This window comes from Euphorbia lathyris, chromosome 2 (assembly GCF_963576675.1).
Source record: "Euphorbia lathyris chromosome 2, ddEupLath1.1, whole genome shotgun sequence".
Lineage (NCBI taxonomy): Eukaryota > Viridiplantae > Streptophyta > Magnoliopsida > Malpighiales > Euphorbiaceae > Euphorbia > Euphorbia lathyris.
Window position 1 is genome coordinate 46,725,099 of NC_088911.1, and position 144,179 is coordinate 46,869,277.

Genomic DNA, 144,179 nt, shown 5'->3' on the forward strand with positions numbered 1-144,179 from the left:
AAATGTAAAACATTATTCTAAGAAACTTTAATTCTTGGGTCGAAGCGGGATCTCTTACGGTTTAGTCTAAATTAGACAGTCATTTTAAGATCCCTGAAGCTCAAGTAAAAAAAATTCCGGTGAACGGAATCCGAGTGGGCGTTTTCTGGCAAGAAAATAAGTGCCCAGAAAATTCTAAAAAAATTTCAAAAAATGTAAAACATTATTCTAAGAAACTTTAATTCTTGGGTCGAAGCAGGATCTCTTACGGTTAAGTCCCAATAAAACTTGTTCCTTAATTTTATCCATTTTACATGCTTTAACAATTTATTGCGTCAAAACTCTAAGGAATTTCGGTTTGAGCCATGAATTAAAGTTTCTTAAAATGATGTTTTACATGTTTTCGAATTTTTTGATAATTTTCTGGGCACGTTTTTTGTCCTACTTACATTGTTCCAAATCAGTGTACTATTTGTTCCAAATCAGTGTACCATTTGTTCCAACATAATATTCGTATTGTTCCAACAGAAAAATGTTTTATTTCTTTTCTTTAAAATACATTTTTCGGACATTTCTAACCTTGTTTTTCGAAATTTTTTATACTATTAGACTCGTCTAAATTAGACGGTCATTTTAAGATCCCTGAAGCTCAAGTAAAAAAAATTCCGGTGAACGGAATCCGGGTGATTGTTTTCTGGCGAGAAACAAAGTGCCCAGAAAATTCTCAAAAAATTTCAGAAAATGTAAAACATTATTCTAAGAAACTTTAGTTCTTGGGTCGAAGCGGGATTTCTTACGGTATAATCCCAACAAATTGTTGAAGCATGTAAAATGGATAAAATTAAAGAAAAAGTTTTATTGGGACTAAACAGTAAGAAATCCTGTTTCGACCCAAGAATTAAAGTTTCTTAGAATAATGTTTTACATTTTCTGGAATTTTTTGAGAATTTTCTGGGCACTTTTTTCTCGTCGAAAAACGCTCACCAGGATTCCGTTCACCGGAATTTTTTTACTTGAGCTTCAGGGATCTTAAAATGACCGTCTAATTTAGACGAGTCTAATAGTATAAAAATTTTCGAAAGACGATGTTAGAGATGTCGGGAAAATGTATTTTAAAGAAAAGAAATAAAACAATTTTCTCTATTCTCTCTTTCATTTTATTCACCAATTTGCCACCTTGCCCTTTTTAATTATCATCAAAACTACGTAGTTTTGAGTATGAAAATAAAAGAAAAACGCTACTGCTACTAGGGTTCGAACATTGGACTCTTCCTTTACGCTTCACACTGTTTACCATTAAGCTAATTACTTTTCTTATATATTATGTTGTGCGCTGCTTAATATACTACTGCCCTTTTAGCTTCTATTGTTTAATATTTGATGCATGCACTTATTAATATCGATTAAAGTTTTTTAAAAAAATATCGATTAAATGTGTATAATAATAAATTATTAATAGAAAAAAAAAGAAATGTGCATAATAATTAATTATTAATAGAAAAAAAATCCAAGAACATGTTTTAATTTCTTATTTATTTAATTCCTTTATATTTTTGTAATTTATATTATATAAGAAAATATATTTTTTAAAACATACGTTAGAACATATATTTTAACTTTTAAAACACGAACTATGAAGTTTAGAACGTACGACATATTTTTTAGAACATACGTTATGTTTTTTAGAACATGTGTTATGTTTTTTCGAACATGAGTTATAAATTATATTATAGAACAAATGAAAAAACGATCCAGATATCTACCGATTTTTTTAGAACATTATACTTAATTTTTTGAACATAAACTATATATTTTTTCAAACATACGTTAGAACATATATTTTAACTTTTAAAACACGAACTATGAAGTTTAGAACGTACGACATATTTTTTAGAACATACGTTATGTTTTTTAGAACATGTGTTATGTTTTTTCGAACATGAGTTATAAATTATATTATAGAACAAATGAAAAAACGATCCAGATATCTACTAATTTTTTTAGAACATTATACTTAATTTTTTGAACACAAAATATAAACTTTGGAACATACGTTATGTTTTTTTAGAACATATGTTATGTTATTTAGAATATGAGTTATAAATTATATTATAGAACAAATGCAAAAATGGTCCATATATTTACTATTTTTTTAAAACATTATACTTAATTTTTAGAACACAACTTATAAAGTTTAGAACATATGTAACAATATTTAGAACATCGTCCTTAACATTTTAAAACATAATAAAAATATAGAGGAATTAAATACATAAGAAATTAGAGCATGTTCTTGGATTTTTTTCTATTAATAATTCATTATTATGCATTTTTTTTCTATTAATAATTCATTATTATGCACATTTCTTTCTTTTTTATTAATAATTCATTATTAGGCATATTTCTTTTTTTTTTCTATTAATAATTCATTATTATGCAAATTTAATCGATATTAATAAGTGCATGCATTAAATATTAAACAATAGAAGCTAAACGGGCAGTAGTATATTAAGCAGCGCGCAACATAATACATAAGAAAACTAATTGGCTCAGTGGTAGACAGTGTAGAGTGTATATGAAGAAGAGTCCAATGTTCAAACCCCAGGAGTAGCATGATATTTGGATAATTTGGAGACTCTTAAGTATCGATTATGATCTTTCTATTTCACGTCTGATGCCGATTAGGAGTCGTCCAGGGTCGGGTGTGACAAAATCGTTTGTCCATTCATATAAGGACCTTCATTCTTCCACAAATTATAGTAACTTGCAATCTTCTTCCAATAATCCTTCATTGCTTGATCAGTGTCCCCAATTGGATCTTTGGTTATTACCAAACAACTATGGCATAAATGTATATCACGTACACTGTTCCATTTTATTTTTGATGTTTTTTTATTGTTTTCATTTTGTTCATGCACTTCAGGGACTTAGGTCTTGACAATGGATCCAGTATTTTGAGATCCTTCTGGCATGGTGGACGACCCTAAACTATACTTCTCGTATTTTTAAAAACCAGATATGGTTCTTGAGGAAACAAGGATATTAGCCTGACATCATTAAACAATTACCATGGTGTAATCATAGGAGGGAAATAACAGCTGGGATTGTTGTACATTGGAGGATTCATGGCATATACATGTGAGGATCATAACTAAAACTAAGTGTCAGATCAGACCTGTTTGAGAATTATATATATAGTAAAACCTCTATAAATTAATAATGTTGGGACCATGAAATTTCATTAATTTATAGAGGTTATTAATTTATCGAGTATAAAATTAGTGATCTGACTCAAGTTGGGACCAGAAGAAATTATTATTTTAAAGAGGTTATTAATTTATCGAGTATTAATTTATGAAGGTTTGACTGATCTGGGTTCAAGATTTGGGAGTTTGGATTTTTTGTGTTTTGAGAATTCGTAATGTAAGAGTAATATTGATTGTGTTCATCATGAGGATCCATTTGTAAAAAAAGGCTTAATACCTCATTTGCCCCCTTAACTTGTTCAAAAAGTTCGATTGACCCCCTGAACTTTTAAAGTGTCCCGATAGCCCATCAACTTGCATAAAATGTTCATTTAGCCTCCTAAACTTGCATAAAATATAATCAATTAATCACTCGGTCGTAAAAAAGTAAGTTAAATGCGGAAGTTGTATTGCACGAGTCTTAGAAAAAGTAAAACGATAAAAATCGGGGTATAATATTCTAATATTAAAGAAGATAAGTTGTATAGTTGAGCAAGCAATAACTTCTTTTTTAATCTATTTTTGAATTATGTAATACCATTCTAAGACTCGTACAATACAACTTTCGCATTTAACTTACTTTTTTTGCGACCAAGTGATCAATTGATTACATTTTATGCAAGTTCATGGGGCTAATTGAAAATCTTATGCAAGTTGAGGGGGCTATCGGAATACTTTGAAAGTTCAGGGAGTCAATAAAGCTTTTTAGACAAGTTCATGGAGCAAATGATGTATTAAGCAAAAAAAAACTAGTAAAAGTATGAGAAATATTGTGGTTTGTTCTGGGTTAAATTAGATGTATATATAAAATTTTAGAAAAAAGTTACCGTTGATAATTGCAATTATATTTGTTGAGAAGCAGCTTTTTTTTCATACATTTGCTAAACTTTTTTAACGGCATAAAGCTCATTTGACCCCCTAAATAGTATCTTCAAATTCAATTGGATACTCAAACTCTTAAAATCATCAACCAGCTCTCTAACCTATATCAAAATCGCCAATTAGCTCCCACCCCACAAAATTTGTTAAAACACTGTTAAATTTAATGGGCATACAAATACTTATTTTCCACCTACTAAATAAGATCAACACGAACAATTTTTGAAGCTAAAAAACTTATAGTGCGCATAAAATACACGCTTATTGAATTCTTAAAGTTTCACAATCAATGGTGGCTTGTCTCTTGTTTTGCCCCGTTGTCGACATGAATCGATTATCGCTTGATTTTGCTCTTATGGGTTTAATAGAGAAACTAGAATAGTGGGTTTTGAGTGTGGATTCTAGTTGTGTAGAAAAAAATAGTTGAAGAAGAAGATTAAGTTGGTTGCGAGTACCGATTTAGTGAGTGCTTTTTCCTTAAATTTGGGTTTGGATTCTCTAGCTGTTACTCTATTTCTATTCCTTTTATATACATGTTTTAGTTTCAAATTTGAAGGCCTAGACTTTATAGACGTTCGTTCACAAGTATTATATCAAACCATGAAAAAGAATCGTAATAAGCAACATAGAATAAATAATCTAGAAGTAGTAAAACAATTTCAATTTCATATAAAACTGCATACTTGCAAACTATTATAAAAACATGACATATGTTCTCTTTTATAATTCAAAAAACTTATTTTATTACAAAGAGAATATATTTTGCAGCTTTTCGTATCAAGTGAGTCTTTTATGTTTGGTAATATTAACACCGTTTAATAACGAATTTTATGGGTGGGGGGAGGGGGTGTTGAGCTAATTAGAGATTTGAGTACAAGTTAAGAAGCTAATTGATGATTTTAGGAAAATGAAGAGCATGTTAATTAAATGAAGGTTATTTTCCTAATCTTGTTTGGAAAAAAGTTTAAATGAAGATCGAGGTTAAATGAAGGTTAGAAAATCTTAAAATAACCCCAATTTCAGTCCCACCAAATTTGTGGGATATGAAGATTCACTAAATAATCTCCCCTCCTATTCCTTTAATGAACATTGTCAAATCTTTATCCAAACAGACCCTGATGAATTTAATAGAGAAACTAGGATAATGAGTTTTATGTCTTTTTTAATTGAAACAAATGGAATATTCTATTATATATTATACTTAAACATTTCAAGAATTTAATATTTTCTTTAGAAAAAATAACTAAATATTTTAATTCAAAATATATATTCCTCTCTCCACTTTCAATTAATGGCATTATCATTGATTGAAATTGAAGAGAGGAATAAACTGTTAATTGAAAGTGGAGAGAGCTAGTGATACCGTTAATTGGACATGATGAGAGTTGGTAGTACGTTAATTAAAAATGGAGAGAAAAAGACGTATTTTAAATTAAAAAAAAATCACTTTTTAAAGTAGGCCTCACATGATGTCACGCATCTATCATTCCCAGACACTATCACGCGTTGGTCTCTCCTCCACCTCTTCAAATTTCCAAGTGAATTACTATTCCTAGCCACTAATTTATACCTCTAGCCTCGGGAAAAGACCGAACTACCCTTTACACCAAAATTGAAAAAACCCAAAACCTCTCAAGAACCCTATACAATAATCGATCAAATTCGGACTAATTTTTGAACCGAATCATTGATGGTGACAAAAGCCGTAAAGGGAAAGCGAAAATGGTAAGATTTACAGTTTTATTTCGTTGAATTTCGCTTTGATTTGAATCTGTTTAGCAGATTTTGAAAATCACCGGAATCGCAGTCGGGCGTATGAACACCACGCCCGACCTGTGGTTCCGACATAAGAGCATCATGCCCGACTAGTGGTGCGGGCGTGATAGCCACATGCCCGCACCACTGGTCGGGCGTGATGCTCGAACGCCCGCACCACTGGTCGGACGTGATGTTCATACGCCCGACCAGTGGTGCGGGCGTGATTTGCATACGCCCAAGGTTTTTTTTTATATTTTACATTATTTACATTTAAATTAATTTAGTGTAATTTATAATTTATATGTTACCATTTTTGATTAACTAGATGTAATTTTTTGTAGACGGAGCGGCCTACTAGGGGTGGGAAATCCATCCCGTCATCTGCTCGTCGTCTAGATATGGACGACGAGGATGATACAACACACCATACGAGATTGCGTGGTATTGATATATCCGGTCGTAGGCAAAGAGGGGCTGCGACGGACCAGTTGAGGAGGGGCCGATTGTGGATCAGCCCGATATTCATGGATCGGAGGGGACGACGGATTTTGGTGACAGAGAGCCTGATAACGATTCTATGGAGGACTACTTGGATGTGGTAGCCCAGGTACTGCGACAGTCTGCAGCTGCACGTGATCGCAAGGTCAAGGATAGCGATGAGCAGCCGACCCAGCGCGTAGGAGGCCGCTTTGCGACTACAAGTATTTTTTAGTATAATTTTATGATCTTAGTATAACTTTAGTATAATTTTAGTATTTTAGTATAATTTTATAACTTTAGTATAGTTTAGTATAATTTTATAATTTTAGTATAGTTTAGTATAAATTTAGTATAATTTTAGTATAACTTTAGTATAATTTTAGCATAATTTTATAACTTTAGTATAATTTAGTATAATTTTAGTATAGTTTTAGAATTTTAGTATTTTAGTATAATTTTATAATTTTAGTATAATTTAGTATTTTAGTATAATTTTATAATTTTAGTATAACTTTAGTATAACTTTAGCATAATTTTATAACTTTAGTATAATTTTAGTATAATTTTAGAATTTTAGTATAATTTTAGTATTTTAGTATAATTTTAGTATAATTTTAGTATTTTAGTATAATTTTATAATTTTAGTATAATTTTAGTATTTTAGTATAATTTTATAATTCTAGTATAATTTTAGTATAATTTTACAACTTTAGTATAATTTTATAACTTTTAGGGACCAACAAACGTCCCAAAGCTAGTGAGGACGAGAGCTGGCTAGTTAGTGGACCGGTGGATGGTGGCCCCGTTGATGGTTCCGTGATTCCTAGTTTTCTAGGACATGTTGCCTCACGGATGCTGGGAGGAGAGCTTCGGTCGTTTCTGACATGCTACAACAGATCAACAGCATACCGAGATTTGTGTTAGTGGTTTTCTGGTGCATCACCCGAGGTAAGAATAATATAGTTTGTCAACATTTATTGTAATTTGTATTTTTAACTATAAACATAAAAAACATTCAGTAATTGTATAAATTGTATATGTGTCATTTTACAGCTGAAGGAGATGATCGAGAAGACTGGTTTGTCTCACCTTCCACATACCATGTTTAGGAACCTCGACACTCCGCTATTGACTGCGTTCGTGGAGCGGTGGTAGCCCGATACGAACTCCTTCCACATGCCATTCGGGGAGATGACTATCCAACTACATGATGTATGGCAGATTCTTCGGATCCCGATCGACGGTCCGATGGTGTCCGAGTCTCCCACTACTGACCGGCTTCATGCCATGTGCATGATGATGTTTGGGGTGGATCGGGAGCAGCTTCTGTTGCCGGACCGAAATTTATGGAGTGGTGGAGGTGTATTTGTTGAGGCTGTACACAGGCTTGTCATCCAGTGTAGGGATGACGCTACTCGGGCCACAACGTGGATATGGCTTATGCTTGGATCCACTTTGTTTGTTGACAAGAGTGGAGATAGGATTAGGCCGGCCCATCTTGTTGAGGTTTACAACGGTGTCAGAGGGGTAGCTGGATTTTCATGGGAGTCTGCTACACTTGCCACGTTGTACCGGCAGCTGAGGATAGCGAGTAGATGAGACTATTCTAGTATATGCGGATGTTTGACCCTACTGCAGGCGTGGATATACGAGTATTTTTCAGTGTTCCGACCGTATAGACTAGCTCACGTGATCCCAGCTGACCATGCCCGTGCACTGAGATGGGAGGTCGGGGTACCAGGCAAGACGACCGCCCGACTAGATACCATACGCGGGCAGCTGGACCGTATGATGGCAGTAGAGGTATTTTATAAAATTTAGAATTAATTTAAGTATTATTTATAGTATATTATTATTTATTATTGAGTATTATTTTTTTCCAGGTGATGTGGTTGCCTTATGGTCTTGTCCCCGATCATGATCGGCTTCGAGTGTCCTACGCCGGTTGGATATGGTGTAGAGTCATCGTCGAGCCGTATATGTCCGATCGAGCGCTGCGACAGGTCAGATATACTCAGCCTATCCCAACTGAGCGTATTAGACCTGATAAAGCAGTACGACCATGGAGATCTTTATCGTACAAGCTCACACATTCCTCTGTCACAGTTGAGGATACCTGGCGGAGATTTCCATCGGCTCGGGCATTGATCGGAGGAGATGCCGACCAGTTGGATACGATCCCACTACCTGTGATCCTGCTTATATGGACTGGTATATGCGATATTCGCATCCTCATCTCCTTCATGCACCACAGGCTGAACCGGTCCAGCATGCTCGCGCCAACAGTGAATTTGTAAGTTTATTATTATTTAGTATTAGTTTATATGTGTTTATTTATTTTTTTTGCAGTGGGTTAGCTGGTTGTGGCGTGTCACCCAACTAGCGGCTACCCACTGATGTGCGTGGCACCTAAGTAGAGCTTATGAAATATATATTATGATAAGTGCGTTATGACTATGGATGTGATCTTCCTAAATGCTCTATCTCTACTAGACGCTACTACTTAGGGGCAAGTGTACCCCGTCGTATCAAGTAATAATCCGGTTAAGACCGGGTATCGAATCCACGGGATTTATAACTACAAGTATTAAACGACTCGGTTTTATACGTTATTTAAGCGGTGAATACTTTGGGTTGATTTGGGAAATAACTACAAACTACTACTAATTATAGGTGAGACAGATTTATATAACGAAAACTCTACGAAGTGATATGGATGGTGATAAGTTATAAGTATGGTAAACAATGACTCCCAATATATACGGTTAATGATTTACTCTTGCAATGACGACTACGTGTAGTGTGACCGACCCGTGAAGTACTTAGACTACATGGTTCCTAGTCAAGGTGTGTCTAATGCTTGGGATTAGAAATTAGGGCCCGTAAGTTCCGTGGCTTGTCAATTCCTACGGTTTCCGGTGCGTCACTTCCGGTAAGGCAACACCTCTATGAATCCCTAAAGATAGCCCGAATGGCGTCGAAAATCGCGTTCCCCTACACAATAATCAATTACGAATATCAAAACAAGTAACAAACATCAACACATATATAGAAAAAGAAATCGTAAATCATATGTTATAAATATGGAAAGCGTAAATATAGAATACAACCAAGCCTAGTACATAGGAACAGTACAAGCTAATTAGCAAGTGAAAAGGGAAGAATCCTCCCTCGGAACTAGCTAACCGGACTCAAGGCCGTCTCTTAGGACTTGGAGGTGGAACTCTCGAGCTTGGTGAACGAAGATGAAACAGAACTTTGACGGAATGCCGGAGTAAACGAACAAGCTCTCAAGGTGATAGAGTTTTGCTATGTAAAATCTGAATGTCTAAATGAGTGCTAATCACTCTTATTTATACACATCAAGCTAGGGGTGAAATTGTAATTTCATAAGATACAAGCATGAAGATACATTATTTCTGCAGAATTCCCATGACACGTCCCGCGTATGGTTGAGGACGCCCCGCGTATTGACCCATTTCGTCAATAATTTCTTGCATGTGGGCCAAATTCAGATCTTGTTGTCTCAACCACGCCCCGCGTAGACTGGGGTACGCCCCGTGTGGTTGAGCTCCTGAGATTTAATAGCTCGGATTATGTCTTTTACGCCACGCGTAGCCTGGAGCACGCCCCGCGTATGTTAGTCCCTATATCTTTTGATTGAAGAATTTCCCAATACGCTCCGCGTATAAGGTGGGACGCCCCGCGTAGGACCTGTTGACTTGGGAGACCATGCAGTCTGACCTTCATGATTGAGTGTATTATTGCATATACGCCCCGCATGGTGGTTCATACGCCTCGCGTATCAGTGGGTAAGTCCCACGTGGTGCATGTGGATTGCTCAATCAGTTCTGACTAGATAACACGCCCGCGTGGAGGTTGATACGCCCCGCGTATGTCGGTGAGATTTTGCTCCTTACTTGTACCTGAAATACAATTCTCGAGAGCCGAGTTAGCTTGACGTTTTATTTTCTAAATTTAATAAAAAATAAAGACAATTAACCGAAAGTACGGATTTTATTTTTATTTTGTTATTTTATTAAAAACTCCTTATTTTTGTAATTAAACTTATTTATTTGGTCCTAAATTAAGCCGTAAACCACGCTAAAAGATAGGGGCGAAACGTCCCTATCACCCACCGATCTGACGAGGATGCTCCACACATTAAGAGGGAGATGGATGAGTTTATAGAGGCGTGGCGTCAGACGAACTAAATTATTTTTGTAGAACTTCATACATTTTAACACTTTTGATATTATATGTACTCTTTTATGTTTATTAATTTTTATTTTAATGTTTATGTTTATTAATTTTTGTTTTAATGTTTATGTTTTTAAATTTTATTTGTTAAAGGGTAATCCGAGTTAAAATGCCGTAATTTTATTTCTAAACGGATAATTCGAGTTAACCACAATTATCAACAATTTTTTTTTGTGATTTATTCATGCGGGCGTGAGGTAATCACGCCTCACCAGGCGTGATTACCTCACGCCCCGTCGGAAGAGATTTTTTTCCCCATTTTCCCACCTCAAAGCCTCAAAAGGTACTTTCATCATTTTACGGGGCTAGAGGTGGAAAATTGGAGCTACGTTTAACAACACCCAATTTCCAAACAACTCGTCCAATTCAGCTAACGCTTCCAACTTACCAACTCTTCAACCTTCTTCCATAGTGATCCGTAACTCCCACTTAATTACAAAAACGATCCCTTTTATATCCACTAGAGTTTTACCATCCCTAACCCTTTATAAATCCTTCCAACCAAACGTACTATTAGTTATTGTGCAGAATTTACCTCAGTCTTCGGGATACGAAAAAAAAAAGAAGTTAAAAATCGCATGGGCCCTTTATTTTCGAGGAAATGGAGAGTGTGCGGGGGAAGCCAAATACTGCATTCGCAGCAATAGGCGCCAAATCTTTTTCCCCAAATTCCATCTTCCCGCTCTTTGTTTTTTTGTACAAATGCCATTTTTCATTACAAAATTTTGTCTATCTATAAAAAAATGCCCTAATTCTGTTTTTCCCTCGACTAAAGCTCATTTCCATTCATTCATTCCGTTTCTGAACCATCGTCCCGCTCCATGCGATAGCAGTTCGATCTCTCTCTCTCTCTCTCCTTTCCTTTTAAGTTTCCATTTTGCATGTTACAAAGAATTGCTTAAAGGGAATAGCACACTTGTGTTTCTGCAAATGAGCGTTCTATGTGCTTAAAACAACTTCGCTCTCTGCGGGTTCCTCTTGTTTAGTGGGAATAACAAGCTCGATCGAAGATGTGAGTGGGTTTTTTTTTTCTCTCTCTCCCTCTTTTTGAAACGATTGTTTTGTAAAGATCTATTATTGTTTGGAGTCGATGAATGTCAGTTACTTTGAAAGACTATTCTGATATTGCATGTGGATGGATGGAAATTGGGCTGATTGTGCAGCCGATCTAATTCATTAAATGATACTTACCATCATAGATTATGACAATGTTTAGTTTGCTAATTATTTTCCGGTAGTTTTATTAAACTTCAGACCAGAGAAATGGCTATTTATTGTGGGTTTTGGAGGTATCTAAGGATAACCATTATAGATTTGGGACAGATTCTGAACTAAATCGTGGGATTTTTTTTTGCGGATACCCTACTGCTTGTTATGCATTGTAGCTTTAAGACGATCTGTGTTTTTATTTGAAGTTCTATTTCTCAATGATTTGTTAATTAAATGAGTGGTGACTCCATGCTTTATTTTGATCTCTTTCTATTTTTCTTCTTAGATTATATCAGTGGGTTGGTCTTCCAGAGACCGAAACGGAAATCTTACTGCATTAAAAAGTGACACTCACTTTAAAATGGGTTCTGCAAAGCTTTTGGAGCCATCAGTTCCGGGTCCTGTTGATAAAGCCTCTGGTTCTTCACCAGGTTGTGAGAGCAGATTTCTTATCCATTATGGTTTTACTTATACTATATTTGTTATTTTCTGCAATATATTTTTGGTTGTATTATTTTTAACTCATTTACATGATAATAAATGTTATTTCCTAATAATTTATCACACTGGTAGTTGACATTAATAGTAGTTGAAGCTAAAAATATCCTTAATCTAGTTACTGGTACTTGACTACCTTGAAGCCCTAAGAGCAGGTCTAATGCATGTTATTTCTTTGTTGCTTTTGCTAAAAAAGTAGTAACCAACCATTAGAATGGTTCTGCCCTATTTTAGTTTGTTACCAACTGTGCTACCAAACAGTAATTGTTACTGATCATTATAAAAAAACTCATGAAAAAAGGGGGATTAGGCATGCTGAGGCACTGGATGCGCGCCATATGCAGTGCTTTGGCACCCTGCGTTACTCTCTGCTACTCCTTTAACTTTTGTTTTCCTTGTCCTTTTCATAATCCATTTGGAAGAAAATTTATACCACCTGTATTTAATAAAATAGGTTTGTTTTTTCTTTTTAAAACTTAATTCCTATAATGGCAACATTTTGCAGCCAAAAATTTCACCCAATTTTATTTTAGAACTTCATTGTTGCAAATGGAGCAGGGATTTACCCAGTGGGATGGTGAATCCCTGTTTAATTTACCCATGGGATGGAGATGGGCAGGGGTGGAGCCATGGAGGGTCCACGACCCTCTGGCCTGCCGGAAAACCCTTGGAAAGGGTTGGCCGGCTGGCTCCATCCCTGTGTCTGCCATGGCAGATGAAGCTTAAGGATGAAGAAGATGGAGGGCGGAGCCTCCCTATCTTCTGTTATTTTTGTTTTAATTGGCCCTAGTGCGAAACTGTGTCGTTTGGCTAAATGATTGCTAAATGAAAAACCATGTCGTTTTTCATCAGTTCTCCTTCGTTTATATAAAAGGCAGTGATGATTAAATTCTGTACACTTCCTTTAAAAAAAACTTCCATACACTTAATCCCATACTATAAAAAGGAAAAACTTAATTTGGGTTTAACTTTAAATGCAGCTTGAAATTGGACTCTCAATTTGGCTTGTAGAGACTTAATTTATACCTGGAAACGTCCATCATGTAAACTTATTATCCTACTATGTTTTCATTTGCTTGAAAAACTTATATCATAATTTTTTTATTAATTTTGTAAATTTGCGATCCAAAATTTCATTAATGTCCACATTAAAAATGAGTCATCATCCAATGTTATTTAGAATTTGAGAAATGAGTAATGGAGATCCCCGTGTTGATCCTAATCCCCATGGGGACGAAGTGGGGACTAGATTTTCCCCATTTCATAAATGGGGATGGGGATTCCCCATCTAGACGAGCATGCGGATGGGGGAAGCAGTCCCCATTTTGCTCTCCCCCATTTGCAAATTTGAGCCTGATTATTAGGTATGGACTGTCTGTTATATTGCACTACTGCAGTTACCAAATAGGATGAGTAGTGTGCAATTCTCCTTTCAGTTGGTTCACACACCATACTTGCTCATTGTTCCTCTTGATGTATAAATTCTCTTTTAGCTATCACTTTATTCACCAGAGATTATACTGTCTGGGGTTGGCTATGCTTGCTTTGAACTTGATCTTAAATATCTTGAGTTCTACATGATTTATTTAATATATCTAAATTAGTATCATTTTTTGTGATTGTTGTGTTTGTGGGTGAGAATATCTTGATCTTCTACTTAATTTCTCAAGAATTGCTAGATATGGGAATACTTCTTATATTCTGAAGTTCTACCCATAGGATGCAATAGTTGTGCTCTCTATGTTTTGCCAATAACATTATTAGGTTATGAAACTTGATAATGGTATTAGCAAATGGAAACTTTACAGGAATATTTGAAACTTAAAACTCCTTATGGAAATATTCTATATATTATACTTGTTTGCAATTAGCCCATAATGTAAAAAAGCATCCCTCAATTGTTTCTCCACAATTTTTTGCTAGTGGCAATGGAGTTAAAAGGGACTCACTGTGCTCTTTTGTTTGCTATGTGTTGTTTTTTCTTATCAATTCTCAATATTGGTCCAATCTCAGCATGATTATCCAAACCTGTATCCAGAATCTTTTTGCTCCATTGACTTTTTTGATTCTGTAACAGGAGTGCAGCATGATGTAGCTAAACCCAAATCCTCGCTTTCTAGAGCAAACAAGGCAGCATCAAAGAGCAAAAAAGTTAAGAAGCGAAGTTCCTCTCATGAGGGAGAAGAGCCCTTGGGAGCCCTGAAAAGACCAAAGAGAGCTGCTGCATGCACAAATTTCAAGGAGAAATCTGTGCGGTTATCAGAGGACTCTTATGTTATTGAATCAAAGAAGGATCAATTTGTGGAAGAAGAGATTTTAGCTATTCATTTGACACATGGGCAAGAAGATGGACGCCCAAATAGGAGATTGACAGATTTTGTTTTGCATAATGCTGATGGTGCCCCACATCCTCTTGAGATGCTTGAAGTTGAAGACATGTTCATATCTGGTATTATATTGCCTCTTGAGCAGACTTCTGACAATGAGAAGGAAAAGCGTGTTAGATGCGAAGGCTTTGGAAGGATAGAAGGGTGGAGCATCTCTGGTTATGAGGATGGATCTCCTGTCATATGGCTCACAACTGATATTGCTGATTATGATTGCCTTAAAGCTGCAACTAGTTACAAGAAGTTCTATGATCACTTCTTTGAAAAGGCTAATGCTTGTATAGAGGTCTACAAAAAACTGTCTAAATCTTCTGGAGGGAATCCTGATCTCACTCTTGATGAGTTGCTTGCTGGGGTTGTCCGATCAATGAGTGGGAGCAAGTGTTTTTCTGGTGCAGCATCCATCAAGGAGTTCATAATTTCTCAAGGTGAATTTATTTATAACCAACTTATAGGATTAGATGAGACATCAAAGCGGAATGACCAGAAATTTGAGGAGTTGCCTGCACTTGTTGCCTTGAAAGACAAGAGCCGCATGCATGGAAATTTTGTGCTGGCAAATGCTACAGGCTCCTGTGGGAACTTGACAATCAATGAAACATTTGGAGGAGATTCATGTACAACTCAGTCTAATGTATCCTCTGGTGTAGCTGAGGAAGACGAAGATGCCAAATTAGCTAGACTGTTGCAACAAGAGGAATATTGGAAATCTACAAAGAAACAAAAGAAAAGCCAGGGTTCAACTTCATCAAACAGAATCTACATAAAGATTAATGAAGATGAGATCGCAAATGACTACCCTTTGCCTGCATTCTACAAACATTCTGATGAAGAAACTGATGAATACATAGCAATTGATAGTGAAGAGCATATGATGGTTGACCCTGATGATCTTCCTAAAAGAATGCTCCACAATTGGTCATTATATAATTCAGATTCAAGGTTGATTTCCTTGGAGCTCCTTCCCATGAAACCATGTGAAGATATAGATGTCACCATCTTTGGGTCAGGACAAATGACTGATGATGATGGAAGTGGATTCTGTCTTGATAATGATCCTGATCAGTCTTCCTCAGGGGGCTCAGGGGTACACGATGATCTGGGTTTGCCAATATTTCTGAGTGCAATAAAAGAGTGGATGATTGAATTTGGCTCTTCAATGGTGTTCATATCTATTCGCACTGACATGGCCTGGTACGTTGCATAGTTTGTGATAATTATAATTGATCTGCAGAATGCAGTCCATCTTTGTCTTGTCAAATGCAATGATATTTACTCTTTTTTTCTATATATCTTTCAGGTATAGACTTGGCAATCCATCTAAGCAATATTCTTCATGGTATAAGCCAGTTCTTAAGACAGCCAAACTTGCAAGAAGCATCATTACAATATTGAAAAAGCAAACTCGGGTGTCAAAGCTTTCTTTTGCAGATGTAATCAAAGAAGTATCTAAATTGAAAAAGGATGATCATGGTTACATTTCTGCTGATGCAGCAGCTGTTGAAAGATACGTGGTTGTTCATGGGCAGATCATACTACAGCTTTTTGCTGAATTTCCAGATGCAAAAATAAAAAAATGTGCATTTGTGATTGGTCTTGTTAAGAAGATGGAGGAGAGACACCACACCAAATGGACTGTCAACAAAAAACAAATTATGCAAAAGATGCAACCCAATCTAAATCCACGGGCAGCAATGGGCTCTCTGTCTGTGATGTCTAAGAGGAAAGCTATGCAGGCAACAACAACAAGGCTCATTAACAGAATTTGGGGGGAATATTACTCTAATTACTCCCCGGAAGATTTGAATGGGGAAACTAATTGTGAAACAAAAGAGGAAGATGAAATTGAAGATCAAGAGGACAACGACGATGGCACTGAAGAGGAGAAGCTGTTTGTTTCGGAGAAGACACAAAAGCCTTGCACATTGGTATCGAGAACTAAATCTTATTCAAAGGATGAAGTACACTGGGATAGTAGTTCTGTAGGCAAAACAGATTCTGGTGAAGCCACTTATAAATGTGCCTTTGTTCGTGGAGAGATGATAAGTGTTGGGGGTGCTGTCCTGTTGGAAGTTGATGAGCCTGATGAGTTTCCTGCAATCTACTTTGTGGAGTACATGTTTGAAACATCAGATGGTAACAAAATGTTTCATGGGAGAATGATGCAGCATGGGTCAAAGACAGTTCTTGGAAATGCAGCCAATGAAAGAGAGACTTTCTTGACAAATGAGTGCATGAATTATGATTTGCAGGATGTGAAGCAGGTAGTTGTGATGGAAGTTCGGAAAATTCCATGGGGACATCATCATAGAAAAGATAATGCCAGCTCTGATAAAATTGACAGAGCAAGAGCTGAAGAGAGGAAAAAGAAAGGACTACCCTTGGAATACTACTGTAAAAGTTTGTATTGGCCAGAGAAGGGTGCATTTTTCAGTCTTCCTTATGATACAATGGGCCTTGGTTCTGGTTACTGTCATTCGTGCAAGATAACAGAAGCTGAAAAGGAAAAGGAAAAGGGCGTTTTCAAAGTGAATTCTTCCAGGAATGGATTTGTACACATGGGAATTCTATATTCTGTTCATGATTTTGTCTATGTAAGCCCTCAACAGTTCACCACAGATAGGGAGGCTGAAACTTTCAAGGGTGGAAGGAATGTAGGGTTGAAGGCTTATGTTGTGTGCCAGGTATTGGAAATCATTGTTCCAAAGGAATCAAAACAAGCTACAGCAAGATCCACCCAGGTCAGGGTCCAGAGATATTTCAGACCAGATGACGTCTCATCAGAGAAGGCTTATTGTTCTGACATTCGTGAGGTAAAACTTTTTATAAGATTGTTCAGTTATATATAGTTATATTCTTAAGCCTAAGCTTTCCGGTATCATACTTTGAATGTTGCTATTTGCTATCATCCCACTATTTCATGTCCTAAGTGCAACTTAAAATTTCAGATATATTACAGTGAAGAAACACATACTTTATCTGTTGAGGATATCCAAGGGAAATGTGAAGTCAGAAAGAAAATTGATATTCCTACAGGCAATGCTTCTGCAATCTCTGATCATATTTTCTTCTGTGAGCATCTTTATGATCCTTCTAAAGGTTCCCTCAAGCAGGTAATTTGTTTTTTGCTCTTTATCTTAAAGTAATCTGCTGACAATAATGATGGACTCATGCAGAAAGCATCAATTTTATTACAGTACAGTCAGTTTGCGTCTAAGTTTTACTGTTATCAATTGCATAAAATCTGCTGACTTGCTATAAATAATTTTCCAATTTGACCTTATGGATCAGTTGCCATCCCATATGAAGTTGAGATACTCAACTTCATTTCGAGAGAGTCATGCTGCATCTAGGAAGAGGAAGGGTAAATGCAAAGAGGGAGAGGCTGATTTCGAAAATGAAGCAGAACCATATCAAGCTAGACACTTAGCCACATTGGATATTTTTGCTGGTTGTGGTGGATTGTCAGAAGGACTGCGGCAAGCTGGTGACCCTTCTTTTCTCCCTAAAACTGTTAAACTGAATAAAGTACTGTTCTCTCTTATTCAATAACCTGATGCATGTGCTACTTTCAACATCACAGGTGTTTCATCAACTAAATGGGCTATTGAATATGAAGAGCCAGCTGGAGAAGCATTTAAACTCAACCATCCGGAGTCATTGGTATTCATAAACAATTGCAATGTGATCCTCAGGTGAATGACGTTATTTTGAAACTGTTCCAACTCTTTTTGTTCTAAAATTTGATTGACAGTTTTTGAGTTGTATTACAGGGCTGTGATGGAAAAATGCGGTGAGACAGATGACTGTATCTCCACTTCTGAGGCTATAGAATTGGCCTCGTCCCTTGATGAGAAGGTCATTGCTGATTTGCCATTGCCAGGGCAGGTGGATTTCATCAATGGGGGGCCTCCCTGTCAAGTATGTGCATATTATTTATTTTTTCTTGGAGATGGTGGTGTTGCTATCTTTATTTTTAGCTTTTATCTTTGAGTTTGGTTGGTAGTAATTACATCCAATCAAAATGACTTTTAGCACAAATTCAAAAAGTAATAAGTGCCAAATAATTTGTTAGGCTTTATTTTATTATGATTTTGAACCAATTTCTTCTAACTCAGCCTTGAGCATCTATGGTTTATAAGAGGAAAGTGATCTTTCTTTTCAGGGCTTCTCTGGAATGAATAGGTTTACTCAAAGCACTTGGAGTAAAGTTCAATGTGAGATGATCTTAGCATTCTTATCTTTTGCTGATTACTTTCGACCAAAGTACTTCCTACTAGAGAACGTGAGGAACTTTGTGTCTTTCAATAAAGGACAGACCTTCCGTTTAACTGTGGCTTCACTCCTTGAGATGGGTTATCAGGTGAGGTGGATGTTACTGCCAGCAAATGAATATGTATTTTCATCTTTTGATTCCAAATCATTTATGCAATAAGTTTTTTCTCAGGTAAGGTTTGGCATATTGGAAGCTGGAGCTTTTGGAGTTTCTCAATCACGAAAACGGGCATTCATATGGGCAGCCTCCCCTGAGGAGATACTTCCAGAGTGGCCAGAGCCAATGCATGTATTTTCTGCTCCAGAGTTAAAAGTTGCATTGTCAGAGAATTCGCATTATTCTGCTGTTCGGAGTACTGCTAATGGAGCCCCTTACCGTGCAATTACTGTAAGAGATACCATAGGTGATCTCCCAGCTGTAGGCAATGGTGCTTCCATGACAACTTTGGAGGTATACAAGAGAATACTTTATGTTCAAGAAATTCTTTAATTTCATACTACATACATATGTTATATTTTGTTTTCTGTTATGCAGTACAAAAATGATCCTGTATCATGGTATCAAAAGAAAATTCGTGGGGAGGCAATTACCTTGACGGATCATATATCAAAAGAAATGAATGAATTGAATCTGATTAGGTGTCAAAAGATTCCAAAGCGGCCAGGTTGTGATTGGCGTGATCTTCCAGAAGAGAAGGTAGTGCACACATAGTTGAGCCTCATTTAGATGCTACTAAGTCTGGAAATTTCGATTATTGTACTCATGGTGTATTCTATAATTTTGCTATAGGTTAAATTATCTTCTGGGCAACTGGTTGATTTGATTCCATGGTGCCTACCGAACACAGCTAAGCGACACAATCAGTGGAAAGGGCTCTTCGGAAGGTTGGATTGGGAGGGCAACTTCCCAACTTCCATAACAGATCCTCAACCTATGGGGAAGGTGGGGATGTGTTTTCATCCTGATCAGGATAGAATTCTTACAGTTCGAGAATGTGCCCGATCTCAGGTAATTATTCCCAAAATTTTCAGCTTTTTTTGCGAAGTTTCGCTATACATAAACTTATTTCACACTTTTCTTGTGGTTGTTTGCAGGGATTTCCTGATACCTACAAGTTTTCGGGTAACATCCAGCACAAGCACCGGCAAATCGGAAATGCTGTTCCTCCCCCATTAGCATACGCACTGGGGGTCAAACTGAAAGAAGCATGGACTAGCAAAGCTAAGAAGTAGATTTGTCCAGTTGGCTTGATGTATATATTAGCATTAATCAAGCAAAGGATGCGTTAGAAATAATAACTTGGTCGATTGCTTGTAAAACAAAATGAGATGAGATGAGATGCGCTGTATTTGGAAAATATTCCTTCACGAACTATAAAATTACTACCTTTCGGAATGTCACCATGTTAATCACTTTTGATTTCTATTGGAATCAAAATAAAAAGCCCTCTGATTTAACCTAGGAAGTGTTTGCTTAGATAAACTTCGACTATGGAATGAGAATGATCTCTCTTTAAATATAACTTGGGGATGAGAATCTCATTTTATGGACAATTATTCATTCCCTCTCCTTTTCACTTTAATCAAACTTCACTCCCATTCCTAATAATTTATAAAATAAAAAATAAAAAAATTACAATATCCATGTTTTTACCAACATAAACCCACTACTATTTTACCAAACCACCTGTACTTTTGAATGGTTATCTTATACTTTATATAATTAATTTAGATATATTATATGCAAATACTTTTTCCTACTAGTTTATAATACAATTGTAAAAGAAAAAGTTGTCGTTAACAAATCACTAATTTAATTTTTTGGATGATTTAATTTTTTTATATATTTTTTAGTTTAATTAAAGTTAGGGTAATTAATTTATTAGTCCCTATATTTTGACAAAACACACTGTTTAGTCCCTATATTTTCAAAAACACACGGTAAAGTCCCTAACGTTTTTCTCAGTGAACTGTTTAGTCTCTAACGTTTTTCTCGGTGAATTGTTTAGTCCCTACCATTAGACTCTCATGAAGATTCTGTTAGTCAATTTGGATTTGCGTTCTTCTTTTCCTTTAAACTCTAATACATCTGAAATCAACTTTGAATGTTCTTCTTCTTGATTTTCTTCTTAATCGTTCAAATTCGTAAGCATTGAGTCTGTTCTTTTTCTTGTTTTCCATACAAATAGCTTCTTATTCTAAATTGGATTTCCTCTTCTGAAGTTTGAAGGTAAATAGTAAAGGGTAATTTCGTCATTTCCGAAGTCATAAACGGTAAAAAATCTAACAACCAGATGGAAGGACTAAACAGTTCACTGAGAAAAAGGTTAGAGACCTTACCATGTGTTTTTGAAAATACAGGGACTAAACAGTGTGTTTTATCAAAATATAGGGACTAATAAATTAATTACCCTTAAAGTTATAATAATTATTATTTATTAAAATATTTTTAATAAATTTTACAATCATTACGATTCCGATCATTAAAGAACCAAACAACTTCAAATGAATCATATCCTGATTTAAATAAATATTCATTCCGATTCTGATTCCGCTACACTCCGTTTCCAATTCTGAAATTTAAACCAAACACATCCCTAAAGTGTAATTTTAAATGGCGCACGCTTCCTACCCTCTAAGCACTTTATCGGCGTCATATGTTCTTGTTATAACAAATTGTTTGCATTCTTTTTGTGTTAAAGAAGACACGTTCATACTCTCATTGGTCATATTAGCTTGTCAAGTTTTAACTTAATTTGCTTTGTAGCTATGATTTGATGGAGTATCTGTCTTATCGAAACAATATGATTTGGAATAATAAGGACGCACTAGCTGGTTTGATTTTCAATCAAGTTACTGCTCTGTTTTTGAGTTGGAACCAAACTCAATTACGTTCGACACTTGTCAGGTGTCTACCTTCTCTAGGTATGTTGAAGTGTAATATTAATTTTGTAATTTTTCTTATTGTTAGTTTTAGTTTTGTTATAATTGTGGAGTGTGAGATCATGTTCCTTTCATTTTCTATGTAGCATTTTGCTTGACGATTCTTAATAAAATCTCTATTTTTCTTAAAAAAAAAAGTGCTCCAAAACTTAAATTCGGATATGACCTAGATTGTGGGTTTATGGATGTTCAGAATGATTTTTGCACAATATCAGGCCAGAAAATTAATTTTCAAAATTCGAGAATGGTAGTGTCTAAAAATATCTTGAACAGTTTAGCCCACAGCTTAAGTATGTTGTGCTTAGGGCCGTCTTAAACATTTTTGGGGCCCTGTGCTAAATGAAAAAAAAAAATTAGATTTTATTTATTAAAAAAAATTAATACTTTCATATAATAATAATGTTTCTATAAAATGAAACACCAAATTACTTTTTTTTTTTGGTAGGAACAGGAAAGGAAAAAACAAACAAAAAACAACTAACCTGGGATTAGCCTAGGGAACTAACCCCAATCCTATCCTCTAAAAGAAGAGAAGAGAGAAAGATAAAGGAATCAGAAAGGGTAGTAACACCTAACATCCCCTCATGGCCTGCCGCAGCCAAGCGATCCGTAACTCGGTTCTGCTCTCTAAAAATGTGACTGAACTCTAAGATCTCAAAGGAAGAGCAAAACCTTTTAATAGCTTTGATAAGGTTGCGGCTATTAAGACCCATAGCATGATTCTCAGAAATCATTTAGCCCCATAACATGGTTCTCAGAAATCATTTTGATGGCCTCCATGTTACCAGACTCCACAGAAAGCCTCTTAACGCCCAGCCTTTTAGCAAGTTTGATACCAGAGAGAATACCCCAGAGCTCCGCTGAGAAGGAAGAACCCAACCCCAAATTCTGGGTGAACCCAGAAAGCCAGGCGCCCCCCGCATCTCTAAGAACACTTCCGGCAGCAATCTTACCATTGATGAGGCAGGAGCCATCTGTATTCAACTTCACAACCCCCTCTCTCGGCCTGTTCCATCCCACGAGATGGACATCACTAATCTGGGAAGACCTGGCAATGGACTCTCCTTTGAAACTCTCAATAATAGAGGAGAGTTTATTCGAGAAGAACTCAGCTAAGTTTGGCATAAACACAGTTTTATTACCAAAAATCTCCTCGTTTCTCCACTTCCAAACTTGGTGACAGATAATAGCAAAGAGAATGTCACCATGCTCCATGTAAGACAATAACTTTCCACTAATACCATCAGAGAGCCAGTCATTCACATAATGGGCCATGAAGGAAGAGAGAATATGGTGTAGGAGAATTTTCTTCCAATCCTCTTTACTTTTAGAGCAATCCCTAAGAGCATGGCACAAAGTTTCAACATGGCCTCTGCATCTACTGCAAGCTCCTGAGTCCGCCAAATGCCGTCTGTGCCTATCCGAATTAGTAAGCAACCTGTCCTTAACTCCCAGCCATAGGAAACTCCTAATACGGTAAGGGACTTTGAGGGCCCAGATGGACTTCCAAACATCCGAGGGAGGATCAGACCTGTTGAGGGTAAAAGCTTCAAAGGCAGATTTGCAAGAATAAACTCCATTATTAGTCAGCGCCCAGCAATGCCTATCCATGTCTTCCTCTTGATTACTAACCTTCACTCCCCGAATTCTAAGGAGAGTCTCTAGGCTAAAGAAGGTATCAAACTTTGACCAGATCCAGTCCCCCTCAGAGTCCACCACATCGGCAATCCTCCAGTTACGGATATCACTAGGTGGGGGGGAAGTACACACATCTACTAATGGTTTATCCCCAATCCAGGTGTCAAACCAGAAACTAATGGTCTTACCATTACCCACCTCCAGACCAACCCCCAAGAAGAACTCTGCAAACACGGAGCTAAGGCCTTTCCAGAGGAAGGAACAATTGACAACTCTCTCCTTAGGGCCCCCGAAGATTTTGTCTTTCCGATACTTACCACAAAGAAGGCGAACCCAAAGTGAGGAGGGGCCTTGCCACATACGCCAAAAGAGTTTCATTAATAAAACTTTATTATTGTCCTTAGCTTTCCTAATGCCCAGACCACCAGAATCTTTCGGCTGACAAACCTCACTCCAAGGCACTAGATGGATCTTTCTTCCCTCCGCAGCTTCCCCCCACAGGAACCTACGGTTAATCTTATCAAGATCATTAAGCACAGGATCCGGAAGCTGACAAGCCTGCATGATGTGATTGGGAGCTGCACAATTAACTGATTGAATTAACGTGAGGCGGCCAGCGAGAGAAAGAGTCTTGGCTTTCCACGTGGCACACTTCGTATTGGCTTTATCCAAAGTTTCTTTAAAGGAAACTTTAGACACTCTCTCACTGTGGAGGGGAATACCCAGATACTTCCCAAGAGAATCAGTAAGAGGAATACCTGACAGATCACTTAATCTTTTACAAACTCTCGGATTCATATTCTTAGAGCACATCATCCTAGATTTCTGGATATTAAGTTTCTGACCAGAGGCCGAACAAAAAAAATCAAGAATATCCATAATGACACTCAACTGCTCCTCATTACCTTCCAGAAAGATAAGGACATCGTCTGCAAAGAATAAGTGAGTCACCTGGTGACAGAAGCTATTGATAGCCACCGGGTGGAAACTCCCATTATCAATTGCATCTTGAATCAGGTGATATAACCTCTCCATATCAATAACGAAAAGGAAGGGACTCATAGGATCACCCTGACAGATTCCCCGGCCCGGGGAGAACTCCTCCGACATATCCCCATTAACCATAACTTGAAACAGAGGAGAAGATATACATACCTTAATTAACCTTCTCCAGCTGTCCGGGATCCTAGCTCTCTCTAGACTCTACATCAGGAAATTCCAGTTGATGCGATCATAGGACTTCTCCAAATCCAGCTTCAGAGCCACAATGCCTTTCTTCCCCTTCCTAATCTTCATCGTGTAGACCATCTCTTGGGCAATCACCACATTATCCATCATTTGTCTACCAGGCACAAAACTACCCTGATTCTGACAAATGATCGCCGGAAGAATGCCCCGGATTCTATTAGCCACAATCTTTGTAACCGTCTTATAAAGAACATTACAAAGACTGATAGGTCTCATATGCAAAAAGGAAGAAGGCTTATCAATTTTAGGAATTAGAACCAGGAGGGTTCTATTTACCAGCTCAATATCCTTAGAACCATTAAACACACCTATGATAAAATTATAGATACTCTCCTTCACAACATCCCAATGCTTATGGTAAAAGCCAGCATGCAGACCATCAATCCCATGAGCTTTAGACGCCCCAATGCTGAAGATGGCATGGTCTATCTCTTTTCGGGTTATAGGTTGAAAGGCATCCTGACTGCTTTCCTCACTGATCAGAGGAAAGGTAGCAACAGAGTGAGCCCTCTCCAGCTGGACGGGTTCCTCTTTGAACAGATCCTTATAGAACTCCAGGGCCAACAAATTACTTTTAACTTGACTTTTAACATACTAAATATAATAAAAATAATTAATTAGATATTGTATAATAATAATAATAAAAACTGGACCCCTTAAGATTCTTAAAGCGTTAATTTTCTGGATACGTTAATATTCATTTAATTTTTCACATAATAATTAAAATAATAATTTATTTAGATTTATATAATAAAAAAACCGGACCCTCTTAAATTTGGGGCCCTGTGCGGGAGAACTTGTTGTACACCCTTCTCTACTCCTCTGATTGTGCTCAATCCCTTTAACCAACTATCTAGGGAAATATCTTGGGGTCCCCCTCTTGAACGATGAGTGAGCAAATCTACGTTTATAAAGACTGTTGATAAGGTGAACACGAGAATGAGGGCTTGGAAATCTAATTCTTTTTCTCTAGCAGGTAGAATCACTCTGATACAATATGTGACTTCAACCATTCCGAATCACGCGATGCAAACGAATCTGCTTCCAAAAGCAGATCTAAAGAAAATTGACAGGAAGTTCATCCGGGGGAGTACAACAGATTCTGAAAAAGTCCATCTGCTGAAGTGGGATAGTGTGTGTACACTGAAATATATAGAGGTGTAGGAATAAGAAAAGCTACTGATACGAATAAGGTACTTTTGATGAAATTGCTTTTGGCAAATATGGAAAGAACCCACAACTTATTGGGTTCAAGTTCTAGTATCGAAATATAAACACAATTTGATCTTCGAAGGTATAAATAAAATTAATATTAACAGGTCACACATCTGACCATGTATGCATTCGGTGTTTGATAAATTTTTGTAGGGACTGGTTTGGAGCATTGGTGATGGGAAGTCGACGTCATTGTGGGATGATCAATGGTTGGGTTCGGATAGGCTTCCAGATGTGGCTATCATCCTTATATCGGCAACAGAAAATAAGTAGAAGGTTAACGAGGTGCTTGGGATAAATGGCAGTTGGTACTGGGAGAGAATTGAAAAATATTTTGACTCATCAACCCCGAATGTGGTGCATTCTTACTGCTAGGGATACTGTTTTCAAGGATATGTCGCGTTGGGCCAACCTAATGGATTTTTTTTGTGCAAAGCAATATATGATCTTTTATTAGAAGATAACGGGGTTGAGGACGAGGATAAGAGTTATGAGCGTATCTGGAGCTTGAAAGTTCCGCACATGAACCGAGTATTTTTGTGGCTCTATTTGCGTGACAGAATTCTCAATAATGCAGAACGGAGGAGGTGTCACTTAGTGCAATGTGGTTCCTGTCAACGTTGTAACCTAGAGGAAGAGTCACTAGTGCACCTGTTGATGGACTATTAGCCCAGTACCGAAGTTTGGTGAGGTCTCATGCCGTCCGCTGCCTGGCCGGTGTTGTTTAACTTAACTGTTGCGGATCCGTTCAACGATTGTATTGGGGTCAAGAGGCGAAGTTTGGGGGTGGTGAACTGGCCAGCCATGTTTGCGATCACGGTGGATAAGCTCTCGAACTGGAGAAATATGGAGATTTTCTGCAGTGGCAGCAGAGTTCGTACGGACAAAGTGGGCACTGTTATTCAGCTAATAAAAGCTAATCAGACTTGTTGGGAGAGATTTGAGAGCCTATCAAGGGATAAAGGTAAGAGGCTTGTCAAGTTACATTGGTTGAAACCTATAAGTGATATGATCAAGCTAAACGTGGATGGGTCCAGTCGTTGATAGAGGACATTGCATCGGGTGGATTGATTCGTGATAGTTTAGGCAGCTGGCTAGGAGGATTTGCTCAAGATATTGGCTGGGGGAAATAATCTAGAGGCAGAGTTATAGGATATACACACGTGGTTGTCCCTATCGTTAGAATTTAATTGTAAGAAGTTGACGGTTGAATCTGAATGTCTTGAAGATTAAATACATCAACTCAAGGAGTCCTTTGCACCACTGAAAAGAGCTATCAATTGGAGTACTCAACTACTAATGACCAGGTTTGATGAGATTAATGTTTGTCATATTCATCACGAGAGAAATAAATGTGCAGATTACTTAGCACATTTACGCAGGGACCAATCTACAATGGGGGCAACGGGGGCACTTGTCCTAACTAAGATCTGGGAAGTAATAAAATACAAGGTACTATGATTTCAATTTCTGGAAATTTGCCCCATTTCAACCACAAATCGCCATTGATGGGCAGAAGAGTTGTTGTTTACACGAGGAAGAAGAAGAGGTAGGAGAAGAGTTCAACGTCTATTTTTTGTTTTTCAATTAGACAAAACGATATCATTCCACTTAAGTCGAACATCATCGTTTTGCCTAATTGAAGGGAGAATTACAAAACTAACACTTTTTAAGGGGGTAGTTTACATTTCTAGCTCATTTTAAAAAACTAACCAAAACTAACACATTTCAACAAGTAACTTCCAAGTTTGCCCTCATTATTCCTAAACAGAACTTCATCTCTCTAACATATCAAACGCTGCGATAGGAAGAGGAGGTAGAACGAGAAGCGAAAGCGGCACACTCAAAGAGGTGGAGAAGCGAAAGGCGGCGATAGGAAGAGGAGGAGAAGCGAACGACGAGGAGAAAGAAGGAGAAGCGAATGACGGCGATATGAAGAGGAAGAGAAGAAGGCGACCCTTTTTCAGGCAATCTCGTCCCAATATATATTGTTTCTCTTCCTTTTTCATGTTTTTCCTCGTTGTGCGAATCCAAAAAACAGTGACATTGTTATCTGAAAATGCATTTTTGTTGAAATATCAGTTTCAGATTTTTCCTCGACAGTGTCGATATCTGTAGATATTTGTCGATATCTGTAGATATTTGTCGATATTGTAGATATTGTAGATATTTATAGATATCTGTAGATATCGACAAATATTGTAGATATCTGTAGATATGTGCTGTCGATATCTGTAGATATTTGTCGATATCGACAAATATTGTAGATATCTACAAATATCTACAAATATATATAGTGTCGATATCTGTCAGATATCGATAGAAATCGACAGATATCGACACTGTCGGGGAAAAATGTCTGAAACTGATATTCCAACCAAAATGTATTTTCAGACAACAATGTCACTATTTTTGGGGGTTCGCAGGATCAGTAAAAACATGAAAAATGAAGAGAAACAATATACATTGGGTTGTAGAGAAACAACCTGCTAGATCTTAACGATGAGTGAACTAAGCTTTAAATCTTTTCAATGAAACTAAAAACCAATGAAAAACTTATATGATTGTAGAAATTTTGTATGAACTGTGGGTTGGATTGATTGTTGTAGTATTCGTAGTCGTTCTGTAGATTGTTCTGTTCTTTAGAGAGAGAGAGCGCGAGAAAGAGAGAGAGTGGGAAAGACAAAGACACACAGTTATGTTAAGGAAGAAGACGACGGTAAACTTAGAAGTTACTTGTTGAAATTTGTTAGTTTTGGTTAGTTTTTTAAAAGGAGCTAGAAATGTAAACTACCCCCTTGAAAAGTGTTAGTTTTGTAATTCTCCCCCTAATTGAAAGACAAATAAATAGATGTTTCAGTCCTCAATTCAATCTCTCTCTACTTCTAATTTTGTTGATCTCCTCAAAATCCCAAAATACCCAAAATCTTGTTGCTTCAAATCCCTAATTCTCTCTTCCACTCTCTCCTCAAACGCGTTGCTTCAAATCCCTGCTACTTCCTGCTGCTCTTCTCTTTCCTATCGGTGTCCGTCCGTTATCCCCTCTCCCTCTGTTCCGTCTCTGCCTCCTTGAATTGATCTCTCGTGAAATCGTAAACCTTCTTCTGTAAATTGTGATGTATTTCCCCATTCTTTTAATAATTTTCTTTGGTGCAATTTTTTGGATTTCTTTTCTCTCTGATTTTCAGGAGAGGGAAAGGAGAAAACAATATTTGCTAGGAGATGTCTGTCTCACATGCTTTTTATTGTTTTTCTGAAGAGAACTGATTGGTTTTAATTATATTGGTTTTTCTGGTTAATGTTCATTTGTATTTTTTTTTGTGTTTTCTATTTTTTATGTTTATTTCTGCGAAGAAATAAAGGAAGAAACTCCTTTCAAAATATGGATGATGTGTTTGTGGATCAAGGAAGATCATGAAGAAATACTCATAAAATTACAAACTTGCGTCATTATCAAACTGATATATTTTATACTTATCATTGATATGCAACTTTTAGAGCTCAATGAGCGCTTCACGGAGAACAACTCATAATTACTTTTATATGTCGCGTGCTTAAATCCTATTGATGCTTTTGCAACATTTGATAAGCAAAAGCTGACTAGACTTGCCCACTTGTATCAATTTGATTTTTCTATAGTGCATATTGCTATACTTGAAGATCAATTAGACATTTATATTTTTGATATGAGATCTGATAGAGGGTTTTCTAAGCTTAAAGGAATTACAAATATTGTTAAGAGTTTAGTTGAAACAATGAATAGTGTTTTATATCCTTTTGTTCATTTGCTTGTGAAGTTAGCTTTAATTCAACTGCTTCAGTGGAAATGGTATTTTCAGCTATGAACTTGGTGAAAACTCCACTACGAAATCATTTGGAAGATGATTTTTTAAATGCTTGTTTAGTTACATATATTGAGAGAGAAGTATTTGATAGTATTGATGATGAAAAAATTATCCAAGGTTTTCAACATATAAAGAAACGTAGAGGACAATTATGAAAGATGTTACTTTATATATTTTGATATATTATAATTGAAATTATTTATGTTGTTATTGATTTTTTTACATCGCATATTATTGAGGAATTTTTTGCAAGTGCACGGTTTCATTGTAGTAATAAAAGATATTGATCTCACGAGGAACAAAGTTATTACTCAGTATTACTTGTATCTGTTTCTTTTGTTTACAGTAAATCTGAATTTTGTTGGTTTAAGTTATCTAATTCTAAAAATCTAAACTAATCTATATCTAAACTAATCTAAAGTAAACTAGAAACAACTTTTGTGAATAAATAAAATGGATGGAAATGAAATGGAATGACTGTACTTAAAATATGTTTTTATAAATATTTATTCTGATATTACAGGCTAAGTTAATTATAGTTTCCAACTTACTTTCTCGACATAAATCAGAGTCCTTTATAAGTTCATACGAAGCATTAAGTCCTAGTTCTCACTTAGAGAATTAATTTTATTGTCATATGCAATGACAAGTATATAAGTTAACATACAACAACCATTCAATAAACCCGATCTCTCCAGTGAATACCGAATGATAAATTCCTTATAATCTTAGTTAGGATCAATTTCTCAATCTGTTTCCTAACTTAATGATATCAATATATGAAAAGATTGAAAACATTCGTATAAGGAAACTCTGTAATGGAATTTACTGTAGTAAATGAAGAACACTTGAGTATTGATTTGATTGAAAAATTATAATTCATAAACATTAACATAACATTAAACATAAATGTAGAGATTCAAGAAAGAAAGAATGGAGTTAAAGGGAAAGATGATTTCTCTATCCTTTACATGTAGTCTTCTTCTTCTTCCTTGATATCTCTTTTCCAAAATTCATTTGTAACTGATGAGTTGCTCTCTAATTCTGTAACGATTATCAAATGTTTTCTCTGTGTCATTCTGTATTTTGGCTTCTTTAAATAAGGAATATGTTTGTTGCAACATCTGTGAAAAATATAAAAATTGCGCGCTCGTGCAATTTGGAATTTCATATTTCTTCATAATCTTGGTTATTTTGCACTTTTAGTTGTAAGTTCATCCTAAATCTTCCTAATTACCTGTAAAGTAAAATAAAACACGTAATGAAGATATGATACTTGAATTTATTAATGAATATTTGGTTTATTTAAAAAAACGCGATACTTAAGATATGAACTTTTTAGGTTCATATCATATATATAGTTTGCCCTCACTATCTAAAAATCTTGGATCCGTCCATGTGTGTGACTCATTGAAAAGATAAAAGTATTCAACCACTAGATACGATTTTGTAAGGAGAGTGTTTTAATGTGGATAATGTTTTTAATAGTGTAATTTGGTGATGTGGCAAATGTTGGATACACAAACCATTGAAGATGAAAGTTAATGTTGTAGAGAAAATTCCCAAAATGATGATTTGAAAAAATCGAAAATGTAGTTCGATGATAAATGTGATACCAAACAAATTTATTTCTTGAAAGTTTGTGTTTTGAGATCATTAACAATCAAACTGATAGTATTAATCTAAAAGTCTTTAGTTTTGCTAACGACAAGAATCCCATTCATTTTTTTGAAACAAAAAAAACCCCACAGACATCTATTTACAAATCGGATAATCACATAAATTATATTTGAAATTTGCCTTAATTTCTTTGAGAGATCCTTTAAAATTTCAAATCCAGGATATATGTCACGCCTATCATTCTAAATAAGATCACAATCATCCCGTAATTTTATTCACACATCCCTTGTCATTGCGTTATAAGAATATAAACAATATCACAAATTTATTTTCTAATCTTTTTATATACACAATATCTTATTTATTCATAGCAAAATTAAATGATATTAATGCATTAATCATATATATCATATCTTGAATTAATTTCAAAAGTTTACACATATTTTGTTTTTGACCATTTTCTAGAAATCTACTAATTTGTACAAGCATATTTCTTCTAAAAATTATCTATTTTTATGGATTGAATATAAATTAGAAGTATGCCGTTTAGGGCCTAGGACAAAAAAGAGGTGCAATTTTTTTTTCTCCATATATCATATTTGTTTTTCATCATAAATATTTATTCCAAACTTAAACTTTATCAACTAATATAATATTTTAGGTAAACCATATTTCCATCAACTTTACATTTGATTTTGAGAATCCATTTATTTAAACTATAAAAAATTGTTATTGATGCACGTTAATATTTCTATTGTCTCTTTGAACAATTATGCCAATATGATATAATAAAGGGCGTTGTTATATTCAGCCCCAAATTCCCACACCCAACTCCGTAAAAGGATGAAAATGATCTTTCATAGTTTTGGGTGAGAAAAAGCTATTTTTTTTGCCTTTCCGTCACGTGGGCGTATGGCTATCACGCCCGCGTGTCGGGAAGAGAAAAAACTTAATTATTATCTTTTTTAAATTGAATTTTGCCCACACGGGCGTGAGGGCGTAAGGCTATCACGTCCCACCACAGGAAACGACGTATGAGTATCACGTCGTCTCCTGTGGTGGGGAGTGAGGCTATCACGTCTCTTCTTATGGTGCGGCGTGATATTCATACGCTGCATCAGAGGTGGAGGCGTGATAGCCTCACGCCTCACCTCATGAATCCGCATCCTACAAAAATCCAAATTGGAATAAACAAAACATCAAAAAATCAACAAAATCCGGACTTTAGTCCGGATTTTGATCCAAAAGAGTTTAGAGAGTTTGAGACGATCAGAGAATTTCCAAATTTGATAAAAGAGTATTTTGGTTGAGGCTTGATATAGTAATGCGCTGTAACAAAACAGGTAAAAGTATTCTCAAAAAAATAGAAAAAATAAAAAAATAAGAGAGTTGTATCCTGGTCCATGTGAAATTATGAAAAAGTGATTGCGATTCCTTTCAAATTTCTGTACTTTAAACCAAAAACGCTTCTCTGCCACTCTATCGCCTTTACCTGATGGCGGCAAGAGACGGTTAACGCGCCACAGTCTTAATCCTCAATTCATGTTCATCGTCACGCTTGGCGTACTCTTCCTTCTCCCTCTTGTCGTAGTAGCCTCTGTATCTGGTTATTCCGGCGGTTCCTCATAGTGTAGCCAAGTGGCTGACAAAAGCCTCAATAAAATGGGAGTGATAAAAGATGGAGAAGTGTCGGGAATTATACCTAGCAATGAAGTGTTCACGGTGTACTATCCTGGCTATCCTTCTTCAATGTCTCGCGCCATACAAACTCTTGGAGGCACTGAAGCAATCCTTAAGGTTTTCCTCTTGTGAATCTCTTTGCCGATTGGTATGCAGTTTACTTACTTTTATAACTCGTTGGAAATTAACAGGTTCGTAGCTCGCAATCCAATAAGTTGGAGCTCCATTTCCGCCCGGAGGATCCCTATTCACATCCTGCATTTGGGGAACTTCGTGCCTGTAACAATTTGCTACTGAAAATAACTAAAAGGAAACCAAGTTCTTCTCTTGGTTCATCCAGTTCGGCCAATGAACCGGAAACTGAATTACAAGTTAAACCTGAGCTTTCTGCTGACATTGTTGGTCGGATTCCAGACTTCTATCAATTTGAGGGTTAGAATTGGCCCCTCTTTTCCCCCATTTTTTTTTCTCTCTGTGGTTGATGTGTCTATCTTGGTGACCAATGGAATAAGTAACTAACTTTGAACCTTTGCTTGTCTTTTCTGGTTTTTTTCGCTGGCTTTGAAATTTGTTAAAGGAATGGTGGACTACCAGCATGTTGTTGCTGTTCATGCTGATACCGCCCTAAAGAAAAAGAGGTCTTGGACAGAAATGAAGCAGCCGCACTTTGGTATATTATATTTTTTATGCTTTTATTCTATTATTTACAAATGAAATTCACCAAGTAAAAACAGAATGGGTTGCGCTAGTGGTAATTGTTTCACTGCTTGTTTGTTTTGTTTTATAGAAAAGGGCGGGCTAATGGATTTGGATCAGGAGGATGTGGTGAGTCTTGTGCCTCCACTCTTTTCGCTGAAGGATATTCCGGTGAATTTAGCGTAAGATGTTCTATTAAGCATTTTATTAGTTTATTATTCATAGCACGGTTCCAATTTTTTTTTTTTAAAAGTGTATTCTTAGTGGATAGTTTCAATTTGACATTTTCTTGTTTTCGTATAATGAATATGTGCTAAAACTGCTGTTAAATAAGTACGAAATTCCTAACTCTGTTAAGATTGTCAAAGAAAATTTGACTGCAAATAACTTAGAAAGACATCTGAACAAACCTCATACACTGCCAAGTAAAGGTAGAAGAAAAAATTGTCCAGGAGCTTTCGGATGCTGGAGTGTTTAATTACTATGAGTTTGACTTTTTCATTCTTTGTACTCATTGTTCATGTGGTTGTGCTTCTAAGGTTGAAACTACCAGCTATTTCAAGTTCAAGAAGGAAACAAGAAGAAGCTGTACACTGCCATTTTGAGGTATTGATAAATAAAACAAAATTATTACTAAATTTAGCATATTTTGGAAGCTACTGCTAAGCTGACTTTGCATAAGAATTGAAATTATAGCTATTGGGGATTTTTTTTTTTATTAAATTCATCATGTAATTGAAAATTCCTTAAGTGAAGTTATATTATTATGATTTTAGAGACTGGTAGGTATCACTAAACTGAGAAGTTATCATGATACTATAGCATGTTTCCATCTCATTCTAATAGACCCTTCCAAACTAACAACTTTCTTGTTTTGTCTTTTGCAGATGAATCTAGAGCCATCCCTTGCTCTTCCTTTTAACATTAAAGATATCCTGATTGTTTCATATATGCTTTTAGATTTTCTAGTTTCTCTGTTTGAAATGTTTTTAGTTTCATAATTAAGCTCATCCTCTTCATCATAAATGATCCGCTTGCTTGCCCTGAAATGACATGGCGCAATAGGGGAATTCCAATTCATTGGGCCTTTCGATACAATCAAATAGAAAACCCCAAGGGTGCCATATTCTAGGAACCCTTATTTGGTTTTAGAGATCTTGTATAGTGTTCCATTATTATTACTGCCTGTTGCTTCATTCTTTTTGTGTCCTTGGTGTAAAGTTGGTTATACCATTATTCGGCAGGCTGCATATTATTTGCTTAAATGCGACATGAATATTCTTGTGATCCATAAGAATCAGTTTCATGATTGCTTAAAGACAGAGAGTTTATCATAGACATTGAACTGGTGGCATATGTTTTTAATGCAAACTCTAACCAGGCTTATTGAAAAAGAGAAGTTGTGGATTTTTTTTTTCTTTTTGGAATGGAGTGAATCCAATAAATATATAGTTTAAAAAGGAATGAGTGGATGCAAAAGTGCATATCAAGATCCCTTGGTAATCATGGGCATTCAGATTCTATATGTGTCAACCAAAACTTAACATGTACATATTCTATGAGAGTTCTGGCTTTTATTAATAGAACAATTGTGAGCATAAAGAACTTTGGATAAAAGACCATTTAAAATACTGCAGAAAGTGAAAGATGCTTGAAACAGCCTATAAGGTTTTGTTCCTTTTCAATCCTTAGCGCCCATACAGATACCAAAAGAAATAAATTGGAAAGCAGTCATAGCAGTGGACTCAGACCTGTATGTATGGCAGATGGCTGTAGCTGAGCTTTTTGAAGAGCGGCCCATATGGCCTAAAGATGCACTGACTGAACGATTACTTGTTAAAAATCTGAAATTTACCATCCAGACACTTAGAAGGTGTTCTTTCTGTCAATTACTATTTTCCATTTAATTTTTGTTGGGTTTGCACAATCCCCTGTATTTTAATAAGCTTAATCTATAATGGCATTATACTTGTGTAATCCCTTTTTTCTGTCCAACCTTGCAGACTTCTAGTTGCAGTTGCTTACTATTTTATAGCTGGACCATTTCTCAGATTCTGGATCAGAAAAGGTTACGATCCACGCAAAGATTCTGATTCTCGCATGTGAGAGCTTTACTTCAATATTTCTTAAATATCTAAATATCTCACATTTTGTATTTGTTTTTACTTAACTCATCTCAACTACCCAGCAGACATACCAAATACTCCATTTATTTCTATTAGAAATTGATGTCAAATATCTAGAGAGGAAGATTAACAGAAATTTCTGGTGTCCTTTTTTGTTATCATTAGTTGTCCATTAAGATGACAGGTGGGAGATGTGGTTGTAGCTTAAGTAGTTGATTGCCATAGTTTAAGGTGCTGGTTGTTATTGATCATAAGAAACATATATGTCTCAGCTCCACTTCAATGGTGGATTTAGATTCCTAAGATAAAAATTGACGGAACAGGACTAAAAAAATCGAGATAACAATTTAACAGGTTTCTATTCATCAAAGTAAATTAGAGAAACAGAGGATAAGAACAAAAAATGAAATACTCTCAGGGAACTCTTCCTTTCCCAAGCAAAGTGTCCAAACTTCCAAAATTTCCAAATCCTGCCTTCTTCACCTCCTCCTAGCTATATAAAAACACCTGCTGCATAAGTTAATCATTATAATCCTCTAGGAATAACTAACTCCATTTGTTATTTGTCACAACATGTCGCTCCCTTTCTCCTAGCATACACTTTTCATAAATTTGGGCCTTAAGTTGATGCAACAGCCGTCCTTTTCCATCTAATTCCAGATTAGGATCGTGAGTTTTATCACTGCCCCCTCATCAAAATGAATCTGGTTGTTGAGACTAGCATGAGGAAACTTGCTGCTTCTTTTAGCTGCTGGTCTACCATTAAATTATCCATTGAGAAACCTCATTACCATGCTTTTGATTTGTTCTATTCTAGTAGCTAACCTCACTCAAAATGAAATATGAAAGCTCCATCTGTAACCCTGTTGGCGGTGTGGTAACAAATTTATTACAACTCCCTTTTTCAAGAAAGAAGCATGGAAAACCGAAGGAACTTTAAAATACTCCGTTGAGTCCATATGCCATGGGTCCTTACCTTTGACTTGAAATGAGCCATAGTAATAAGCAGCTAGCATACGATTAATCCTTCAAGTTACTGGTTGTTGTTCTCTGAGGCCTCTATCTAAGGAAACCCCAATCTCCAACTTCATAAGACACATTCCTGCTTTGCCAGAGGGAAGATTTTATAGACTCAAACTTCTGGAGTCTTCCAATATTTGCCCTGTTTTTCATGTTTCTCTTGTATTAAAAGCTATTGGTGCAATCAGTTTGTTGAACCTGCTTTGCCAGAGGGAAGATTTTATCCTATCTAAGGCGGTTTTAGCTACTCGGATAGTTCAGGAACATGGTGAGAAGATTTTGGTTAATCAAGTAGCAAAACAAAGGACTCAGTGAAGCTATATGGGAGGAGGATGAATTTTCTATTGGCAGTCAATTTCCTCATGTCAGTCTTAAGGACAAGGCAGACTTTAGTGGTAGGGGCAGTGATAGAGAATTAGATTGGAGCCACTTTGGACCAACTGTCTCATGTCCTGGAACTGTGGATTTTTGCTAGTAGAAACGGTGGGTATATGGTGACAATTCGGAGCTGGGCTTAGTTGGACTTCATGTCAGTCTTGAGGATGAGCCCGACTCTGATGACAGGGCCAGTGATAGATAATTAGAATGGAAGGAGCAACTTGTGGATCAACTATCTCATGGCCCAAAAGTGTGGAAGGATTTTGCAGGGAGAACATGTGGGATATGCGGTGACAATTCTGAGTTGGGTTTAGGTATCCCTAGAGGTTTATGATACGTTATAAATAGGAGAGTTGTTATTAGTAGTTGAGGAGAGCATGTTATAGGTATTAACGGTACTCCTTAGGCAAAGGCAGGTCCTCAAGTCTTTCTCTCTTTATTTTCTTTTTCTGTTATTCCTGGAGATCTGATAATAAGCCTTTTCCTTGGACTTACTGAAGTTATTCAATAAAATTGATATGTTATTTCCATTAGTATGAACTTGTTTCTATCACAAGCAAACTACTGAAACTTCCAAAATTGCCAAGTCCTACCTTCCTCACCTCCTCCCCAGCTTTTCAAAACCACCTCCAGCATGATTAACGTGTCACAGTCCTCTAGGAATAAGTATCTGCATCTGTTGTCACCATGTGCCACTTCCTTCCTAGCATTCACTTTTCATACTTTTGGGCCATGAAACGTTGTCCAAAAGCTTATCCTTCCATTCTAACATTCCAAAGCTCGTCCTTCCTATCTATCAGGCTTAGGATCAGGATCTCTATCAAAGATTTTTGCTCTTTGGCTTCTTGAAATTCTAATGCATTCCATTCATCATTATTCATTTCTGATAAATTATTCACAGTTAATAGAACGTAATAAGTACAGTTATTGAAAGTAGTAAAATAATTGGCATAACAATTTCTTTTTTTCTTAGTCATATAACCCATTATACAGTTAAGCACTTGTTCTTTTTTCATCTAACTTCTTGAAACTGGGACAGATTTTGTAAATTTATTTGATGAAATCCAAAAGAAAGAAAATGTGAAAAAGATTATGCTGGTTGCTGAGAGTTTTGAATTTGAAGATATCTAATTTCGGTACCCCAGTTATGTTGGTTCCTGAAAAGCTTCTTTCCTCTTATATTTGTCACACAGACTAAGTAGACAATTTCTCTACCATTTTGAAATTTTATGTTTACTAGAACTTTGAGAATTCTTTGACTCTGGTATTGAAGACTATGGTGATTAGGGATCAGCAACGTGATTCTTTAGATGGAATTGGAATCAGCATGGTGATTAATCAGCTGTTTATGTCACAAGACAGATGCTTTTTCATTTTCATTATTTAAACAAAGTAAAACCAGGGGATTCAAAATTATGGTGGAAGAAATATTGTGCTAACATGCGACTGCGATTAATAGTAACTCTGGATAAGAAGCATCTTTGCAAGGATATGATATATTTTCCTAGCTTCGTCTCATTGTTTCTGTTTGCATTATCTAAAGATTGTGATTTACAAATCTGAGCAGTTAACTAATTTTTGGTCTATCTCAGCCTCAACCTGGCCTTGTAGCTTTCATGTTTATTGTTGTTGGCGTGCCATTGGCTTTACATGGTGTTTGCTAGTATTTTCTCTTAGAAAATTTCTTTCCTCCGTTGTTGGCATTTTAATATTTGTATGAACAATGGATTATAGAAAAGTAATTTTCACAAAAGTGAATGCTGAATGGGACCTGAATGTACATTGCTGCAAGCAACTAGTTAATTTCATGATTACAGATTGTGTACTGATATTTGTTTATTCATTAATTTTAGTTGAATTTCGGATCTAGATTGATGTAAGTTGTGCTTATTTATGCTCTTTCCTTTGGCAGATATCAGAGACTTGACTTTCGAGTACCACCTCAATTAAGAAGTTTTTCTGATGATAGTGCTGCTGATAGGTTTGTAGTTGCAAATTTAAAATTTCCATCTTTGAGAGCATAGTTATTAAAGGCGCGCCTATGGCGCATGGCGCACCAGGCGCAGGCCTTAGCGCCATGGCAGCCCCATGGCGAGGCGCAATCGCCATGGCGCGCGCCTGGTGCGCCATTTTGCGCCAAAGGCAGTTGCCAAAGGCGCACCAAGGCGCGCCTTGGCAATTAGAGGCAGTTATGGGCAGTTTTTTGGTAGTTACTTTATATATCTAGAATGGAACACATGTTATATTAACAAAAAGTATTAAAAAGGAGGGAGATTATAGGTTTTAAACTAAGTAGAAGACGAAGAGACTCTTTGAAGAGGAAGAGACAGAGTCATTTGAAGAATAAGAGACAGAGTCATTAAAAGAGGAAGAAGTTTAGTAGAAAGAAAACACATCAAACGGATTCAAACAACAGAAACAGAGAAGCCAAAGGGAATTCAACTTCAACAGTTTGATGATCAATAGTTTGATGATCAATAGTTTGATGATGCCTTAGATGAGGAGTGTGATAGTGATGATGAGGAGTGATGGATTTGGAGAGTTTTGATTAGGAGTAGAACTTAGGAATTAGTATTCAACTTTAAAGTTTTCTAATATGGGGTTTATTTTGCATTTTAAAATTTATTTATGCTTAAGATATTTTCATGATTTAGTTTTATGTTAGTTTTATACTTTTATAATTTTTATTTTTTTAAGTGCGCCTTGTCTCGCTATGGCGCGCGCCATCGCCATGCGCCATGGCTCCAGGACCCTTTGCGCCTTAGTGCGCCATGCGCCTTTAATAACTATGTTTGAGAGCACGTTGTCCGAGTCTTACATGTGTTATTGCCAGGCAATTAAATCTATAGGCCAGCAACCTCTAACCTGGCTCCGAAACCCAATAGCAAATTGCTCTGAAATCAAAATCACTTGAAATGCTAGGATGATACCTCTTTACTAATTCATTTCTAATTAAAATTTCTAAAAATTGAAAAAGTTAATTTTTTTTTTGAAATAATGAAAAAGTTACTTATGTATCCAAAATAGTGAAGAAAAAAACAAAAGAAAGATGTCCTCAGTAATCAGAGAAACAACTTAGACAAGACAACTCAAATGTCCTGAATATAAGTTTCAAAATTGAACCAACTGTCACTTCTTAGATGTGATGCTTAAAGAACTAGGAAGAGGTGCGGCAAATGACATTTAAAAAAATATGTGAGACACGGGTATGGTGGGGACACCCTATATACACACACATATATATAATAACATTCACAAGTCATTATAAATCATAAATAACATTCACAAGTCATTATAAACCATAAATAACATCCATAATAAGTCATTATTTCATAAAAAAGAAACCTTTAATACTTCAAACTATTTAAACTACCAAAAAAGGGCGGTTGCTATATTCTTTTCTTTAGATTTGATTTTTTTATTAGGTTTCTTTATAATATATTAACCCCTCTTTTTTGTAAAATTATAAAAAAAAACCCTATATTCTACTTAATTAACTCAGTCCCAAAGTGTCCCCATTTTGAAAAAGGGAAAAAAAAGAGGGGACACTTATTTTGGAGTGTCTGGTGTGTGTCCCCGAATTGTCCGAAACTCATTCGTCAACCTCCTAGAAGTGTCAGTTCTTCCTAGTAAAGAATTGTTTAACACTTCCTTAGCGTGAAAGTTAGGCTCTTCAATATAGCATTTCACACCAACATATTTGGAATTCTAGCAAGTAACGAATTCAGAAGAATTTAGTCTTCACTGCTCCAAATTCTTCCATGGAAGTTCCCAGCATGAATCTCAATCTAAATATCAGTCTGTCGTCTAACATGCTAGCAGTCCTGTATCAAGGAAAAAATTACCTGACTCTGTCTAATGCAAGAATATTTACCCATTATGATTTCATATTCTTGTGGGTGCAAGGTTATTTAGTCAACAATGTCATATGAGGCCATTGTCACTCCCATATTTTGGTCTTGGGGGAAAATCAAGATAATCTTCCACACTCGGAGATAAAAATAGAAAATTCACAGGAAGCAGATGGTGGTTGCATTAACTTTGTAAATCAACCAGCACACTTCTGTGTATAACTTTTTGAATTTTTTTCTGCCAGGTTTTCAACTTAGCTCAAATACTGATATCTTCATGCATCTAAATTCTGCAGCTTGAGGCATAAATGGGAGGATTTATGCAAATTTCAAGTTTTTCCTTACAAATTCCAGACATTATTGCAGCTGTGTGAACTTGATGATGATTACATACAACAAGAGATCAAAAAGCCTCCAAAACGGACAACTTGTACTGTGAGTTTTTTGTTGCCTTTACAGATCTGTTTAACTGTTTATGTGTGTTAGAACTCAAACATAGACAATAAGCGAGAAATACTGTTATGTTGATAGTTCTTACTAGTAGCAACTTACAATACGGAATGAACAAAGAATAAAATAGATAGAGCTAACCCTCTAATCCCACGGGAGAAATCTCCCTCGCTACTAAGTAGAGCCACTGCCTCCAACAATAACAGAACAATCCCCTCCTCTCTATTCTATAACCTTCCTTAAATACTAAAGACCCAAACCCTAAATAATAATGACTCATACCCTAAATACCCCTGTCCTCTACAACTCACCTTTCCAGAACATTCTTACTAATAGACTAGGCTATTCTCTATCAGTGTGCTTGGTGAGCATGTTGATAGGCAAGCCCCTCCACGCATACATGCACATCTTGACTCTGTATGTAGAATAACAAAGTTGTCCTCTTCTTGTGTAGGATAGCTAAATAAATCTTCCAGTATTAATCCCGTTATGAAATGCATATAATACTTTATAGTTGTGAATATTTTTTCTTAATTTATCATGTCATCCTCATGCTAGGTATGCCTTCTATTAATTGGAAAATCCATTGAACTTATTGGGTGTTGGAGTTTTGGATCAAAAGGAAAAAAAAATAGCAGGCAATAAAATTGTAGAATCTGCTTTGTATTTGCAACAAAAAAACTAAAACAGAGATTTTCTAGGAACTCACTAACTTATTTCAGATTTTATTTGTCACTAACCCACTAACCAAAACAGAATATATTTGCTAAACAAACTAAAATTGAACTTAGTCAAGCTTGTAATTCAAGAGATGAAAGAATCAAATTACATACTTCAACATTACCCTTTGGTTTCTATTTATATACATCTAATTACACACACCAATGCTACTGATAAGGAGACAGGGTAGGGGAACCCATGCTCCTTATGGAAGCCCATGCTGGGCACTCTATAATAGAACACACTGGAAATCTGTAACAACAGTCTATCCTGTAAAAAGCTAAACATTTTACTTTGAATCAAATCTTAACATTGGGAAAAAAACATTGAGTCGTTCATCTTTTATTCTTTAGTATGCATCGGCTTTTCTAAAATTATTTAGTATGCATCAGCTTTTCTAAGATTATTGCTTAGGTATCACGGAAAATGTTTACTGATTTGGCGTTTCACATGAATGCACACATCTGAAAACTTGTATATCCTTTTTGCATCAGTCTCATGTTTCCCACGTTCCCTTTTGCTCTTCTCTCTCAGTCTACTAATAGGATTTTGTTATTCATGTTTATAGCTTGAAAACTACAGCTTGTATTAATGTCACTTATTCAACAGTATGGAACAGGATGGTTCTTACAGCAAGTGCATGATAGCTTTAGGTTTCGTGTAATGATGAGATTTTTATCAGTATACCCGAAACTTGGTGCAGCAAAATTACTGAAAGCTGCTTCTGAAGATTTTGAAAAGTCAAAGAGGGCATGCATGTATAAAGGTTGTTTAAAACCTGCTGAGGAGGAACACCAGAAAATCGATAAAGGTTATCAGTAGGACTTTCTGATTTTCCAGCTAACTCATTATATTTAATTTACATTTCTACCTCTTATCTGTGTATTTACCTTTTTGTTGTGCCATTTTATGTTGTGTGGATGTCTTAAAAGTACACTTTTATTTATAGCATATATTAATTTCCATGTATATTCTTCCTCGTTTTGGAGGAGACAGAAGAGTATAGCTTTATAAGTTGGGAAATCTGGTTAATGTAAGACGGCTATTAAGTTGAACGGGGCCTTCAGTTAGATTCTTTTTTGCTTGTTGCTTTCTCGTTAAGTTGGGAAATCTGGTTAATGGAAGACGGCTATTAAGTTGAATGGGGCCTTCAGTTAGATTCTTTTTTGCTTGTTGCTTTCTCGTTTAAAGTAGAATTGTGAAACCAAAATCAATAATAATAAAATTGATGCAGAAGTTATAGTGGATGAAGCAAATGAGAATGGAAATGATATTGATGAAGGTGAGGCAGATGACATTGAGGCTGATGATCCTGAAGATGAATTGGATGCATATGAAGCACTGGATCTGGTACTTCTGATGTTTGTGATATTGTTTTCATTTTTTATTTTTTCACCGTAGCTTATGTTTGAGAGAATTCGACTCAATTGTAGGCTGGTGAGGATGATGAAACTTCTCTGCAATCTCATTCATGTATCCTTCTATACCAATCCTTGGTTTGTTTCAAGATTGCAATGTGCAAAAAAGACTATACATGTCTGAAGGCAGTTTGATCTGATATATATATATATATATATATATATAAATATATATATTTTTTTCCAATTTCTTTTTTTACACAGCATACAACACACTGCAGCAGAAGTATGATGAAGAAACTGATGCAATAATATTAGTGTTAGTACTTGAATCCAGATAACTATGATACTAATTCATTTGGCCATACAACCACTGCTATATGGGTATTCTCTATCTATTTAGCCATGTGAATAAATCTTAATATAAGTTGGCCGTGGAAAGTCTAAAGAACATAAGCAGTTCGATGAAGATATTTCAAGTTGATGCATAATCCTAGTAGTATTTATCAAAACAAAATATAGCTACACCATCCTTGCTTTGTAGTGGATGATAGTTTTTATCTGATTTGCATTTCATTGTTCTGTTCCCTTCAAATCTGTCCTTGTCTCGTCGCTTCTTTGTATTTCCTATATAGCCTGATGTAGACATGGAGAACAACTCAAGAAGCTATTTGCAAGACCTCTTTGATAGCTTTCCATCACCAGATGCTGGTGACGGTAAAAAACAAGATGTCGACAGTAGTGATGGAGAATATCACATTTATGAGCAAGATGACGATGAAGATTACCCTGATGACGATGATGATTGATGCACTCAATTTTTGAAGCTGCATGAATACTTGTGCAGGTTAGATATCTTCGTTCTCCTCTTTCGTTTTTTATGTTTTGTAACTTTCAAATCTTCAATGGCATTGCCTTTTAATAAAATCTGCAGACTTCAATTTATTTCCCATGTGTCAAATCTGTAAATTTTGGGTTGAAGTTTTAGCAGCTGCCAGCATATGCAGGTGCAGAGATTTATCCCCAGACAGCCAACCATTACTGACTTCCGTCATTTTAAGGCTTTACCAAACGAATTTTATTTGGAAATTGGAGCGAGCTGAACAATCACGGCATGGCATCATCTAATGTGTAAGCAGAACATGCACATTTTCCCTCAAGTGTGTGTTGTGCAATCTTGTGATGGCAATTTTTCAGACTGTAGATTAAGGGTAATGATGCTTAAGTTATCGAAGCAAGGGTTTTATAGTTCAAATTTGTGAGTTTATCAGGTATAATTTGTATAGCTTTTCTGTAGCTGTCCCCAAATTCATCCACTTAAAAGAATATCAGTTGTGCAGAATTGAAGTCTAATTTTAATGTTTAGTTGCAGTAACTTAATTTATGGTAGTTCATGTACAGAGCTAGGCTTGATAATGAAGTAATGTAATGCATTCAATGATCAAACAAGGACCAATTTGTTTCCATGTCTTTGTAAAGTCGTCAAATGTTTATCTAGTTTATGTTGATTACTGGAAAACAACTACTTTGTGTAATTTGCCAAATGATCAGTCAAAATGTGCTAATCGGATTGCACAACTCTGAATAAAGAATGGTTTCGAGGATTTAAAGTTTCCCATCACAATTTTTTTATTCAGTTGAAAGTTAAAAAACAGTTGTATGCAAATTCTACTGCATTCCATCCAACTTGATACTTACTAATATTGAGTCAGTTTCGTATTGAATTGGATAAAATATGATTCTACAAGTAAATATCACCACGAAAGTTATTTTATATCGACTTGTTGGGTTGAAATGATGTTTTTACCTCTATCCACATTTTTTAGAGTAATAATTATAAGGTTCTTATGTTTTTATGTAATATACAAGTTAGTCCTCATGTTTTTAGAAATGATTATATAATCGTATCTGTTTTTATTTTTGTCAACTCTTTAGTCCGTCAAATTAGACTAAATAAAATTCAAAATACCAAAATTACCATTTACTATATGTTTTAATAATAAAATATATATTTTTTCTATTTTATATTTTTTTTGTTCATAATAATAATAGTATCTCCAATATAAGTTAATTTTTTTTATAATTATAAATTTTAATTTAGTAGTGTAGAACTTATTCATTAAAAAATGAATGATAAATATTGTAAAAATGATTAAAATTGGAGTAGAACAATATAAAATTATAAAAGTGATATTTTTTTTAAGAGAATAAGAAATATAAATTTTTTATATAATTAATATACACAAGTATAAGATTTTCTGTGTGTATAATACTATATAAATTTCATTAAAACTATTTTGATTAAATTTAAAAATTAGAAAATAAGTTATTTTATTTGTATAATTAGGGGTAATTTTATACTTTCATGTATAAAAATAAATAAAGGGACTAAAAAGTTGATTAAGGTAAAAGTTAAGAACCTTATAATAACATGATCAACCTACTAATATATTAGAACTACCTCTTATTAATGCGAACACAAAAGAAATGGAGCCTTAAAGACCTGGTAAATAGATTTGATTTTCAAGAAAGCTAATGATATGGGTAGATAAAAGTTTTTGCAACTTGCAAAGTTTAAAATTCAATCTTCAATAACAAGACAAATTTGATTGTTCAATGAATTTTAAATTGTTTGAAAGAACATGAGAAATTCTAGTAAAAACTCTCAAAAATAAATCTTAATTCATTAATGGCGACATATATATCGTTCTTTGGATCTATTCTAAGGATATATGATCGATGAGACATACATGATGCGTGGATTTCATAGATTTGAAAAAAGCATGTCCGAAAGACATACCTGTTACCCAATATAGATTAGATGATGGACTCCATATCTAGACATGAGGTATACTCCTAGATGGACGCTAAAATGGGCTACCACCACATAAAGATAATGAAATGTATAAGAGAAAGAATCCATTGCACATCAAGCGACCTATTGTTACAAGGTCAATGCCATTTGGACTAAAAAATGCGAGGGCAACATATCATAGATTGGCAAACAAAAATTTCATAGACCAAATTGGCAGGAATATGGAGGTGTATGTGGATGGCACGATCATCAAAAGCAAGTGTGTTGCCAATCATCCGAGGGATTTATAGGGGGCGTTTGGAGCAATGAAGAGATATGACCTTATGATGAACCTAAAGAAATGAACATTCAGGGTGAGCTCAGGAAAATTCATTGGATATATGATTAGCCAAAAGGGAATAGAAGACAATATCGAGAAGATAAGGGCACTGTTGGGCATGAAACCCCCTTAAAAGTCTGAACGAAGTCCAAAAGATGAACAGACACACCACGACTCTCGACAAATTCATCTCATGTTTAGGAAGATGTCTGACCTTTTACAAACCCATAAAAAAGGCTAAGCAGTTTAAATGGATTGAGGAAATGCCAAGCAAAATTTAAGGATATAAAAAATTTCTCTCCACTTCCCCATTGATGAGCAATCCAGTGAAAGGCGAAGAGTATATCTCTATCTGTCAATAACTGATGAGTCTGTATGCACGGTGGTGGTAAGATAGGAATAAGGACAACATGTCCTTGTTTACTAAACCAACAAGATCCTAAAAGACGTAGAGCTAAGGTATTCAAGGGTTGAAACGTTGGCGCTAACAATAGTGTCAACATCCATCCAATTGCGACCATACTTCCAACTGCACACAATAGTAGTCCACACAAGCACACTTTTGCACAAAATCCTGCAAAAACTAGAGGCCTCAGGGCGATTAGCGAAGTGGGTTGTCTGATTAGGTGAATTTGACATCAGGTATGAAAGTCGCCCATCTTTGAAAAGTCAAGTGTTTGGAGATTTCGTTAACAAATTCACGGGCAGAGAACTTGAAATGCACAAGGAAGTCGATAGATGGGAAATGTACACAGATGGTGCCTCCTCTCGAGAAGGAGCTGGTGTGGAGTTATGATTAAGAGTCCAACCAAGATCTGGATCGCATACATGGTGAATTTTATTTTCCCACCACCAACAATGCAACAAAATATGAGGTTATGGTGCGAGGGCTACAACTCCTAGAGGAAGTTGGGCCAGAAATTGTGCACATCTTCCGCGACTCCAGGTTGATAGTGAACTAGATGAACAAGAGCTACACACCAAAAATATGGAAATGTTGTAGTACGTGAATAAAGTAAGGAAAGGGTTATCGAATTTGGAGCACAAGGGAACCATTTGTCAAATATCGCACATTGCTAGGGAGGAGAATGTAGAAGTAGACATATTAGCCAAAGCTGCCGCAAGTGTAGAAGGATGGGTGGAAGTTCTTGGCTTGTCCATTATAGGTACAAGAAACTCCAACTATGAAAGGAAGGAGGTCATGATGGCTGAACCTCAGGAGACAAACTTGAGAATGGACATTTATAACTATCTGAACATTTCCATAAGACCTTGGAGAGGCTAAAAGGATCCATAAGAAAGCATCAAGATACTTTATCATAAGAAAGTATATATAGCAAAAAATCCTTTAGTCGCTATTGACAAAAGTATATCTCAAAGAAGAAGGGAAGAGAGGTGATAATAAAGCTATATGAATACACATACGACGCGCATGGAGGGACATGGATGTCAGTCCCAAAGTCCTAGCTGACCGTATATCATTGGTCGAGCATTGAGCAAGATGGGAAAGAAGCAGTAAAGTCTTGCCACAACTACCAAATATATGCAAACTTGACACATGTGCCTCTCTCAAAACTCGACCTATTCATGGGTTAGGTTGGGTCTAATCAAACTTGACTCATAATTACCTTGTCCAAACCCAGCCCAATCCGTATTATATTCATATCGGGCTTGGATTGGGTCGGGTTAGGTTAAGGGAATCAATTTCCAAGCCGACCCGTCCGTCTAACTAATATATTTATATTTAAACAAATTAAATTAAAATAAACTATAATTATAAATAAAACAAACTAAAATTTAATTGAGTAATTAACAAAATTTAATCAACATTAATCTTAAATGAACAAAATATTATGCTTTAATATAATAAGAAAAAGAAAGCAATACCAAGAAAATACAAAAAACATCAAACTCATTCTACTGACGAAATTAATCGAGAAGAATATGTAACCAGTTGAATAAATAGGTATCAATTTTATAAAATATGTATTTTGTATGTCAAAATATATCTAATGTTTAGTAAAGAAAACAAAAAATAATCTATGTACAATGTGCACTCATATGGTGTCTATGATATATAAAATATTAAACTCTTATTCTTTTTCAATATAATAATAAAAATAAAAATCAATCGAGCTAAGAGAAAAAATATAAAAAATATATATCTATAACATAAAGACGGGCCGGGTTGGACCGAGCTTGAGCTTTTGAGACAAATCCCATGCCCAATCCATTTTATATGCGGGCTTGAACAGGCCTGGACCAGACCGGGCCAAACATAAAACATTCATGTCCAAGCCCAATCCATAAAGAGCGGGTTCAGGCGGGCTGGACGGGATGAACAATATCATCATAAGATTCGACTTCCCACACACTATTATGATGGATAATGACAAGCAGTTTGATTGTGTAAAGTTGAGTTCTGCAAAGGGATGCATATAACTAATCAGTTCACCTCAGTAGCATGTGAGATTCACTTAGCTAACATATAAATAGATGTGGCCCAGCCTGGGATAGATCCATAAAGAGTGCAATCAGAATTTGTGCACAAATGAGAAAAATTCCATATAAAAAGATATGGTGAAAAAGTAAGCACATTTTGTGGTGGAAATGTCATACAATTAGAAACCAAAGCATGGATGAGACAATGGTCTTATAGGAGGTTGGGACATTTTAACATCCGGGTTGGGGGTCCTCCATCCATTAGATAAAGCACATCTAGGTCGGATGTGGGAAAGTATATATAAGTTTAAAATATGAAACATGTATGCCTTCTGCTGAAGTACTAGGAAAAAATTAACATTTGAAAGAAAATGTTTATACAAAAATCTCTACAGAGAGATTGTTACAAGCAAAAGAAAATTAAGAAGTAGAAGGGAAAGCATCCTTAATTATCTTCTTCTCATCGGCGAGGAAGGCTTTCAACTTCTCTTCAGTTCAGTGGGAAGATCAAAATCCATATGGTCGAGGTCCAGATATGGATTTCTGAATATGAATCCCATAAAGATAGGCAAAGTTGTCGCACCTAAACTCTATATCATCTTTGGAGGCGCGAACGTCGGCGACATCCTACTGTAACATCTCAACACAGGCCTTGATCGCCTCCATTTCCTTGCGTAAGAGGAGGGATAATGGTCTTCATGTAGTTCATCTCATTCCTTAACCTCTTGTTCTCCTCCTTTATCTTGCATGAGCATGAGCTATCAAAAGCAATTTTCACTCTTAGAAGAGGTGAATTCGGTGGCTATAGAGTGAGCTACAATCTAATAAAAAAAATGAAAAACATGAGTCCAAGCCGCGTAGTCTTCCTTACGTTCTCCATATGGATTCTTCCAAGATCGGGCTATATTAAATGTAACTTAGATGCCAACAGTCTTAAGGTGTCCACGGTGCTATTCTCCACCGAGAAGATGGAAGCTTTATTGTTGTTAAGAATTCGATCTGGTTGGGAGTGTGGGAGTCCAAAATCGTTAAAACTCTTGTGCTAAGGAATAACATTTATTTATTTTAAAAAAAACATTTATTAGATTTTGGAGCTTAATTTGCAGAATATTATTCTATGGCTGATGGTAAAGTGGTGGTTGACAGCTTTCACTTAATGAATTAAGATATTTCTCAAGTTGGAAGGTTGGTCCAAGACTGTCGAAATCTAATTCGATATCACTTAGATATCCAAGTGTCATTTTGTCATAAATTAGCGAACATTGTTGCTCGTAGTATTGCTAAAGTGCCATTTCCAATGTTAATCTCTATATTTCTGATATCACGTCGATTTCTGTACACCGGATAATATCCTGTGGGGTGCTGTTATGCTCGGTCGGGGGCACTTCGATATCTAAATTAGTAATTTTTTGAATGAGAATAATCTGTAATCACAAAAGATAGCTAAAATTATATGAAGTGTAATGCTGCTTTAATGCAACTTAACTCTAATCACTTTACTCTCGGACCGTTATTGTCTTTAAGGAATCAACAATGCTTATTAATGATGGTGGTTCCGCTGGTTAACAATTCAGTGTCATGTCTGGTGGATCGAGTAAGGGCGTACCTCCCTATATGACGGACCCAGGATAACCAAGGGTGTATCACTATATGTGTATCATTCATCCGCTCTTCTACCGGGCGGGCGCCGGATATCCTGAGCTGGCGAATCTCTAGTGGCTTTTTTCCTCCTTTTAATCCTTATCCCAGGGAATATTCTCAGCGGAGTCCTAAGGATAACATTACGGATGTTATCAATTTCTTTTTCCATTACTGCTTGCTTGCTTGATGTATTTTCTAAAGATCTTAATCGTAATATATCTTTTTTTCTAAAAGAAAATAATAATAAAAAAGATTTTATATATATATATATATATATATATATATATAAACTTTTATGAGATTTGAACTCATAACCTCTTACATTAAAATATATATTTTAAATCAATAAAATCATTTTAAAATATTAAAATAATACTGCAAATGCACCGATATAACCAAAATTATGGGGAATTATCAGACGCCAAAACCACCACTACTCAATGATGGTTTTGGTTATAATAAGGGTCACAACATAAGAAACGGAAATGAAAAAGCAAAAAGAATTTGTGTCTTTCAAATCAACAAAGAGAAGGTTATGGATGCTTGTATACAGCACATCACTCGTGATGACCCGGAAAAAGAGTTACTATGAAATTCTCCATTCAATCCATTGCCATATTATCTTCCTGGAGAAATATTATAATTTGACATCTCAACTCTCTTGAAGAAGCTTATTAGAACCTTCAAAAATCCAATGATAACGATCTGAAAAAAGTTCAGGATTATAAACCAACCTAATAACAATTTGAGAATCCAACTCTATAATCACCCTTCTTCGGTATTCTAACCGCCACTACGAATCCAACCCATATTAGAGGCCCCATAGCTGAGTCAAAATCGTAGTGCAAACCCTCCCAGCTAGTGACCAGACCCATCACGAATTAAACCACCAGTCAAAGAGTAACCTGGATTGCATAATAGACAAATATATCTCTTCATTTCTTCTTCTTTCCCTTATTCTCGACTCACCCATTTCTCTCTCCTCAAATTTCTGACTTGGTCCCTAACTTTCCTAATAACTTCATTTTTAATTTATTTTTGAATTATGTAATAACATTATAAGATATGTATTAAACCTTTTTTTTTCTCTCTAAACTCTTATCTCGTTTAAATTACAAGCATCCAAAGCAAATGGGTTTACATTCATCACCAAACTTGAATTAATGATCATTTGAGATGCAAATTGAAAATATATTGAACCAACTACGAAACGAAAATTTGTTGACCACCCATCATATCTTTAGGTCTGATGTTTAATTCAATTTCTTGATTTATCAATGGAGTTGATACTTGCTCAATTGTTTAAATTTATTATTGTGCTAAAGCATGCAAACTTTATTCATGTTCTTCAATCAGTAAAAAAAATGCTAACTTTAAAAGGGAAATGTATCATTTGTATTTTTCCCAAACCATAAAAAAAAACTTTATAAAAAACCGATTGATGTCATTATGCAACATTACAATGGAATACTAGAGGAAAGCTACAGAGACTCTCGTATCGTATGTATACATTTCACTACAATATATCCCATCTCTTTTTGACACGGAACATCAACGCCGACGATCTGATGTCGTCTTGTGGAACTTGAAGCATAAATTGGACTTTCATCTTCATCGGGGCAGTCCTCGCCTTTCCACCTTCGTCTCCAACCTTAAACAATTACAATATACATCATCATCAAATGCAGAACCATAGCTTATATGCACCCTAGTAGAACTAATATATGATTAAAATTAAATATATGGCGAGGATTAATTACTAAATATTAAAGACCAAGGACAATTTTGTCAATTCATATTTTCCCCTTCCCATATGTACTTTCATATATAGCATAGATAGAATACATATGTCATCTACTATGGTTAGTTGCAACAAACTTAACAGATTGTTAAGTGTTGAGGGCATGCCAATATCTTCAAATTGCAGTATTAATAATGGAACAAATTCAGTGACCACATAAATGATAAGGCGATTAAGAAAAAGGCAAAATGGCGATGTAATGATGTAATCAATAAAAATATAAAAATTAGCAGTAAGGTGCTAAGAGGAGGGAACAGTAACACTTACCCAAAGTGATGCCCAACCAAGACGAACATCTGAATCATAACCAGCTTTAAACTTGTAATCCTTGCCGTATGTTTGCTTGTAAACAGCACTCCAGTTGTTGGAATCAATATCATACCAGTAGCTGAATCATAGTTGGACCAAAAATTGTGAAACCACGGACAAAATAGAAATTCCAAGGAGAAGATTGATAATATTAGGAATCTCCGGACAATTGTTATAGAGTTAGTTAAGACTATTCACTTTAAAAAATAAAAAAATATAAGCAATATTCTTTTGCATTACAAACGACTTGTTCTTGCTAGGTGACAGTCGACCATCTTCAGATTTTTGGGAAGGACACCATGCACATTTCTTAACATATCAAGATGAGTATATGTTGAACATTGTGATGATCATTCAGGGATTATCACTTTTGCTAGATAGACCATCAGATTTACAGATATTTCTTACTTATCGTAATATGCATCCATCTCCAACACATCAAAGTGTGAACCAACATGGACAACTAGATGATGTCTCCCCAGAGGCAAGGAATGATGATCCCCATCCAAAGTACATCTCAAAACCAAAACTTTCTATGGTCTTATGGGGAAAATTATTTTTTAAGAGCAACTCATCCATCACAGAACTGTGAACAGGATTCAAGCTAAAATTTCTAAAATTCATTTCTAGACCATACTCTATCAATAACAAACCACTGAATCATAAGCCTGGGAAAAAAAAGATTTTAGCATAATGGGGGGAGAGAGATTTCTGACCTCAACTTATTATTAGGAGTGAACCGACGCTTGAATGCAAATGATACAGCATTTGAAGGCAGGGAAATGCTAGGGATAAATGAAAGTGCTTCATCCTGCAGACAGTTCAAAAGTCTCAACAGCTTGCTGCAAACAGCAGTTACCAAGAAGCAAAGTGCCTCAGCAAAGGTTGTAATATTTACATAACTAATAGCCTCGTTCATTTTTTCAAATTCTATTATTTATAGAGTAATAAATGGAAATACCAAGTTCGAGGACAGACAATGATCAGGAGAAATAAAATATTTTATGATGGAAGCCAAACCTCCTCCGAAGTTTAGGACTCATATTAAAATCCCCACAATTTGTATATAATTAAGAAGATTATTATGATGTTTCATGCAGAGAAATTACCTTAAAAGCATATCTTAGTTTCAAAGCTTCATCTGTGAACTGAGCAGTGCAGAGCCCATTCAGTATTTGGCCTTTGACAACTCCACTAACAGCTAATGTCCTTCTCACTTCTTCATCTTGTCTCTCCTCAAGAGATACTTCACCAACGGGGAACTTCAACGTTGCTCTTGGCTGCAAAATTAAGAGATTCAATAGGTTGAACACAATCACGAGGTTTAGTTTTGAGACCAAAGAAATTGAACTGTTGCATGATCATTTCATCACTATCCCGTCAATGTCTCAAGTAAAATAACATTCTGAAGAACCAAAGCAAAGTAAACATAAAATTGTACAAATATTTTTATAGATGTATGCCACATCAAGGTCAAAAAAAAAAAAAAAAGGGCCTCCCAAAGCCTAACAGCAACAAATTTTAAATAAGTAGTTTCTTAAGGATGATACTTACCAAACCAAATGATGGAACAGGAGAAGACACCTCAAGTGCAAAGCCAGGATCAGAAATCTTTGCAACAACTGCCACCTCTCCTTGTTGTGCCTAGAGAAAGTACAGCAGTTACCAAAGATAAGAATGAAATATTAAAGCTTTAATTGAATATTCAGATGACATGCAGCAATTACAACTGTATATCAAACTAAAAGAATCTCTTTATATCCCTAAATGTAAAAATGCCTACTAGAGAAAGGAGATTATTAGATTACAGTGCACAAAAGCCAAGTTTAAGCAACATGAAGTAACCCTTACAGAATGCAGTCTGCAGTAAAATATCAAACCCTCGTGACAGAAAAATCAGACAATGAAATTTCTAGAAACAAATTTCATCCAGTCCAAACCAAATTTAGAAAAAGGATATGTGCTCTAGCATACAGTGAAAACCATATCTTCCAAAATGACGTTCACCAACATATCTTATAATTGTAGCAGATTTCTCATAGTATGTAGAATTGAATATTGTTTTCGGGTTTGAAATAATATTAACCACAAACCTGGGAACACTACATTTAATAGGAATCATACTACAACATTTCATTTCTCATTCATTATCCCCATATATGTGGCGTATGAGGGTGAAAAGTCTTAAGGATTCTAGTCACTCTGAAGCTGAAAACTCAGTTTTGGATATCCCCACTGGTCAATCCAAGAGAACCATTAAAGAATGCACAAAACTCAATTCTGGATATGCCCACTGGACAATCCAAGAGAAACACTATACATTAAATATTTGATTTAATTAGAGTTAATATTCTAATCCCACTTCCGAGTGAAAATCTTAGGGATTCTAGTCAGTCTGAAGCTGCAAACTCAATTCTGGATATTCCCACTGGACAATCCAAGAAAAACACTAAACACTAAACATTTGATTTAGTTAGTCAATATTCTAAACTAATCCCACTTCCTCTCTTGCACTTGTTTCACTGGTCATCAAATCACCATGACATTTTGAAATCAGATTTAAAAATCTGAAACAGGTCAGCTTAAGTCTAAGATTTTAGTTTTCAAGGGCATCAGCAAAAACTGCTACGCCCATTGCCTGGAAAAACTGCAAAGAAAAAATCATGTTAATTTAGACGAAATATTAAAATGCTCCTAGGCATTGGCCCTGAAAAACTAAGTATAAGTCCACTTACTCCACTATAAAAGAACAAAATCATAAATAACTCGCACATAGAAACCAAGAAAATGCCAGGTACGTATGTAAAAGAAAGAACCAAATCAAACACTAAGCATATTCTGCATTTAAATCGCCACAGTAGCATGACCCAAAACAGGAACTCACTTAAAGCAATAGCAAGAAAATGGCATTAGACCTAGGAAATCTGAGCATGAAAGAGAGAGAGAGAGTGAGACAGAGATTCAAATTCGAAGTGTATGAAATTGCAGTGTACACAAATACCAACAAAAACCCATCTGGAAGAATTCGATAAAGTTCAGAACCAACAACCAGTATGTAGTAGGAAGCAAGAGAGGAAGTTGAAACCTTGACATCATGGGCAGCCTTGAAGTGCAAAGTAGGACCAACGTCAAAGGAGCTTTTGACAAGGGCATTTTGGTCTTCAACATCATAGTGAATAGAGAGAAGCTTAGAAGTGAAGGTAAGATGAGGGTCGGAGAGTTCACCTTTATTATTGTTCTGAAAAGAGAGCTTGAGTTTAGCAAGACTATCAAACAACTTACAAGAAACCTTGTGGAGGAACAAGGAGCTATCGCTATCAAACTCAGAAGTCACTCTAACAGCAGGTCTCTTGAAGAAAATAGGAACAGAAGGTGGAGGCGGTGGAATCGGCGGAGGAGGAAGAGAGGGAGAGTGGGAAGAAGAAGGGCGAAGTGGAAGAGGTGGATCGGCATGAGTGATAGGAGGAGGGGCCATGTGATTGGTTTGAGGAGGAAGGAAGATTGGTGGTGGAGGAGTTGAACTAGAATCAGCCATTGAATTGAATTGAATAGAAAACAAGAAATCGGGGGAATGGATTTTGTCAGTATATACAGAAAGAGAGAGAGAGGATGGTGGTATTTGTGGGATTGGCTTAAGGCGGAAATTCAGATGAGCATTTCATTTCCTTTTAACTTTTTCTTTTCCCTTTATTTTCGGTCACCAAATATTCAAATTTGAAGAAAATAGAGAAAAAAAAAAAAAAAAAAAAAAACACTAAACAATTGGCCTATGCAGGTTTCGAACCTGCGACCTTCGCGTTATTAGCACGACGCTCTAACCAACTGAGCTAATAGGCCTTTGATGATAATCTATCTTTTTTATATTATCTATATTTTGTTTTGGTGCCCATAAGTCACAATTAATCTCATTTGTTATTTTCAGTAGTTGGGAACCGTTTCCTATGTAAAATAAGTTGCCAAATCTTTTTAACAATGAAAGATACGGCCTTTTTGTTTCTTTTTTTTTTAGAGAACGACTGCTTATTTTCTTAATCACGTGCATTTCAATCCCATAATCTAATTTTGAAAATATTTTGGAATAGCATCTTCATCCTCCTGGCAAAATATATTATAAGGAATTTTTCTTTTTTAAAGATTATAAAAAATTTATTAATATATCCTTTAAAAAAATTTATTAATATATAGGATAAGGTGCAAAAATACCTATAACGTTAACAATCATGAGCAATTTTACTCATAACGTTAACTGACAAGAGCAATTTATCCTTAAAGTTGGTAAGCTTGGTCAATTTCAGATATCATTACAAAATACAGTTGTTTTGCTATTTAATATTCTGCACTAGTTACATATCAGTTAGTTTTTAAAAAATCATTTTTTTTTGAAGTAATTGAATTGGAGATTAATATTCTTAAATTTGATGAAATATTTAAATTTTTCTGTCCAACTCGTACAAAATACAGTATATTTTTTTATGTGAGTTTTTTCACTTCTATTCGTGTGTTTGTGATTTGTTACCAATGGGTAATGTTGAACTACGCTTCGAACGATCAATCAACCACACAGAGAAACAAAGTACACAAAGATCACAGATTGGATCTTGAAACAACAATCAAAAGAATACACACAGAATTTACCCTGGTTCGGCTTAACTGCCTACATCCAGCAACTTCACTAATCAATGGAGATTACAACAAGATTGAAACAGTTTCTCCTTCTCCAGAAACTCTCGTGTTTTCCCAATCCCCAATTCAGATTATCACAGTGTACACTTATGACTTAGTCTAAGAATCTCTCGTATGAAACTACTTCCCAACCCAGACCTTTTATAGCCTTTACAAGGTTGTGAAAATACCCAAAATATCCTTACTCAAAAATGTACAAACTCAGCAAGACCTACTGACCAGTGGTAACACAGCAAGACCATGTTGACCTGTATTATCACCTCAGTACCATGCTGACCACAGCCATGCTGACTTGATAACTCAGCATTCCGACTTCTTGATTTTACTCTTGCTGGCGGGTTGACTTACAATTACGCTGACTTGTTGACTCAGCATCATCATCAGCAAGTGATAGAAAACAACGACTTACAATCTCCACCTTGTCTTTCTATTCACTCCATCAACTAGTGAAGAAAATACACTCAAGGACCACTGACCATCCTAACCAGTTTCAAGCAATGTTCAAATTTATTACTTGAAACAGATTTGGTCAGCATGTCGGCTGGGTTATCCTCAGTTCCCACTTTCACCACCTGAACAGTACCAGTGCTAATCACATCCCTGACGAAATGCATTCTCACATCTATGTGTTTGGATTGCTCGTGAAAAACTTGATGTTTTGACAGATGTATAGCTCCTTGGCTATCACAGTAAATCTTCAAACCATCAATCTGTGTCACTCCAAGTTCCGTTAAGACTCCTCTCAGCCACATAGCTTCTTTTACTGTCTCTGTAACAGCAATAAACTCAGCTTCGGTTGTTGACAAAGTCACAACTGGCTGTAGACTTGCCCTCCAACTTATTGCAGTTCCAAACACAGTGAATACGTACCCGGTTTGGGATTTTCTGGTGTCAATGCTACCAGCATAATCAGAATCAACAAAACCTGCTACATCATCCACTAGGGCTTCAGCTCCACCATAACTCAAACCTTTACTCAGTGAGCCTTTGACATACCTCAGCACCCACTTCACCGCTGACCAATGAGCTCTTCCTGGATTTGCCATGAACCTGCTGATGAGACTCACAGCATGAGCCAAATCTGGACGTGTACAGACCATCGCATACATTAAACAGCCTACAACACTCGAATATGGCACCCTCTCCATGTCTTCCTTTTCCTCACCAGTTTGAGGACTTTGCTTACTGCTCAGCTTGAAGTGACTTGCAAGTGGAGTGAGAACGGCCTTTGAATTCGTCATACCAAAACGTTCTAACACCTTGCTCAGATAAACTGACTGACTTAGGAATAGCTTCTTTCTTCCTCTGTCTCGAGAAATTTGCATCCCTAAAATTTTCCGTGCTGACCCGAGATCCTTCATCTCAAACCGTGTGTTTAGTTGTGCCTTTAACTGATTTATGGCTGCTTTGTTTTGACAAGCTATAAGCATGTCATCAACATATAACAAGAGATAAATCTTAGAGCCATCACTAAGGTCTCTACTATACACACACCAGTCATAACTAGACCTATGAAAGTCCTGACTTATCATAAACTCATCGAACTTCATGTACCACTGTCTAGGGGACTGTTTCAGACCATATAGAGACTTCTTAAGCAAACATACCCGTTGGTCTTTATCTCCTATTTCAAAACCCTCTGGTTGTTGCATATATATGACCTCATCCAGGTTTCCATGAAGAAAAGCTGTTTTGACATCTAATTGTTCTAATTCTAGATCAAAATGAGCTACAAGAGAGAGAATAATCCTGATAGACCTATGTTTAACAACCGGTGAATAGATTTCATTAAAGTCTATACCTTCCTGCTGAGTAAACCCTTTGGCCACCAACCTAGCTTTAAACCTAGGTTCCTCTACACCAGGTATCCCTTCGTTTCTTTTAAACACCCACCTTGAACCGACCAACTTCTTATCAAAAGGTTTATCTACCAAAATCCAAGTTTCATTTTTATCAAGGGATTTTATCTCATCCTTCATAGCGTTAAGCCACTGTTCCTTGTCAACCGAATTCACAGCTTCCCTATAGGTTACAGGTTCAGACTCTTGTACTTCCTTAGCAACACTAAATGCATAAGCTACAAGGTCCTCAAAACCATATCTAACCGGGGCCCTAGGGACTCTTCTTTCACGGTCTCTAACAAGTCTATAGCTTTGACTGGACTCAGTATCATTACCATCACTAACTTCTTGCTCGGTTTTACGGGTGTTTTCACTATTTTCTTCAAGCTCCACCTCATTCTTAACACTCTCAAGGTTTTGAATGGACTTAGGACTACTCGGTTCTAACTGAGTTTTTTCTTGGTTTTTCCGATAAGGAAAATCCATCTCATTGAACACAACATTTCTGCTGACTATGGATTTCTTATAACCAGATTCTAGGCACCACAACTTATAGCCCTTGACTCCTATAGGGTAGCCTATAAAAACACATCTTAGAGCCCGAGGTTCTAATTTTCCCTGTCTAACGTGTGCAAAAGCTGAACAACCAAACACTCTAAGTTTTTCATAATCCTCTGGGTAATCAGACCACATTTGTATAGGTGTTTTAAAACCTATAGCAGATGATGGGCACCTATTGATTAGGTAACACGCAGTTTGCACTGCTTCAGCCCAGAAAGACTTAGGGAGACTGGATTGGATTAACATACACCTAACTCTTTCTAGGATAGTCCTATTATACCTCTCTGCTAGGCCATTCTGCTGTGGAGTTCCAGGAACGGTATGATGTTTAGTTATACCTGACTTCTTGCACAAAGTGATGAAATCTTTGTCAAGAAACTCCAAACCATTGTCGGTTCTCAACCTTTTGATTTTCTTTCCTGTTTGGTTTTCCACTAACACTTTCCAATCCTTGAACGTTTGCAAAGCCTCATTCTTATGAGCTAGAATATAAACCCATACTCTTCTAGAGTAATCATCAATAAGAGTCATAAAATAGGTCCTCCCACCATGAGACTTAGTTCTTGTTGGCCCCCATAGGTCAGAGTGAATGTACTCAAGAATGTCCTGGGTTCTATGTATTGCTGACTTAGGAAACTTGACTTTACTAGACTTCCCTAAGACACAGTTCTCACAGAAATCTATCTTTCCTATGTGATCTTTACCAAGACAACCCTGCTTCCTAAGTTCATGTAAACCAACTTCACTCACGTGACCTAGTCTAAGGTGCCAAAGATTGGTTCTATCAGTTTTAGACTCGGTGAGATTTGCGGTAGAGACTAACACAGTACTACCTAGGAGTGTGTATAGGCCATTACTCATGGTACCTTTCATAACAACTAAAGGTCCTCTAGATATCCTTATGATACCCCATTCGGCCCTATAATTGTATCCTTGTTTATCAAGCGTACCTAAAGAAATTAAATTTCTTTTCAGTTCTGGCACATACCTCACACCGGTCATAATCCTTTCTTGACCATCGAACATCTTCAGCCTAATGGAGCCTTGACCCAGTACCTTGCACAACTTGTTGTTGCCTAGAAGAACCCTCCCACCTTCCTCTTGAAAGTCTTCGAACCACGTCCTGTTGGGAGTCATATGGAACGTACATCCGCTGTCCAAGATCCAGTCAGTGTTTGGATCTTTATCAGTGACAGCAAGGACCTCAGCGCTCTCATAACCTTCTTCTACCACAGCGGCTTCGCCTTGATCTTTAGGCTGACCTAGACTCTTGTTCCTCTTAGGACAGTTTTTCCTGAAATGTCCTTCCTTATGGCAGTGAAAACACTTGTAGACCTTGCCTTCTTTATTGCTTGAGGATGTAGTTTTGGACTTTTTCCCGTTCTTGTTCTTTGGCTTGTGAGAGTCCTTTTTCTCAGACCTTCCACGAACAAACAATCCTTCTGCAGCTTCAGTGTTGGTGTTGGCCTCAATCTGTTTTGACTTTAGCGCCATCAGAACTTCTTCCAGACTTAGTGTTTCTCTAGCGTACTTCATGGTTTCAACAAAATGACTGAAAGACTGGGGTAAAGAATTCAAGATCATTATGGCATGATCTTCATCTTCAATCTTTACCTCTATGTTCTCTAGGTCAATTATGATCTTTGAGAAATCATCAAGATAGTCTTCAACTGGCTTGTCCTCGTTCATCTTGAAGCCGAAAAGCTTTCCCTTAAGATAAACCCAATTGGTGAGTGTCTTCGTCATGTACAACTGTTCAAGCTTGAGCCAAACCCCAGCAGCTGAGGTTTCCTTCGAAACTTCTCTTAGCACTTTATCGCCAAGATACAGGACGATCGTACTGTAAGCCAATTCAAGAAGATCTTCTTTCTCCTCCTTCGTCATTGTCGCCGGAAATTCCTTCTCGCCCTTCAGAGCCTTCGCAACCTTCATTTGAACCAAGATTGCCTTCATCCTCTATCTCCATAGAGCAAAATCTCCCTTACCATTGAAACGCTCGATCTCGATCTTTGTAAAACCCATTGCTCTGTTCTTGATTAGTTCTGATACCAATTGTTGAACTACGCTTCGAACGATCAATCAACCACACAGAGAAACAAAGTACACAAAGATCACAGATTGGATCTTGAAACAACAATCAAAAGAATACACATAGAATTTACCCTGCTTCGGCTTAACTGCCTACATCCAGCAACTTCACTAATCAATGGAGATTACAACAAGATTGAAACAGTTTCTCCTTCTCCAGAAACTCTCGTGTTTTCCCAATCCCCAATTCAGATTATCACAGTGTACACTTATGACTTAGTCTAAGAATCTCTCGTATGAAACTACTTCCCAACCCAGACCTTTTATAGCCTTTACAAGGTTGTGAAAATACCCAAAATATCCTTACTCAAAAATATACAAACTCAGCAAGACCTACTGACCAGTGGTAACACAGCAAGACCATGTTGACCTGTATTATCACCTCAGTACCATGCTGACCACAGCCATGCTGACTTGATAACTCAGCATTCCGACTTCTTGATTTTACTCTTGCTGACGGGTTGACTTACAATTACGCTGACTTGTTGACTCAGCATCATCATCAGCAAGTGATAGAAAACGACGACTTACAGGTAATAAAATGACGCACATGTACAATGTAGATGATAAAATTTTTGATTAAAAAGACAGTTTGATGAATTATTTCTTAAATTTATCAATTTGTCAATGTTAAGGGTAAATTTGCTCTTGACTGCCAATATTAGGGGTAAAATTGCTCCTAACAATCAACGTTAGGGGTATTTTTGCACCCTATCCCTTAATATATACATAATTTTCTTTTGTATATTTTGTTGATGATGGAATTTGCAAGCTTATTTAATTAAAAATAAGAAAAATACAATTTCTTATAATAAAATCGTGGGAAATTTACACAGAAATTCAGATTTAAAAAATTATGTACAATTATGTCAAGTACTAATTTAAATAATGTCAAATTAAGAAAATCATTATTTTTCATATATTTTAAGAACTGTGTTTTATGAATTAAAGGTCTAAGATATATTTTTAGGGTTTAGAGTTTATGAATTGAGGTGTAAAATGTATAAATTATGGAATAAAATCGTATTTTATTTTGGATTATATAGAAAATACTGACATATTGAGAATTAAATTTTATAATATGATTTAATTGTAATTTTATAATGAGATATGATTTTAATATAAAAAGCCCCAAAATCATGTGTATTGATCCATTTTATTAATTACTAATAAATATTAATAAAATGAATAAATAATATATATTTTATCACTCAATATATTTTAAGGTCGATTAATACTTAATTGTTTGGCTATTTCAGTGGAAATGTGGACGTGCCAGAGAATTATAGCATTCTCACAATATGAAATTAGGTTAAGTGTGCGTACTGACTTCTAAATCTAACGACTATACAGAATAAAAGAGATCTAAAATTTCAAAGGATTCTAGTTATCAAAATGATACCAACCTTAAAGAATATTTGGAGAACAAAAATAAATAATATTGAGTAACTCGAGAGGGCTGATGAGCTTGTATTGAAATGAACTTGAAAGTCTACAAAGTTGCGAAAGAAATTCAAAGACAAATTGGAAAGCAAAAATAAAACAACGTTGAACTATTAAAGTTGTGAAAGAAATTCAAAGACGAATTGGAAAGCAAAAATAAAACAATGTTGAACTATTAAAGTCTAGAGTAAATTTATTGTAGTCTAAATTGCTATATTTGTGTATCTTTAGTTATATGTAGGGCCATTTTTCCATCATGGTGTTCTCCGGTTATAGATGTTGAAGGTAACTTTCATGTTTACTCCACCAAGTCACGTTCTCCACCTCATGTCTCAGGTCTTCAGAAACTGCTCCATATTGTGGTTCTATGATCTTCATGATGGAATTGACACCTCATGGAATCTTTTAAATTTCTTGCTTCTTAATTGACTCACTAAACACATGTTAAAATGTCTTCTTAAAAAGTGATTTCCGTCTAGGTTTACATTAGGCCTCTTCATGGTTTCCTTCATGTCTCTCAATGGTTTCCCTAAAATCTGCCCATGGTTTCCCTCAAGAGGTTTCCCTCATGTCTCTTTACGATGTTCCTCATATCTCTTCATGGTTTCTCTAGGGTGATATCCCTAAAGTGGTTTCCATTAGATAAAGGTTCACCCTAGGAAAGTCTAAGTGAAAGGATGCACTAGGAAAGGTAAACCAAAGGAACTGAAGTGCATTAATAAGGAAAGATGGTGCGCCAGAAAAACATCAAGAAAGTTTTGTAAAAGGTTCTTTTAAGGAAACGTTTCCTAAAAGATATCCCTCACGAAAAGTTTTCTGAAAAACTCTCTAGAAAAATTGTTTCCTAAAACCTTAAAAAGAAGTTTCCACGTGAAAAGTGTACATCAGGGAATGCATCAAAACTTTATTTTTTGTGCAAACAATTTTCCTCCATAAGTATGAATTTGAGGAACGTAAATTTCATGTTTGATTCTTCAAAAGTCGTGGTGTTAGCAAGATCTTTCTTTAAATGACATAAATAATAACACATCCATACCTGCAACAGAGAGCTAAAACATTTTGGCTTTCCAAGGGCGACTCCAATTCAGGATTCTTTCACGCCAGTATTTCAATGCGAAAACGAAGAAATCAGATTGAGAGGCTCTATGATGATAATTAAGAGCTTGTGGATCAGACGACTATGGGTGATCATATTAAGGCGTATTTCGCATCCCTCTTCACAGCAGCCAATATGGTTAAACTTTTCCATTGTTGATGTATTGCATGTGTTAGTTTCCGAGGATATGAATCAAAACCTCTGTGCACCATTTTCTTATGAGGAGTTCAAGACTGCTATTTTTCAAATGCACCCTGATAAGTCACCGGGGCCTGACGGCCTAAATCCAGGTTTCTTTCAGCACTTCTGGGACTTAATTGGTGTGGATGTATTTACTGCTTGTATTACTTGGCTTGAGAGGGGCTTCTTCATGTCTTCCCTGGACGATACTGTTATTGTGCTAATACCAAAATGTGTTGTCCCTAAGTCTTACCTTCGCCCTATATCACTGTTCAATGTCTTGTATAAACCGGTTGCCAAGGTCCTTGCAAACCATCTAAAAGTCTATCTGCCAGAGCTTATTTCTGACAGTCAATCTGCTTTTGTTCTCGGGAGATCAATTATGGATAATATTTTGGTTGCTTTCGAGTCTATTCATTACATGAAACGTAAGAATAGAGCTGCCCATGGAAATGTTGCATTGAAGTTGGATATTAGTAAGGCTTATGATAGGGTGGACTGAGAGTTCTTACGGGCTGTTTTGAACAGGATGGGCTTCCACAATACGTGGGTAAATTGGATTATGCTTTGTGTGACCTCCTTCTCCAACTATGTATCTGTTAATGGCTCTCTTATCGGCCCAATCAACGCAGGAACAGGGCCCAGACAAGGGGATCTGTTGTCTCCTTAAATTTTTATTATGCTTGGAGGTCTTATCTTAACTAATATGCAGAGCGGAGGCTGCTGATCTTATTCATGGTTGTCGAGTCTGCAGAGGAGCTCCTTCTGTATCCCACCTTTTATTTGCTGATGACAGTTTTCTCTTTTTTGATGCCCATATTATAGAGAGTCATGTGATTTGAGGAATTCTTAAAGATTATAAAGGCATATCAGGCCAGGCTATCAATGTGGCAAAGTCTGGGATTTTCTTCAGTCTAAATATTTCTGAGGATGTTTAGGCGGCTATCTGTCCAACTCTGAATGTATATAGCCCTCTAGATACTGGTATATATTTGGGATTGCCATCATTGATTGGGAGATCCAAATCGGCCATTTTTGGCTTTTTAAAGGATCGGCTAAGGAGAAGATTCAGTAGTTGGGGTACTAAATTTCTCTCACTCGTGGGTAAGGATGTGTTAATCAAAGTCATGGCTCGGGCTCTACCCACCTTCTGCATGAGTGTGTTCTTGTTGCCCAAGGGTCTTTGTGATGAGTTACATCGCATAATGAACTCGTTTTGGTGTGGTACGAAGAGCAATGGCAAACCTAATGTTCACTGGACTGACTGGACAAAGCTTTGTTTGAAGAAGGAGCAAGGGGAGCTCGGCTTCAGGGACCTTCGACAGTTCAATTTAGCTCTTTTGGGAAAACAAGGGTGGAACTTCATACACCGGCCTTATATATTGGTTAGTAAAATCTTCAAAGCGAAATATTTTCCAAATACTAAGTTTCTTGCTTCAAAATTGGGTAATAACCCCAGTTATATTTGGAAGAGCATATGGAGTTCGATTACAGTTCTCTCTAAGGGTATTAGGTGGAACATTTGGAACGGGAAGAACATTTTATTGTGGAAAGATTTGTGGTTAATCAAAGACACTGGTTTTATCGCTGCTAGAATCAGAGGGATACAAATATGAATACTAAGGTGGCCGAACTAATGATTGAAGGAGAGCGTCGCTGGGATTTTGATAAAATTGACGTGATGCTGTCGAGGGAAGATGCACATAGTATTTGTCATATGATTCTCCCATTTAGAAAGCGAGAAGACTGACTTATCTGGCATTCCTCGAAGAATGGTTGCTATAGCTCTAAATCTGGATATCAAGCAATTGAAAGGGGTGATCTTAACTACTCATGCCATGATGGGTGGAAGAGACTATGGCAGTCGTTCATTCTGCCAAAGATTCGATTTTTCCTATGGAAGCTATGTGTTTCATGTCTGCCAATGAGAAAATGGTTGTAAGCAAGACGGGTGCCAGTCATAAGTTTCTGTCCATTTTGTGAAGCCGATGATGAGGAGTCGTGGCATCTATTTATAGAATGTTCTTATGCGACTGAATGTTGGCACATCACGGGGCTAGGTAAACCAGTAGGAGTAAGTGCATATTTTGAGCTTTACTTCTTTGATTTATGTGTGTGATTGCCAGCGGAAATTATCAGCAGGATAACTGTGTTGATTCGAGCGATTTGGGGGCGGAGGACCAACCTCATTTGGAGCGGAAAGAAGCTGCCACCGGAACTATCAGTCCAGCAAAGTGCGTCTTTCTACGCTAGCTGGAAAATGGGGCAGGCGCAAACAACCACTAGAGTTTCTAGGAGTCAGAATGCTATTCTCAGTTGGCAAAAACCCAAGTTGGGTTTCTTTAAATGCTATTCTCGAAATGCCTCTCTTTTTGCAGATTTTGGTCATTTTGGGTGGGGACCGGTTCTATGCAAGGATGACGGTTCCTTTTACGCCGTCTGCAGCTCTTTAAAAGAAGGCTTACCAGATCATGTGATGGCTAAAGCTACGACGATAGTTTGGAATGGATAATCTTGTTACAATTATCATGTGTGATGTTAGATGGATACTAAAACTGTTGCTGATAAGCTATAGTCAAAGGAGCAGGATTTCACTGAGTTGGGTTGTTTGTTACAAAGTTGTAGGGAGTTAATTAATCACATTTCTGAGTGTGAAGTGATTTTTCGTCCACGATTAACGAATGATGTAGCTCATAGCTTAGCTAGAAATGGCCATTCCAATGCTAGTCTAGGTTTGTAGAAGTAATTGCTAAGGATATTTCTAGTCTAGGTTTGTAGAAGTAATTGCTAAGGATATTTCTAGTCTAGGTTTGTAGAAGTAATTGCGTCGTAACAACATTAGACAACACATTAATAGTATTATACTGAACCTATTTGGAATGGGGCAAAAAGGATTATGAAAATAGTCTCGTACATGTTTCCCTTAACTTAATAGGATCTTCAATGCATATCCTATTATCATCAGTAAGGCTAGAAATAATGATTTGGTTCCTCCTTGCCTTAACACGAGCAGAAAATTGCTTTGGTCCAATTTCTAGCTTTCAAAACAAACTTTTTGGCCACAGTAATACCCTTAATCTAGTTAACCTTAAATCCAGAAATTCTTTCAGAGAAAAAGAAAGCATCCAAATCCCTGAACACTTGAATGAAAGTGGTAAAGAAAAAACACAGCCATGAAATTAACATATTTATTGATACGTCAAAAGTCCATCCTCGCTTTCACTCTATTTAAGTATTGCTGAATCCCCCCTCAAAGGGTTTTTTCATATCTCTAATTCATACACCTGAACTTATATCTATATAATATAAGGAATTAAAAACGCCATAACATAATTTGTTCTACAACATCCATACAAAAAATACAAACAGTCAAAATACTAGACCCTTGCTTACTTTTGACCCTTTCAAGGACAACTTCGATAAATAGCCCCTGCAATCATTTTCATTTTTCTTTCGATTCCCCATCCCAGCAGCATGTTAATAAAATTCGACAAGGCAAATCAGGTAATATTAACAGCAACTGGCTTCCCTCGGCCCATAGCAAATCCTCTCGTCCCATCTGGCATGCGAGGCCCTGGAGGTTGCTTACTCATAGATGGCTGCTCACCAATAATTGGATTGTTTGAAGAGGGAGTCATCCCATGATTCCCACGGTTATTATGATGGTATTGACCACGTCCACGTCCCTTGCCCCGGCCCCTATTCCGACCTTTTCTCTGTGCAACCTCCTTGTCGCTGGTATGATCCTCTGCCTGCAAAACCAATGGTTTTAATCAAAGGCCTAAAATATGGGATGCTTTATAAGGTACAAACAAACGAAAGCATCTAGTCTTCTTGATTCGATGCAATCATTCTTACTTTTTGAAAGCAAAAAATAAAATAAAAAATGAAAGACTGTAGTATCAACCAACCATTGGGGAAATTAGACATAATTTCCTTTTCCACCCTTCTGTAAAACACAATAAAAAGGAAAAGATGCATATACACAGAATTTTAATGTCGATGTCAGAAAACATCTAGTCCAACATCTTTTGTTCACCATAATGCTGAATAAATTTTTTAGAATAGGGGCATGCCCACATCCAGAATAAACTGACAGCACTTACAGAATGCTCATGTGAATGATTGTCATATTGTTGGGAACAATCTTCATTCTGCTTTTCGTTTGGCTGTTGCTCAGATGTAGAAACTTCTTCTTCCTCAGAGTGCCCTTGCCCATCATGCCCCTTTTTTCCTCGTCCTTGAGTAGGCTTTGACTAAAAACAGAAGGGACAGAAACGTCAAGGGAATAAAAAACAGCTTCTAGTGCTGTCAATGAATTAAAGACCTTTTCTCATCCAAAAATTAAACATGCACATTCATATTTGGAAAAAATAAAGAAAAAGAAAATATGTTTCAGAAAGTAGATTTTGAAACAATATTGTACCACCAAATTACAGGACCAGATGACTCATATTTCAGGTCAAGTCCTCTTTTTTTTGTTTCCTTGAGCATTATTTTGAAGGCTGTCTGTTTCATCTTATGTTCCTACTCTACCATTTTTGGTAGTTTATATGCAGTGTATGTTCAATTTTTTAAAATGAAAAGCAACTCCGAAAAATGTAAAACCAAGATTTCTTAATCGGTTGAGGGCAGAAAGTGAATGGAATTGTATTCACAAATAGAGGAAGAGACAAGTACGACATAAACAAATAGATAATAGAGAAAAGGACGACGTAAAAAAATAGATAATAGAGAAAAGGACAACAAGAATTAGTGTAGGTACATACTGTGCGTTTTAGCATTAATCGAACCTTAAGACCACTCCTCCAATTTTCCTCATCATTAAGCTCTGCTACCTGCAATGCATAACACAAACTTATTTTCCCTACAAATTTGAGAGTTCTATTTAACTGTAAGATAAAAAAAAAAAATACATACTGACCGCCTTCTCAGCTATCTCAATTGATTCATATTCCACAAATGCATGCAACTGCCCAAGACACAGTTGAAATATTACATATGCATCAGAGAAATGCAATAAAATAATCAGCATGCAAGACTTCCAATGCATATGAGCTGCTAAAAGGGGAAATGATAACTTTTGCCAATTTGGTAGTGGAAATGAAAATTTACATAAATGAACAAAATTTCTAACACATTGTAAATTCCATATGCAGTTAAGTTACTTCAATTTCTGCCACTGAATCTGGAAATTTTTTGAACCCTAAGAACCCTAAATAACTAATGCAGAGGCTGCCCGATGCCTTCAAAAAAACAAACCAATATACAGACATCAGGGTTTTCCCCCTTTTCTCTTGAGGTAAGTCCAGCCAACTGTAGGTGAACTAGATTCAAAATCATATAACTTCCTGTTCAAGTTGCTTTAAACATGTTATTTTATCCTTTTACAATTCCCATGGGAAATAATCAAATTCTTCTTTTGCAACTTCCATGCGAAATAAGCAAACATGTCAACAAGGAAACAAAACAAGATGGTACAACCCAAAAAGAGAACGACAAACATGACAACAATTTTTTCTTTTAAAGTATGAGGACAATCACTAATATATGCTAAAAGTATTCATGGTATGACTTTGCCTATGTCTATTTGTGTGCCTAAACAGTAACAGGAATCTACCTTGTTACTAAAATGCATTCCATCCACTTTTGCAGATCTGGATGCTGAAGAGGCCCCACCACCAGAAGTTTGAGGCGGACATGTGCGAATTGTTTTAACACTGAAGGGATAAAAAAGCAGTATTAGAAGTCTAATTTTTAGTAACTTGACACAGAAAATCAATGAGAAATATTGATACCTCCCAACAGTAGAAAAAATCTTCATAAGATTTTGGTGGCAATGATCTTCGGGCAAGTTTTCAGCAACAACAATTCGAGTCTAAGTATCAAAAGGTAAGAACTGAAGTCAAGATATCATTGTAAGCAAAGAATAAGGACTAGATGGCATGATACCAGATATAGAAGAAATCTTTGATTTCATAAAATGCTAGGTGAAACTGCATGACTTAAAGAAGTAAGATTGCATTATCAAATAAAAGAAAGGGAAAAAAGAAGTGAAACCACAAAAGGAACTTACTTGCAACTCTTCCACATCAGATTCTGTTAAAGGGTGCTGCCGCCTTACTTTCTTTCCATCCTCACTAACTACCTATGTAGTCAAAAGTTGTGATGATCAATAAAGATACCAGAAAGTATTGACAAAACAATACTGGATACTGTTAAAAATTACTTAATGCAGCCAGATATTAAAATCTTACAAGTTTTGATGAGTTTCGCAGAATGGAAGCAAGCTGGAAATTACTGTGTATGGCTACTTTGATTTTCTTGAAGGAAGCAACAATAGATATTGGCACTGGATTTAAGAAAATATTGTATTCAGAGAACAAATAGCAGAATATGCTGGTAGATCTTATAGAGTAAGAAACAAACAATTTCCAAAATGAAAATTGCTGAGCAAATTGCCTGTGTAAACACACAACAACGCACAGAATATAGTTCATTAGATAAATAAAATACAAATAAAAGGTACACATAGCAGATCCATTAAAAATAACACAGCACTAAAAATAAAAAGGCATAGTATCAGTCATTAGCAAACATAATGATGAAAATGTTTATGTTTTTGACAGTATCTTTAGATGATTACACATTTCCACTTTGCATAATTTTTATTTTATGCAATGATATCATATGACCATCGTAAGGTAAAAATTTGTAGACAATCTACCAGATTTCAAGGTATGAAATAGGAATATAGCAGCTATATAAAACTAACAACTGGATTCTTTTCAGTTGCTCTGACCAATGGCAGCCAAAAAAAATGTTACTGAAAATTTTCAATTTTTTCAATCCTTTTCAAAAAGAGCAAATAAGCAAGGATTTTTTCAAAGGCTACAAGACAAACTGAGGTGAAAAAATAAAAATAAACCAAATGAAGCAGAGAATCTTACCATATCCTTCAGGATCCTTGTTGATAAACCTCATTAAATGATCAGTAGTAGCCAAATTCAAATCACTAAAATAATACTCCACCTGCAAACAGCAGTTCAAATGTCCCAAAAAAAAAAATTAACAACATAAAACTCTGAGCCATTCAAGGTACTCTTTAACTCTGAATGGATGCAACAAGAAGCATATTTTTCTAGCTCTATTTTAGTTAGTAATCTATAAAAGCATCAAATAAATCAACGATCATGCAGAATCACTAAGGTAGAGAACTAATTATACTGAGTATAGGCCCAAGAATCACTCTCTTCTCTTGCCCCTCCAACCACAAAGTGCAAGAGCAGTCCATCATATAATAACTTCCTTGAACATGTGTACATATAATGACAAACAACCCCCAGACTCAAGCACACAAAAGAAAAAACACAACAAATAAAGAGTAGAATAAAAAACCACGGTTTCTGCCTGCACTGTAACCAAGGTTATAACCTCAAATAAAAATTAAGCAAAAAGTAACTAAAAACTTAAAAGGAGAGTTGTATGAGCATTCAAAGAATTTTCAGCCCTAGGAGAATGAAGAATCTAATATTTCCTAATAGCCAGTACTAGTAGGATCTGGAACCAAAGTGCATGAGAATTTTCAAAAATTAAGTAGCATTTAACTTTAGCACATATAGCTTATGTATTTGACCCACAATTGGTGGATCTCTCATGTGATTGTACTTTAATAGGATTTCTTGGGAACAAGGAATCCATATAGCTGATTCAACTAGTTGGAATTAAGGCCTGGTTGTGGTTGTTTATGTTCTTTACTTCTCATTAAGTATCTTCTTCAAATCTAATTATTACTATTGTTCTAATCCCAATCAATCTACTAAGACCGACTTTTGTGCTTTAATTGCCCTATACTCCATCTTGTAAAATGGAATCAAAGAACAAAAGATTATAAATTACTGTAGGGTGGTCACTTTTTGTCACGTCCGTGTCTAAATTTCTAGAATTTATACTTTAATATTTCACGCCAGATGCCGATTGAGGTCGTTTAGGGTCGGGTGTGACACTTTTTCCTGATCCTAAACATGGTTGGTAGTTGCAGACATAGTTATTAAAGGCGCATGGTGCACTAAGGCGCAAGGGGTCCTGGAGCCTTGGCGCATGGCGCACGGCGATGGCGCGCGCCATAGCAAGACAAGGCGCACTTACAAAAATAAAAATTATAAAACTATAAAACTAACATAAAAATGCAATGAATACTAAATCATGAAAATATCTTAAGCATAAATAAAATGACTCTGTTTCTCACTCTTCAAATGACTCTGTCTCTTCCTCTTCAAAGAGTCTCTTCATCTTCTAGTTAGTTAAAACGTATAATCTCTCTCCTTTTTAATACTTTTTGTTAATAAAACACGTGTTCCATTCCAGATATATAAAAATAAATGCCAAAAATTCCAAAAAACAGCCCATAACTGCCTATAACTGCCAAGGCGCGTCTTGGTGCGCCTTTGGCAACTGCCTCTTGGCGCAAAATGGCGCACCAGGCGCGTGCCATGGCAGTTGCGCCTCGCCATGGGGCTGCCATGGCGCTAAGGCCTGCGCCTGGTGCGCCATAGGCGCGCCTTTAATAACTATGGTTGCAGACTTCAAGGTAGAAATAAATAAATAAATAAGGAAACCTACCAGCTAGGAACTAATGGACAATAAGCTCTAGCTAAATTCATGGCAGTAGCTAAATCCGGCGGTTTATTGAGTTCTACACCCAATCGAATGGAGCAGGACAGCCCAGCTGTAAAGAAGATGACATGTTGTTCGACGATGATGACAGATTGACTAGCGCACCAAGCATTCCTAGAACTTTCGCTGGTATTCCTCCACTGATCGTGTTTGTTTGAGGTTGACCAGCTCTCCCAGTGGATTGTTATGCGCCGGAAGCCCAAACTGAAGGTGAACAGAATTCCTTGAACCCAGTCCAAGTGATTGTTGGTCGCTCGGTTTGTAGTTGATTATACCATAGTTGCGCCTCTTCAAGAAGTTGGAAGGCTGCCAGACCAACCTTCTCTGTTTCAACAGGATGCTGGTTGGCAAAATCAGCTTTATTTCATTTTCAATTTCCCCTCATAACTTAAGATGCTAACTTCTACTTTTTCCTTTTAATTTAGAGTTCTTACTTAACCAGTATTTACTTAACTAATTAGAAATAATTTTGTAATTTAATTAGTATAGACAGGTTTATCGAAATCAGCTTGCGCATTGTATTGTTTTGTCCACGGGTTTTCATCAAACCTAATTATTTCCTTACCCCAACCTCATCCCTCTATTCTAGCCTAATTGTTGATCAAATTTCCTTAAATGTTCAGCAGATCACAAACTTAATAAAATTTATTTCTGATGAATAAATAGAGCTGAAAAATTCTGGGAAATAGTTTTGCATTAAATGCATGATATTAGCAATTACTTTACTCTTAATAACCATAATTCAGTTGAATTTTTAAATTTTTACATACCATTTGATTCTTAAACTACAGTGCACAAGGCCTCTCACAAATGGGCTTTAAGGAGGCCCAGTCCTGTCCAATTTTACACTTGTGATGCAAGAAGATTCTTCCATGGAGTGTCAATCAATTGTCCAATTATAAATAAAGGGAATCAAGGTATAATTTCGTGTCAAACAGCACATCATTAAAGAGGAGGTGCGACAGATTCTAATTCATGTACCGTAATAAACAGCACATGTATAAAAGGGAGACAGGATTTCTTCTACTGAATGCGCAGCAATGCAACAAGAAACAAGCAGGTATAACCTTATAATGCAGTTGACTTCTCCAAATTTCATTACCAGAAAGCGAACCAAAATGCGGTCAACAAACCTCATTCAACCACAAGGAGCACCCAGTTTGTCATCTTAGTATTTTCTAATCATGCACCACATTCAGAGAACGCAAAGGCCAATATTTACAAGTACTAATGATAACACATCCAAATAAAGATATAGCTGATATGATAAAATTTCCTACAGACTGGGAACAACAATTCGACAACTAAAAGAAGGCACAACGTGGCAAACATTCGAATCCAAAACTGATCTCAAAAACGGGGCGGTAGATTTAAAGTACTGGCCCTATTTGATACATCAAAATTTCACTTAATTGAATAAGTTCAGCACTTATTTCTTTGGCATAATACATCCCCAGCGCTCCAAGTTGTCCAAAAACTACAACCGACAATGTTACAACTAATCCCCTCAAATTGTTTATTTGGAACAAATAAACCCTCAAATGCCACATGGCAACACGTGATTGGAACTACAAAAAATTACAACTAACCCCTACTATCATGTGTTGCCAATCACGTGCTACCACGTGGCATTTGAGGGGTCATTTGTTCCAAATAAGCAAGTTGAGGGGTTAGTTGTAACTTTTTGAAGTTCAAGGGTCAGTTGTAGTTTTTGGAGAAGGGCTAGAGATGTATTAGGCCTATTTCTTTTAAGTCTGTTTGATAACTGCAATTCTTTAACTACTTAAATTATTCAACTAATATTTTTGTATCCATTACTCTCTTTTTTTTTAATCAAACAGTTACATCATTTGGCACTTTAATACCTTCAGTTTAATCAAACAGCACCAATGATGGATAAAAAAAAAAAAAAAATTTGTTTTCTTCATATAGTAAACATCCATATCAATTGAAATGGTAACCGACCATATCTTACTATGCACTACCCATTAGGCATAGTCTATCTATATACCTAACAATGCAGTAATCTCATTCTCTTGATATTCAAAAGTATAACGTTTGCTTAGATGCGTACACCAAATCACCCTCTTCAAACCTTGAAATTCCATTAAATATTTTCAATTGACAGATAGGATCAGGAAGGGGATAACCGAAACAAGCAATACTTCAAACAGAAAAAGAACCTATAATATAGCTCAACAAAATCCAAATTAACTCAATTAATCAAGCAATCACTCTCTACATCAGCTAGAACTAACTTGCACAGTGCATATAGTATGATCAATTGCACAGCAACATAAAAGGGAAAGAACACTCACTTGATTCAAAAGTTTCTGCATGGCCTCATCAGATAACCCATTCTTATCACTTTTAGACGCATGATCTGATGGTGCTACATCCTTTTTAGCAGGAGCATCTAGTTCTTCCTCCAACTGCCCTTGCTTAGACCCAGTACCGTAGTGATTCTGATGTTGCTGATTTCCATGATACTGGACTGGCACATAGTGACTATTTTGCCCCTGGTGATGATTGTTATGGTTTCGAACTGGAACATACTGCTGATTATGATGGTGATGCTGATGATGATTGTGGTGATGAGCATGATGAGGATGATGATTCTGCACAGGTATCACATGAGAAACAGGAACAGGACTATGAATCGGAACATGAAACGGCGAGTGAGGAGGTTGAGGATAGATATGCATCAAAGCAGGAGGAGAGGGAGGAGGAACGACAGTAAGACGAGGAGGCGGAGGAGGAGGCGGTGGTTGTTGTGGTCGAGCAGGAACAAACGCAGGAGCCTGAGCGTTAAGTTTACTGAAGGATGCATTCCTGGAAAGAGATGGATCTGAAGAAGAAGAAGAAGAAGAGTGAGAGTGATCTAGGGTTTGGGATGAAGATTCAGCATCTTCTCGTTCTTGTGCCATTGTAATCAAATTAAAAAACAGATAACAAATCTTAGATACGAGGGTTTAAGATAAATGAGTTAAAATATACAAGGGATTGAGATTTAGGGGTTTCTGCTGCAAGTTCCTCAGGCAAAGGGGGAGAAAGCTCAAGGGCCCTGGTCAGGGCGAGGAGACAAATGGAGAGGATTTCTCGGTTTCAGAAGGCGATCATAGCTTACTATTTATACTCTCTTTTTTTCGCTATTATTGTAATAATTAAGAAAAATTTATAATTATTATTGGTGGAGGTGGTTGGGGTCCACGTGAGTGAAGTGGGGGCGTGGGACCCCGACTCTACTGTTCTTTTGTTTGTTTCTTTCGATCTTTTGATACGAAAAACAACAAAAATTGTACGTTTTCGAAATTTTGCAAAACTTGTAAAAAACTTAAAATGTAAATTATACATTATTTTGATTTAATTTATGGAGTAAATAATTATAATTTCGGTGAATTCGCCCATAAATTACTTGTTACCGTTCCTATAAAAACTATTTTATTCTTGTCATTTATTTTTACCAAAACTTCTAATTCACTCTCTAATCTCTTCCAAAATCACATTTCGAAACGAGAATCATGTCAGGAAATCACGACAAAAGAAAATGACATTTTTTTTTACAAAAATTCATTCCAAAACACGAGTTCCGCCTACTAGATAGACGAAACCATACTATAGATATTGCGGACGTCCCAAAGGACGACAAGAAGAGTGTAGCAGCTCAATACCTTGCTAATGACTATAACCAAATGCACCTAGAAGTGAAACAAAGTATTGAAAAGCGGAATAACAAGTTAATGCGAAGGTGGATGAGCATCAGAGGGACCTCCAATTCGAAATCGGGAACGAAATAATGGTGTACTTAAACAAGGAGAGACTCGCTAGTACTCCAAGTAGCAAGCTAAAACCATGAAAATATGGTCCCTACAAGGTAACTAATAAGGTCAATGCAAACGCATATCACATAACCCTCCCTAATTGGTTCGGTAAGATGTTGATTTCATTCAACATGTGTGATCTAAGCTCATAGAAGCCAGATGGGTCTCTTGAGTTTACCAAGGGCGAGTCGGAGTCCAACTCCTTTGAAGAATGGGAGAATAATGCGGGCATCTCTAGTGGAAGACAAAAGCAAGTTGTAGGAGTGTCTCACACGGTGTCTGCAATTAACCACACGACGTGTGAGGCAAGAACCCACACAAGGTGTCATGGGGACACATGATATGTGGAATGGTGGCTGAAGCTCCTGAAATTTTGAGTGAAATTCACACGGTTTGTGGCCTTTACTCACACGATGTGTGATCTGATGAAGAGGTGCATTAAGGGAGGCATCATCGTACAAGGAAGCGACTGGAGAAATTAGGCACATGGTGTGTCAACATTCCACACGTCGTGTGATGTGACTTAGCCAGTAAGGAGACCAAAGCTGTCATGCTCCTACTTGCTCTTATTTACAATTTTACCACCATAAATATTATTGTCACTCTACCATTTAACCACTTCGCCCCCACTTTACCCCAATTTCTTTCTTACTGAGTTGTAACCCTACTTAGAATATTATAGCCTTTTGTATTTAAATTCGGAGGTATTTAAACCCCAACCTTTTGTAAGGATAATCATATTTTTCAATCAAAATACAGAAACTCTCTTGAAGAGCAAGATTTTAATATTCTATATGGGATTCACTCATTCTAGTTAAGCTAGAGAAAAAATTCTTTATTAGTTTACAAATAAAACTAACTCGTTCGTGATTAATCTGTATCATTAAAGTCCTAATTGATTTTGAAGTTTTCACTAAAATATATAAATACATAATACATTAAAGTGAAAGAATATTTTAATTTATCTTTTGTACAAAAATGAATTTCAAAGAGTTAAATATTTTGGGGGAAAAGGTAGAAAGATAATTCTTTAGTATCAATCATTTACTCCATTTCATTCCATGAAGTGATTATATGATTTTATTCTTATTTTCAATGAATGATAAAAATAAAATAAAATCAGCAAAGGGGTGATGAATTTGGAGTAACATGGAGGTGTGTTGATAAATGTGGAGTGGGGTCCTCGGAATCCTCGGATCATCCATTTTTGTCAATGCTGATAATAGCTATAGTAATGGGGCCTCAACTCAAGCCTCTCACAAGAAGAAGAAGATAAATACAGTAAAATCTCCATAGATTAATAATGTTGGGACCATAGAATTTTATTAATTTAGAGAGTTATTAATTAATCGATAAATTAATAATTATTAATTTATAGAGTGATTTTAAATTTTTTTAAAAATAAATTTTAAATTACTAATTTAAATAAAGTTTTTGTCTAAAATCAATGAACAAATAAAATTAAATGTGCATCATATAAGTTAATTGAACTTTGAAGTTCATTGTATTTATGTTAAAAATATTCAATGTATCATAGTTAATGAATTACTATATAAATTTATAGGGAGTGTTGTTTCAAACCATACCAAAAATAGGCTTCTCATGAATTTGTCACAACGAATTTAGAGGAAGCAACTACAGAAGAGATTTATGAACTTGAGGGAATGATTATTCAGCTTGGTTACCGTCATCCAATGGATGTCAATCAAATATTGGATTATCCAAGTGAAATTAATGAATGCTCACAAGTCCAAAGTTTAGAAGAAATTGTGTCGAGCATTATGCAAAATTCAATTAAGGATGAAGCTGATGATGATTCGGTACCTTTGAAACCAGTCACAAGAAAGGAAGCAATTATAGCATCATCCACTCTTTATAATTTTTTATTACAATTTGACAATGATACCCCGGAACTTTTGAATGCACTAAGAATGCTTAAAGATGAAATTCAACTAGATTTAAATTTCAAGAAAAAACAAAATACTATAGATTCATATTTTACTAAATTATCATAAGTATATATATCTATATATATTTCTCATATGTATTTGAGAAATTATTAATTTATAGAGGTAAAATACAATGTATTTATCAAGGGTCGTTCCAGAAAATTATTATCTTATTAATTTATTAAAATTGATCATTTTTTGAATTGGCCCAAGTCGGGACCAGAAGAAATTATTATTTTAAAGAATTTATTAATTTATCGAGTATTAATTTATAGAGGTTTTACTGTATAACCTTATTTGTTGTACTTTTTACTCCTAAACTTCTAAACTACATATGATTATATGTACAGGATTAATAAATAATCTTATTTGTTGTATTTTTTTTATTGATGGGATTTCTTCGTCAGCAGAAGATTAATAGAAGAAATCTAAAATATTCATATTAAAACAGCTGATTTGTGGAAAATGCATGATCTTAACATATCGTATGACCTTGATGGTAATATATATATGTGGATAAAGAACATGTCAAGAAAGATAAAAATGAAGAGAATTGTCAATTTTTCCTTTTTTTTTTTTTTTTTTTGCAAGAAAGACAAAATTCATTAAGAAAGAATAGGCAAACAAAACATGATAAGAAAATATTATGGACAATCCTACTTACTGCGAACATACCTAAAACTAACACTCCGAGTAAGGCAATGAGTTATGGAGTTCATTGAACGCTTAACAAAGAAGATTGAACAGCTGTTCAAATCTCATGCTAAGAAATACCATTGCTAATAAAACCTAAAAGATAAGAAACATGAAAAGCAAGCTGTAAAATAGCTAGAACTCTCGTACGGAAATCCGATGGAATAGTAACCTTGCTTCAGTTTACTGTTTTTATCCAAGAAATTGCCTCATGAATCATAATAGCTTCGGCCATCTTAGGCTCATAGAAACCCAACACTGCATGAGAAGCATAAATGTACTGCCCCAAATGATCCCGAGTAATGAAGGCAAAAGAGCTATATCCTGCCTCTTGGAAGGAATCAACATTAATACTACAAGTTAAAAACCTTCCAGCGGACATTCCCATTTCGACAGATCAAAAATTGCAATTGAGGTAGGTTTTATTGATTAGTAATTGAGTCGCACGCTATTCCGCTAGCTCGCTTATTGCCATGCGAAATATAATCTCCGGTTGAAGATATTTATTCTCCCACACTTTCTCATTCATGTGCTTTCACAATATTAAGACAATAAAAGCAATTTCTGCCACACTTTCTTATTTGGAAGGTATGACGGAGCCATCAAATAACACAACCCGACATGTTCAAACTGAGGTAAAATTGAAGTTGTTTAAAAACATTAGGGATAAAATTTTACCAATTCCTAAATAAAACTGCATTTCCCAGTAAACAATAGGAGTAAATTTGTGCCTTATCCCATATACACATGTACCTATTCTTAATATGAAATACATGAATCGCAAACTTGTAATGTCTGATTCACCTGAATCTCAATAGTGAATGTGCTTCTATCAACTTTACAATCCATCCCTCATTTTCTGTTTCATTCTTTCCATCTCTCTTCTCTGTCTGCGTTTGCGTGTGTTCATTCACACAGTGCTATTGTCATCATCTAGATGCTCTGAGAGAATTTCTCTTATGTACTCTAGTTGCTCAAAACCTCCTTGAACTTCCTCCCACTACAACACAATTTTCAAAACAAAAAGAAACAGAACATCATCTTATCATTTACTTTGCAGAACATTTTTTCAAGAGCAGGCCATATTATTATATGCACTGCACAAGAAACAAAAAGAAATGGATGCACTGACAATATGAAGTTGTATATTAATGAACATGTAAAAGACACAACTCCAACCCAATGTGGTTTGGAGCAATGAGAATTTTTTATGTACTCTAGATGCTTCAAGCTCAGGATCAACAGTTCATAATGGAATTGATGAAGCTTGGTGGGGTGAAAATGGAATACAAGAATGAACAAAAATTCAATTTCATCCACACTCCATAATGCTAGAATACTATGAACTTTACAAAACTCTCTTGTGTGTATATGAACTTGTACATGCTTTACGAATCGGCAGAAGGGTGGAAAAAGATGCAGCAGCATGAGAAGGATGACAATCAGGATCAGGACAGAGATTTGAAATTCATAACTTGGGTATGTGAACATTTTATGAGATTACCTATTGAACAAAACATGCGTGCTGCTGCATACATTCAAAATCTTAGCCAGTCCGCCACTGATTTAAGTTTTCAACTAGAGACAAATGTATTTAAGTTTCACAAAGAAACAAACATGAAAATGAAAGATCAGCAACATGAAACAGTTCATCTCAGCAGTCCAACTCACTGATCAAAATAAATATAGATTGACGTGCAGGTTAAAACACGAATGTGAGATATAAGGGAACTCACATCTTGATGAGACAGTGACACCACTTTCCAACCAACAGCAGAAATGTAACGGCGCTTTACCATGGTGTGCCCCAAGGGTACTCCTACAAGTTAATAAAACAGAAAAGAGAGAAATATTATATTGAAAGGTACGAATAAGTTAGTTACTAAGCATAATTGATCAGAAAAACAGGATATGATATCATATAAACAACAGTGGCACGAACCAGTATTTCTTGAGAAATGAGTTGGTCCATCAATCTCCAAAGCAATCTTCTTATCAACTACAACAGCATCCAGAGTGTAACCATCCACTACATATTCTTTGACCCAATCAAGGCCAGTGCTGATCAAAAGACGACCAACTTCCTTCTGGAAAGATGAAGTCATTTTCTGATTAAACCTTTTAGTTTTCCCAGCACGGGCAAGTTTTTCCTCTAGATCAGCTCCGAGAGCCAGCTGAAGCTGCGGGTACTCAACTTTCAGACATTGATTTACAAGATGAGCCTGAGAGGCAAACATGATATCCTCTCTATACTGCTCTGAAATCCTCTGCTCTTCAAAATGGCTCAGGGTTCTCCAAACATTGGAAAAGAAAGATCGGTGTAGTTGTCCAAGAACAGCATATGACCAAGCTATATTACCAAGCTGATCCCGATTAAACCTAAGTACTGGAAGTTCAGAAACTCCATCTGCATCAAGATCTCCATTCTCATCCATGCTGTCCTCTTCATTATACTTAACTACTTCTGCCTTTAAGCAACATTCAAACAAGTTTGCATCCTTGAAAACGTTGTCCAAAGACTCGAGCAAAGAGTCAGCTGGCTCATATAGAGAAGCAAAAGCCCACAATACCTGAGCAAGCTCCTGCTCTCGGAAGGTGTGAATTATATCTGATGCCCTTTTTGATAAGGCTGAAAAGAGCTCAGGGGCAGAATGCTGCATCGAAGCAAAAGAACCAGCGATATTAGCAACATTCTGAGAATTGAACTCGCCAACCTTGGTCAAGGCCACCTCTGCAACTCTATCCATTTCTGACAAGTACAGAAGCTCCCCACCTATTTTAGACAATGCCCATGAAATATTTGAGATACCTTGAGCTGAGCACTCCGGCAATGCTGTCATTGCAATACCTACTAACATGGACATCTCTTTTTGTCGAGCAAATGCCAATCTACGAGTTCTCATCATCGAAACCTTCTCCATGTTCTTTGCAATCCGATGAAGTGCAGTTGCAATATTCAATGGAGAAAGTGGTGAAGGGCTCAGCCCTTTTCCAACAGCCATAATCATCTCTGCAGTAACCTCCAAAACTTCTTCTGCAGTCTGTGCTTCCACGACTTCTCTGTTCAAATTAACCTCTTTCTTACGGTCAGAAGGTCCTGAGAATTGTGAAAGCTTCTGAACAAACTCTTCCATGGCCTTTTCTCTCTTTTCTTCAAACATGCCATCTGCCATCAAACTCACAGTCCTTTTAAGGCCAATAGAATCATCACCAGGCAAGTCTGAAATATCTTCATACTCAATATCATCCTCCGAATCTAAAACAGAATCATCTTCTAAGTCTTTATTTTTCTTATTAGTTCCACTGTTGCTCACCAATTTTTTCTTGTTCTTTTTCTTTTTCTTCTTGTTTACATTAATAAAATCTTCCATCTTCTGACTCAATCCCCTTGCCTCGATTGACTGAAGAGCAACCTTCCTTGCCCTCAAACACCAATCCATCCCATCAGTTTCTTTAAGAATTCTCGATTTTGGTTGTTTTTTCTTCTTCTTGGGTGCTTGAAATCCCAAGGGGTCAAGTTCTCCAAGAAATTCCAATTCCCAATCATTTACTTCCTTATCATCATCACTACCAACAGAACTTTTAGTACTAATAACATCATCTCTACCCAAATTTACACAGTTTACAGGTCGAAAACCTAGGGTGGGATTTCCATGAAGAAACCCAGTTCTTAATTGCAATAATGGAAGATTTTGAGGTGTCTTTGGATTGAAAGTTAAGGGTCTTAAGCAACTTTGGTGAGGGAAAGAGTTAATTATCCCTTCCATTATATTCTAGCACTTCTCCGTGCTCTATGTTTGATTGAATTAAAACAAATCCTGAAGAGCAAAGAAGTTGTTCATAAGAGTTGAATTCTATCAATGGGAATGTCTAGGAAAACAGAAACCATTAGATAAAGCCAGTATTTGAGCAGAAACGCACCTTTCAAATGTCTAATATGGAAGTGTAGAACACAGTGAATGAAAGCAAAAGTGAAGGAGAGGTTGTCTCTCTGTAAACTGGATAAGAGAGAGGGAGATTTTACACGGAGATGGCTTAAGCCGATGTCGTTTTAACCTTTAATACATCTATGTTTTTTTTTATTATTCTTTTTTGTTTTTGGAAATAATTAAATAAACTACCCGCCCTTTCCGTTAAGCTGCTGGGATTTCTTTTGCTCCCTGACATAAAATTTAGGGGAACATGTCTTGAGACTCTTAATCTCATTTATTTATTTATTTATATTTTATTTTTAAGAGATCTCATTTATTTTTATTGATTGATACATTCCACCCCTGATCAATAATTAGAGCATCTCCAGTAAAATTGTTATAAAAATTGTCTAAAATTAACACATATATTAGAATATAATATTTTATTTTTTAATTCGTCCATATCATTTTCCAATTTTATTTGATTTTTGTGTTTTATTTTATGTTGCTCGTATTATACAACATCACCATTTTCTTTGCAAATTCTTAGTTTTTTTGGTCTACACTCTTTCAATAATTCTTCAAAAACTTATCATATTGTAACTAGAGATGACAACGTATAGAGCACTCATGGGTAGTGTCAATCTCAAACCCTTATCATTTATTTTTTTAATTACCTGCCGAATTCGTCTCATTACCCTAACGGGTATACTTTTTTTGTATCCCATACCCGTTCCATTTAATTCACGGGTACCTTGGAGTAATCTCATACCCGTCACGGGTAATGGTTTTGATTTCATACGCGTCTCATACCCTTTTATATAAGGTACGAGTTGTCCTATTAGGGTCGAATAATGTCGGGTACCCGCAGGTAGAATACTCGTTGTCATCCCTAGTTGTAACTACAAATATCAAAGCTACTGCTCTCCTTATAGAAGTTATAATTAAGAGTAAGAGTAAAAGAGTAATTTTATATATAACTTTACCTTATTTTACCCTTAAACCAAATACGATTACATAATTAAACCATCACTTATCTTACCTTTTATCCAAACAAAACAAGTTATTTTATATACTTCACTTGCTTTAAGGCCCTATTTTTTTTTTTTTTTTACTTAAATTCAGCATAAGTAAGTTAAGTTAAATTCAGTTCAGTTCAGCAACATTCAGTTCAGTTCAGTTAATTTAATTTTAATAATTATCATTATTTATTATAATTATAATTATTTATATATAATTTATAATTAATATTATTTATATACAATTCATCATTATTTATTATGATTATAACTATTTATATATAATTTATTATTATTTATTATAATTTATAATTTATAATTTAGTATTATTTATATTCATCATTGTTTATAGGTAAAGGCTATGGTTACTTTGTTTTTAACAAAATAACCCTTACTTTGTGTCTTTTCATCATTGGATGAATTCTACACTCCATCATCCAATGGTGAAAAAACAAAGTAATGTATTATTTACTTATTATAATTTATATATAATTTATAATTTATTATTATTTATATATAATCCATCATTATTTTTTTTTGAAATCAAAAGAAACTTTATTATTCAATATCAGCACTTAAGTCATTACAAATGAACTGGGGGGATTATGTTTCCATATCCCATTATCAGACACAGAACCAGACGCTCTTGCAAGTATATGAGCAATCTTATTCGCTGACCTCCTAATGAAAGAAACAGATAAAATATTTAGCTCACTAATCAAAGCTTTACAATCATCAACAATAATGCCAAAAGGGGAAACTAGCTCTGTAGTTTCAGAAATTGCAAGAACCAAGAGCTGAGAATCCATTTTCAGATGAACATTCAGAAAACCTTCCTTCTTCAACCAACTAAGAGCTTCACGACAACTCATTCCTTCAGCCAATAGCGGATCCTGACAGTTATTGATCACACCATTGAGAAACACAAACTCGGGCTTTGTTTTGGACACTAGGTCCTTCAGCATTCGAACTGTTCGAGGATTGCCCGCCCCTCGACAGTTCCAACTTAAAGTACTCATAGCCCCGGGCGGGCCTGAACACCAGGACCCGCCTCTTGATTACTGTTATCCTGTATAAATACTCTATTACTACATGCTGGCCTCAACTGTACATGAGAGTCCTCATGCATATCACTTTCCATGTCTTTTGGATCATCTTGTCGCCTTCTTTTGGACTCTGAAACTGTAATTTCCTCTGGACTTGTACCTAGGCCTGGGATCCCAGGGCTAGTTTTTTGGAGTGAAGTTGCTCTACCCCTACCAAATTTTGTGTTTAGACTTGTGCTAGTCGACCCCTGCATTGTAGGCGTACACGAGAGCAAATACTTTGATTGAGTTTGTTGAGCTGCACACCAGGTTAGGGCACGTAGAGAGGTAGAATAAGCTCTTTCTGCTTTGTCTGGATCCGGGATATCAAGCAGTTGTTCGCAAAACTTATCAGCATGGCCTATACAGCTACAGAAAAAACAAAAGGTTGGTAACCTTTCATAACGAAATAGCACCCAAAAGAAATCTCCACCAGCTTTGCAAATTTTCAACTTTCTTTTTAGTGGCTGAAGCACATTAATGGACACTCTGATGCGCATATATGTTCTTCCTACCCCCGTAAAGTTATTCGGATCAGATTCCACATAGCTTCCTAGAAAATTTCCAATATGACTTGCAACTTTTTCAGACATAAAGCCAATAGGAATATCATGTACTTGTATCCAAAAATCCGTACTGTTTAATTCAATTGATTTTGGATCCTGTTCCAGTATAAAAGGAGCTAGTAACAGAAGATGTTGTTCAAACGTCCATGGTCCCCCCTTTAATACTCTGTCTCTTTCCACTGGATGAAAAAATTCAAACTGAAACAAATTCGGACCAAGTTCCATCACACAGATTCCCCTTGAAGGACTCCATAAATCAGCCAGCACATTCTTCATAAACTGAACTTTTATTGAACGATTTGTGACAAAGGAGCCAATCAAACTCCAAAAGGAAGGATGTTGTGGTGGCGCAATTTCATCATTCTGAAGGGTCAGGCTGATAGCAACTTCATCCTCCAATGTAATATCATGAATGGCGTCTGATAACCCGTCCATTCTACCAGAAAAATGGTTACAACCTGGTTATGGGAAAAATAAACAAAGGGCGCGGCAATTGTTTAGGTTATTTATATATAATTTATAATTTAGTATTATTTATATATAATTCATCTTTATTTATTATTTATTATAATTATAATTATTTATATATAATTTATTATAATATATATATATAATTTAGTATTATTTATATATAAATTCATCATTGTTTATTATAATTATAATTACTTTTATATAATTTACAATTTATTATATATAATTTTTATTATATTTTTTATATATAATTTATAATTTATAATTATTTATATATAAAATATATCATTATATGTATAATTTATTATAATAATAATTATTTTGTGCAATTCAGTTCAGTTCAGTAGCATTCAGTTCAGTTAATTTAATTTAAGTAGAAAAGAACAGAGCCTAAGTGGATCCTCTTTGTTTAGACAAGATACTCTGTTCGCGTTTCTAAAAGCTATATTTCTTCCTGATTAGAATATCGTAGTCCTACTATAATGAGGGGTATTGGACAAGCAGAATTATCTCCTAAAACACGTCCTGCCACTTTGAGGATCCTTTCTTAAAGAAATTAGGGCGAGTTTGTTCCTATTTAGAATAGTGGCCAAAGATGTGTGGCAGCCTTTGGTTCCTATCAATGGAAGAGCCGAGTTTTTTTAATTCGGATATGGGGGCTGGTTTTGGGGTAATTTTCTAAGAATGGGGCGTGGTATGGGGCTGATTGGAATGTGGTATGGGGTTGATTGGAAGGTTATTTTCGTCACTGTTTTGTGGTGGTTATGGTGTTGGAGGTGCCAACATATTTTCGAGCTTAATGCAGCCCATTGTGCTAATAAAATTGAGTTTCTTAGATTGCAAGTCACTGATTTTCAACCCGCTTTTATTGTTCAGCAAGTATGGTTAGAAGTCCTTTGAGGGAAGTGCTAGTTGGGTGGAAGCCTTCCGATGTGGATGGATGAAAGTGAATAATGATGGCGCGAGTAAGGGTAATCCAAGCCCTACCTCTGTGAGGGGACTTTTGTGTGACACGAGTGGGACTTGACTCAAGGGATTCGCTATTAATATCGGGGTGTGGACGGCAATTCTTGCGGAGTTATGGCGGCTTTATTTTGGTGTGGAGCTAATGTGGACTAAAAGGTATCAAAAGGTTATCTTGAGCTGAATTCTATAGTTGTGGTTCACTTGGTTAGTCATGGTACATCGTTTCTATTGGGTTATTGGTAAGTGTTGTGAGTTGTATGATTGTGATTGGGATGTGAAGAATGTTCATCTGCCGATTGGATAGCTAATTACACAAGGTGTTTGTTCTTGAGTCGCCATGGGTGTGATGTACCTCCTGCAGACATCTAAGATATTGTTTTTGCTTATATGTGCGGTTCCTGTCTTGCTAGGATGACTTAAACTTAGCGTTTTTTTCTTCCTTTTGTTATTTCTTTCGGGATCCTAACCCCAGCTGTGTAACAAAAAAAAAAAGTACTCTTTGCTCCTAAAGGTACATCTTACATACTTTGTGCTCTCTCCCGATACTATTTACAATTGTCTTCCTCTTCTCAAATCATAACTGACTTGAGTGTCGGAGGGTTCTCCGCCGGAACGTTGCCAACCTCCTCCTCTCTGTCTTACAGAAATAAGGGAGTAGCTCTCAACCAAATCTTCCACGAAACTATCCGGACCCTCCAGAGAAATTTTACACTTACATTATCAGGTTGTTTTCATACAAAGTTGCAGGCACATATGAAAGTAAGAGAAATAGAAAGAAATGATGTGTTGATTCTAGAGAAATATAAAAATGTACATAAACCAAAATTTTGGAAGTTGAAGGGCTGTATGAATCTGTATGTATGTACATTTTGAGTCTGAAATAACAAACATTATTGAAGAGAATGGCATGAGGTGAGCTTAGTATCATAAAATGGTGCCATCTGGGATCACTGCACCTTCAAGGATTACTACTATTCCTTCACTAATTATGTATCCATTAACTTCCCTGTTACTTTCTTGCACATTCTCCTTATTCATTATCTGCATTCATCAACCATTCATTAGAATTTTAGAATCTCACAATAATGATTGATCCAATTTGGTGTTGTCAGGATTTTTACTTACCATTACATTTCTTCCTATTCTTGCATTCTTGTCTATTATAGCTTTCCTTATACAACTACCATCACCTATCCCTATTGCTGTGTTTATGCACTTCCCATCCATCCCATTCTTTCAATATATTACACAAATTTCTGTTAGAAATTCAGACCAAATAAATAAAATAAAGCCATAAGCTCTAAATTTGTGCTGAACATTTTTTTTTGGAAAGGTAAGTATACCAGTAATATAAGAAATAGTAATATTCTATTCTTAACGTTTCCAACTTAGAATGATTTTAGACCAAAATAACATTATATGTAGCAATTTTAGGCCCCGTTACAGAACTCATAAAATAAATTGTACTTGAACACATAGGCAATGGTAGGAAGGCACAGGGTGTGGCCGCACCCTACCCCTTATAAGGGTGGTTAAGAGATGGTTCTCCTGTTATTTATCAATCCATCTTCATTTGTGGGGTGCTGATTGCAATCCAATAGATGAATGACTATGGCATCTTTTTTTTCTCAATACAAGCTAAAATAATATCGTTTTAGGGTCAAATTTTCTTTTTAACCCCAACCCATATAAGTTGATTTTAATTTGTGCACTCTAAATGGGCAAAAGTTGACTCAAAATTGCTACACACTGGTGAAAACAAAATTTTACTATCTCTTACGTTTTGGTATTTTTGCACTTTCTAGAAAGATTAGGGGAAAATTTGGAACTTACAAAAAAAAGTAGCTGGACTTACTAGATAGAAGGTATCAGAACCCATGATGACAGAATCTTCAATGACAGCTCTATCTCCTATTCTTGTCCCTATTCCAACAATCGATCCTTTGATCTTGCAGCTCTATCCTTACAAACATCAAAACCACAATCCCACCAAGACAATATTAAAATCTTAATTAATATTGAGGATTAACCAAATGAATTTGAAGTTTTGAGGAAGACTTACATTGAGGATGCAACCATCTGCAATGGCACAATCAGTAATGACAGCATCATTTATAATAGTTGGAGGCAGATACCTTGGAAGTGTGTACAATGGATAATCTTTATCATAGAAGCTGCTAATTAAGCAAGTATGAACCACTAATTATTAACTCTGGAGATTAATAAAACATCTAAAATAAAGCTTATTACTGACTTATATCCCATGTTTCTTCTCTTTATGCATTCCATATTTGCTTCATACAATGCTCCAATGTTCCTCATCTCTTCCCAGTATCCCTCAAAACTGTATGCTTCAACCTGAATTTTTGTCATTTTGGTCATAAAAGAATGATCTTTTTATTGGTTGAATTTAAGACATTTTGCATAAGAAATTAAAAAAAGAACCTTCATTCCAGCAGAAACTGCACCAGGTATCACTTCACTCCCAAAGTCATTTGCCTCTGGAAAGTACTTGTTTAGGAGCTTTGTCATAATCTCCCTATTAACAACATAAATCCCCATACTTGAATATGTGCTATAACAAGAATCCTTCAAATTTCTGGGGCTTTTTACCTGCAATTTGCACAAAAATACATCTCATAAGAAAAAATTCAAGAGTCTAATATTGCTAAAATGAACTTACTGAGGTAATTAAGCTGAACTCTGCAACTTCATTCTGCAAATTCACTTTGAGTAACCCGAAACCCGGGTCAGGATCTCTGGCATAATTGAGAGCAGCAATTGTTATATCAGCCTGGCTATTCCTGTGTGCTTCTATTAGTTTCTGGTAATCCATTTTGTAAAGATGGTGGCCTGGAAGTACTAAAAACTCGGTCACCGGATACTCTTCTAGCACCCACAGGCATCTTCTCATTGCATCAGCAGTTCCCTAATAAGTTTGAAAAGAAAAATGACAGTGATGATAAGTAGAACTTGGTGAAACCTGGTGAAATTTGGTGAAACTCTAGTGAAAATTGATGAAACGTTAGTGAAACGCCAGTGAAAATTGATGAAACCTTAGTGAAACTCATTCATACCAGTACCACTATGTTTCATAACAGATTCACCATTGTTCCAACATAGTTTCACCAAGATTTCATTATAGTTTAATAAAGTTTTAGGACAAAGACCAACATTTCCGATAGGTCACAGGGCGAATAGTGTTTTAAGCTGGAAAAATAAGAGGTATGATGAATTGATATTAGACCTGAAACCAGGCTTGGTGTTCAGGACTCTGATAAGCTGCAATAACTTGGAGGAATCCTTCTTTTCCAATCCCAATTCCATTATATGCTCTTGAAAGATGAGAATTGAGAGAAGTAGAATTGAATTGTGTAATTGCATATATCTTGTTTATGTTACTATTAATGCAGTTGCTTATAACACCATCAATAAGTCTATAATTTCCTGCTATAGGAATTGCTCCTTCTGATCTTCTCTTTGTCAATGGATATAATCTTGATTCCGATCCGTCTCCGAATACTATTGCTGCAACACTCTGCCATAAATGAAATTATTAAACTAAGCCTCACAGAATTTTGAAAAATTATACTAATGCTCAACAATGTATGTACCTGATTTACTGGAGATGACAAGGAAATGGGATAATGTGAGTTCGAAACGAACAATCTCCGAAACCAAGAAGACGAAGAAGGTAGCTTTGATGAATGTTTTTGAGGAATGGAGAGGTTTGTTTGGAGAGGAAGCTGCAAAATCACCATGACAGTATGGCAGAAAATGTTTGATTGAGTTTTGAAAATGTTGTATGTAAAAAATGTGATTTAAAGAGAGAAATGGAAGAGAATATTTTGGTTTCTTCTTCATCATAGAGATGTTCCTTGTACAGGATAGTTATATAATTTGATATGAAGCTTCTTGTGTTTCATGTGACAGAAATTTATGTTTTTGGATACTATGTTTAACTTTGATTCTAAGCTTCTTCTTTATTCTTTTTTGGTTTTTTCAGATTTTGTTAACTTTTGTTTGCCACAAGATTATAAACTGTTCCCTATATATCAAACATTTGATTTGATCCCAGTACGAGGAATTGCTTCTTAAGCAGTACATCATAAAGCAAGCATAATTTGGGCCCGTTTGGTTTTAGGTCCATTTATTGTTTTAAGTTGGAAAATATATAGGGTTAAGGTGCAAAAATACCCTTAACGTTTTGGGTCAGGAGCAATTTTACTTCTAACGTCTAAAATGGTGCAATTTTATCTTTAACGTTGGAAGCCAAGAGCAATTCTACCTATAACGTTAATAAATTGGGTCAATTTGAGAAATAATTCATCAAACTGTTTTCATGGTCATGAATCTTGTCATCTACACTTCAATTTGAGAAATAATTCATCAAACTGTAAATTGACTCCTTTATGTTTTTTAAGATCTACCCGATTCTGATTAAATCGCTTTTAAATATATTAATTGATTGGTATAAAGCAAGCATTATTTTAATTTTTATCCACAAACATTGAATTGGTCTAATGCAAATTTAGCTTGTAATGGATTCTAGAATCTAAATGTCTCGGATGTTTATATGTACAGTAAAATCTCTATAAATTAATAATGTTGGGACCATGAAATTTTATTAATTTAGAGAGTTATTAATTAATCGATAAATTAATAATTATTAATTTATAGAGTGATTTTAAATTTTTTTTAAAATAAAGTTTAAATTACTAATTTAAATAAAGTTTTTTTTTATCTAAAATCAATAAACAAATAAGATTAAATGTGCATTGTATAAGTTAACTGAACTTGGAAGTTCATTGTATCTATGTTAAAAATATTCAATGTATCATAGTTAATGAATTACTATATAAATTTATGTGGAATGTTGTTTCAAATCATACCAAAAATAGAATTCTTATGAATCTGTCACAACGAATTTAGAGGAAGCAACCACTAAAGACATTCATGAACTTGGGGAATGATTGTCCAGCTTGGTTATCGCAATTCAATGGATGTCAATCAAATATTGGATTATCCAGGTGAAAACAATGAATGCTCAAGTTTAGAAGAAATTGTGTCGAGCGTTAAGCAAAATTCAATTGAGGATAAAGTGAGGATGATTCGGTACCTTTGAAACCAGTCACAAGAAAGGAAGCAATTATAGTATATCATCAACTTTTTACAATTTTTTGTTACAATTTGACAAGGATATACCGGCACCTTTGAATGCACTGAGAATAGTTAGAGATGAAATTCAACTAGATTTAAATTTTAAGAAAAAACAAAATACTATAGATTCATATTTTTGCTAAATTATCCTAAGTATGTATATGTATATATATTTCGCATATGTATTTGAGAAATTATTAATTTATAGAGGTAATAATACAATGTATTTATAAAGGGTTGTTCTAGAAAATTATTATCTTATTAATTTATTAAAATTGATTATTTTTTGAACTGGCCCAAATCGGGACCAGAAGAAATTATTATTTTAAAGAGTTTATTAATTTATAGAGGTTTTACTGTATATATGTATTTTTTGATTCTAACAATTGACTGATTTTCAAAAGTTATCACAATTTAATCCGGGTTAAACATTATAATGATACTATTACCGCTGTAATGATACAAAAGATAAAAGTATTTTTTTTTCTTATCTTTTGTACCATTAAAATAAATCTACTGCGGTAATAATATTATGGGAAAAGTACAAAAATAAACCTTGTGGTTACACCTGTTTTCGATTACAGACTTGTGGTTTAAAAATTTACAAAATGGTACCTTGAGGTTCATTCCGTTAGCAAACACGTACCAAATTGACTAACGGTGTTAAAAGTCAAAATGAAAAGAGTTAATTTGGTCCTTATATTTATTTATTTTATAAATTAAACCCTCTTATTATCTAATTATCACAAAAAAAAACCAAAATTAAAAAATAAAAATCCAATACACTTTCTTCTTCATTTCTATCATTTTTTTTCTTCCTTCTCTCTGCTCTCTCTCTAAAAATACAAAACAAAACTGGTACAGAGAGAGTAATTAATTATAATTTAAGTCACAAAACTGGTGATTAGTTCCACAAGGAAACATTATAATCATTTACAGAGCATTTGCACTCAACATAATAAGGTGGAGTAAGCAGAAGACCTTCTGCCATATCTGCAAACAATAATAAGGTGGAGTAAGCAGAAGACCTTCTGCCATATCTGCAAACAATCTCGGCATTTCAAGTAGCTTGTCCTCATCAATAAATACAACACTTTCTTCAAAATTCAGGCAATTATATATTAATTCTTCACTTTTATCTTCGCTTGAACATTCCTCAAATGTCATTCCGATAACACCCGCCGAATTCTTCTGGCCGGAAAAGCTCTGCTGCCTTGCCAGCAACCCTTCTGATTATTAGACATAATTACTATTTAGTCCTTTATCTATTTGTAAAATAGTTAGTTCCCTATTTCTAGCCTACAGTATAGAATTAGTCATTCACTTAGATACAAACTGTAAACAGTATATATATCATTTGATACATCAATAACAATCACTGAACAATTCAAATTGTTACATGGTATCAGAGCCATAACCTAATTCTAATCTTCTCCTCCCTCACCTCTACCACCGAAATTTCGACTCCTCCCTCTCTCAACCCTAAATCGCCGCCGACCACCCTTCCACCACCATGACCAACACATCGGCGCAATCCAACACCAATACAAACACAATCAACAACGCCAACTCCAACACCGAACCTACCCAAACCGAAACACACACCACTACTCATCCTTCTCTCACTGTATCTAATATCTCAACATTCATCAAAATCACCTTGGATGTTGAAAAAGGTCACTATCCAACCTGGGCCGCCCTATTCAAACTCCACGCCACAGCTTTCCAAGTCTTAGACCATATTCTTCCGTCACATGAAAACGATTCTGACAACTCCCTTCAAACCACAAACCCCCAACTCTGGTCCCGTATTGATGTCGTGGTCCTTCAATGGATCTACAGTACTATCTCTCTTGATCTGCTTCACACAATAATTGAAGCTGATTCTTCCGCAGCCATAGCCTGGAGTCGTCTTCAAGATATTTTTTCTGACAATAAAAATTCTCGTGCCTTGTTTCTCCAACAAGAGTTTTCCAAAATTAAGCTCGAGGACTTCTCTGATATTTCATCCTACTGTCAACATCTAAAATCCCTATCTGACCAACTCACAAATGTCGACTGCCCGGTTACTAATGACCAAATGGTCCTTCAACTCATCTCGGGTCTTACTGATGCATATGACACCGTTGGCACCCAACTTCGCCATGGTGATCCGCTGCCCTCCTTCCACAAAGCTAGGTCAATGTTGATTCTTGAAGAGACTGCTCGCTCCCGGAAAACCAGCAGCTCCACAGATCCTGTCGCACTCACAGCCTCCTCCGCCGTCAACAACGTCAACTCACCATCTCATCTTCCTCCTGCGCGTCAGGCGCAAAATCGCTCCGGAACCAGCGGACGCGGCAGACATGGAGGTCGCGGGTACCGCGGCAGAGGGGGGCGGAACTACCACCGGCCGGCGGGGTATTCATCATATCGACCCGCAGTTCCTCCTCCTTGGGCGTATACACAACCATGGGGACAGTCTCAGCCTTGGGCGACTCCACCATGCCCATTCCCTACAAATACCTGGCAACCACAGTACTCCTCTGGCAAACCATCCTCTCAATCGGGAATTCTTGGCCCTCGGCCCGGCAGCCAACAAGCTCATATTAATATGGCACCACAACCATATATGCCAACTGATATTGCAGAAGCTATGCACACAATGACTATTTCACCACCTCGTGATCAGTGGCACATGGATACAGGAGCCACCGCTCATATGACGGCTAATCAAGGTACACTCACTTCTTATTTTAATTCGAGCCTCAATGAAAATATTATAGTCGGTAATGGTCATTGTGTTCCTATTTGTGGATCTGGTTATGCTAGCCTATTTTCTAAAAATCACCCTTTGCACTTAAATAATGTATTGCATGCACCTAAACTGATCAAAAACCTTATTTATGTTCGTCAATTCACCAAAGATAACAAAGTTTATGTTGAATTTGACCCATTCGGTTTTTCTGTGAAGGATGTACAGACGGGTACACATATCATGAGATGTAACAGTACCAAAGACCTCTATCCTGTCATGTCGAGTCAGTTCACATCATCCTCCTCCCCGTCCATCTTTACGGCAATGTCATCTGATGTCTGGCACAATCGTTTAGGCCATCCTGGGCTTCCCATCATGAACGCCCTCTTGAATAAAAATTTGATTTCATGTAATAGGAATAAAAGTGTTTCTATTTGCTCTTCCTGTGTAAATGGAAAACAAGTTAAATTACCCTTTAACTCTTCTCCTAATTTCACATGTATGCCTTTTGATTTAATTCATAGTGATATTTGGACATCTCCTGTGTTGAGTTCTAGCGGTCATCGTTACTATGTGCTGTTTCTCGACAATTACACTAATTTTCTGTGGACATTTCCGTTAGCTCATAAATCTCAAGTCTATTCTGTCTTTCTTCAATTCCGTTCCTTTGTTCGAACTCAGTTTGAGCGTGATATTAAAGTTTTTCAGTGTGATAATGTGGGTGAATTTAATAACAACTCGTTTCTTCAATTATGTAATACTAATGGGATGCAATTTAGATTTTCATGTCCATACACTTCACCTCAAAACGGAAAATCCGAACGAACCATCCGAACCATTAATAATATTGTTAGGACCGTTATGAATCATGCCTCAATTCCATTCCATTTTTGGCATCATGCACTCGAACTTGTCACTTATCTTTTTAACATATATCCTCACAAAATTCTTAATTATCAATCACCCACAAAAATCCTATATCAACGAGACCCTACATACACTCACCTACGGGTCTTCGGATGTCTCTGTTTTCCCCTAATTCTGTCAACCTCCCGTCACAAACTTCAAGCTCGATCCTCCACTTGTGTTTTTCTCGGTTACCCAACCAACCACAGGGGTTATAAGTGTTATGATCTGTCAACACACAAAATTATAGTATCTCGTCACGTTATCTTTAACGAAACAGTATACCCATTTGCGCCTACCCCAAACACCGTCTCCCCCATGTCAGTCGTCGAGTCTGCGCCTTGCGCATCCCTATCCCCTGCACCCAATTTGTTTCTCGAATCCACGCCCTGCGCCCTGCGTTCTACGCCCTGCGCATCTTTGCCCCTGGTCAGTTCGTCGAGTCCACGCCCTGCGTTTCTCGAATCCACGCCCTACGCCCTGCGTTCTACGCCCCGCGCATCTTTGCCCCTGGTCAGTTCGTCGAGTCCACGCCCTGCGTCCCTCTATGCCCTGCGCCCTGCGTTCTATGCCCTGCGCATCTGTGCCCCTGGTTAGTCCATCGATTCCACGCCTCGCGCCCTGCGATCTGCGCCCTGCGCATCTCGACTCCCCTAGTCCTCGCGTCGTGTCTCCACCGTCCTCCCCAGAGTCATTCGTCCCTATATCGCACATGTCCCCTGCTCCGTCCCGTCCTCCTTCTAGTAATTATCCTGTTCGAACCGAGTCAGTCACCAAGTCCACACACTCCACGTCCATGTCTCCCATTTCTGACCATACACAACCTCTATCCACAACAAACATCCAACCCAATACCAACACCCATACTGTGACCACCCGAGCCCAACATGGCATTCACAAACCTCGTCAAATGCTTAATCTAACCGCCTCTGCCCCTAAAGCCATATCCCCAATTCCCAAAACACCAATCCTAGCCTTACGTGATCCAAATTGGACACAGGCCATGACTGACGAATTTGAGGCTCTAATTGAAAATAAGACGTGGGTACTAGTACCCCGTCCTAAGTTTGCTAATGTTATTCGTAGTTGGTGGATTTCCAGGCACAAAACAAACGCAGACGGTTCCTTCGAGAGGTACAAAGCCAGACTTGTTGGCAATGGGTCAGGACAGTTGTCAGGTATTGATTGTGGTGAGACATTCAGTCCCGTTGTCAAACCAGCCACTATCCGAGCGGTTCTTAGTATTGCATTATCCAGGAATTGGCACATCCGACAACTAGATGTCAAAAATGCTTTTCTACATGGGGATTTGAATGAAACAGTCTACATGCATCAACCATTGGGGTTCCGTGATTCTCAATATCCTGATCATGTCTACTGAAAAAAATCACTTTATGGGCTGAAGCAGGCACCCCGAGCTTGGTATCATCGGTTTGCCACATTTGTCACCACAGTAGGTTTCACCAACAGTGTGTCTGATCAGTCTCTATTCATTTATCAGCACGGTTCAGACACTGCCTATTTACTACTCTACGTCGATGATATTGTTCTTGTCACTTCATCCGACCGACTTCAGGCTTCCATTCTCTCCAAATTAAATTCAGAATTCGCCATGAAGGATCTGGGGCCACTTCACTACTTCTTGGGGATCTCGGTTACTCAGTCACAGGGTTCTCTCTTTCTGTCTCAGAAAAAATATGCAACGGAAATCCTTGCCAAAGCCGGATTAGCGAATTGCAACCCTGCCTCCACACCTATCGACACAAAGCAAAAACTCAGTGTATCATCTGGCTCTCCATACTCCAACCCTACAGAATACAGACAGTTAGCAGGTGCCCTCCAATATCTCACTCTCACTAGACCCGACATATCCTATGCGGTCCAACAGATATGCCTGTTCATGCACGACCCTAAGACCTCACACATGGCAGCCCTCAAACGCATCCTTCGGTACATTCAATGTACACTTGACTATGGTCTCACTCTTCTTGCATCCTCTCCGGGCCAATTAACATCCTACACTGATGCGGACTGGGCTGGGTGTCCTGATACTCGCCGTTCAACGTCGGGATACTGTGTATTTCTTGGCGACAGTCTAATCTCTTGGTCAGCTAAACGGCAGCCTACTCTTTCCCGCTCAAGTGCTGAAGCAGAATACCGTGGTGTCGCCAACGTCGTGTCCGAAACTTGTTGGATTCGGAATCTTCTTCTTGAACTTGGCTGCCCAATCCAGAAATCTGCTCTTGTATACTATGATAATGTCAGCGCCATTTACCTCACTAGTAATCCCGTTCACCATCATCGTACGAAGCACGTCGAGATGGACATTCACTTTGTTCGTGAACGGGTTGCGAAAGGAGAGGTTCGCGTCCTGCACGTCCCGTCTCGATACCAAGTCGCTGACATCTTCACAAAAGGACTACCAACACCTCTTTTCGAAGACTTCCGGCATAGTCTCAATGTTCGGCCTCCGAACCTTTCAACTACGGGGGTGTATTAGACATAATTACTATTTAGTCCTTTATCTATTTGTAAAATAGTTAGTTCCCTATTTCTAGCCTACAGTATAGAATTAGTCATTCACTTAGATACAAACTGTAAACAGTATATATATCATTTGATACATCAATAACAATCACTGAACAATTCAAATTGTTACACTGATTTCTAAAGCATCACAATAAGCTGGCAATTTCCAAGCGGAATCAACAAAATTAAAGCAAGCAGACTTGCCTCTGAAAGCTAATGCTGGAACATCATGAGCTTTGGCTGCCATTTCAAGCTCAGAATAAGTTCCTAGCCAAATTCGTGATTTCTTATTTGGTTCTCTGAGCTCGCAAACCCATTTATTTCCATTTCTCTTAATTATTCCTCATGTCGAGTCTCCTTGAATATTTTCGTCCCAGCTTTCTTCTTCGGGCTATTAACAGCTAAAGGCATATCTTTATTGGAGGTGAAAACTCCTCCGCCGGGAGAACTGGTGCTGGTATTACTGCTGGCAGAAAGTAGAAGTGAATCTTGTATGCTGATCAAGAAATCCATGAAATTAAGTAGCAAAAAAGTGTGAAGATTTAGGCTTTTTCGATTTAACCTTAAAAAAACCATAATCTTCGCACGCTCTAACTATCAATTCGGACACAATTGACCTGTCGAGAGAGAGAGAAAGATCAACGGTAGAAATTCAGACAACTCTTGTTTTCTTTGTGCGCATAGTTAATAGCGTCGGGAGAAGAGACTACCATTGATGTGAAATTAAGAAGAAAGAGATTAAATTGTTTGAAAGGAGGGGAGTAAATTAATTTAAATGTATTTGATTTTATATGTTTAGAGAGAGAAGAGAGAGAAAGAAGAAAAAAAAGAAACTAGAGAGATTGAGAAAAAGGTGTGTTTGATTTTTATTTTTAATTTTTGGGTTTGTTTATGATAATTAGATAATAGGAGGGTTTAATTTATAAAATAAATAAATATAAGGACCAAATTAACTCTTTTCCTTTTGACTTTTAACACCGTTAATCAATTTGGTATGTGTTTGCTAACGGAATGAACCTCAAGGTATCATTTTGTAAATTTTTAAACCACAAATCTGTAATAAAAAACAGATGTAACCATAAGATTTATTTTTATACTTTTACCATAGTGAGTCCACTGTAATGGAATTGTTTTTAACTATCCCACTACCATATTCGGAATATTTTCCTTAAATGATTTTTTATTATTAGTTTAACCCACTTCATCTCATTTCTAACTATTTTGAACAAAACTACAAAAGAGAACATTAGAGGCGATATATTGGACATGAAAAATATTATAAACAAACACTTGTATCCCTAGCTTAGTGACTATTTCACCCCAAATGCCCAACATTTCTAGTACCCCTTCAAGCTTCATAGAGAAGAAAAGATGGTTTAACAATGTAAATTGACATATGCCCTTTTACTGGAAATTCCAACACACTAATTTATTATTTTAAATTATCTAAATATATATCATTAAATTTTATTTCTTAAAATTTATCACTTTGCATAAGTCCATAAAAATTAAAAAATCTTAGAAATTTAATTCGTGTGTTTGATTTTGAAAAATAAACTTTCTTTAAAACAATTCTTTTTGTTGATAGAGTTTTTTAAAACAATTCTTATAAAAGGCAGGAAATTATTTTTTTAGAGAGATTAAATGCCTTTCTGAAGAATTTAAAATACTTCACCAGAATATTTTAAAATTGATTTGAATAATTAAAATCCGTTTAAATTAGTAATGTCCTCGGTTTTTCTTTTTACTTGGATAAATAATTATAAGGTCCTTATGTTTTTACTTAACACACTAGTAAGTCCATCATATTATTATAAAGTCCTTAAGTTTTATCTTAATCAATTCTTTAGTCCTTCCATTTGTTTTTGTAAATAAAAGTTTAAAATTATCCCTAGTTATATACATAAAAAATTATCTTTTAGTGTCAAAACTAATCTAAATATTTTAATGAAATTTTTTAACTACAAATGCTCGGAAATTAATATACTTGAAAAAATATATTATTTATTTTCTTAAATTTTAATTATTTATTTCTTTATTCTTTAATATAATATCTTTAAACTAACATTAAATATTATTATTATTATTCTTCTATGATTTTTTAAAAATCATATTTTTTTTTGTTCTTTTTCCTAAAATTTATTAGAGATATAAACAATTACTTTTTACAATTATAATCTTACTTCTATTTTTGAAATATTTTTCATTCATTTTCTTTGTCAATAAATTTTACTTTATTAAATTAAAGTTCTATATATAAAAATTAATAAATTAATTAGTTTATATTGAAGATATGGTGATTATATAAGAAAAAGGGAAAAAATGTAAAATAAAAAACAATAGATGTTTTATTATTAAAACATAGAATAAAGGGTAATTTTGGTATTTTAAAATTTATTTAGTATAGTTTGACCATTGACTCAAGCATAAGGACTAAGAAGTTAACAAAAACAAAAATGGAAGGACTATATAATTATTTCTAAAAACTGAGGGACTAAGCAGTATATTACGTAAAAACACAGGGACCTTATAATTATTTACCCTTTTAACTTTGTGATTGAGTGTTAGTATATACAATAAATTTTAATTGGAAAAAAATAAAGGTATGACTGGAGTTATAAAAGAAAATGCATAAAAAATGAAATGACAAAAGCAAATTTTTTTTTTTTTTTATAAACAAAAGCAAATTAATTATAAAAAGACCTTGTGAAATTTAATTTTATAAATCTAATTTAATCCCTTATTATAAAGATACTTTTTTTTTTGACGGGATTTTTATACTAATAAAGATACTTAAACCGAAAATAAAAAATGAGGAATAGTGGTTTGTGAATGGACACTCTATGGAAGTAGACGGAAATGGAGACTAGAGAAGACTTGAATTCGATACTGCCATTCTTGCCGTTAGTAATTCGATCGTCGGCTCTGTTTTGGCCCTCACAAGTTGTGGAAGCGCTCAGATTACTCTCCCAAGGACCCGATTGTAGCAATGTTAACTCCGGAGAATCACTCTTTGTTGCCCTTTCCGATATCAGAAATTCTCTCTCTCTTTCTGCTGAACCTCTCGCTCCTCATGCCCAAGAAGGCTATGCCCTCTTCTTTGACGAGGTAAAACATTGGGTTTTACATTTCTTTTCCTTCACTTCACAACATTAGTATGCAATTCAATTTTAAGCTTAGAAGCAAATATTCAAGCTGGATCGTCATATGAAGTTATGCTTGTTTCGTTTTCTGGTTTTCTGAATTTATTATTTGCTAGAAGATGTCTCTGATATTCATCACTAAGCAATTCGAGGAAATCCATTACTCTTATATATGTTATCGCTAAGGAAGGAAACAGTAGGTAAAGTAATTAAGACTCTAATAATTGAAAGAAGAACAACTCTGATATGTTTTGATTTGTCTTTGAAGATTTATACAAATTTAGAACAATGAATGAAACTGAATGTGGATAACTTTCTTCCAGTTGATAACTCGAGCTAAGTCTGCCAAATGGTTCAGAGAGGTTCTTCCGGCATTGGCTAATTTTCTCTTGAAGTTACCTTCACTGTTGGAGTCCCATTATGAAAATGCTGATAACTGGCTTAATAGGGATTCAAACAATGTCAAAATTGGTCTCCGTTTGTTGGGTCCACAAGAAGCTGGCATAGTGTTCCTTAGTCAGGTATGGAACTTATTTGGTTGTTATGTTTCTTGAGAAATAGATCGAGAGTTGCATATAATAGAAATTTATATACAAATGTAGAGAGCCCTGTTGAATGATACGTCATGCACATTTTCAATTTTAGGCATGAGCTCAATTAAATGAAACGCTAACATATGAAGTTACAAAATGGTTATTGACATGATATTTGAACTTTCTTTTCTCTTTATGGTTTTAGTTTGTGATGAATTCCTTTTGGCATTTCAGGAATTGATTGGTGCTCTTCTTGCATGCGCTTTCTTTTGTTTGTTTCCAATCACTGATAGAAGAATAGAAGATCTTCCAATGATCAATTTCGATCATTTATTTGAGTACGTTATATTCAACTTTGTTTTAACATCCTTAACTATCATCTATGTTGTGTAATAATTATTTATAGGCTGTAACTATATGAGTGGGACAAAAAGTATAGAGAAGTAGAAGAATCATGGAAGTAAAATATTACTTCGGGGAGTTTAAGCCAGATTTAATGTGTATGCTGTGTCTGGCTGTATAGGATGCAAGTACCTATGCAGGCTAGTGCGAATCTTTGTGCATGTTTGCGAGAAAGTGAGAGAGAGAGACTTCTAAATAACAACCAATGATTGTTTCAAATGGTAGCTTAAAATTTGCAAAGCATTTCAGACATGGCATAACACAGTTGTTAAGCTCTCTCAGTTTGTAACATAATAGCTAGTTCTGATCACAATCTACTTTCAAAAGAGAAAGATAAACAGCCATGAGAGAGAGAGAGGGAGGGAGGCACTGTTTCTTCCTCTTATTTCTTCTTCTCTATTTTTTTCTTGCTAAGTTTGGGTTATTCACTCATTTATATACATGTAAGGACTGTATTTCTTGCCTTGATTTGTGTTTAATAACTTTTCAATATCTGATTAACATTCTTGTACATGGTACCACTGACCAAAGTGTTGCATTTGTCCTGTGACACCCTGATATCTCAACATCATGACTGATGCCATTTTATGTGATTCTGTGCCTTGGACTTTCTGAACTTGGCATCCTTTCATTTGGCTTCTGGCCAAATAAAGAGTGAAGATGTTTAAAACCAGAACATAGAACGTTGTATGACCATTAAGATTTCTGAAGTATTTAGAGAGTAATTGTCAATTTGATAGTGCCCATTGATTTATCCTATTTCGTATATATATCTTTTTCAACTGAATGTGGGTTATACTATCAATTTATGATCTTTTTTATTTTCTCCCTTAATGTGTGGACAATTCTTTCATTTGACACTTTTATCTTTTCAGGAGTCTGTATGCTAGTTATAGTGAAAAACAAGAAAACAAGATAAAATGTATCGTGAACTATTTTGAGAGGATATCTGCAAGTCCACCTGTGGGTTTTGTCTCATTTGAGAGAAAGGTTCTTCCTTTGGGAAAATTTCACGAGTGTATTTCTTATCCCAAGTCTGATTTTTGGAATGAATCTAAGACCCCACTCTGCCCTCTTGAGGTAAGACATGATATGGATCTGCATATTATTTATTTAGCTCAATTTAAATTCAAATATTTCATGAAAAGTAATCAAAATTATTTGATTATTTCAGTCTTCAGTATGGTCAATTTATTTGGTTCTTTGTGTATTTTTTAGGTCCATGATTGTGGTTTTATAGAAGATCAATCCAGTGGAGCTTTAGAAGTTGATTTTGCTAACAAGTATCTAGGTGGTGGTGCTCTTCATAGGGGCTGTGTACAGGTATAACTTTTAATGCAGTTTCATTTTTTTTTTAATGTGTTGGTGGTTAAAATTATAATGGAATCCTCCTTATGCATTCCTTCACATTTGATTCTCCCAAGCATGACTATTATTGCTGCATACAAGTAGGGTCATTGCATATCACAATTATTGTTAAACTGCACCTTCTTTATAATATTTGTTGTCCTTGTTTATCTTATGTAGGAAGAGATCCGTTTCATGATCAATCCTGAATTAATTGCTGGCATGCTTTTCTTGCCTTGCATGGAAGACAACGAGGCTGTAGAAATTGTTGGTTCAGAAAGATTCTCCAATTACATTGGGTTAGTATTATCCATGCCATGGTATTGATCCAAAATGTTAACTGAAGCATAAGTCACTTTATTTTATTTTCAGTAATCTATTGTAAACTCCATGTTTACACCGTGCCATTTTTTGCTTCTGATTTAAGAGTTACTGTTCCAGATTTGTGATAGAAGTTTTCAAGAGCAAACATTAACTACTTTACATAGATGTGCTCCTTCTGAACTTCTCTTTCTCTATCTTCAGTTAATCTTTGAGAAAATAATTTTATCAGTTCATACATTGCAATTTATTGAATAAACAATATTTCATCGTATTACCTATGTGTAATTTCAAACGCATTACTAACTACAGTCTTCTCTTTGAGTGATACAGGTATGCTTCTTCATTTCGCTTTTCTGGTGATCATGTGGATAAAAGGGATATTCATAGTTTTGGTAGACGTAAGACCAGGATTGTTGCAATAGATGCATTATGCAGTCCAGGAATGAGGCAATATAAACCCAACTATCTCCTTCGGTATGCATATTGTACTTTCAAATGCAGAAACATCATGTGTATAATTTATACAAGAACTCTTTTCTCTGACATCAGTCCAATATTCATAAAAAGCTTTGGATATAATAGGCTTTTTGAGCTTCATAAAAAGTTGCAGCATTTTTTCCTTTTTCAAAATTTCACTCACCTTTTTATTAATAAAGTTGGTCGAATTATCATGAGAATTTAAAAGCTGTAAATTGTGTATCTGTTATTGAGTCAGGTGGCATCTCTGGTTGCTCTTAATTTGTAGTTGTGACTCTAGATGGGTATATACTATATAGTTAGAGTGCTGCTAGACAATTCAGAACTGTTCTTAAGTTTTGTGATGCTTGAGCTTTTCATACGATGCATCTATTTGTTAATTTTGGGAGAATTGTGCTTCTTTTCTGCAATAATTATTAGAGACCTTGGTTTCTGAGGTGAAACAATTCCTGTTTGTTGTAACTTGTAATTGCAGCAAGATGCTTCCCTAAAATTTTGAGAAAGTTAATGGTCAAGTTTGTGTCAGGTTAAAAAAAAAAAAGGGCGGCCCGGTCGCATTACGCGTCCCCGCTGAGCGAGGGTCCGGGGAGGGGTCCCACCACAAGGGTGTATTGGGAGATGTGTCAGGTTATTAAACAGAATTGAGAGATGAAAAATAGATTAATGGAACAGCTAGATTAAAATTGTGAACAAGTTTGAGCTGGCAAAACATATGTTGGGATTGGTTTATGTCATATATTAATATGAAGTGGACCTTTAACTATCAGCTTAAGTTTTTAGTTCATTGGTTCCATGACATGGTATGAGAGCCTCTTTATCAAGTGGTCAAGGGTTCGATTCTTGGCAACCCCATTTGTTGATTAAATTGCAGGACATGGTAATATGGGCTTATGTTGTGCATGCTTCAGTGGGCATTCGCGTGTGGGGATGTGTCGGATATTAATATGAAGTGGACCTTTAACTATTAGCTTAAGCTTTTAGTTCAGTTGGTTCCACGACAGTTTAAAAGTGCAACTGATTACAATCTAGTTTTCCTTGTTTTTTGAGGCTTTGTTGGCAGGTAGAACCCTTGATACTTTTTGTTTGCTATCTTCCTTCATCATCTATCAATAGCCTTTGCTTGAGTTCAATATGCTTCCTTCACAATAAGATTTATGTTTGGTCTTTCAAGTCATCTGAACATGATAATTTTAATTGTCCTGTTACTGAGAAATAATTCTGACTTGTAGTTGCTTGGTTTTGCTAGGGAAATCAACAAAGCTTTCTGTGGTTTTCTTGATCAATCTAAATTTGATCACTATAAAAGACTATGTCAAGATAGTAAACATCAAGCAGTGCAGTGTAAACTAAACTACGAAGACATCAGTCACGAATCCGCGAACAACTTTATGGTGTGAGTTCTTTATGACTTGTACTATTGTCTTATGTTTTTTTATTTGAAGTTCTATTCCTATTCAAAATGATGAAAGTGCACCTGTACATGATGATCATTCATTTGTTTCTTATCTAAGCATATTATTCATGTGCTTCTGTATAGTTAAATGAAGGTCCCTCAGCTTCTGTTGACGTTGAAATGCATGAAGCGGAATGTACAAATGAAGTGGCTGGAGAGTTTTCTAAGGGAAGTTGCCTTCTCTTCCATGAAGATAAAATTCCAATTGCTACAGGTAACTGGGGTTGTGGTGCTTTTGGAGGAGATCCCGAAATAAAGAGCATAATTCAGTGGCTTGCAGCTTCTCAGGTAATTTATTCTGGAACCTGGAGATTTTGCAGATGGACATAATTTGTGTAAGAAATTGACTCCTGCTCTATTACGCTTATTTGTCGTTTGACGCCAACTTTTTCTATGAATATGGATGCATTTGTTTCAGGCATTAAGACCTTCCATACTGTACTACACATTTGGGATTTCGGCACTGCAGAGCCTGGATAAGGTACTTAAATTGTCTCTGCCATGATGAGAAGTTCTTGATACATAACGTTGTTCCATTTAAGGCGTATTTGACTAGCCGATAAATGATAATTATAAGAATTCTCCATAGATAGTTGGTTGTTATGGTTTATTTTGTGCATATTTCAGGTGAGCCAGTGGATTAGATCACATGAATGGAGCGTTGGAGATCTGTGGAATATGTTGGTAGAGTATTCACAGCAGAGATTTAACAGGGAAACTAATGTAGGATTCTTCACATGGCTGACTCCATCACTAATCAACTGTGAAACTGCAACTCCAAACACCCCTCCTTAAAATATTCATTTTTGTATTTTTTTTTTTATAAGCTAATTTAAATATCTATTTCAAAGATAACTAATTAGTTGGTAGCATATTATAGTTAGAGGTGAAGGCTGGAACACAGTTTTAGCACTTTGTGCTATAATAATGTTGAGTTAAAATGACAATCAATCTTATGTGTGAAATCATCTCTCTCTCAAAATTGGCCTCATTCAATTTCTCTCTGCTTCAGTCCATGTGTTTGTGATTCCATTACTACGTTTGTTTGTCATATTTTTTTTTAATGATGAAATGTAATTATCATTACATTTATGGGGTTAATCAGTCAGGTAGCTGATAAACTATTCAAACCCGACTTAGTCAAAGATTCAGTCAAAGTTCGATTCAAGTGTGCACGACTCGAGACATTAACAAGCGGAGTCTGAGCTTTAAGTTCGGTTCGAAAGCTAGTGAACTAACTTGATTATTTTTTAATTACTACATATATTTCATTAATCTTTAATTTAAAATAAAATAATTAATGGTCATGGGGAAAAAATGAATAATTAGTTTTGGATTTTAACTCTCAACTAGTCATGATTCACAAGATCAATAAGAGAATACTTAACAGTTTCTTTAGTCTTTTGACGAATCTGGCAATTGGGTATTCAAAGTTTAAAATACAAACTCTAAACTCTAATCAACTTCTCTGTCCAAGTTCTGTATCTCTATTCTATCATCCACACTAATATCACTAACAACTACCGTCCGTCCAGGAATTTTCACATGCACCTTAATGAGCAAGTGAATTTGCTCATTTACCGTTAGATATAGGCTTATTAAAATCCTAAATCTAACGGTGAATGAGCAAATTCTACATGCTCATTAAGGTGCATGTGATCGAGATTGACCGTCCACATGCAACCACGTTGGCAACAAGTACATCTGCGATTTTTGAATTTGTCTTCTCCGGCGACCAATAGCAGGTACTATTCTTAGAGCTCAGTTATGACTGGTGATTATTTTCTAAAAATTTTTAAACTCATTTTGAGGAATATTTTAAAGGGATTTTATCTTTTGTTTATGTGCATGTGGTTAAACCTCTGTAAAAGCTCGGCTCGGTCAAATCTCAGCTCGAGAGGGCTCAGCTCAAGACATTAATGAGTCACGATACTGAGCTTACCTAGATTCGGTATCATTAGGGTCGTTAGCACCCCTAATTACAATACCTATGTTTGCTTAGTTAAATGCAATTATAAAATTTTATTTACATAACGAAGAACATGAAAATAGAAAAAACGTAAAGAATGCAAAAAAAAATGTAAAAATGAAAAATGCAAAAATCGAAAACTGTAAAAACACGAAAAATGGTAAAAACATAAAAACGACAGCAAAAGATAATATATGTGTGTGGATCTAGACTTAAAATATAATTTTAAGAATTTTTATGGAAAAAAAATCAAATTTACATATTATAGTTATATAAAAGAAATATTATTTAATAAAATGTGATAGCAAAAAAAATATAAATAAATGACAGGTAATGATGATTTCATATACATTTGATTAGAACTGCTGCAACTGCAATTAATTATTGCCAAATTCAGGTATTATATATATTTGCAAAATTGAATTTCAGCTGTTGTCCAACGGAGATGGATTTGTAGCTTGGGACATGACATCTAGAAAACGAGAAATTATAGAGTACGCCAGGCATACCATGTCAAAATCTGACGTGGTATGCCAGACCAATCAAATCAATACATTTGTTACTTAATTTATTTTTAGTTTTTTTAGTGAGGTATTTTTTGTGGGTTACTAAACCCAGCCCCATATTCACACTTCCAGCCCCGAAAAAAGACCTAAATGCCCTTTGAACAAAAATTGAAAATTTGAATCCCTCCCAAACTCTCTCAAACTCATTTTCATCCGAATCAAAGACAAAACGTTTGATGGAAGACAATCTGTTATCACCGAGAGTAGACGGGAGTGATGCTACGTCCGAAGTCGAGGTATTTTTCCGATTTAACTTCCTTGCATTTCTGTAATTTGAATTGGGAAAAAAAATCTGGTTCGGCACTCGGACGTGTGAGCATCACGCCTCACCACATGGTGGGGCGTATGAGTATCACGTCCCACCATGTGGTGGGGCGTGATAGCCACACGCCTCACCATGAGGTGGGACGTGATGCTCATACGCCCCACCATGAGGTGGGGCGTGATGCTCATACGCCCCACCATGAGGTGGGACGTGATGCTCACACGCCCGAGCAAATTTGTGGCTATTTTTCGGGTTTAGACACCGAAACGCTATAGAAATGTCACGTTTTGGAATGTAATGTTCGTTATTAATCATTTACAAGAGGTTTCGTGGGAAGAATTTGACGGAAACGGCATAGATTACAGCTCGCAGTTTTTTCCTAAACAAACATTTCAAACATATCATGAAGCTATTAACTGGGCAAAACAGACGGCAATTGGGATCGGGTTTGAGTTAACAACAACGTCGCACAAGACGGGGCGCAAGTCAAAGTGGATATTGGTTAAATGTGCTCGTGGTGTTAAGAATTATAAAAGGAAAAAGGATGTGGATATGGATGTTATACTACGGAAGAATACAAAAACAAAGTACTGTGGTTGCAAATTCCAGATAAAGGTTATGGAAATCGGCGAATTGGGCGGTTGGGTGGTGAATGGGATTCCTGGAGATAGAGGACAGCACTATCATCAGTTGGCTGTATATCGTCAGGGCTACAGACAGATGAGCGGACTAAGCCCGGCTTCCAAAAAACTTGTTCGTGAAATGAGTTCAGCTCAAGCTAAGCCTTGTGCTATTTTTGCTGCAATCAAAGAAAAACATCCGGAGGATTGCCCGACACAAAGACATATCTATAACTACAGGGAGAAAATCAGGACTGAGAGCTTTGAGGGTCGGGATGTAATCGGTCAGTTTTATTGGCTTGCTATAGATAAGGACTATATACATTGGACGCAAGCGGTGCCGGGCAGCAATGTCGTGACTCACTTATTTATGGCACATCCAACATCGATCACACTGTTCCGATCTTATTACTTGTTTGTTGGTATGGATTCAACATATAAAACAAACAAGTATAAGATGCCATTCTTTGAAATCATTGGAATGACGCCTTCTAACAAAAACTTCTTGATCGCCTATGCAATCATGAAGGATGAAACCGAGGGTAGTTACATGTGGGTGTTACAAAAATTGAAGCTTTTGCTCCAACCTGATGTGCATCCGACAGTCATTGCTACAGACCGGGAGTTAGGACTGATGCGGCCGGTTTGTGAGTTATTTCCTCATTCTCATCATTTATTGTGCACATGGCATATTAATAAAGATGTGGAGGATAGAGTTGGCAAGTTGAGTGGAATGAAGAAGTTTGGTGAAATTTTTAAAAATTCCAAATGGAAACGTATAATTGAAGCCCCGACAGAAGCTGAATATGAGGCGGCAGTGGTAGCCATGAAGAATACTACTGGCAACTGGCCTAGTGTGATTCAGTACGTGGAGACCACGTGGCTAGTGCATAAAGAGAAGTTTTATCGAGCATGGACGAACAAGGTGTTGCACTTAGGAAACACCACAACCTGTCGAGTGGAGAGTTCACATGCACAGTTGAAACAGTGGTTGAATTCATCTACTGGTGCACTTGATACAGTGTGGGTGAAGGTGCACAAGGACATTGAGGCTCAGATCAAGGCGATCAAGTAAGACATTTATTCTGTTATTTGCTTTAATCTTTTAAAATTTAATACATTAGTTTTGTAATCCGTCATTGTATATAATCAGATACTCACTCGAGGACTCGAGAAGAAGATTTGCGGTGAATCACTGTGGAAAACCTTTCACGTATCTCGACTTACACGTTTCACATTACTGCTTGGCTGTACTAAATGATGAGCTCAAGCATATGCACGCATTGAGTATGGATGTGGTAACTGAATACGGATGCGTGTTGCCCATGACTCATGGCATTCCGTGTGCATGTGAGCTGAAAACATATATTGACACAAATGAATCGGTCCGTGTTGACCGCATCCATCCTTTTTGGAGATCTCTTGCGTTTGAAGGGTTGAGTGACATACCAGTTACTGCTCCAGTATATGCTGATGGGTCTGAGGATCACCGATTTTTTCAATCTCTTATGGAAAAGGTTGAAAAATTAGATCCTTCAATGGTGCGTAGCATATCGATGTACATTCATGATCAGATAAACCCGGAACAAAGTGGCTTTAAAGAACCTGAGGTGAAAGACATTGTTAGGGGTAGACCAAAGGGAAATTCATCAACAAAACGAAATCCGAGTGCATGGGAGTACAATCAGTCACCACGAGGTCGAGCACGGTCCTCGGGTTCGAGGAGTAGTCGTAGTCGAGGCCGTTCTTCATCCTCATCTGTGCATAACAGCCAGATGCCGGGTATATTTTATTTCATTTATATATATGTTGAAGTTAAAGTAAATATATTTTTATTGATAAATTTCATATATTAATATTTTCAGTCGAATTTGATGCGGATATCGCCAGTTACCACTATTTACATCGGGTTCAAGGTCTCATCGTACCATTTATTACTGGATTCCATGATGTTGTAGCAGATGGTAACTGTGGATTTCGTGTTTTAGCCGATGCCATCATTTTTAACCAAGAGGAGTGGAAGCTGATGAGAGTGCTCATAGAGAATGAGATGCGGGCAAACCATGATCTGTATGTGCCAGTGTACGGGAACGGATTTGATGCTGCCCTCACACGTATTAAATGGGCAGGAGCGGGTTGTGGTGAGTCCCACTGGATGGTGAGTCCGGATGACTTATTTGCTACTGCATCTGTATTGAACGCAGTAATTTTCCTCTTTACTACAGAACAATTAGGATGTTGCACTATACTTCTGATGCGTTCGGACGATGGAAGACCACCTGAGCGAGAGATTGTGATTTGTCATTTGGGGAGTTATCATCACTACATACGTCTTTATTTACATCCTTCGTTTCCAGTGCCTCCCATTGCCACCCAATGGCGATTATTTTCTCATCAGAGTGTTCGTCAGTTGGAGAATTTATACGCTGAAAGGAGAGAGGCTTGGACTAGATTATATTAGTTTTATATGTTGTGATTAATAATATTTATTAATTAACTTATATTATTTTTTGGTTTTAAGTACAATTCTGTAGTTACGGGTTTAACCGCATATTTACGGGTTACGAACTATTTACGGGATAAAAAAGCTATTTTTTTGCCAATTCGACACGCGGGCGTGTGGCCATCACGCCTCACCTCGCGGTCGGACGTGATAGCCCCACGCCTCACCGCGTGGTCGGCCGTGACAGCCACACGCCTGACGTTGATTGCCATTGCTGATTGCCGACTGATGTTACTCTATCTCCTTATTTCTGATTAAAATTGGATTTTGTGAGATTTAGTCATAAAATTATTTTATTTAGGCTATGCAGTATCACAACAGCCCTTTGCTACTCCAAATTTGTGCCTGCTCAGATTTCATTACCCACCATTAACAAACCTTCAAAATTCATGGTGGAAAAAGATAGAGATATAATATAAAACGGACAAGAAAATATATTCCTTACCATCTCTTTGAATACCCAACTCAAAAACTATCCCATAATCTTTTCCATTAATACTCAATTCCTTTTGGTGCTTGCGTTTCTCTTTGAAAAAAAAAAGCTAAAATTTTAGATATTGTCCGCCCTGGTCCAATACTATGTAGATATTGTCCGCTCTGGCCCAATTCCAACACATTGGGCCTCATGGCTTTAAAACGCGTCTGCATGTATTAGATTCACATCTTACTAATAAGCCCCAATCACTCCCTCTTCATTTTCGATGTGGGATTCAGTTCATTCCTGCCCCCATCGTCATCCCTTAGGGCCGCTCCTTGCTCAGGCCTTCTACCCCGGCGCCACTGTCACGTTCAAACGTAAAACCTTATATTAAAATCAATCATAACGGAAAACATAATCCAAATGAACTTAAAACATTGTATCCATCCTCGAGTTTCTCCCTTTAAGTATCAATCCATAACAACATATATAGTCGAGACGTCTCTTAACATTGCATATCCCATATATATTGAAACTAAAAACATATATGTATATATATAAATCAACCAAATTAAGCCTTAAATCAACATAATCAAGTAAAATCTGAAATTCACATAGACCATATGGGATAGGTAATGTTAAGAGACGTCTCGACTATATATGTTGTTGTGGATTGATACTTAAGGGGAGAAACTCGAGGATGGATACAATGTTTTAAGTTCATTTGGATTATGTTTTCAGTTATGATTGATTTTGATATAAGGTTTTACGTTTGATTGAATACGAGTTGGTTTGATAAAATACTTATTTAATTACAAGTTGGTTTGATAAAACATTTATTTGATTATGAATTGGTTTCATGAAACGTTTATTTATTTTGATTCGTTTTGACAATATGCATTATATATATAAAGTTATATGAACTTAAATTTTGAGTATATTTTATAAGGTTTTGATTAAATCCTTTATAAATGTATATATGTAGATATGTTAAATAAAGTTGGTTTTTATAGCTGATAGTTTCTTACTGAGATTTTTATCTCACGTTTTTAAATGTTTTAATGTTTTTAGGTAAGAAAGTTCGGGATATAGAGAAGGTTACCGACAGATTAGGCGAGGTTTGGAAGTTGGCTGCTTATTGTTAGAATTATGGTTAGAACTTTGGTATTTCAATTGTAATATAATGGAGTTGGTAAATATATGTTGAGGTCCTCGAATGACTAATGTAGTAGGAATATGAATTACTTTAGAATATATATTGAAGAGGAAGGCCAAAATAAATAAATAAATATGATATTATGATATTTGGATAAATTGGAGACTCTTAAGTATTGATTATGATCTTTCTATTTCACGCCCGATACCGATTGAGGTCGTCTAGGGTCGGGTGTGACAATTATCCACTCCAGACCGGGTCGTTACAGGCCCACCAGATTCCACCTGGTTCATCCCCGAACCACACATCATACGTGGAGAACCTGGCTCTGATACCACTAAATGTAAGACCCCGATCCAAAATCTTTTACTTATTAAATAAAGGTAACTAGAGGTTCAGAAATGAAGTATAAACAAAACTAGAAATTATGAGCAATATACATGTAAACATTATACTAACTAACCTTTGAGAATAAGAGAAAAGAAAAGAATATTTGTATGCACATTAACATGCCTGACGCCATCAGAGCGGGTCGACGTTCTTAGGGACGGTTACGTGAAATTGTTTATTTACGTTATTAGGGACGATTATGTGCAATTATTTGTTGAACTGTGCATTAATCTTATTTATGATACATCATAGGACCATGTCATCCAAAGGTAGAACACATGCTAACCGAGCGTCTAGTGAGGATTCTGTTGGGTCCCAACATGCATCATTTGCACCTCCAAATGCTAGTGATGGATCTAGGTCTTCAAACGTACCAGGAGCTGGTATGCCACAAAACTTACATCAGTTTGCTGAAATGATGACTGCAATGGCGGCTCAAGCTCAAGCTCAAGCTCAGGCTCAAGCTCCGGCTCAAGCGGGTCCTTTAATTGACCTTAACTACGAGAGATTAAGGAAGATGGGGGCAGAAAACTTTGAGGGTACCACTGACCCTACCAAAGCCGAGGAATGGGTGAAGGACACTGAATGAGTGCTAGCCAGATTGAAGTGCACTCTTGAGCAACGATTGGACTACATTGTCTCTTTACTGAAGAAGCATGCTATTACTTGGTGGGAGTCTATCGAGAGAGCTGTTATTGCTCCTAGGGTGCTGACATACGAAGATTTCAAGAAGGAGTTTGTTGATAAGTATATGCCTCGAGTGTACCGAAATGAGAAGAAAGTGGAACTTTATAATCTGAAGCAGGGTAATATGACAGTAGCTGAATATGAGCTTCGATTTGATGAACTTTCCAAGTATGCTCCAGATGCAGTGGCAACTGAGGAGGATAAGTGTTACCGTTTTGAGCAGGGTCTTAGATTGGAGATTCAGAAGTTTCTAGCAGTGAAGATTACTGATTTTAAAATCTTACTAGAAATAGCCACCAGAGTGGAGCTCACTCATCAAGAGGAGAGGCATGTAGAGGGTGCTAAGAGGAGATATTCAGAGTCTCAGGGAGAACAAAATACTTTTTTTAAAAGAGGGGGGGTCTTATGAGCACTCGATCGGTAGATCAGGGTTTCAACATGGAGCTTCTAGCTTTAGAAGTGGAGGCAGGTCTGGATTTAGGAGATCTTCTGGGTATGGTCAAGGTACTGGTGAGCATAGTTCTTATAGTGCTCCATCTGTGGGTACTGGTCGAGCATTCAGTGCTGGAACTGGAGGTTCATTTGAGAGGAGGTATGAACCACCACCAACTTGTATCACTTGTGGCAGGAATCATTTGGGATCATGTTGGAGAGCTGGGAGGATTGTTTGTTATGGTTATGGTGAGCCCGGTCACATTCAACGTGATTGTCCTACAATTAAAGGTACCAGTGGTAGCACTCCTTCTGTTACAGTGGGACAAAGCAGTATGGGCGATAGTGGTGCTAGTGCTAGCAGAGGTTGTGGTAGAGGCCGAGGAGGCCATGGTGGAGGTCCTAGTGTGAGCGGAGTTCAAGCAACTCAGGCACAATATCAAACAAAAGTGTATGCAATGACCGGAGATGAGGCACTTGCTTCTCCTGAAGTCATCATCGGTACTATTTCTATTTCTGATATTCCAGCTTTTGTTTTGATAGATCCAGGATCCACACATTCATACATGACATTTGCTTTAGCTTTGAAAATACCTGGTAATATAGAATCACTTGGTTATGAATTGCGTGTTTGTATGCCTATGGGTAGTAGTGTAGTGGTGAATAATGTTAGGAGAGCTTGTCCAATTAAAATAGGAGGAATGGAGTTTCATGCAGATTTAATCCTAATGGATTTCAAGGAATTTGATATCATCCTAGGGATGGATTGGTTGTCTCAACGTAAGGCAGTTGTAGACTGTTGTGCAAAGGAAGTAGTGATAAAGTCTACTAAAGGGGAAAAAGTAGTATTTGTAGGGAAACAAGCAGCTGTTCCATCGTGCTTAGTATCAGCTATCCAAGCTTTTCGTTGGATTAGAGAAGGTTGTGATGCATTTCTAGCTCATATTATGGACACTAAGGTAGAAGGTCCAGAGTTGGATGAGATACCAGTGGTGAGGGAGTTTCCTGAAGTGTTTCTTGATGAGTTACCTGGTTTAGCCCCACATAAAGAAGTAGACTTTACTATTGATACCCTACTAGGGGTGGCTCCTATATCTATTGCACCATACAAAATGGCGCCTATTGAGCTGGAGGAGTTGAAGAAACAGTTAGAAGAATTGTTAGATAAAGGCTTTGTTAGACCAAGCACTTCACCTTGGGGTGCACCGGTCTTATTCGTGAAGAAGAAGGATGGGAGTATGCGACTTTGTATCGATTATCGACAACTGAATAGGGTGACTGTGAAGAATAAGTACCCTTTACCAAGGATTGATGATTTGTTGGATCAGTTGAAGGGAGCAAAAATCTTTTCAAAGATTGATTTGAGGTCTGGATATTGGCAATTGAGGGTAGCAGATAAAGACATTTCTAAGACGGCTTTTCATACGCGTTATGGGCACTATGAGTTTCTAGTGATGCCATTTGGATTGACAAATGCACCAGCTGCATTCATGGCTCTAATGAACCGCACATTTCAGCTGTACCTGGATCAGTTTGTGATCGTCTTTATTGATGATATTTTGGTGTACTAAAAAACGAAAGAGGAGCATGAGTTGCATCTGGGAATAGTGTTGCAAATTTTAAAGGAGAATGAATTATATGCAAAATTGAGTAAATGTGAATTTTGGATGGAACATGTAGTCTTTTTGGGTCATGTAGTGTCTAAGGATGGGGTTATGCCTGATCCGACTAAAGTGAAGGCTATTATGGAGTGGAATCCACCAAAAAGCGTGACTGAAGTAAGGAGTTTTCTAGGTTTAGCGGGTTACTATAGAAGGTTTATGGAGGGATTTTCAATTATTGTTGGGCCATTGACGAAGTTGCTGAGGAAAGGTGTAGTCTATCAACGGACTGAGCAGTGTCAGAAGAGTTTTGATGAATTGAAGAAAAGATTGACATCATCACCATTGTTAGTACTACCATCTGGTAGAGGTGGATTTGTGGTGTATACTGATGCTTCAAAGCATGGATTGGGATGTGTGATGATGCAGAATGGGAAGGTAACTTCTTATGCCTCTCGTCAGTTGAGAACACATGAGGTGAATTATCCCACACATGATTTGGAGTTAGCAGCAATTGTTCATGCCTTGAAGATTTGGAGACATTACTTGTATGGAGAAACATTTTAGATTCTCACTGATCATAAGAGTCTGAAATATATCCTTACACAAAAGGAGTTGAATTTGAGGCAAATGAGATGGATCGAGTTATTAAAGGATTATGACTGCACCATTGATTATCACTCGAGCAAAGCAAATGTTGTAGCAAATGCATTGAGTAGCAAGAATTCTGAAGTATTGGCAAGTATGAGGGGCCATCATATGACATCATTAGTGGAGTTAAGAGCTATGAATGTAAAATTTGGTGTGGATGAGGTGACAGGGTTAATGGTTACCCTTCAACTTAGGCCAATGTTGGGAGATAGGATTATGGAATTGCAAGCTCAATATCCTTATCTTCTGAAAATGAAGGAGAAGATTCAATAGGGGAAGAAGCCTAACTTTTCTATTCGAGGTGATGGGATGATTATGATGGGAAGTCGAGTATGTGTACCGGAATTGGGTGAGTTGAAGACAGGTTATGAAGGAGGCACATAATGCACCATATGCAATGCATCCAGGCACTACAAAGATGTATCGGAACTTGAGACCATATTACTGGTGGCGGGCTATGAAGAAAGACATTGCTGAATTTGTGGCAAAATGCCTTACATGCCAGCAAGTCAAAGCAGAACATCAAGCACCATTTGGAAAATTACGACCTCTAGCTATTCCATCTTGAAAATGGGAAAGGATCACCATGGACTTTGTTATTGGACTGCCTAGGACACTGTGTAAACATGATGCCATTTGGGTGATTGTGGACCGGCTAACTAAATCCGCTCATTTCTTGCCAATGCGGCAAACTGATCCTTTAGACAAGTTAGCAAGGTTATATCGGGATGAGATTGTGAGATTGCATGGTGTTCCAGTCTCTATTGTATCAGATAGGGATCCCCATTTCACTTCTCGATTTTGGGGTAGTTTGCAAAAAGCTTTAGGAACAAAGCTGAATTTTAGCACAGCTTTTCATCCTCAAACAGATGGACAATCAGAACGCACTATTCAGACCCTAGAAGATATGACGAGGGCTTGTGTATTAAATTTTCAGGGAGATTGGGATAAGCATTTGCCTTTGATTGAGTTTGCTTATAATAATAGTTTCCATTCTACCATATGAGGCTCTGTATGGTAGGAAGTGCAGGAATCCTGTTTGTTAGGATGTGGAAGGCATGGGGCAGTTAGAAGGACCTGAATTGGTACAAGAGACGGTTGAGAAGATCGAGATAGTAAAGAAGTGTATACAGGCGGCACAAGACAGGCAGAAAAGTTATGTTGATAAGCATCGCCGTGAGATGGAGTACGAAGTAGGAGATCGTGTGTTCTTAAGAGTTTCACCTTGGAGAGGAATCGTTCGATTTGGGAAAAGGGGTAAGCTAAGTCCTAGATACATCGGACCATATGAGATCACAGAAAGGATTGGACCATTGGCTTACAGATTAGCGCTGCCAGTAGAGCTATCACAGATTCATGATGTTTTCCACGTGTCAATGCTAAGAAAGTATCGATCGGATCCCAGTCACGTGATTTCTGAACCAGAAATTCAAGTAGTCAAGGACTTGACATACAAGGAGGAGCCAGTGGAGATATTAGAGACCCAGATAAGGAAGCTGAGAAGGCGAGAGATTCCAATGGTGAGAGTTCGATGGAGTCACCATCGATCTCTACGAGAGGCTACCTGGGAAATTGAGGAACACATGAGACAAAAATATCCTCATCTCTTTGAGGCTTCGGGTACGTAAATTTCGAGACGAAATTTCTTTTTAGGGGGAGAGAACTATAACACCTGTAAAATAATAATAAATATACGAACATTAATTAGGTTCATGCACTTATATACTGAAATTAAAATATGTTATATTAGCATAGTTTGTATAATTAAATTATATTTAATTTACTCACTAGTAATAATTGTGTTATGTATTAAAAATAATAGGGAGCAGTTATTTTATTAGTGAAATATACCCACTAGGGGTAAACCCCTATAAACAGGGAACAAAACTGAATCCCTTATTTTTCAATCAGCTGCACCTCTTTCTTTGATAAAACCTATTATAGCTTGAGAGGAAACCTGTGCTTTCTATGTGAAAAAGAGTCTCAACTCTGGTAATGTTAAAACCATATCTCTTTACTCCAATTTATTATTTGTTTCTGTCAATTCCTTTCTTGAAAACAGTGAACAAAACTTTATAATCTGTTTATAAAAGTTTGGTGGTAGTGACTCAATAGGATTTTTGTTGGCCCCATCTTTCTCTTTTCTATCAATTTAAAAATAATTCAATCTTCTCCTTATTTTGCCTATTCATCTAACTAGCCAATTGATTATTCTTTTCTGTACAATAGCCTTCTTTTGTTAATCTCCATTTTTGTTTCGGATTCCTAGAAAATTTAATAATGAGTTAAATGTATATATAACCAAATTAGCTTTTATTATTATTATTATTATTCAAAGTTTTTGACCTGCATATAGTATACTGAACTATTAATTCAATAAATAATTATATATATGATCCGAGGATCAAACGGAAGATAGACTAAAAGAATTAGCTGATTAATGAGACTTCTTTTAAGTAATAAAGGTAAGTGGTTAATTAAATATATAGTATATGTGCTTGTATATTTGAGTGCTATATTTGACTTGGTGTAATAATTGCTTATTGATTTGAATTATATGTTTGATATGTATACTTGGTATTTATGATGATTGCGGTGGCGTGAATTAATTGAATTTGAGATTGATGGTTGTGAGGACATGAATGGTTTTTAGACCGAGACTTATTGGGGATAAATGGAAATTTATCTTGATACATTTGATAAACTTTGGATAATATGAAAGACTGAAAAATTAGGAGAAGAAGAGCTTATCTAGAATAGTATATTCAATGGTTGCGACTGAATGGAGAAAGTTGAATATTGTGATCACGTGAAATATAAACACCGGGTATTTGTTACGACATGGTGTTAAGGTACCAGGTATTTGTTACAAAAGGGTACCTAAAGATAGGAGATGGGATACCGGATATTTGTTACGACAGGGTATCCCAGAGTATGATTTTATTGGCCAAGCAACCATTGGGTATTACTATACTAGAGTAAGCACGGCCCTTTGAATAAATTAATAGAAATTTATCAATTTGGATTGTTTGCTTGATAACTAATAAAATTTAAATGTCGAAAGACTATTGTATGCGTATGTGATTGCACTATGTATTTAATTAATTACCTTATTGAGTCGACAGCTCACCCCTTGTTATCACATTTTTTTCAGAAATAAATTATTAGTGAAGCTCGTTCTTGATCAGTCGGTATGTGGAGAAAATTCTTAGGATTCTACTTTATTTGATTAGCTTATAAATTTTGAATTTGTATGCTTTGGAGGATTTAAAATTATTCAGGTTGGTATTTTTTTTCTCTTCATGAATTGACAAGTTACAGATGCATAAAATCTTATTTTAATTGAGGTTCAGATTATGTTTTATTTATTATAGTTATTGTTCATAAAAGTGGTGGTAGCAGTACCAATTTTGGAAAGAGGAATAGTTGGACATTTTATTGAACTAGGAAATGAATTGGGACTTTAGTCATCTTGTTGATCTACCAATCATGTATAAGTTTAGTATGGCGTCAGGCATGTTAATGTGCATACAAATATTCTTTTCTTTTCTCTTATTCTCAAAGGTTAGTTAGTATAATGTTTACATGTATATTGCTCATAATTTCTAGTTTTGTTTATACTTCATTTCTGAACCTCTAGTTACCTTTATTTAATAAGTAAAAGATTTTGGATCGGGATGTTACATTATCAAATTGAATCATTTGTTTATTCTATGTTTATGTGATTGTGGCAACGAACCAGTGTTGTTTGCTGATTGGAATGTTTTTCCATTGGCAACTTAGATTGATGATGGATCATCACCGATTGAGATTTTTTAATAGATTTTATATGCCTCTAGATCAACGGAGCAGTGAATAGCAAATATTTTCCTATTCGAATCGTTCTCTATTACAACAACGGAGTAGTGGTGGCCGACGAAAGATTACGAACGGAGAAATTTTGGTGGCCGGCGGCAAAGCAGGAATGGTTTTGACGGGAAGGTTTTGGGAGAAAGGAGGGATTGCAGATTCTGTCATTTTTAGAGAACTGGAGTATTTTTTTTTATTCAGAAATTTAATGAAATGACACCTGTTTAATTAAAGCCATATATTTGAATATTATTGGCCATGACATACCACATCATATTTTGACGTGGTATGCATGGCACATACTATAATTTCTCCTAGAAAACACCGTCGGACCAAAAATTACCAGGCAGTGGCTCTCTGTTCCAGTGTCGATCAATTAGTATTCTACAAATGCAGTTTCGAAGGTTACCAAGAAATTTTTACGTTCATTCTAAGAGACAATTTTACAAAGAATGACATGTACTGAACGTCAACTTCATATTTTTTTTTTCATTTTTCCCATAATACGAAATATGTAGAATAACACTCTGTTTCTTAAAGGAATCTTTTTAGCATATGAGATAAGATAGAAATATTATCATCCTGAGGCTGTTGAACGACACCCAACTCTGATGGCTAAGTTAATAGAGATTAGGACAAATTACTAAAGAATTGAGAGGAAATTGTAATAGATTTCTACACTCATTGTGTAATTATATATACATTCATTGTGTAATTGCTTTCTACTTATAGTAAATCGAGGGGTAAATTTATCATCAATATTTTTCTTAGATTCCTCGAAAGATAGGTACGTGATGGACACATTTTAGGCAACTTGTATTATACTTAATTTGTGATTCCCTAATCATAGGAAAGATTGAAGGGTCCTAATTCAAGGAAGAATTACTTAGCGTCGCATTGATCCACATGTCTCGATCGGAGATTTATTCTTATTTAGTTTGATATGATGATTTCCCTAGGTTTAAATGTCTCTGATAGTTCAAGACAAAGACATATGCCCTCGACTCCCGGAGCACTTTAGGGCTTTGGCTTCTAGAGATTTGGTAGGTTTTATCGCTTTGGGGAATGGTTGGGAATTTTGTAGATGTCTATTTCTCTGGTTGTTCCATTTGAAACTTAGGAGGGAGATCTGGAATTTCACATGGTTCTTATCCTTTTGGCATCACACCTTCCTGACATCACCCCTAATAGGAGTGTAATCCTCCATACTAAGCATCATTACTGTTGTTGTCAATTTCCACGGGGTTTATGACATGTGTCTTAGGCGCTTAACCTTAGGGTCCAAAAGGCAGAAAGACTTGCGATTTTTTTTATGAGCGTCGATGCCAATAATCTATCATTGATGGTGATTCTTCACATGCACTTCAAATAAGAATTATATAAGGATGATTATGGCAATGTATTTCCTTTTCCACACTTCCTCATTTCTTCCAGCACTTAATGTCTTCATTCTCTTCCTGGCAAATTATAAGTGTTCTTTCTCTCTTTAGTTTTTCTTTTTGTTATCTAGAAGTATTGAAACGAAAGAATTCTCGCCAGCGTACAATCTCTACAAACCTTGCTCCAACCTCCTCTAGCAATACTGAGATCATGCCTCCACAAAAACAAAATAAATGAGAAACCAGCAAGGGAAAAAATGTAACAATTGAAAAGAATTAGAACCCCAAGGCTTAGGATCAATGATTTAGTTTGACGACTTCTCAATTGGTGGATCTTTTGAATGGATTCCTCTTTCTCAACAATCTAGAGATGCATCATCCCAGCCATGAAAAACATGTTAATGATAGCCTCCAAAAGGACAATAAAAATTATGTGGGAGTTTATATCTAATCTTTAACGTATGGAACGAGGTTCCCACTTCCAGCTCCATTGTTTACATCCTGGAAGAATTTCACTTGTATCCTTGCCAACTATCGTTGTACGCTTGGCATGAGCTAATGGCGTTGAACAAACTCTATTATGACGTAGGACTTATCTTGAATAGGGAAGTTATTCGTCAATTCTAGAAGTCGTTGAGAATGAAGGGACAAGATTTCTGCTATTAGCTTCTGAAGAGCCAATCTTATGGGCTTTAGCATCCTCCCCTCCTATTAGGGAAAGTAGACAATATTAAAAGCTTTAAAGGTAAGTAGTTTTGGTCGGGACTATGGATGGGCTCTCCTGATAGCCCTTACCCAAAACCAACTGGAATTCATATCATGCTAATAAAGAGACATGAGTGGTGCCCTAATTAGCTTTAACAGAGGAGGAAAAAAATATCTGTGAGGAAAACCATAGTCTTCCCAACCTTTTGGATTTACACCTATGTGCTGGACTGTATTCGCACCAATTGGCCTTGCACTGTGCAGGTGTTGTTGGGGTTTAGTGTCCTATAGACAATTATTCTAGGATATAAACAAGCTGTAAATGAATTATTCTTTATGTCATTTGTTTTAATAAGATATGGTTTCATAACCGTATAAAGGCAACATCTTTTAAAGAACTAAATAAGTCTAATAAAAGGAAATCCCTAACTTTATTTAAAGTGATTATAAAGTGTTCATACAAGCATGAAGTGAGACGAAACATTATAATAAACTAATAAACTTAAAACCACCCAAAGTCAAGTGATATGTTCTGAATAGGGATTGATATAACACTATTGAGACTTGCATGTAACAATGTTTTCTGTCGAGACAGAGAGCTGATCTCACAAGCTTCAGATATGCAGATATCTGGACAGTTACATGGATCCAATGAAAGGGGGTTCATTAGGATTGGGGACCCGACTTGAGATAACAGGATGGGTAGATTTATCTTTGTCACCTGTTCATCTCATTAGTATTAATAGGTATAAGTAATCCTAAGACTCAAAGGAATGTTACTTAGTGATTCTGGATTATGGAATGTGATGCTTTGATCCTGTTGTAACACGATCCATAACAGGGATGACTCTGGGGTGTGTACGGCAGACGTTGGGTATCACATGAAGTAATTGCAGGATAGTTAACATTGGATTGAGCATTTGTTACTCTTGATAAATGGGAGATACGTCCAAGGATCATTTGTGGAAGACTTAACTCTAAATCCTTGTAAGGTGATAGCTTAAGACTTGAAATGCAGATTTCACTTAACCTATCTAATTTGAGTTAACTCGGCCTGTACAAGTAAAACGAAAGTCTCGCTATATGTGACTTGACATTATCCATAGTCATAAGATTATGTTCAAGGATGTAGTTAATGAAGGATCGCATTATACTGTAACTAATATAAAAAGGTCAACGACGGAATCAACCTGTCTTCTTATAGCTCTAGGGGAATGTTTCGGATCTGCCAATCACAGTTCGCGTACTCATTCCGTTATACAAAGATTGAATATAATTTTAAGAAATTAATTTAATAGTTGTATACGGCTAGAAGCAATAAGAACCTAATGGGTCACACATAAGACTTGGAACCCAAAAGAGAAACATATGTTAATTAATTGACGGAAGCCCAACTGAGTCCACTAAGGCCTAGTAACAAAGGGGGGCGATTTTTATGTGCTATGTCACATAAAGGAATTAATTTAATTTAAATAATTATAATTAGATTATGATTATGGATTAAATTAATTATAGGATAAATAAGTTAGGAGGTTTAATGAGATTAAATTGCTTCTAATTATTATCATATTAATAAGTTATTATTATCTTTATATTTAGATATAATTATAGATAATAACAATAAGAGTTTTATTCCGAATTAAATTCTTATTCAGTAACCTAATTCTATCTAACTAGGGTTTAGATGGAAGAGGCTATACAAACCCCATTTAGTGGTAAATTTTGTCCAACCCTAGTCTTCCCTGCAGACTGAGTTTTTCGACCCCTACAGTAGAGGACAGAATTCCACCGATTGCTTCCATTCGATTGATTTTATCTCTTCCTCTTTCTCCTTGATCTTGTGTTGATTAATTAGAGGCAATCTATCTTGATTGCTATTACTTGGTTGAGTTCTAATCGTTTACTTATATGTTTTGGTATGTTCATGAATGTAGAAAAGACATACAAAAGCAGAAATTCGTTTTGCTCCTCCTACATCGGGTCAGTTCACGATTTCGCGGATTCCCGGAGATTGAACCGTCGAATCGTCGCGATGTTTGGACATGAGCTTCTAGACACATTCTTCCTTGTTTCACCGTTGGGATTGTCGTTCGGAGGTCTGGAAGGTCTGTTCGGGTAGGGGCAGATTGGTAGACAGTTTTCCATCTCTTTTGAAGTTGTGGGCACTTTGTTTGCGACGGTAGATTGATCGTCATAAAGGTATTTACGTTCAATCCCTCCTTATATGAAATAACGATTAACGGATATTGGAAAAAGGAAATAGGTAAAAATTTTATATTTCCGCTGCCAAACGTTTACCTATTTTCCTTCAGTGGTATTAGAGTCTGCGTTAAATCCGTTATTTCATATATGAAAATAAAAGGGTTTTCAATCAGATTGAATAGATTTATTGTTAGGTTAATTAATAAATTTGATTTGGTTAATTAATCTAAAGATAAATGGTTAAGATGAGATTAAGATGTTTTATGATTCGGTTAATTAGCAAAGCGGTTTGTAGAATTAAACGATTGATTAAAACAATGTTTGTATATGTGATATACGTGTTTTGTGGATTAAGGGTTTAACCGTTTGAATCGTTAAAAGAGTTAATTAGATTAATCTTTGATATATTTGGTTTTGTTAAACGATTTATACGAAACGGTTAGAATCGATTAATTAAAAATATGTTTGAAAAAAGGGTTATATATATAATTATAAATTAATGGATATATTATATATAAAAGTTAATTTGATTAATCGAAAATTTAATTTGATTAAATTAAAAGTTCTATTAAAAAAAATTTCAGATCTGTCTTCTCTCTCTCAGATATGTTGTCATGGTGAAGAATTTTTATGAAGATTGAGAGTTTTGAGATCTATCTCTTCTCTTTTAGATCTTTCCCTCTCTTTTAGATCTATCTTCTCTTTTTCAGATCTGTCTTCTCTCTCTCAGATCTGTTGTCATGGTGAAGAATTTTTATGAAGATTGAGAGTTTTGAGATCTATCTCTTCTCTTTTAGATCTTTCTCTCTCTTTTAGATCTATCTTCTCTTTTTCAGATCTGGCTTCTCTCTCTCAGATCTGTTGTCATGGTGAAGAATTTTTATGAAGATGGAGAATTTTGAGATCTATCTTCTCTCTCTTAGATCTATTTCTCTCTTTTAGATCTATCTCCTCTCTTTCAGATCTCTCTTCTCTCTCTAAAACACAGGATCAATTTTATAACTCAATTTTCTCTCTCTCTTTCTCTCAATTAGTTATAACTAAATTATCTATAACTAATAGTAGAATTTAAGAAAAGTAAATCTCTCTCTCTCTTTCTCTCTCTCTCGGCGATGACCAAGGCGATCGTGAAGGTTAAGGGGGATGGGTCGGTGAAGGCAGGCGGCTGGCCTGTGTCAGATCTGGTGGTGGCGGGTGATAGGGGTCAAAAACCCCTATCTTTGGGTACGGTTTTAGGACGGGTTTTAGCGTTATTTAGTTAATAAGCGAGCAATTCTCGCATTTAAATGCTTTTGTGTGAGTTAGTTAGAAATTGGAAACGTTTTATTTACTTTTCGTTGTTTAGGCTCGTTTTATGATCAATTTAGGCAAATACGGCCAAAATGGCATGCATATTATAATTCTGTTATCTTTTGAAGCTAATTGATCCGTCAAAAGTCGCACCAAACGAAGCGTTTTGCTCAAATAAGCGATTGGCGGTTCAATTTAGCCCTTGGACTAATGTTGTTTGGAGTTTATGTGCGTGTGCAGGTTAAAACATGATCAAATTTCAGGCAAAAATCGTGTCTCGGGGACCCCCGACAGTCGCTCGGCGAATTGAGCATCGGCGCGCAGCCCGGGCGCTGCTCGGCGAGCAGCCCAGGCACTGCCCAGGCACTGTGCCTGCTCGCCGAGTAGGCCGCCAGGCGCCTGCTCGGCGAGCAGGGGGCTGCTCGTCGCGAGTAGCCCTGCTCGGTGAGCAGCCCTGCGGGAATTGGTCAAAAAGAACAATTCCGCCCCCATGAAGCCACGTTCGGTCCCACGTCTTTCTACACCAACAAGGACACGAAAATAGGTCAAAACGAGGCCCGAGACACGTCTATAAATAGGATTTTTCCATTGTAATTCAATATCTTTCGTTTTTGTAAATTATTTTAGCTTTCCCCTTGTAATTCCTCTCCATCTTCTCCATCTTCCTCAAACTCCATTGAAGCTCCTTCAAAGCTTTCTACCGAGGAATTACCAAGGTCCGTCCTTAAGATTAAGTCGCCGGCTGCAGAGTAAACAGGTTCCCTGAAAGGGATTTTTATATCTCCTTTTATCTTTCCTTGTTTGTACTCTTTGATACAGTTGCCGAACTTGACTTATTGTATCTTGTGACAATTATCTTCGCCTTTAATAATAATTTAGCTCTTGTTTTGTTCTATGATTAATTGTCTAATCTCTGTCTTACGCTTTATTCAATTGGTTTAACTCATTCAAAAGCCCCAAAATCTAGTAGGCACATATTGCGAGCTGAATCTGACCTAGTCAGAGCCTAGGAGATTGACGACCTCTTAGTTGATTAAGCGCCAATTTACTGAGCCTTAGACCTAGTTTCGGCCTTAGGGAATCACGCGCTAGGAACCTCAGGAGGGTAAGTAGGGTTAATCGCCTTGAATACAAGTGACTCAGATTAGGTTTTTATTCAATACACTTGATAATCTATCTTTATTATTATCGTTCATACCATGTTCCTTCGAATAGTTTCATTAATGAAAGATCAATTAGGGGTAGAGTAACTTAGTTAGGCGTAGAATAACTTAGATAATTTAGTTAGAATTAGATAACTTAGCTAGGATTAGTATAATTCAACCTAGGAGTAGATTAATTAAACAAACCAAACTCAAAACCCCCTAAGCCTAGATAATATCTGAGACCGAGTAGCTTGATACTTGCAGAAATAAACCCTGTGGACGATAACCTGGACTTAAACCAGAAATTTATTACTTGATAACGACGGGGTACACTTATCCCTCAGTGAGGTTTCCCAGAAACCGCATCAAGTTTTTGGCGCCGTTGCCGGGGATTTATTTCTTCTGCAATATCGAACCAAAGGTCGACTTGTTAGTTTAGGCATTCCTTGTGAATATCCTTTGTTTATATCGTTTATACTTGTTTATATATAATTCTTTATAACTTCTATACTTGTTTATATCTTTTGTATTTGTTCTATATACTTTTACTTATCAACTTTTGTGCTAGAACTTCACTTTTTCTTAGCATTCTCTGATCAATGAATTGGCAAGAAAGAGTCGAGTGGCAAGCTCAAAAGTTTACTATCCCATCAAGACAATACGTTCATGCCCTGGAGAATGAGGCTCCCAATCCCTCCATGGCCGACTTAAATGAGAAAATGGATATCTTGATGACGAAACTGAGCCTCAACACCAATGAAAGTGTAAGTTTTGTGGGTAATCACCAAAGGTATAATTCTAACCCCAATTCTTACAGCTTTTATGGTAGTGATTGGAGGAGACCTCAACACTCAAATCTGTCCTACGGGAACCCTAACATGTTGAGGCCTCCAAATAGGTTTGTTAATGAGCACAGGGAAAACGAATTGGGAATGTTCCCTTACGAACAAGCAAGCCAAGTTCCTCCACAACCCTCTAGCTCACGAGATGAGGTGATGTCCCTTTTGAAAGGAATATCAGCCCGACTTACAATCAACGAGGAGGTTTGCAAGGACTTGAGCAACCAATTGGCTCAATTAAACCATGAGATGCAAGAGCAATCCCGAGATGCTCTCCCAGACATAAAGGAAAACATAGAAATCCCACAAAGGGAATCAGCTCAAGCCATCTCCTTGAGGAATGACAAAAAGGTAGAACCAAGTCCACTATCACATGCATCACTTGAGGTAAGTGAGGAACCGGAAGCGGTAAGCAACCCCGGTTCAAAATCTGAAATTCTAAATCATGTGATAGAGATAAAAGATCAAATCAAAACTTGTGTATCTCAACTACCTTTTACTCAAAAATTAGAAAAGTTTAGGTTTGCTTCATGCTCAGAAGTTTTCATTCTCTTTGACCTACCAAGAGAATCCAAAAGGGAGCAAACCAAACTTTTTCATAATATGTTTAAATTCGGCCTCCTACTTTCATTAAACTTATTTGAGGCTCTTAATCCGTTTTGTAGGTACGGGTTATTTGTTAAGGAGTTCGAGTTCCTAACCCGAGTAGAAGCACACACTTAGGTGGGAATTCTATGTCGAGCTCACCGACTATAACGTAGCGCTTCTTGGGAGGCAACCCAAGTTTTAATAAAACTTTTCAGGTTTGTTTTATTTAGATTATACATTGATCTTTTAGTTTAGTCTTTTTAGTTTTCTTTTACGTTTTTTTTAAAGTGTTCGTTTAAAAAAAATAATAATAAATAAATAAATAAATAAATATTTTTTTAGTTGTTTAGTTTTATTTTATTTTATTTTATTTTATTTTATTTTTATTTTTTATTTTTAAGATTTCAGGTTTAAAAAAAATTAAAAAAAAAAAATTTGGCCCCAGGAGGCCCAGCTCGGCGAGCAGGGCACTGCTCGCCGCGAGCTGGGCGCTGGCGCCCATCCCGCCGCTGGGCACTGCGCCCAGCCCGCTGCTCGGCCGCAATAAGCAACGGTTCGGGATTTTTTCCCGAACGAAGCCAAAATAAATAATAATAATAATAAAAATAATAAAAAAATTTGCCACCATAATTCGTCAAGCTTTTGGCGATTGCGATAAAATCCGTAAGTTTTCTTCTCCACCCTAACTTTTTGCACTTGTACTTTATGGTTTGTGATGCAATGTTGGAACTTATTGCATATTTTTAGTGTGAGGAGGAGGGGTAGACAAACTTACAAAAATTTGTATAATTTTTAAATTTTTGTTGCGTCGTGTCTAGTTTAGTTTAGCGTTTTTCGGGTTTTATTTAGGTTTTGCATGTTTAGGACCTAAAACTGTGAACCTCCTTCGAATCTAAACTTCGTTATTTGTCCTTGAGGGCTGAGAACCGAATCTAAGATTGCATGACAACTAGTTTAGGTGTAGGACACAATCCTTGTATCTGTAAAAGCATGAGCTAAAGTTTGCATTTAGACCCTACTTTTGAAGAAATGCTAAAATCATTACTTAGGTAGATAACTTAAGAATTGAAGGCATGTGATATTAAACTTGAGTTTGGGGAAAACTAGTAAACACAAAATTGAAACCCAAAGAATTGTGAGCTGAATTTGAGCCTAAGAGCGAACATCAAAAAGCTCTTTTCCTTGACATTTTTTGTGTGAATGCTTTGACTTGTGGAAGATTACAGGTTTTGCACCTAATACTGTGTTGAACCTACATGCAATGGTTTGAGATGATAAACGATGAATCAGCCTCATTAGAATTAACCCTTTTCTTTACCTTATTTTTTTTTTTTTTTCATCCACTCTATGAAGCCCCTTTGAGCCTACATTTTTGTAGTTTATAGATTTTTCTTTCGTTCTAACCTGTTTTTGCAAACCACAACTTGGTTTGCTATTTAACCCAATTTCTTTTTTACAAAGCTAAATTAGAGCCTTTGTTTTCTTCTAGCGCTTTATCTTTGTTTATGGCATTTCAGTAGCAAGCCAAAAGGCTAAAAAGTGAATGAGCATCACTACCCCAAAAAGAAAAAAAAAAGGAAAAAGAAAGAGAAAAACAGAAAAAGAAAAAGAAAAAGAAAAAAGACGAACAAAAGGGATTGTGGCTCTCAAGCTGGATCTGGAGAAAGCCTATGATAGGTTGAACTTGAGCTTTCTTCTGGATAGTTTAGCCAAAGCTGGTATCCCGGAGAACTGGAGGAATTTGATTGGAAAGTGTATCTTCTTTCCTGTTTTCCAGGTTATGATCAATGGGGATATGTCGGATGAGTTCTCTCCATCCAGGGGTATTCGTCAAGGGGATCCTATAAGCCCCTTCCTTTTTGTTATTGCCATGGAAAGATTGTCTCACCTGATCCAAGAGGCGGTGAGCAAATGGACTCTCCACCCTGTTTCCATCAACAGACATTGCCCCCCTGTTACCCATTTACTCTTTGCTGATGATGTCATGCTTTTTGTGGAGGGTAATGAGGAACAAATTAAGGCTGTGATGGATATCCTCGACTGCTTTTGTGAGGCTTCTGGCCAGAAGATTAACATCCATAAATCCCGTATGCTTTGTTCCAAGAATATGGATAATAGCTTGTGTAGAAGACTGAGTGAGATGTCTGGCATTCCCCTGACTCAATCGTTTGGGAAATACCTTGGGGTCCCTCTTCATAGTGACAGGGTGTCCAAAGCCTCTTTTAAAGACATTTTGGACAAATCTAACGGTTTGTGTGCTAGCTGGAAAGCTAATTCTCTTTCCCTTGTAGGTCGCCTTACTTTAATCCAGTCTATCAACTGCGCTGTTCCAAATCACATCATGCAAGCCTGTAAGCTCCCTGAGTCGGTCCTCAACGACCTTGATAAAATTAATCGGCATTTTCTGTGGGGAGAGTCTGGGGATGGGAGGAAGATTCACCTGGTCCCTTGGAAGGAAGCCTGCCAGCCTAAGAGCAGGGGGGGTCTTGGTATAAGGCAAGCTAAGGACAATAATAAAGTCCTGTTAATGAAGCTTCTTTGGAGAATGTGGCAATCCCCCTCCTCCCTTTGGGTTCGTCTTCTGTGCGGCAAGTATAGGAAAGATAGAATCTTTGGTGGCCCGAAGGAGAGGGTTGTCAGCTGTTTCTTCCTCTGGAAAGGGCTTAGTGCTGTTTTTGCTGAGTTCTGTACGGGGATTGGCTTGGAGGTGGGTAATGGGAGATCCATTAGTTTCTGGTATGACACCTGGATTGGTGATAAACCGTTGATTGAGGTGTGCATCGCCCCTCCGCCGAATGATCTCCTCTCCTGGAGAATTGCTGATGTGGTGGACTCGGAGGGAGATTGGATCTGGTCTAAGTTCGACTCCTTTCTTAGCCTGGAGACCCTCCTTAATATTAGAGGTGTGAAGATTAGTAATCAGGAGGAGGATAAGGACAGACACTGCTGGGCCTTGACTAATAATGGTTCTTATTCTTGCAAATCGGCCTATGAAGCTTTTACCCCTAATCGGGCTGATCCTCCCTTGGAAATTTGGAAGTCCATTTGGGCCCTCAAAGTCCCCTACCGCATTAGGAGTTTCCTATGGCTGGGAGTCAAAGACAGGCTCCTCACGAATGCAGATAGACACAGAAGGCACTTGGCTGTATCTGGTGCCTGTAGCAGATGCAGCGGCCATGTGGAAACCTTGTGCCATGCTTTGAGGGATTGCCTGAATAGTAGAAAGGTTTGGGAAGGGGTCCTTCCTCACCACATCCTTCCTTCCTTTATGGGGTTCTCTGATATTGACTGGTTCTCTGAAGGCGTTAATGGGAATTTGTTGGCCAGTATGGAGCACGGGGCTATTCTCTTCGCTATTATTTGTCACCAAATGTGGAAATGGAGGAATGAAGAGTTATTTGCTGAGAAGACTGTCTTTATTCCTGACCTCCGGTTTTACTTCTCGAAAAAACTCTCTGTTATTACAAAGAGTTTTGAAGTAAAGCCCCTGGTTCACCCCTCCCCGGTTAAAGAAGTCCAGTTAGTTGGTTGGAGGAAGCCCAGGGAAGGGGTTGTCAAGTTGAATACGGATGGCTCCTGCCTTAGTAATGGCAGAATTGCTGCTGGTGGAGTTCTTCGGGATGCTGGTGGCGCCTGGCTGGCTGGGTTTACCCATAACTTAGGTACGGGCTCCTCCTTTACTGCGGAGCTCTGGGGGATCTTGTCTGGCATTAAACTCGCCATTCGCATGGGTGTTAAAAGACTTTCAGTGGAATCTGACAATTTGGAGGCTATCAACAGGATTTCGGATAGACAGGCTGTTTGTCTTAAGAGTCAGAATCTCATTAAAGCCATCTTGAGGCTTCGTCCTGCCTTCGATTCTCTTACCTTCTCCCATATTTATAGGGAGCAAAACCGCGTGGCAGATCGCTTGGCAGCTGCTGGGCATGGGGGGATGTTAGGTGTTTCTACCCTTTCCGTTCCTCCTTCTTTTCTGTTACCTTCTCTTCTTGAGGATAGGATTGGGGTCAGTCTTCCTAGACTGATCTCGGGTTAGGTTTTTGTTTGTTTGTTTTTTTCTTCCCTTCTTACCAAAAAAAAAAGTTCTATTAAAATATATATATTTATTGTATGTATACAATTCGCACCACTGTGCGAATTGTATACAATGGAGAGTTGGGTCCAACTCTTTAAAGAGAGTTGGACTCCAACTCTCTGTTGTGGTTTGACGGTAATTGCTGCCTTTTTGGCAGCAATGCCGCTAAACGTTGCGGATGTGATCCGCGATAGGGACGAACCCGGTTTTTGTTCCCGTCACGTTTATTTTCTGTTTTTCAAAAGAAATATTATGGTTTTTCAGAAAACTAAAATTAATATATATATAATTAATTGATCCACATGATTTAATCATTGTCTATTTTAAATTGTATAGATTGAATTCAGTTGTCTAATTAAGATATTTTGATACGATTAATTAGATAAATATTTCATTGATACAAAATTAAAATTTAGGAACAACGAATCAGCCCATATGAATTTATTAATTGTTATAATTAGTAAAAGGATATGGTAATGATATGCGTTTTAATTTGATTTTGCGAACCGTTTTGTGCTTAATAAATATACTTGATATATTAGTTAATCACGTTAAACGGTTTTGGTAAAATGATTAAACACAATGATATATAATCTCTCATCTTAAAAGTTTTGTGTTTCGGAATTGATTTTACAAAGTTTAATTATTTGTATGTGATACGGTTGAATTAAATACGTTAAATAATTTTGGTAAAATAATTGAAAACAAATAATTAATATTTTGTATAGTTGTATTTTGAAGTGTCTAATTAAGTTTATATTTGATATATTTTAATTAGAATAAAACATAGATGATACAAAATTAATTAAAGGTTAATTTGATAGTAAAGTTAATTAAATGACTAAATTGAAAATGTAATTAATTTAAAGGTTTAATTTGATTAACTTAAATATTACATAAATGGTTCATGTAATCAACCAATTAAATTTATTTAATTTAGTCTTTGCATGTTTGGAGTTATGGACATATTTGGACCCTCTATAATAGTTATTTAGTCTTTTGGTATTTTTGAAAAATAGGACCTGCGTGTCCTGCCTTATCTACTCTCTGTTGTAATTTCTCTTCTCATCTAAGTCCCTTCAAATTAGTTGAAGTATTCTCTAGTAGTATAGGAATTGATGTTGATGTAATATCAATGTGCCAAGGAAAATACGGAGGACCTAGAGGATAAATATGTACTAGTTAGTATTTACCCTAGGGTGACCTTTATTCCATTTCTGGCTCAACGGAATAATTTAGATGATATATCCATAACTACCAATGTAAATTGTATTTGTCTGATGTATGCTAAAGCAAATCAAGACTAGGTTAGATTATGAGACTTAAAATAAAAATCTCTCGCTAATTAAAAGTTAAGTAAATAAGCAAGTTATTAAAATCGGTTGCCCCTCCCTAATATTATAATTCAGCCGACAGTACTGGGGGCCTTTGGGTTGTTGAGTAAACTCAAGCTCGGGGTCTTATGGTAATACCTGAATTATCGAAAATCATTTTCACGAATATGGGGTAATACTTAAATTAGATTATGATAATTGGATGGGTAAACTCATGTTGTTATAAACTAATGGGCAATAGGGTTGGGATTAATATGAATACATATTAGTTACTAATATGGTTAGTAACCCAATAACCTAGGAATCGCATTGTTGATGTGATTGATTACACGAATCTACCTAACAAATGGGACTAGCTTGTTGAGTAAACTCAAGGTGAAATTTCAGGAGTTAGGATTCTAGCTCACTAAAGGATTTGTGAAATTCTTCGAATTAATATGGAGGGCTATTAATTTGGCAAAATAGTGGGAGCAATTTAGACTAAAATTAAAAGACCTATAATTTTAAATTGATATACTTTAAAGCAAATGAATAAACATACGTCACTTTATCTCACTCTCAAGTTAAAGTAAATACTCTGAATCATCATATCTAAAATGGATCTACATAATATTTTAACCGATAACAAATTGAATAATTCAAAATTCACCGACTACTTTGGCAAACTCAAAATTGTTTTGAAGTTCGAAAAGATTGGGCATGCCGATGCCCAATGCCCTAGTAGATGATGCTCCTGTCAAAAAGATTGATGTTTGCTGGAAACACCAATCAGATGACGAACATACATGATGTATCACACTTGCAGCTATGGCACTTTGTGTCAAGACGATTGACTGCATCACCGAAGCTTTCTAGTATTAGATTTGAATTAAGTGTCGACTTAGTTCTGCGATCCCTCCTGAAGATTTATTCATAAGCTCATCATGAATAAACTTAAAGACCTCTATAGAAGAGCTCTTGAATATGCTCAAGTCAGTTGAGCCCAAATCTTAAGAAAGTGATGTAAGCACTTGGTATTGAGGGATCTCACGAGAGAAAAGGGAAGTTTCCCAATTCTAAAGAACCCAAGTCAATAAAAGCAAGTAGGGAATGCCACCAATATGGTAAGGAAATGGAAGAAGAACTATAATGAAGTACTCAGACTCTCTCTAGAAGACGGGTCAGGATGGTGCTTTTACATTTGGAATTAAAAGATAGATAATTCAACCTACTTGTGGGAATGTCACCTAGGCCATATAAACGAAAAACACATGTTCAAGCTTCATCAAGAATAGGCTTATAGACTCAGTTGATTTTTGAATCAATGGACACATGTAAGTCTTGTTTAAAGGCAAAGATGACAAAGACACCTTTTAGCAATAAAGGAGAATGTGTATCAGACACTCTAGGACTAGTACATTCAGATGTAGTTAGTCATATGTCAACACAAGCAAAGAGAAAGGTTCAGTCACTTCATTAGTTTCATAAGATGATCATACCAGATATTGATACATCTTCTTGATGAAGCATAAGTCAGAAGCTTTTGAGAAAGTTCAAATGATTCAAACAGGAAAGACTATTAAAGTACTTCGATTAGATCGAGGTAGAGAATATTTTTCAAATGTTTTTCTGAATTATCTAAATGAATATGGATTCATTCACAATGGACTCCTCCGTATACACCAAGATGTATCTGAAAGGAGAAATTGTACTCTATTAGATATAGTACAATCCATGATGAGCATAAACTCTCTTCCAAAGATGTTCTAGGGCTACACCTTGGAAACCGCCTTATGTACCTTAAACTGAGTATCCACAAAATCCGACAGTTCTATTCCATTTGAATTGTTCATGGAAAAAGAAACCCAGTTTCTCTTTTATGAGAGTTTAGGGGTGGTCAGCATATGTTAAACACATAACATCAGATAAGTTAGATTCTAAATCTAATAAATACTTCTTCATTGGATATCTGAAAGAAAAGTAGGATATTACTTCTATCATCCAGATGATCGAAAGTAACAGTATCCAAAGACGATATACTTCTAAAGAAAGAGTTTCTTCTAGAAACACAAATAGAAAGCGTAATTGAACTTGATGAAGTTCAAAAGGAAGGATAGGCTGAAATAGCGGAAGCGATGGTGGAACACGAATCTGTCTCACAAGATGAGACACTGGTGACATTACTAACTCATAGGTCTGGTCAAGTTCATCAAAATCCCTAAGAGATTTAGATTTCTAGTGGGAGCCGATGAAATCCCAAAGAGATTTGGATTTCTAATGGGAGACAACGAAGAGGTTCAAGTATTAGACGATGAACCTGTTGGTCCCGTGTAACGTGACAAGATTAGTTCCAAGGGGCGGATAGGAACTATTCAAAAAAATTGTCCGTTAAGGCTGACTTCTTTTCTTTAGGAAAAGGTTTACACAGCAGTGCTGAGTAGTTTAAGACACAAGCTTAGTCAACTGGTGACTAAGTCTGCTTCTTTTCTTGAGTCGGGAGATAGCACTTGAGTCTATTCATGAACTCAGCTTCTCAATGCACTTAACTCAGCGTGAGTTCGTTACTTGGTCAGTTTTATAGCAAGCAATATATAAAGGCGTTAAGGGTTAGAAATATGTTACTCAGCAGACATATCCTGGTTCGGCCTCTCCGCCTACGTCCAGTCCCCGGAACTCGTCCGAGCTTTTTGAATCCTCTACTGAGCTCTTTAAAGGTAGAGCATGAAACCTTTTACAACAGAAGCTGAGTATATAAGAGTACCTTCCTCTATTCCTCTACTCACTCCTATTACTATCGTTGAGTACTATAACCGATTACTCAGCTTCTCCTTTCTATACTTCTAGAAATGATAAGTGTTTGTCCTAAACAACAATTGCTAAGACACTTTAGATGAATAAAATCACTCTAGACTTTTACACAAGATTGGAATTGGTGTAAGATTTGCTTTGCTTTTCTCACAGAACTTCAAGTATTAATTTGGTCAGCGTTTCGACTTAATTGAAGATCTGCATTGAATGAAGCATTTGAGAGGCCTATTTATAGTGACACTTCAAGCACCGGTGATTTCGAATTTCGAAATAACCGTTGGAGGCAAACGGCTTCCTGTCGCTTTCACTCAGTACGTGCTCAGCGTCCTCGGCCAATCATATTCTTGTATCTTCTGTCCTCGCCAGTGCTCAGCAGCTTTTCGTCAAATGAAACAGAATGTTCCCACATTTATGGCAAAGTCTTCCAGACCGCTTCCTGCGCCTTCTGAGCTTTACCAAAAGTAGAAATACTTAGTCTTGAAGTTTGTTCTGTTTTGTCACTGACCTGACTACCTTGTCGCTCAACTCAGCAGCTTCGTCTTGAAGCCATTTGGCTAAAGGCTTCTCGATCCTTCTTCATGCTGGGCTGGCGTTTTACTTAGAACGATTGCGTTTTGTCTTCATAGGCCGTGAGGTCTTGATCTGTTGACTTGGGCTTGACTTCCACTTATGGGCCTTTAGGCTTTTTATCTTAATGTCTTATAAATCAAATAACTCAACATTGAACAAACACATTAGTATGAATAAATCAAAGCATTTAAATTTAATATGTTGGAATATTTTTATAAATCAAAGCATTTAAATTTAATGTGTTGGAATATTTTTATCATACATAAATACTTTTGTCAAATCAAAATCATGTGGAAAGGTGTTTCAACAGAACCTACAGCTTATGAGGAGACTCTTGCAAACCTATACATGTAAACTAGTGGGAGCTCGTATGAGCCTTTACATGTAAACTAGTGGGAGCTTGGTCGTTTACTTAGTATGACATTTCGATGATATTCTACTAATGGGAACGACATAGCTACACTGTAATTGGTGAAAATTTTGATTATCGGATAAAATTCTCCATAATAGACTTAGAAGAAGCAGCTTACATCTTAAAGATTAAGATATAAGATTAAGAAGACTGCTTGACCCCTCCCAGTCTAAATGCATTGACAAAGTGCTCAAAGCGTTTCGCACTAGACCTAACATCATTGTTACTTTAAGCATGACAAAGTCGATTATAGGTCAATCCAAGTGATGGTCACTGGATTGTTGTCAAGGACAATCTTAAGTACTTAAAATAAACTATGGACATCTTCCAAGTATATGGAGATGATAAATTGAAAGTTGGAGACTTTCAGATATAAGTCATCAAACAGATAAAGATGATTTCACAGAATACAAGTTTATTCTGAAAGAGGTACGGTTAGCTGGAATAGTTCCAAGCAGGAAACCGTAGCTGAGCCAAAGGTCAAAATCAGAGTATGTAGCAGCTTTGGAAGCAACTGATAGAAAGTTTGGAAAGGTAGTTCATTAATGAACTAGGTGGGGTACCTGACATTGTTAATGAGATTAAAAATAGAGCTGTTGCTCTTGCCAAGGACCCGCAGTCTCATAATACATCCAAACACTACCTCAGTTGTTACTATCTCTACCGAGAGATAACAACAAGAGTAGATGTAAGAATCAAAACGGAGTGCCCATAAAAGGACAATCTTATAGATCCATTTAAAGAATGCCTTACCCCAAAAGGTTCATGGTGGTCATGCGAACGCTTTTGGGAATGTTTTTAGAAACAATTGGCTTTAGTCCAAGTGGAAGTATGTTGGGGTTTGGTGTCCTATAGACAATTGTTCTAAGATATAAACCAGCTGTAAATGAATTGTTCTTTATGTCATTTGTTTTAATAAGATATGGTTTCATAACCGTATAAAGGCAACCTCTTTTAAAGAACTAAATAAGTCTAATAAAAGGAAATCCCTAAGTTTATTTAAAGTGATTATAAAGTGTTCATACAAGCATGAAGTGAGACGGAACATTATAATAAACTAATAAACTTAAAACCACCCCAAGTCAAGTGATATGTTTTGAATAGGGATTGACATAACACTGTTGAGACTTGCATGTAACAATGTTTTCTGTCGAGATAGAGAGCTGATCTCACAAGCTTCAGATATGCAGATATCTGGACAGTTACATAGATCCAATGAAAGGGGGTTCATTAGGATTGGGGACCCGACTTGAGATAACAAGATGGGTAGATTTATCCTTGTCACCTGTTCATCTCATTAGTATTAATAGGTATAAGTAATCCTACGACTCAAAGGAATGTTACTTAGTGATTCTGGATATGGAATGTGATGCTTTGATCCTATTGTAACACGATCCATAACAGGGATGACTCTGGGGTATGTATGGCAGACGTTGGGTATCACATGAAGTAATTGCAGGATAGTTAATATTGGATTGAACATTTGTCACTCCTGATAAATGGGAGATACATCCAAGGATCTTTTGTGGAAGACTTAACTCTATATCCTTGCAAAGTGATAGCTTAAGACTTGAAATGCAGATTTCACTTAACCTATCAAATTGGAGTTAACTCGACATGTACAAGTAAAACGAACGTCTCGCTATATGTGACTTGACATTATCCATAGTCATAAGATTCTGTTCAAGGATGTAGTTGATGAAGGATCGAATTATACTGTAACTAATACGGAAAGGTCAACGACAGAATCAACATGTCTTCTTATAGCTCTGGGGGAATGTTTCGGATCTGCCAATCATAGTTCGCGTACTCATTCCGTTATACAAAGATTGAATATAATTTTAAGAAATTAATTTAATAGTTGTATACGACTAGAAGCAATAAGAACCTAATGGGTCACACATAAGACTAAAAACCCAAAAGAGAAACAGATGTTAATTAATTGACGGAAGCCCAACTGAGTCCACTAAGGCCCAGTAACAAAGGGGGCGATTTTTATGTGTTATGTCACATAAAGGAATTAATTTAATTTAAACAATTATAATTAGATTATGATTATAGATTAAATTAATTATAGGATAAATAAGTTAGGAGGTTTAATGAGATTAAATTGCTTCTAATTATTATCCTATTAATAAGTTATTATTATCTTTATATTTAGATATAATTATAGATAACAACAATAAGAGTTTTATTCCGAATTAAATTCTTATTCAGTAACCTAATTCTATCTAACTAAAGTTTAAATGGAAGAGGCTATATAAACCCCCCTTAGTGGTAAATTTCGGCCAACCCTAGTCTCCCCTGCAGACTGAGTTTTTCGACCCCTACAGTAGAGGACGGAATTCCACCGATTGCTTCCATTCGATTGATTTTATCTCTTCCTCTTTCTCCTTGATCTTGTGTTGATTAATTAGAGGCAATCTATCTTGATTGATATTACTTGGTTGAGTTCTAATCGTTTACTTATATGTTTTGTTATGTTCATGAATGTAGAAAAGACATACAAAATGAGAAATTCGTTTTGCTCCTCCTACATCGGGTCAGTTCACGATTTCGCGGATTCCCGGAGATTGAACCGTCCGATCGTTATGATTTTTGGACAGGAGCTTCTAGACACATTCTTCCTTGTTTTCACTATTGGGATTGTCGTTCGGAGGTCTGGAAGGTGTGTTCGGGTAGGGGCAGATTGGTAGACAGTTTTCCATCTCTTTTGAAGTTGTGGGCACTTCGTTTGCAATGGTAGATTGATCGTCATAAAGGTATTTATGTTCAATCCCTCCTTATATGAAATAATGATTAACGGATCTTGGGAAAAGGAAATAGGTAAAAATTTTATATTTCCGCTGCCAAACGTTTGCCTATTTTCCTTCAGATGTAAACGGCAAAGATGAGCTTGCTCCTTTGGTTCGTGTTGAGGCTGCCTTACTTAACCATGATCTTTTTCAGCGGGCTTATATCGTGACCAAAGAAGACATTTTTTATGATACCCCCAGCTCCCAAGGAGGACGATATACCACAAGAGCCGGAGTAGCAAGACGGAGCAGGCACATCTGTCGGTCCCTCACACCAACATGGATGCCATCAATGCCCGTTTTGAGAGATTAGAGACAGCCAACACACACATAGAAGAGCAAAACACTCGAATTGAGGTGGGGATAACACAATTTATGGCCCTCCACCAACAAAACACGGATAGGCTTGCAAGCCTCAACCATGACTTGCAAGGAATTAGGGTGGAGGCACTTCATCGTCAATAGCAATTAAAGCAGTTTATGAACTTCTACGCTCAACAAAACGGTTGGGATTGGCGAGGATGAGGGAGTATTTCTATCCGCCTCTTTTCACTTATCTTTTACACTTTAATTTCATACATTTTTTGGAGTAAATGCATGCTCAAAGTGTGGAGAGAGGATACACGAATATAACGTATCTTTAAATTTCTGCAATTTTTATTTATTTTTGCTTTTATTGATTTCTTAGGATTAGTTTACTATTTTCTAGCTAGTGTGTCGTGCTAACATGCCTACCATGCTTACAAATCTCTGTTTTAGTCTTTAAAATGGTCAAAAGATCAAAGTGATTCTAGATTAAAGCTTTAAGTCATATGCAATAGTCAATAAGGCAAAAGTTCATTAATTGACAGTCTTTTAGCCGAACAAGTGCTTAGCAACTAAGGGTCAAACACATAGGAAGTTTGAACAGGAAATTTTAGGCTTCGAGAAGTATAATTGTATGCATCATCAACCTTGATAACTTTGTTAGAAAAAGACTAAGGAACGGAACAAAATTCCACCTTCGAGTGAGATTTTTATTGAGCCCATCACAAGAGCATTTAAACAGAATGAGATATGCTCAAACATTTTTATGAGATTCTTACAAAGCATTGTAGTGATAAATTATCTCATTCCACATTAAATCAAAGCCACAAGCGTCTAGTTTAGGCCTAATATGATTTAAAGCATTAGGTTTTAGCCCCTTGAGTTACTTAGACATATTCTTTGACGGCCAAAAACCCTTTTATATAACGGTAGTAAAGCCCCTTTGAAACCAATCATTTATCCTGTTCTTTCATTAAGCCACAGTACAAGCCCAAACCTTCATAAATACCTTTGACACCCGTGAATCCACTGTGTCCTTTGAACATATAATAAGAGTAGTGTGCTGATAGGGGTCAAAAAAACCCTATATTTTAGTATGATTTTAGGAATTATTTTGTATCTTTTATTATCTCTTTATTTACTTTAACGCTTAATCTAACTTATGCCATAAGGCACATGTTTATATAAATGTATTAACTAAAGGATGGAAGTGGCACAAGTTTATATAAAGGTATTAATTATTAATTATGGTATGGAAAAGGAAAAGTAAGATCAGCTATTAATTATGCTATAAAAAAGGCATTAATTACTCAACATATTTTTTAGCGGTGAACCTCCAAATTTCCACCAATATCATTCTTTCTTTTTTTGCTATAAATATGTATGATAACCTTTGGACTTCTTAACCCACATTCCTCTTCTTCTCCTTTCATCGGTTTGTAAATTGTTTATCCAAATTACTCTAATCCCACATTGCAATTAGCATTAGATGGATAAAGA

At 36.3% G+C, this 144,179-nt stretch overlaps 7 protein-coding genes and 1 non-coding gene across 12 annotated transcripts; 3 read left to right on the forward strand and 5 right to left on the reverse strand.

The window, feature by feature from the left end:
- The first annotated feature begins 11,142 nt into the window (after positions 1–11,142).
- Positions 11,143–20,366, forward strand: LOC136218049 (DNA (cytosine-5)-methyltransferase 1-like). The gene is made up of 13 exons (XM_066004780.1): positions 11,143–11,613; positions 12,097–12,241; positions 14,386–15,889; positions 15,996–17,508; positions 17,644–17,808; positions 17,987–18,182; positions 18,279–18,390; positions 18,469–18,616; positions 18,861–19,058; positions 19,143–19,421; positions 19,506–19,667; positions 19,761–19,979; positions 20,066–20,366. The coding sequence occupies exons 2-13, from the start codon at positions 12,172–12,174 to the stop codon at positions 20,201–20,203; spliced, it is 4,704 nt and encodes a 1,567-aa protein (XP_065860852.1). The 5' UTR covers positions 11,143–11,613; positions 12,097–12,171; the 3' UTR covers positions 20,204–20,366.
- A 12,522-nt stretch (positions 20,367–32,888) lies between these two features.
- LOC136218050 (uncharacterized) lies at positions 32,889–45,222 on the forward strand. Of its 4 annotated transcripts, none has more exons than XM_066004784.1 (15): positions 32,889–33,276; positions 33,351–33,591; positions 33,737–33,829; positions 33,947–34,037; positions 34,395–34,461; positions 34,743–34,785; positions 35,557–35,728; positions 35,859–35,957; positions 39,292–39,360; positions 41,527–41,665; positions 43,010–43,211; positions 43,635–43,750; positions 43,834–43,873; positions 44,404–44,605; positions 44,693–45,222. In XM_066004784.1, exons 1-14 carry the CDS (start codon positions 33,142–33,144, stop codon positions 44,565–44,567), a joined length of 1,671 nt encoding a protein of 556 aa, XP_065860856.1. In that variant the 5' UTR covers positions 32,889–33,141; the 3' UTR covers positions 44,568–44,605; positions 44,693–45,222. The 4 variants fall into 4 exon arrangements, with proteins under 4 accessions (XP_065860856.1, XP_065860853.1, XP_065860854.1 ...); XM_066004781.1 differs by having other exon boundaries at positions 44,750–45,222; XM_066004782.1 differs by having other exon boundaries at positions 44,757–45,222.
- Positions 45,223–52,382: 7,160 nt separating this feature from the next.
- LOC136218051 (outer envelope pore protein 37, chloroplastic) lies at positions 52,383–56,747 on the reverse strand. Its single transcript, XM_066004785.1, has 6 exons — positions 56,171–56,747; positions 54,640–54,729; positions 54,195–54,365; positions 53,802–53,896; positions 53,044–53,164; positions 52,383–52,626 (listed from the first exon to the last, which is right to left on the reverse strand). Exons 1-6 carry the CDS (start codon positions 56,618–56,620, stop codon positions 52,492–52,494), a joined length of 1,062 nt encoding a protein of 353 aa, XP_065860857.1. The 5' UTR covers positions 56,621–56,747; the 3' UTR covers positions 52,383–52,491.
- A 101-nt stretch (positions 56,748–56,848) lies between these two features.
- On the reverse strand, positions 56,849–56,922 carry TRNAI-AAU (transfer RNA isoleucine (anticodon AAU)). Its single transcript has one exon. It is a non-coding gene; the product is annotated as a tRNA-Ile (tRNA).
- An 11,229-nt stretch (positions 56,923–68,151) lies between these two features.
- On the reverse strand, positions 68,152–76,754 carry LOC136218052 (la-related protein 6B). Its single transcript, XM_066004786.1, has 10 exons — positions 75,972–76,754; positions 71,928–72,009; positions 71,235–71,329; positions 71,054–71,125; positions 70,776–70,855; positions 70,598–70,697; positions 69,902–69,949; positions 69,747–69,815; positions 69,084–69,233; positions 68,152–68,729 (listed from the first exon to the last, which is right to left on the reverse strand). Exons 1-10 carry the CDS (start codon positions 76,578–76,580, stop codon positions 68,478–68,480), a joined length of 1,557 nt encoding a protein of 518 aa, XP_065860858.1. The 5' UTR covers positions 76,581–76,754; the 3' UTR covers positions 68,152–68,477.
- A 4,034-nt stretch (positions 76,755–80,788) lies between these two features.
- Positions 80,789–84,163, reverse strand: LOC136218053 (RAP domain-containing protein, chloroplastic). The gene is made up of 4 exons (XM_066004787.1): positions 84,038–84,163; positions 82,059–83,934; positions 81,853–81,935; positions 80,789–81,116 (listed from the first exon to the last, which is right to left on the reverse strand). The coding sequence occupies exons 2-4, from the start codon at positions 83,881–83,883 to the stop codon at positions 81,027–81,029; spliced, it is 1,998 nt and encodes a 665-aa protein (XP_065860859.1). The 5' UTR covers positions 83,884–83,934; positions 84,038–84,163; the 3' UTR covers positions 80,789–81,026.
- A 4,717-nt stretch (positions 84,164–88,880) lies between these two features.
- Positions 88,881–91,945, reverse strand: LOC136220494 (inactive glucose-1-phosphate adenylyltransferase small subunit 2, chloroplastic). Of its 2 annotated transcripts, XM_066008313.1 has the most exons (9): positions 91,749–91,945; positions 91,382–91,672; positions 90,818–91,063; positions 90,580–90,747; positions 90,389–90,492; positions 90,197–90,308; positions 89,990–90,091; positions 89,260–89,367; positions 88,881–89,175 (listed from the first exon to the last, which is right to left on the reverse strand). In XM_066008313.1, the coding sequence occupies exons 1-9, from the start codon at positions 91,893–91,895 to the stop codon at positions 89,059–89,061; spliced, it is 1,395 nt and encodes a 464-aa protein (XP_065864385.1). In that variant the 5' UTR covers positions 91,896–91,945; the 3' UTR covers positions 88,881–89,058. The 2 variants fall into 2 exon arrangements, with proteins under 2 accessions (XP_065864385.1, XP_065864386.1); XM_066008314.1 differs by lacking the exon at positions 88,881–89,175 and having other exon boundaries at positions 89,256–89,390.
- Positions 91,946–102,264: 10,319 nt separating this feature from the next.
- LOC136218054 (poly(ADP-ribose) glycohydrolase 1-like) lies at positions 102,265–108,110 on the forward strand. The gene is made up of 11 exons (XM_066004788.1): positions 102,265–102,574; positions 102,933–103,130; positions 103,377–103,480; positions 104,420–104,624; positions 104,763–104,867; positions 105,072–105,190; positions 105,546–105,689; positions 106,939–107,083; positions 107,230–107,433; positions 107,564–107,626; positions 107,773–108,110. Exons 1-11 carry the CDS (start codon positions 102,326–102,328, stop codon positions 107,938–107,940), a joined length of 1,704 nt encoding a protein of 567 aa, XP_065860860.1. The 5' UTR covers positions 102,265–102,325; the 3' UTR covers positions 107,941–108,110.
- Positions 108,111–144,179: the final 36,069 nt, after the last annotated feature.

Bases quoted from the DNA above. Each gene is read 5' to 3' on its own strand.
- LOC136218052 (XM_066004786.1), bottom strand. From the start codon at position 76,580: ATGGCACAAGAACGAGAAGATGCTGAATCTTCATCCCAAACCCTAGAT. The intron at 71,330-71,927 runs GTAAGATTCTCT...TCTTAAATCCAG, and splicing joins CAAGGATCCTGAAGGATATG to TGCCAATATCTATTGTTGCT. The intron at 68,730-69,083 runs GTAAGTGCTGTC...TTGGTTTTGCAG, and splicing joins ATCATTCACATGAGCATTCT to GCAGAGGATCATACCAGCGA.
- LOC136218050 (XM_066004784.1), top strand. From the start codon at position 33,142: ATGGGAGTGATAAAAGATGGAGAAGTGTCGGGAATTATACCTAGCAAT. The intron at 43,212-43,634 runs GTTATCAGTAGG...AAATTGATGCAG, and splicing joins ACACCAGAAAATCGATAAAG to AAGTTATAGTGGATGAAGCA. The intron at 43,874-44,403 runs GTATCCTTCTAT...AGCCTGATGTAG, and splicing joins TTCTCTGCAATCTCATTCAT to ACATGGAGAACAACTCAAGA.
- LOC136218053 (XM_066004787.1), bottom strand. From the start codon at position 83,883: ATGGAAGGGATAATTAACTCTTTCCCTCACCAAAGTTGCTTAAGACCC. The intron at 81,936-82,058 runs GTTCGTGCCACT...ATTAACTTGTAG, and splicing joins TCATTTCTCAAGAAATACTG to GAGTACCCTTGGGGCACACC. The intron at 81,117-81,852 runs GTGAGTTCCCTT...ATTGTGTTGTAG, and splicing joins TGTCACTGTCTCATCAAGAT to TGGGAGGAAGTTCAAGGAGG.
- LOC136218051 (XM_066004785.1), bottom strand. From the start codon at position 56,620: ATGGCTGATTCTAGTTCAACTCCTCCACCACCAATCTTCCTTCCTCCT. The intron at 54,366-54,639 runs GTAAGTATCATC...TTAATTTTGCAG, and splicing joins CTGTTCCATCATTTGGTTTG to CCAAGAGCAACGTTGAAGTT. The intron at 52,627-53,043 runs GTAAGTGTTACT...TAATTGTTTAAG, and splicing joins TTGGTTGGGCATCACTTTGG to GTTGGAGACGAAGGTGGAAA.
- LOC136218049 (XM_066004780.1), top strand. From the start codon at position 12,172: ATGGGTTCTGCAAAGCTTTTGGAGCCATCAGTTCCGGGTCCTGTTGAT. The intron at 15,890-15,995 runs GTACGTTGCATA...TATATCTTTCAG, and splicing joins ATTCGCACTGACATGGCCTG to GTATAGACTTGGCAATCCAT. The intron at 17,809-17,986 runs GTAATTTGTTTT...CTTATGGATCAG, and splicing joins CTAAAGGTTCCCTCAAGCAG to TTGCCATCCCATATGAAGTT.
- LOC136218054 (XM_066004788.1), top strand. From the start codon at position 102,326: ATGGAGACTAGAGAAGACTTGAATTCGATACTGCCATTCTTGCCGTTA. The intron at 102,575-102,932 runs GTAAAACATTGG...ACTTTCTTCCAG, and splicing joins ATGCCCTCTTCTTTGACGAG to TTGATAACTCGAGCTAAGTC. The intron at 107,084-107,229 runs GTGTGAGTTCTT...GCTTCTGTATAG, and splicing joins AATCCGCGAACAACTTTATG to TTAAATGAAGGTCCCTCAGC.
- LOC136220494 (XM_066008313.1), bottom strand. From the start codon at position 91,895: ATGGTGATTTTGCAGCTTCCTCTCCAAACAAACCTCTCCATTCCTCAA. The intron at 90,748-90,817 runs GTAAGTTCATTT...TGCAAATTGCAG, and splicing joins AGTTCAGCTTAATTACCTCA to GTAAAAAGCCCCAGAAATTT. The intron at 90,092-90,196 runs GTAAGTCTTCCT...TTGTAAGGATAG, and splicing joins CAGATGGTTGCATCCTCAAT to AGCTGCAAGATCAAAGGATC.